The sequence below is a fragment of the Prunus mume genome, linkage group LG2 (genome assembly GCF_029339155.1).
Source record: "Prunus mume cultivar Tortuosa linkage group LG2, ASM2933915v1, whole genome shotgun sequence".
NCBI classification, from domain to species: Eukaryota; Viridiplantae; Streptophyta; class Magnoliopsida; order Rosales; family Rosaceae; genus Prunus; species Prunus mume.
Window position 1 is genome coordinate 28,438,728 of NC_142699.1, and position 111,344 is coordinate 28,550,071.

At 36.0% G+C, this 111,344-nt stretch overlaps 12 protein-coding genes and 1 pseudogene across 22 annotated transcripts; 11 read left to right on the forward strand and 2 right to left on the reverse strand.

Annotated features, from left to right (window-relative positions):
- The first annotated feature begins 2,607 nt into the window (after positions 1-2,607).
- LSH4 (LIGHT-DEPENDENT SHORT HYPOCOTYLS-like protein (DUF640)) lies at positions 2,608-8,594 on the forward strand. The gene is made up of 2 exons (XM_008226122.2): positions 2,608-3,387; positions 8,385-8,594. Exon 1 carries the CDS (start codon positions 2,748-2,750, stop codon positions 3,381-3,383), a length of 636 nt encoding a protein of 211 aa, XP_008224344.1. The 5' UTR covers positions 2,608-2,747; the 3' UTR covers positions 3,384-3,387; positions 8,385-8,594.
- A 5,715-nt stretch (positions 8,595-14,309) lies between these two features.
- On the forward strand, positions 14,310-19,949 carry LOC103324084 (S-adenosyl-L-methionine-dependent methyltransferases superfamily protein). Of its 2 annotated transcripts, none has more exons than XM_008226121.3 (8): positions 14,310-14,779; positions 15,611-16,034; positions 16,230-16,394; positions 16,510-16,692; positions 16,938-17,532; positions 18,437-18,549; positions 18,674-18,894; positions 19,335-19,949. In XM_008226121.3, exons 2-8 carry the CDS (start codon positions 15,756-15,758, stop codon positions 19,654-19,656), a joined length of 1,878 nt encoding a protein of 625 aa, XP_008224343.2. In that variant the 5' UTR covers positions 14,310-14,779; positions 15,611-15,755; the 3' UTR covers positions 19,657-19,949. The 2 variants fall into 2 exon arrangements, with proteins under 2 accessions (XP_008224343.2, XP_088901001.1); XM_089044875.1 differs by having other exon boundaries at positions 14,640-14,779; positions 15,671-16,034.
- A 330-nt stretch (positions 19,950-20,279) lies between these two features.
- LOC148919977 (U6 spliceosomal RNA) lies at positions 20,280-20,391 on the forward strand (annotated as a pseudogene).
- A 9,557-nt stretch (positions 20,392-29,948) lies between these two features.
- LOC103324083 (AGC (cAMP-dependent, cGMP-dependent and protein kinase C) kinase family protein) lies at positions 29,949-37,049 on the forward strand. 3 transcript variants are annotated; one of them, XM_008226120.2, is made up of 14 exons: positions 29,949-30,214; positions 31,165-31,546; positions 31,738-31,912; positions 33,331-33,414; positions 33,498-33,739; positions 33,849-34,068; positions 34,509-34,588; positions 34,673-34,757; positions 35,039-35,170; positions 35,267-35,380; positions 35,493-35,540; positions 36,155-36,239; positions 36,324-36,380; positions 36,619-37,049. In XM_008226120.2, the coding sequence occupies exons 2-14, from the start codon at positions 31,326-31,328 to the stop codon at positions 36,702-36,704; spliced, it is 1,629 nt and encodes a 542-aa protein (XP_008224342.1). In that variant the 5' UTR covers positions 29,949-30,214; positions 31,165-31,325; the 3' UTR covers positions 36,705-37,049. The 3 variants fall into 3 exon arrangements, with proteins under 3 accessions (XP_008224342.1, XP_016647466.1, XP_088901004.1); XM_016791980.2 differs by having other exon boundaries at positions 30,198-31,089; XM_089044878.1 differs by lacking the exon at positions 29,949-30,214 and adding an exon at positions 30,226-30,594.
- A 472-nt stretch (positions 37,050-37,521) lies between these two features.
- On the forward strand, positions 37,522-40,306 carry LOC103324082 (Tetratricopeptide repeat (TPR)-like superfamily protein). The gene is given in 2 exon segments (XM_089044877.1): positions 37,522-38,743; positions 38,746-40,306. Coding segments are annotated over 2 exon segments (2,436 nt in total). The 5' UTR covers positions 37,522-37,668; the 3' UTR covers positions 40,107-40,306.
- Positions 40,307-42,878: 2,572 nt separating this feature from the next.
- CKL10 (casein kinase I-like 10) lies at positions 42,879-50,776 on the forward strand. Of its 4 annotated transcripts, none has more exons than XM_008226116.2 (14): positions 42,879-43,732; positions 43,871-43,911; positions 44,676-44,745; positions 44,849-44,997; positions 45,067-45,162; positions 46,545-46,615; positions 47,969-48,030; positions 48,137-48,200; positions 48,305-48,389; positions 49,052-49,178; positions 49,317-49,390; positions 49,503-49,566; positions 49,897-50,030; positions 50,159-50,776. In XM_008226116.2, the coding sequence occupies exons 1-14, from the start codon at positions 43,657-43,659 to the stop codon at positions 50,435-50,437; spliced, it is 1,392 nt and encodes a 463-aa protein (XP_008224338.1). In that variant the 5' UTR covers positions 42,879-43,656; the 3' UTR covers positions 50,438-50,776. The 4 variants fall into 4 exon arrangements, with proteins under 4 accessions (XP_008224338.1, XP_016647464.1, XP_008224339.1 ...); XM_016791978.2 differs by having other exon boundaries at positions 42,884-43,732; positions 49,900-50,030; XM_008226117.3 differs by having other exon boundaries at positions 42,884-43,732; positions 49,506-49,566.
- Positions 50,777-56,657: 5,881 nt separating this feature from the next.
- On the forward strand, positions 56,658-57,260 carry LOC103324080 (uncharacterized). The gene has a single exon (XM_008226114.2). The coding sequence runs from the start codon at positions 56,658-56,660 to the stop codon at positions 57,258-57,260; it is 603 nt and encodes a 200-aa protein (XP_008224336.2).
- Positions 57,261-69,301: 12,041 nt separating this feature from the next.
- LOC103324078 (ENTH/VHS family protein) lies at positions 69,302-71,001 on the forward strand. Its single transcript, XM_008226112.3, has 4 exons — positions 69,302-69,656; positions 69,818-69,940; positions 70,042-70,203; positions 70,308-71,001. The coding sequence occupies exons 1-4, from the start codon at positions 69,550-69,552 to the stop codon at positions 70,948-70,950; spliced, it is 1,035 nt and encodes a 344-aa protein (XP_008224334.2). The 5' UTR covers positions 69,302-69,549; the 3' UTR covers positions 70,951-71,001.
- Positions 71,002-74,206: 3,205 nt separating this feature from the next.
- LOC103324076 (COP1-interacting protein-like protein) lies at positions 74,207-82,685 on the forward strand. The gene is made up of 13 exons (XM_008226111.2): positions 74,207-74,562; positions 75,145-75,324; positions 75,706-75,826; positions 75,906-75,945; positions 76,466-76,518; positions 76,609-76,664; positions 77,186-77,338; positions 77,440-77,633; positions 77,909-79,527; positions 80,206-81,138; positions 81,676-82,084; positions 82,200-82,262; positions 82,370-82,685. Exons 1-13 carry the CDS (start codon positions 74,504-74,506, stop codon positions 82,438-82,440), a joined length of 3,951 nt encoding a protein of 1,316 aa, XP_008224333.2. The 5' UTR covers positions 74,207-74,503; the 3' UTR covers positions 82,441-82,685.
- A 589-nt stretch (positions 82,686-83,274) lies between these two features.
- On the reverse strand, positions 83,275-85,483 carry LOC103324075 (Protein phosphatase 2C family protein). Of its 2 annotated transcripts, none has more exons than XM_008226110.3 (5): positions 85,271-85,483; positions 84,518-84,808; positions 84,031-84,283; positions 83,645-83,754; positions 83,275-83,515 (listed from the first exon to the last, which is right to left on the reverse strand). In XM_008226110.3, the coding sequence occupies exons 1-5, from the start codon at positions 85,301-85,303 to the stop codon at positions 83,378-83,380; spliced, it is 825 nt and encodes a 274-aa protein (XP_008224332.2). In that variant the 5' UTR covers positions 85,304-85,483; the 3' UTR covers positions 83,275-83,377. The 2 variants fall into 2 exon arrangements, with proteins under 2 accessions (XP_008224332.2, XP_088901005.1); XM_089044879.1 differs by having other exon boundaries at positions 84,518-84,822; positions 85,271-85,404.
- A 2,781-nt stretch (positions 85,484-88,264) lies between these two features.
- Positions 88,265-92,511, forward strand: LOC103324205 (putative disease resistance protein At1g50180). The gene is given in 4 exon segments (XM_089047454.1): positions 88,265-89,093; positions 89,096-89,374; positions 89,972-91,714; positions 92,208-92,511. Coding segments are annotated over 3 exon segments (2,790 nt in total). The 5' UTR covers positions 88,265-88,321; the 3' UTR covers positions 91,711-91,714; positions 92,208-92,511.
- Positions 92,512-94,661: 2,150 nt separating this feature from the next.
- On the forward strand, positions 94,662-99,261 carry LOC103324204 (RNA-binding (RRM/RBD/RNP motifs) family protein). 4 transcript variants are annotated; one of them, XM_008226244.3, is made up of 7 exons: positions 94,662-94,822; positions 94,958-95,081; positions 95,865-97,374; positions 97,456-97,515; positions 97,783-98,082; positions 98,556-98,815; positions 98,897-99,261. In XM_008226244.3, the coding sequence occupies exons 1-7, from the start codon at positions 94,768-94,770 to the stop codon at positions 99,099-99,101; spliced, it is 2,514 nt and encodes an 837-aa protein (XP_008224466.3). In that variant the 5' UTR covers positions 94,662-94,767; the 3' UTR covers positions 99,102-99,261. The 4 variants fall into 4 exon arrangements, with proteins under 4 accessions (XP_008224466.3, XP_016647919.2, XP_088901969.1 ...); XM_016792433.2 differs by having other exon boundaries at positions 95,865-97,515; XM_089045843.1 differs by lacking the exon at positions 97,456-97,515.
- Positions 99,262-99,792: 531 nt separating this feature from the next.
- LOC103324074 (large ribosomal subunit protein eL14y-like) lies at positions 99,793-101,920 on the reverse strand. Its single transcript, XM_008226109.2, has 5 exons — positions 101,781-101,920; positions 101,549-101,650; positions 100,436-100,565; positions 100,239-100,351; positions 99,793-100,018 (listed from the first exon to the last, which is right to left on the reverse strand). Exons 1-5 carry the CDS (start codon positions 101,781-101,783, stop codon positions 99,962-99,964), a joined length of 405 nt encoding a protein of 134 aa, XP_008224331.1. The 5' UTR covers positions 101,784-101,920; the 3' UTR covers positions 99,793-99,961.
- Between the last annotated feature and the right edge of the window lie 9,424 nt (positions 101,921-111,344).

Here is a 111,344-nt window from a genome sequence, read left to right on the forward strand (position 1 = left end):
GAAAATTTTTGCGTCTAGTGTAGAAGACAATGTCGCTTCTTGGTGGGATAAGATGCAAAAATCTATGAAGCAACAAGGTGAAAATCCTATCAGTTTTTGGCGTTGGATGAAGAGACTTCTTGTGAAAAAAATTCTTTCCTTTTGAATATGATATATAATTGTTAAGGAATGGTTACAAGATTGCTCAACTCAATATCATGGTGAGTCAAGAAAAGAAGGAGAAAGATGTCAAACAAGAAGAAACTATGATGGATGTTGAATTAATAGATGATATAGTAACCCACAAGAGGAGGAAGGGATTAAAGAAAAACAAGAGATTGTGCCGATTGAAACTCCTATTGTTGTTGAAGAAGATTTCCCAAAAAATGAAGAACAACAATTGGATTCCTCAGAAATTAAAGGTATGGATAAATCTGAAGTTGGAGAGGAAAATAATTCATACACGGAGTTTGATTCTCAACTGACATATTCTAATCTTGTTTATAAAATTAATTATATGATTATTCCATCCAAGTATGAGCAAGTTCAGATGCCATAAATTGAAGAGCTTGTATACACATCAAGCTCTACTCAGGTTCGTTTTAAAGAGAACTCAAGGTCTCTAGTTCTTAACAAGTGAAGGGGCCTGATGTAGGACAAATTATAAGCTTATTCCTATGAAGGAAATTTAGAAAAGGAACAAAATTCAAAATCAGAAAATTGGGGTTCAAATATAGAAAATCATGCTTGAGCATCAATTATGGCGCTAGGAAACGAAGGAAGGCGTATCGTTGGGATTTTCTAATTGATTGAGGAAGTTTGAAGCAATTATGAATTCTGTCGGTTAATTCAGTTTATTATCAATCAAATACCTTTGAGTTTTACTCAATTTTTTGGTGGATTTTGAAATTGTTACTTTAGGGTTATCATTTGATATCTCTATCTCATCTCGCTGCGTCATTTACTTAATTGCTTATGGAGGGAAATAACTGAACTAAATCAGTCACTAAATAGATCAATTTGGCTCAGTTATACTAGTTTGAGGACTAAACTGAACCAATTTGAACTATGAAAGTACATTGGTTTGGTATGCATTTTGAGACAAACCTAACCAAAAAATGGGCTCCATCCATCCCTGTACAAGAATACAAGATGCGCACAGATCCATACTATATGGATTAAATCTTGAGTTAATCAAATCAATAGATTCAATACATATGAATACCCTCAACCACCTCATTTAGTGGAGAGTTTCAAATCATCTCATTGAATATTAAACAGAAAACTGTTTCTTACAGCTTTTCCCAACTATGATTGAAAAGTAAACCTTCATGGTGGTCGCTCTACAATCTCAGCCAAGTAATGCAAGGATCAAATCTTAATAAGATGTTGACCCGTTTTTCTTTTCTTTGCTGATTCCTCTCAATGAAATTTGCCATGTTGCACTAAGTTACTCCATGGCCTCCGAAATGGTTGGATTTCATGCGGATCCTCCACCTAACAATAATACCGCCGCTGGGATTGGGTCGCATGGCTTTCTCGAATATCCATAACAACCCTCAAATATTTACACGGTAGTACAAATGCCACCCTCAATATATGGGATGGCTTTACAGACCTATGGATACTTACATGTCATACATTGTTTTAAGAATGCTACCTTCGTATCCTACTTTTGTTTTCTCATCCTCATCCCACAATGTGAACTTATGATCGAACCGACGCTTCGAGGCCACCCTTCAAGGATCGTTCATGCTAAAAATCAACAATGGTGAAAATTGTTTGGTCATTTGATTACTATCATAATCATTTCATTATCGAAATGCTGCTTATTCATTTAAAAACAGTTGATTAGATGACTAAACGATTTTCAATTTAGTTGATATCTCTTGCAAAAATGAATTTTAAAGGAAGATCTAGAAATAGGTGGTTCTAAACACCACATTGCAAAATTAGGCTATATGAAAATTAAAATAAAAAAACATATAAGAAAAGTACAAAAGAGAATGTAGATGTCATCCCTCTTTCTTTTTTCAAATAATCTTGTACATTATGTGAAATCATGCTTAAGGTCGATAGACCCATTCTTACGGTGTGAAAAACTATATGCAAGCTGTTCCCGAATGTAAATGAATGGAGGGCAGAGTAGTCATTGAAAAAAAGGTGTTGTCAATCAATACAAAAGGGTGAAGAAACAAAATCATGTTATTCCCTCATATTTTCACCTTTATCTCTCTCTCTCTCTCTCTCTCTCTCTCTCTCTCTCTCTATCACTGTCAACCTCTTTCCATTTCCACAGAAGTCACTTGAGACTCCTTTCCACTTGCTCATTTTCCATTAGCACTCTCTTTCTTCCTCTCTGAGTTTGTTGGACTGGAAGGAACTGAGTTGCTCCCCCTTTTTTCGGTAAAAATATATATCTGGCAATCTCTCGAAATGTTCCCATAAAACAAAGTAAGAACAAAATCCACCCCAAACACATCATAAGCCTTTCAAAGTGGTTTCTAGGATTGATCAAACAAAGATTCAAAGAAACCTCGGAACATAGACTAGCTAAAGAAAAAAGAAATATATTATATTATATTAATCAAGCTAGCTCAGCCCTACTCTTCTTTTCCACCTCTCTCTCTCTTTCTCTCTCTCTCTCTCTCTCTCTCTCTCTCTCTCTCTCTATATATATATATATATAATCTTCCATCTTCACCATAATTGAAAACCCAGCTCAATTGGGGCATTTCCACTACCACTGTACAGGTTCATAATTTCTTATGAAATCCATGGATTCGCTTCAAGAATTCAACCCTTCCAACGCATCAAACAGTTCAAGCATCAACATCAACACCACCACCACCACCACCACCAGCAGCTCCAATACAGTACCTGCGGCCTCACCCTCATCAGCCACATCCTCCACTCTCAGCCGCTACGAGAACCAAAAGCGGCGAGACTGGAACACCTTCGGGCAGTACCTCCGCAACCACAGGCCACCGCTGTCCCTTGCACGGTGCAGCGGGGCCCACGTGCTTGAGTTCCTCAGGTACCTAGACCAGTTTGGGAAGACCAAAGTGCACACTCAGCTGTGTCCCTTCTTTGGGCATCCAAACCCTCCTGCACCGTGCCCTTGCCCTCTGCGCCAAGCTTGGGGAAGCCTAGATGCCCTCATCGGCCGCCTCCGAGCAGCCTTTGAAGAGCACGGTGGGAAGCCTGAGGCCAACCCTTTTGGGGCTCGTGCTGTGAGGCTTTATCTGCGTGAGGTTCGCGATTCTCAGGCCAAAGCCAGAGGAATTAGCTACGAGAAGAAGAAGAGGAAGCGCCCACCACAGAGTAGTAGTTCTACTAGTGCTCTTCCAGTTCAAGCAATATTGCCTCCAACTCCTCCTCCAGCTCCTCCTGGTGCAAGCTAAATCAGTAAGAAGCTGTTTGGTCTTTTGGGATCATCAGAATCTTCATTATTTCATCTCTAGCATAAACATAATTGTCTTTATTACCTCCTCTTCTTTGCCTTAGCTATGTTATTGGGTATTTAGGGTAGCCTTATATTCACACTCCACAAAGCGATTCTTGCATTCCTCTCATCAAGAGTGCAAATATCACCGTCATAACAACGCTGTCATTTGCACTCCTATTGAGACAACATTACAATTCCTCTCAACAGGAGTGTAAATAACATTGTCGTGACAGTGTTATTATTTGCACTCCCCCACCAGAGAGGATTCGAGAGGAGTGCATGAAGCTTTCTGAGTAGAGTTGTTGAGCCTTCATTATCATCCTCCTTTGTATTTCCCTTTTTTTTAATCAGAAACATGCTTAATTAGATTGTCATATATTGAAGTATTGCGTGCACTATTCTGTGATTCCACTGGTAAATTAGCAAACAGTAGTGGGAGTAATGCATATGTACTAGTTGTAGTTGAGGATCTGTGTAGACTTATCATAAGATATATGTCATAGATTTATGTACTATAAAAGGTCAATTTGTGACTAGTAATAGATTTTGCAGATCATGTTCTATGTCTCTTTATGAAAATGATCATTTTTTTGTTATTTATTCTAGTTTTTTAATGGGTATTAGGTGGATATAGCTTTTCAGAGATCGATCCTGTGTCAGATTTGTCTAGCACTATGTATACAGTCTTAGACTTGTTTATTTTTGGTATAAATAGAGGTCAATAGAGGTCATTTTTCTCTTCCCCTTTCGTTTTCCCCATTATATTTCTAGCTTTTCCACACTGTCGAAGTGCAGTGACGAAGAGCAGCACAAAAACCTTTTTCAATCACTAATGGTAGAAAGTACATATGGAAATTCTGCAAATAAATTCATGAGTCAAACTTATTCAGTATATGCATGTGGGAGATGGGTCCTTGCCGATTATATGAGCTGCGCTTCATTTATTGTGCAAATCCACAACCCATTTCTCCAATCTTAATGTTTCCAAAAGAGGGAGAAATACATTAAATAGGTGAAGTATTACATGAACCCTAATGATAAAATAATGATATATATGTTCAAGTCATAAACAATAAGCTAGAAAACAATGGAATCACATAGAAGAAGCAAACAAATGAAACAAAGTACTTGCATTTGTGCACACTATAATGTTATCAAGGCTTGTGTTAAAACCATTTATATACTTGCATTTGTGCACTTGTTTGTAAAACAAACATTAAAAATGAAGGAAAACGAAATCTTTCCTTATCTTGGCATTGATTGATTTTTAATCTAAGTTATGCATTATGAATTTAGGGGTTCTCCACCGCTACGGTATAAGATTTAATGTTTAAATTCAAAGCTACATGATAACCATACTAGAGTTTAATTGTAAAACTCTAAGGACTTGTTTGATAGAGAGGACTAGACTAGCAAAAATACTGACATTTCATATGCATTCAGAACATGATATGGATATGTTGTTTACCAATAGGATATAAGTTTGCGACATTCGGGAGCCTTGGAGCTTCATATATACCAAAACTGAAGGATACATATTAAGCTTTCAATTTGTAAATTCTGTAAGACAAGGATCGGATTTAAGTCCAATTCACACATAAGTACTTAGAGTCTTTGCTATATTTTATTTCATATAGTACAAGAGGGCATTATTTATTTGACTTGATTATCATGATACGTCATAATATATATTTAAGGTTTGGTATGGGTCCCTTTTTTATACTGGACCTTTCTTTTTTGTGCTGTTTTTCATTTTTTGTATGTATAATGAGCATATGAATATGAATCAAATTAAATTAAATTAGCCTTTGCTTGGATGTAGAGAAGTGATTATTAATTAATTAATTGGTCTAGTAGGTACTCATGTCATATATTGGCGCCATACTCGTCAGATTGATGGAACTGTGGATGTGAACAAATATTATTGCCTATATTTGTATAGCATGTCATATTAATAATGTTTTCTTATCTGATAATTGAGCATTTTGTATTATATTGAGACAAGCATAGTATCGCATTGTTAATGATCCGGAGTGACAGTTAATAGTTTAATAACATAACATAGTATCGTAGATTGTCCGCATCATAAGAATATTTCGATGTACCTTCTGAGTAAATGTTATTTGCAATCCTAATAGTGCGCGGTAGAGTGTAAAGAAGCTTATGTTTTTAATCATAACATGTTGTTTGGTTCAGATTAATTTGAACTTGTTTTATGAGCTAAGGTTCTTTATTTAAACATGCGAAACAAATTTAAATGGTGATCTTTCTGGATCATCAAGACGTGAAAAATCAAGATCCCATGCTTTGTTTGCTTATTTGTATGACCAAAACAAGAAGCAACTTTGGTTGAAAGTTTGAGTCCTAATTGGTCTCCATGTTTGAATCACAGATCATCGATGATTAGGGATTAGATTACAAGCTAAGCTAACAAAACTTCTTTTCTTCTTTTACTTTCAGCTCAGATATCATTGTCTTATTTGGTAACACGGTTTCCCGCTTTATATCTTGTAAGTACTAAGCCAGAAATGGCCAATGTACATGCCTAAGTATCTGGTGATCAAAACCCCACCTTTTCTATCATTTTGTCAAACCAAACACAGCCATATATCATTGGCCTTCTTGCTGGGTTTAGAGCAAAACTAGCCAATGTACATACCAAGCTTTGGTAACTTATACATATATAGGAATGCATACATGGAAGATTTTGTTGTGTTCATGCGAAGTTTATGTAATGTCATGTAAGTTTTGGTAACTTATATATAGTCTGTTCCTATCATTTTTCCTAGTCTGCTAATTGACTAGCTAGATAGTTTGTAACTTGGTGTTAATTGCCCCCAAATCATGCCTCATTTTACTCTATCAGTGTGGTCTACTCCATCAACCTTCATTCATCAACCTCCATCATGCCATGATTTTCTCCTTTGATTTGGTGTTTGTTTCCTTTTTTTTTCTTTTTTTGAATACAAGCGATATTGGGGGAGTGAAGAATATCGAACTTAGGACCTTAGGTACAAGTGTACATGCTCTTAACCACTTGAACTACAAGCCCCCTGCATGTTTGTTTCCCTTTTTTAGTGAATGTTGTGTGTGTATTTGATGCTTTGCACCACAATGAAATATATGAAAATTATCATTTTCCATTACATACTTTAACACTTATCATCCCATCTGAAGGTTGATTAATTAAGAAGAAGAAAAAACTTTTGTAAGTGATTGCTCGCAAATTTGATTCAAATTCGACATGTTCTTTTGGTGTACAAGGTGTTTTCTCTGATCTCTTTGAAATTTTCTCTCTTATAGTTTGCCTGAATTTTTTTTTTCTTCTCTTGGGTGAATGAATAATTAATCACTGCACGTATTTGATATAGTCACATCTTTGATTGAAGGTTAATCTTAAGATTGTTTGAAAAGGATCGTGCATTTGGTTAATTTGGTACGTGTAGTGCCCAGCAATCACTGCGCATGTGCAAAATGTGTGTGCCTGAATGTGTTAGCTTAAGAGTTATCTACAAAAGTAATGCTATATAATAATGTATATAGGCTCTAGCTATCAATAATTTTGGAATCCCATATGTCAATCTTTTCGTTGTCGCCTGGTGGTTCAACTGGGAATAATTTCAGGTACCCAAACTCTTGTAGTTCCAGTTTCTTTCATGAAACCGGTTATGATACATATTCTGCTTTTAAAAAGTTCAATTTTATTCTCAGTACTTCGTACCAATTTGATCCAAACCGATACTCTCATAAAGTTTGATTGGATTGGATAATGCTTAACCATAGGTAAATTGAATTGAAGCGAACCAAGTGTAACAATTTAATACTAAATTAATTATTTTACTACATATGTACTTTTTTTTTAGCACCAGCGATACTCTAAACTACACGGGAGGGTTTTTCACCCACACTACTAAGATGCAAAGAGAATTCGAACCTAGATCTCTAATATGCAAATCAATACTCTTTTCTACTAAACTAGACCCATTGGCCATATTTTTCTCTTATTACTTACCAAGAAAGAAGTTAGTATTCGATAAAACTGAGGCTAGCCTTGTTCCTCAAAACGCCAGCCATTAGTAACCTAAAACTCTTCCCTCAGACCAAAAAAAAAAAAGAAACTTAAATTCTTCCCCTTGTAGGCACAAACAAACCACCACAGTCGCAGTCACATATTCATTGTAGAGCAACTTTTCACGTTCCGAGGACAAAAAAATATTTACCAAAAATAAACCAGGTACGAGAGAATTCCACATAATTCAGTTCACTGCTTCCATCTCAGTCACTCGTCTTTCATTTATTTTTTCCTGTTGTTTCCATCGCACGTGCTGTCCTGTCATTCATGTCGGTCAATAGCATGATCCCAGACTGATCTCTGTAATGCAACTCACGTGGCTTCATCAAGGCCTATCACTGTCCCCTCTTTATTTGGACCCTAAAGTGTGACGCCATCTTCACAGACTCCACAGTTACTTCTTTTTTTTTTCTTTTGGGCCAGTAGACTCACAGTTACTTTCCTCGCAGTAAAAGAATTTATTTCACAACTCGGGCCAGAATTCAATGTTTGTATATGATCCCACCGCACCGCATGAGTGATTCAGTTTGGCCAATCACATCACCTGGCTCATATTATGAACAGTCTGGTGGACGAGAAACATTTCTTAATTGTTAGTTGTATAGATGTATACATATATATGCAACTAATTTGAATATATTTATAATAAATAGAGAGGTTGAAGATCTTTTAAATACTCATGCAAAGTTTTCATTCTTTGAAGTGAGATATTCTGAACAAGCTTCCTTCGCATATGGTATTTTTTGAACCTAACACGTAGACAATTCTTATTGAATAATGTGGAAGCACATATGACTGAGGGAGAGGAACTCGGAAGTGCGAGTTGTTTGATCAAGCAGGTTTGTCATGGATATGCTGATAGCAACCCTTTTGTTGTCTTTCCAGATTCTAGTTCTTCTAAGGAGACGTGAGCGCTGAAGCCATGAAGAGCTTCATCATAAGCGTATACGAGAGATGCAGATGAGGTTCGAGTAGGAGATGATGAGGACTTGAGGGATTCGACTATGGAAGTATACCAGCTAAAAGTCTTGGGCATGGCGTATATGTATATGTTCCTATGAACAATATTAATATACTTGGACCTCTTTTCATAAATTGTTTTGGCTTGTATATGAATTGGCAAAAGAAATAGCGGGCATAGCCAACGAGGGTTGCTTGAGTTGGTAAGAATCTTTATCTTCACTATCAAGACTTAAATTCGAGTCCCGTTGTTGACAATCTCTCTTGTTGGGTAATCTGTAAAAACCCAAAAAGGGACTAAGACCTTCTCTCTAAGTCCTCAAATAGGTCTTAGTATGTCCTGATCTTGGGATGGGGTAGCCTCCCCTCCTCCTAAACTTTTTTTTACCAAAAAAAAAAAAAAAAAAAAAGCAAGCAAACAAGAGTTATCTGAATTAGAGACCCCATTTATTTTCGTAAATGGCATTCTCTTTATCTTATATATAAATGGGAAGGGGAGACAAAAAATTGTGTTCTTTTTTTGGCTTCTTCTCATGTAATCCCTAGAAGATAGAATCTGTTCTTTATTTTCATAAGCTTTTGGTATAAAACTCGACGAGTAATTGAAAGAATATTAATAATTTATAATGCATGTTGTTTTATTAAAGATGCTGTATAGTTAAGTACTTAAATTAGTAGGTTAATTGTCGAGCGGGTTACCACAGTGGTTGTGACCCTCGCCTGCTTGACATCTAGAATCAAAACCTTCTTTCCTCCCAATGTATAACCAAAAAAAATTAGTAGGTTAATTGTTTGACAATTTAGAAATGTGCAAGCTCACTTCTTTGTAAACACCAAATGGTATTTAACCGATTTGGGGTTCTCATGTAGCATGCTTGTAGTAAAACAAGCCGGTATATATGAGGTCGCTTTTGGGACTTCCTTCCCATATGCATCCTAAACTTTTGATATAAGTTCGTACCATGGTAAAGTTAGCTGGCCCATTAGGCCATCTCCAGCTATGGACTATATCCCAAATATAGTCTTAAAATAATGCAAAATTCATCTCCAGTCATGGGCTAAAAATTTTGCCCAAATTTGGAGGGCCACATTTGGCCCTTTAGCTTTCAACCGGACCAAATGTAGCAGTTTTGGCCTAGGCCAAATTCATAGTGGGCCCCACCATGTACTTTTTAACCACCAAACATTAAAGCACTCCCACTTCCTTTCTCAAAATAATAAAATATGAAAGACCAAAAATATAGACTGCATTTGGATATGGAAAAATTTAGCCCTGCACTATTTTTAAAAAATTAATATTTGGGAGGGCTAAATTTTTAGCCCTAGACTATATTTAGCCCTATGACTGGAGATGGTCTTACATAAGGAGAAAACGTAGAATTTGATTCAAATAAGAGGAAATTTATATAAAGAACTTTTCTTTTGCTCTTTTTTGTCTTTTACTGAAGTGCTAAATTACGTCGTTGCAATGCTACCCAAAAATGCTATACATGTACTCAAAATTATTTAACTTGTAGTTATTGCTCATTAAAATGAGTTATTTGATGTAATTCCCCCAAAAAATATATAACATGTCACACATTGTCCTTTAAATCATCATTTATATATATAAAGCAAAAGGCAAAGAATGGTGAAACATTCAAAATACCAGAAAATGTCATTGGTTAATTCAAATATTAAGAATTGAAATTAGTAATTAAATAAGGATGATATGGTAAATTTACATTTTTTTCATATTAAAAAAATTAAAATTAAAAACAAAATCAAATAATAGATCCTACTTTTATGAAACATAACTACCCATGTTATCTTTTCTTAATTCTAAAAATAAAATTTGTTTTTTGAAAAAAAGAAAACCAATTGGCACATGCGTGAACACATCCAAAGGGCTAGTGCTACATTATCTCTTTTTGTACCTGGTCGTTGGTACTTGACATCATCCTTCATTTCATGAAAGAATTAGGTTGGCATCATTATCAGCATGTTTACTAATCTATAATTATTTATTAAATTTCTCTAAAATTGGAATTGAAACTAATTTGATTACTAATATGTCTTTGTTCTAAATAAATTATTTTATATTCAAATTATTTCAAAATTAGGAGTTGAATTCATGATTTTGTATGGGGCCTATTTATATATATTTTTTTAAATACAAATGATAGTCTAAACTACAAAGGAGATGTGGGTTTCACACACACACACTATGAAAGTGCTATAAGAGTTCGAACCTAAAACTATTGGTCTATAAGAGCATCTCCAATCGAAATGCCAATTCTAACATGCAAGTTTTAACCCAAGAAAAAGACATTTTAAGTCTTCCAACCGTGATGCCAAATCCTAGTTGGATTGACATCCTTCACTTTTGCTGTCAAAATTGAAGCCAAGATGTTGAGATGTCTTTTTTTTATTTTTTTATTTTAATGCTGAGCCCACTTTCTTCTCTCCTCTTCCATGTATAGTTCTTAACTCTATTTAATATTTTACTCTTAAATATCGGGCCCACCTGCCTTTAAAAATAATAAAATAAAATGTATATTTGACATCTTGGTTGGATAAAGAGTTTTACAATATGTCAAATTGCCACATCAGCCATTAAATTTAAATTTGATGTTTGATATTTGACATCTCCCTTGGAGATGCTCTAAGTCAAGGACATTTTCCACTTGACAAAAACTCGTTTACATTTTCATTCATTTATATGAAGTAAACACATAAATCTGTAATCAAAATCAAAATAAAGAGTTGGACAATCTTCCCTTCCTATATTGGCCCTTTAAAAGAGTGATTTTTCACAAGATGGGCCCAATTTCAGTTACTAAAACAGGTTCAAGCCCAATCGCCAATCGTTGTGGTCATGGCAAATTGGTCTAACGTCCCAAATTGATCTCTTGACCCATTGGGTGGGTTCAGTTCAGAGTAAGATTTTTTATATATATCATAAGTTAAAACCCACACTATCCACCGAGTCCGCCCTCACATGGAATGGAATGGAACAAGTGGAGCAACCGCACCTCTAAAGGAGGACCCCCTTGAAAGTGCAGCACCATATCATGGAATCGTAGGTGGAGTGGAGTTCGTTAAGTTGCTCCATTTTTAACTCCCAATTGCTGGGTTTCGGATCCCACAAAAACTATTCTCGACTCTTTTTTAAAAATTAAAAAATTAAAAAAATTATTTATCGAAAAGAAGTAAATTTCATTAACTGGAGTAATACAATTCATTAGCTACACATGACCTTCTTCTAATCGGTTCTCAACCCTATTTCCATCTGACTTTTCCATCTACATATTTTCATGTTTCATTTACTAGACAAAAGTAAAAACACTAAAATCAAGAATTTGTAATCTGGTCATTATTTGCAGGGAGGACCTTTTTTTTTGTCGGTCAGGCCCCTAAAATGTCAAGATCAGCCTTGGGTATCCAAGTAAACATTATTTCAAACAAACTAATTGAACGGAGGATAATGTCTATGATTTAGTTGAGTGTGTGTACTAGTTTGTCGAACTTTAAAAGATTGTGTATCAATTTAAAATCGATCCTATAATTTGAAGAGTTTTATCTTATGCATTTAATCCTTATAAAGTTACGTGGGAGTTAAATTATATGACAATGTTTAACTTATTTAAAGAAAATAAACTTTAAAGTAAGACCTTAATTAAGAACACCCATGTAAAATCGATTGGAAAATATGTGAAAGGGAACAATAGTTGGTGAGTGTAGTGGTGAGCAACCAAATACAAAAGGCTAATGAAGAAAATGAAGGGAAGACTGCCAGGCTAGCTCAACCGAAAGCTTCAATTCAAAGCAAGGGATCGTCAAGGACAAGTGTGGCATGATTAAGACCTTTATGATTTTCAAAGTTGAACAATGACTTATATAAAAACATCGTGGGAGTAAATGATTTTGCGTAATACTATGAAGGAAGCTCAAAATGGAAAATAATGATAATAAAAAAACAAGATTTGTAATTCAAGTGATTAAGAGTATTTATGCATATACTCGAGATTCTAAGTTTGATTTTTCCCTCGCTTAATATCACTTGTATAAAAATAAAAAAATAACAACACCAACTCATTAAGAAACTCTTTACTAATCCAACTGTCCTAACCATAATTAAGCTGCAATATAGTCTAACAGTCCTGCCAAACAATTATCTATATGTAGTGATAAGTTAGTGGATGCTGTGTTTTCATTTCATGTTAAATTATGGAAGGCGGATCTTAAATCCACTCCAACCTTCCTTATCACAGTTTCCCTTGACCACAGTTCACCACATTGGACATGGTGCATGGCAACTGGCAAGTCACATGCTACCTCTTTCCAGAAGAGCGTTGGCCAATCTTTTTCATGATTAGACTTCATCCTGTATATTATCTTGAAGACTTTTTTATAATAAAAAAAATCTATAATTTAAACAACTCGCATTAATGAAGAGTGTTGAAGTACTAATCAATTGGTATGTTGACAAATGGAGTGCTTGCCACGATATAGGCTTCCCTTGTTGATAAGAATTAGATATATTTTGCAGGGATTTGTAGCTCAAGTGATTAAGAGTATTTATCTTAGTATATAAGGTTTTAGGTTCGATTATCTTCTTCTTTAATATCACTTGTATAAAAAAAAAGAATTATACTTTTTTTTTAATCTAACAAGCAAGGGAGATTCAATCTTGGCTGAGAATTAGTTTTCTCTCCACTGCAACAGGCTCTAGTATAATGGAGAGAGCCTTAACTTATAAATTAGAAGTCTTAAGTTTGAATCTTCATAACATCATAGTTGTGTGTGTATGAAAAATTCTCATCTTTTATAGTTTAGACTATCAATTGTACTAAAAAAAACACACATAAGCGATGAAGATTCAAATTTGAGATTTCTTTCAACTTTAGAGTAACATTAAACAGTTAATAGAACGCATAATTCTCCAATTTTATAACCATATATATCATTAAAAACCTGGCAAAGAGAATTTGGACCCTACTTGTTATCATAAATAAATGAAAAGTAAGTGTTAAAGTATTGAGAGGAGAAATAACGTAGAACAAAGGAGTTGAGAGAAGGAGATCGTCAAACTTTGTATGTGCAAGCTTTAGGGTATTTTTTTAATAACTTTTTCTTAAAGAGAAAATTCTAACTTAAGATCTCTTTTAATATTTTGAAAGAGAAGTAACACTAAATAAATAATTAATTGGTTGTAATCTTATTTGTACGTTATAATCCATACAGAAATCGACAATAAAAATATTAAGGGTTTGTTAATAATAATATATATTGAGGTTAAAGTCGCTTAATGGTTGAAAACTCGTGAAGTGATTGGACTTCTGGCGGCAAGTATAGTTATTTGTTAATTGTCGTCTTTGTCAGATGTGTCGGTGAGGCTTCTCTTTATGCACATTAACATCTCATTTAAATTAGTCCTGTCACATCATATGTATCTCAATCAAGTCCATAAATACATACAATCCTATTACGATACAATAAGAACATTACAAGCACGTTGTGGCGGAAAATACTTCCATTCTTATCATATAAGTAGAAGTTTTTATATTTTTGTAAATAGTAATGTGATATGTGTACAGAAATTTTTTTTAATATTTTAAATAAATTATTTTTACATATGTGTTAAATTGTAATTCACAGAAAAGATAAATTTTCCTGATAAGTAAGAAGGCAAACAGTATCCTACAGTAACACATAATTGCCATAATATATTTTTTTTAATCCCAAACTTTCTTCCTTTTGTCTTTATGTTCTTGTTCTGATCAAAGCGATGTCATGCTACCAAATTTTCTTTGTGGTGTCATGGTAAACGTTTATAATTTAAAATCTAATATATGCTGTCCAACTAGAGATATAGTTAAATAGAAATTTAGAAGACTGTAGTTTTGACCATAAACACAACACAACAGAAGTTTTGAAGATCAACTTGGGTTATTTTCCCCTTTTAATGGCAGCCATAAATGCAGTTCATAATTCGAGTATGAATTGTGAATTAGATTTACCCTTGTCTGTGATTAAATCTGAAAGTGAACTTTTGCATTTATGAATTTTTATTGAAAGTATGGACCATAACGATATCGACGTAACAGTTGAACACTATTTGCCCCTCGTTCTCTTGGGCTCAGACTCAAATATAGAATAACAAAACCCAAAAACTCTTGAGATCTAATCTCCCTCTTTCTTTCTTTTTTTGCCTCTTCCCTCCCCTTTCCTTATAAGGAAGTATCATAGCGTCTCACTTTGGATCCTTTCATACTAAAGCAGTGATCTTTATGGACCACTGTCTGACTTCCCCACTTCGTTATTCGATCGAAACTCTAGTAAGCTCTTGCTCCATTTTTCATTTTGCAAAAAGTATTGATCTTTTGCTGGATCTGGGTGAATTTGCATTCTGGATTTAGTTTATTTGGTGGGTTTGATGCTTACTGATATGAATTTGGTAGTTTTTTTTATTGCAAGAGTGAAGGGTTGTTGATGAGTTTCTGTTCTGCAAAATGTAATTGGATTTTTGTCCCGGATCTGTGAGTAAACTTCGTTGAATGCCGTCATTGTTTCCCTTTCAATGCAGTGGAGAAACATGGACCAACATCTATTTTCGTTTATATATATATATATATATATTGGCTTATGCTGGATCAATCACTTTCATTGCTTAGTTGCCAATTTACCAGATACAATTGTACCTGGTTAGCATCAAGTAGCTTTTCCCACTTTATCAATTAATGTTCCATAGGTGTTTCTTGGATGTTTCAACTCTTGTGAGGCAAATTAGCAACTTTACGTTTAATTTTGACATTACCGGGGTGATTAGGAATAGCTGTTAGTTGACAATTTTTTGTGTGTGATTCTAATAGATGGCGTTTGAGTGGTAGGATCCAATTTTTTATTCTCTGTGCCCTTAATTATTTAAATATGTTTTGTATGATTACTGGACTGCTTGAGTATTGTATCTTGATTTCCGTTCTGAAGATTTTCATTGCCGAGAATGAGCAAGAATATCTTTTCGTTTGTTCTTAACTGGTGCAACAATATTTTGCACCCTTGTTCTTTGAGCTTTTGAACTGAGTATGCATGCAACATCAGAATATCACCTCTTATTATGTCCTGATGCGCAGCAATTTTTGATGGTGTTGTTTGGTATTGTTTTACAGGTTTATTGTATCTAGTCTAATGGATCTTTAAGAAATTTGTGGCATTGTCTTTCATATAAGAGCTTTGGAAAGGCAACGCTTGGCATTTGCAACAGAGAATTACATAGCAGATATTTTTAGTTAGAAGAACTTCAAAACTACATACATGACGAGGGGGAGATCTGATCTGTCTCAAAAGAAGCGTATAATCACATCTCTGTGTGTTTTGGGAATCTTTCTTGGTTTCCTGTATGTATATCATGGGTCCATTTTTGGCTCTCAAAGTCATGGTGCATCAGCACTAGAATATGGTAGCAGATCGTGGAGAAAGCTTGGTTCATCTTATTTGGGAGGGGATGAAGATAATGATAGCAAGCAGGATGAATCTTCAACAAAATATGGGCAGGAAGATGGAGAGGAGGATGTCATTATGAAGAGCTTCCCTGTGAGTTCTATATTGCTAAACTTGGAACCCCGTATCTTCTTCCCCCATCGGCCCCCTCTCCCCCAACCCCCAAAAAATCCTCCAAATGCCTTCTTATCTTCTGATGAAAATATTTGATTTTAACCTGTAAGCTTTGGACTGTTTTGTTTGACATGTTGTGTCCTTGTTTCATTTGTCTACTCATGATTTTTAAAGGTTTGTGATGATCGGCATTCAGAACTTATTCCCTGCTTAGACAGAAATCTTATATACCAAATGAGACTGAAGCTGGACCTGTCTTTGATGGAGCACTATGAGAGACATTGCCCTGCTCCAGAAAGGCGGTACAATTGCTTGATTCCTCCTCCACCGGGGTACAAGGTATTGTAGTGTTAAAGCTTAGTAAAACTGGTGTTTATCTTCTTATTCTTGCAGTTATCTTCTATTCCCGGATTATGTTGATAGTAAACATTCCTGTTGTTAACTTGATCTACAGGTCCCAATCAAATGGCCCCAAAGCAGAGATGAAGTATGGAAAGTAAACATACCTCATACTCACCTTGCACAAGAGAAATCTGACCAGAACTGGATGGTTGTAAAAGGAGAAAAGATAGTGTTCCCTGTGGGAGGCACACATTTTCATTACGGAGCCGATAAGTATATTGCTTCAATTGCAAATGTAAGAATGCTTCCACTTTGTCTTTTTCAAGAAAAGTATTGGTGGCTGACATTATCCCTTTAAATATCTTTGTGAACTTCAACTTTAATTTGGCTGTATAGGATCTTGTGAACTTTTATCTACCCATTTCCTATTGATTGAGTGCTTGTATTTCTATATTTAGAATTTCAGCTCCTTTGGTACTTTTTAGACATCTTGTGTTGCATGGATGAAGCAATAATGATTATGTTGTTTTCAACTGGCAGATGCTCAACTTTTCAAACAACAATTTAAACAATGAAGGAAGGTTACGAACAGTTTTTGATGTTGGTTGTGGAGTTGCAAGTTTTGGAGCCTATTTGCTATCGTCTGATATCATAGCAATGTCCTTGGCACCCAATGATGTGCATCAAAACCAGATCCAATTTGCTTTAGAAAGAGGAATTCCAGCATATCTTGGTGTTCTAGGGACCAAAAGGCTTCCTTACCCAAGCAGATCCTTTGAACTTGCTCACTGTTCCCGTTGTAGAATTGATTGGCTTCAAAGAGATGGGATCCTTCTTCTTGAGCTGGATAGGTTGCTCAGACCAGGAGGCTACTTTGCATACTCATCTCCAGAAGCATATGCACAAGATGAGGAGGATCTTAAAATATGGAGAGAGATGAGTGCCCTTGTGGAACGCATGTGTTGGAGAATAGCTGCAAAGAAGAACCAAACTGTCATTTGGCAAAAACCACTTACAAATGACTGTTATATGGAGAGAGAACCTGGTACTCAACCTCCTCTCTGCCGATCTGATGATGATCCGGATGCAGTATGGGGTGTGCCAATGGAAGCTTGCATCTCAACATACTCTGATCGTGAGTGTTTCCTTCGTATGTTTTATTTTTTACATAAACGGAAACTGGTTTGAAATAAACTTATATTTGGTTAGCAATATTGTTGTGCGATTTAAGGTGATACTGGCATATTTCCAATTATTTGGTTGTTTATATGCCAAAAATAGACAAAATCAACATCAGGAATGACTCGAAGGGCACACAAGGAATGCAGGAATGATCTTCATAGCAATGTCCTTGTATAACTTCTTCAAATAACTATGGTTAGATATCTAGATTCTAGACAACACGAGAACAAAAGAATTGAAATTAAGAGTAAATGGGCTGTGTGCCACTTGGGATGGGAAACAATTTTTTTAAATACTAAATATGTCATCAGTGTTTGAGAAAAACCAAAAATGAAGAAATTGTTATCACTGCACAGTATATTTTTGAACTGTTCTACATTTTATTGTTTTGTCCTAGATTTGGTTCTTTTTAATATGATTGTTGTGTGTTCCAGAAATCATGATTGTGATTGTGATCTCAAAACCTCTGAAAATGTTTTTTTTTAACACTTAAACACACACCCGGTCTTCTACGGCTCTCAAATTTGAGGTGCCAAAAAAGATCTCGTCATAACAATTAGCGGTGATATTTTCATTGTCATCATTATTCATGACCTGCTTTGAAGATCTAGTGATTTCTTTTTTTCTTTTTCTTTTTTCGGTTTTCCATATTGTTTTGTAGATTTATGTGAATGTCTTTCTTCCCATCAATGTAGGTCATTATTTTCTTGTTGACGAATACCTAAACATAAGCAGCATTGGTTTTCAAACTATTTAAAGGAAAAACCATTCATAATTTTATGGGGATGCCTTATCAAGTAGATTTAACCTGGCTATGGATCCGTCTGCTAACCAATGTTTTTTCTTGGCATAACCAGATGACCATGGGGAAAAGGGGAGTGGTTTGGCTCCCTGGCCAGCTAGATTGACAGCTCCTCCTCCTCGACTTGCTGATTTTGGCTATTCAAATGAAATGTTTGAAAAGGATACGGTACAATTGCAAGCACTCTGTTTACACGTTTTAGATTGTAATTTTGCACTGTTTGATTTATGGATGTACTACTCAGAAACATGTTATATGAATTCATTGCTTTGGTATTGCTCTTATTGTGCAGGAACTTTGGCGACACAGAGTTGAGAATTATTGGAATCTCTTGAGTCCAAAGATCGAATCAAACACTCTGAGGAATGTGATGGATATGAAATCAAACATGGGGTCGTTTGCAGCTGCTCTGAAGGACAAGGATGTTTGGGTGATGAATGTTGTCCCTGAAGATGGACCAAATACACTTAAGCTGATATATGACAGAGGCCTTATAGGCTCCATTCACAGCTGGTATGCAAATCAAGTTACTGAAATATTTAAAGCATGTCATTTTGATGAAACAACTCATTTAATATTATATCCATTTAAGGTCTGTTCTGCCATCATGTTTTTTACACCTCGAGTCATAGAACTTTATAGAACCTTCAAGTTAAGGAGGGGGCTGGTTATATGTTGCCTTTCTTGACTTAGTGAGCAATATAGATCCATTTAGGGTGTTAGAAAATATCTAACTTGGCTTAGTGACTGCAAGCGGCAAACAGTCTTTGAAACTTTGTCTTCATATGTTCCTAACTCAGTGAACCTATCTCATGTTAATCAGTTAGATGATTGATTTACATCTTTTGCTCATTTTTCAAAATCATGCCTTAGAGACTGTTAGGATAAAAAGAAGATTCAGATTGCATTAGGATTTGTTGTATTGTGATTAACTGGAGTGTCTACTTTGACAGGTGTGAAGCCTATTCGACGTACCCCCGCACTTATGATTTACTCCATGCTTGGACTGTATTCTCTGACATAGAAAAGAAGGAATGTAGTGCTGAGGATCTGTTGCTTGAGATGGATCGCATACTCCGGCCTACTGGTTTTGTAATCATCCGTGACAAACAATCAGTGGTAGATTTCGTTAAGAAGTACCTAACGGCATTGCACTGGGAAGCAGTGGCAGTAGCCGACTCCAGTATAGATTCAGACCAGGATGGAGACGACGTTGTGTTTATTATCCAAAAGAAAATATGGCTGACAAGTGAGAGCCTCAGGGATTCGGAATAGGAAAATGCCTCGTCAGTCCCTGTTTCAGTTTCCCATTATTTATCTGCTGCTTCAAGGGATTAAAAGCATGTCCCAAGCAGTGATCTAGTAACAGTAAATTTTGTAGCATTAAGTGATGTTTACATCATTTCTTTTTTTTTTTCTTTTCTTTTGGGTATTGATTTTTTTTATATAGCAAAGGACTAACTGCATCTATAGGCTACTCCATTTTTTTTCCTCTCTCTTTTTGGATTTTCTGTAAGCTACTTTGCTATTCATTAATAATCAAATCATATGGCTTCCAAATTATAAAACTTTGATTTTTCTGCTTTGCCAATGCTGTTCTAGACTCAGTATTTCGGTTCATGCTGTTTTTTTTCCTTGTCCTTTTCTATTTTGTTGTTTGAGGGAGAAAGGATTGTAAATGCCATCATGGTCTCCGTATCGTGAAAAAGACGTGCTATACTATACTTTCAATTTCAAATATGGCAATAATGTAATCAGCTGACGATAGTGGCAAACTCCCATAGTTTCTAGGCAAGCAAGAAAATAACTACCAAAAAAAGCTCTTGTTTATGTTATTTGGATGGTCCTATAAGTGGTCAAAGAATTCTCAATAGTGTAAAGCAAAATCTGACGAACAAGTCCCTTTGGGAGTTTGGGACATCACATAAAATTAAAACGATACGGAGAAGATTAGCATGATCTATGTGCAAGGATGACATGCAATCGGGAAAATCTGAGCAACAAATGCTTTCTTTCTTCATCAATATTTTACTTAAGGATATTGTTTGCGTCCCTTATAAGTAGATAATTCTCCTTTCTACAAATCACAGTTTGACACATATACAAAAATAATTCATCAAAAATATAAAAAGAAAAACTTTTCTACACATGTCACACTGCTATTAGCAAGAATATAGAAATTCCTACTTACATAATATAATAAGGAGGTAAGTATTCTCCAAACCTGCCAAATTTATGTGCCACAAATTGAATCTGATGGAACTTGACAAAAGTTCCTTTCTTGTTTAATTTGATTCTCTCGAATCTATCCACTTGAGCACACATCCATGCCATGGTATGTAATGGGCCAACGCCAACTCACCAAACCATAATGCCCATCATAGAAGACACTGTTCCTGTTTGAAGGAGGAGGCTCTCAACAAAACAGCCAATGACATAAAAACAAATCCAATCATTCAACAAAAATATAAAAGAAAAACTGATAGAGAGAGTTGTACATCAACAAGCACAACTTTTGCACCCGTATTAAACTGTAATTTGTGTATAAGGAAGAATGACTCCTTTTAAGTAAATAGTCGGATATTTCTTCTGTTTCTTACTCAGCTTCGACACAGGGCTTTTCAATGTTTGCGTTTCTTTCCGTGTTGGTACCGTGTTTTATGTTGAAAGCGACCTCACTTAGACGTTTAAGGTTAAGTGTGTTGGATTTGAACTTCATAACGATTTTCTGCATTTTTCTTTCCAGTTTTTCAGAAAGCATACGGATATTTTGTATGTATTTTCTTCCACTGGCCAAAGGCCCCAAACAAACACAAAGCTCTGGCTCTTGCATGTGTAGTGTCTAAGGTACATGTTTTATTTTTGTACAAGTCACAACCACTTCATTTATGCGGACATCTACCATGTTTTTGACTTGAATCCCCCCATTCAACGGGACACAGACGACCCCATTTTGAGCTCATGGCCCTTTCTATGGAGGGCTACAGAAATTCTCATTTCTCTTTGTCCTTCCTTTTTGTTCTCTTATGTCGTTTGGATTGAATTTTCCCAAAGACAGCAGCATGTGATTGTTGTTGTCAGCCATGTAACGACATGTGGCAAGGAAACTAAACTACAACCTTTTGGATTTGTCTTGCCGTTCGGCCAGAAGAATATGATTTTGAATTGGGCCGGTTCTGGTTTAAATATTGTAGAAACAGTTCATTGTGTTTAGTTCTCATATCTACGTAGCACTGCATAGTGGCTTGGTTTAGTTTAGTTTCTCCATCGATTTTCTTTTGTTATACAATGCATATAGGGAGAGGGGGATTTTCTCACATATCCACACATTGCGAAATGAGTCCGAATCTGAGACCATTGATTTGCAAGTTAATGACTAGACCCCGTTGACGTTTCTCCATCGAAAGACATGCCAAGAGAAATTAGTTGTGTCATGTTCAATTATTCCTTTAAAAAAGTGACAAATTCCATAGCTTCCCAAAGTCTTCCTTCCCCTCTGCGTTCAAACTATAATGCATAGACATTGATTTACTGAAAATAGGCCATAACGATGCCCTGGTTATAAGGGAACCCTCCACTCAATTCAAGTTGCCAATGTTGTTGGACAAACCATGTTCTGGGGCTATCTCTGCCTCATTTCATGTCTCTAGTACATGATTGAGTAGTAGTTTGTCGTAAATAATATATAATATTATTGTTATTTTAATAATAATAATAATAATGATAATCTCACTCACAATTTTATAATGAATTAATATCCCCATCAAGAAAATAAAAAGGAATTAGAAGGAAAAGAAAATGTCCCGTCCATATAAAAGCAGGACTGTCATTAAAGTCAACCACATTTCTGCTTTACAGCTACTACATTGAATGAAACCCTACTTATTGTAAGCTTTGTTGAGTTAACCTACTACCTCATGAAGTAAAATACAATGTAATAGAAAGTTGTTGAATATTAATCTACTTCTAAATGCACTTTTTCAAATGGAATCTTGTTATATGGAACTGTAGAAAGGAAAATCCTTAGAGGAAGAATAATAATAACTATATATTCAAGAGTGGAATTAGGAATTTTTTAATGGGTGAGCTAGCTAAAATTATTAAGCTTAAAATCTAATGATATATTTTTTTTGTGGTACAAACAGTTTCTATAATTTTTCTAGAAATAAAAATATACATTAAATCATATAAATCACGCTAGTTGTAAACAAAAAAAAAAAAAAAAAAGAAGGAATTAGAACCATATTATTCACGAAAGGGTGAATTTTATTTAGAAAAATGCTTCTCTTTTGGAGATACATTAATGGAAAAGGATTAAAATTGATGTTTGGGACAAACTTTAACACCATATACAAATGTGGAAGACCTTTGACTATGACTATTGGTGTGGTAGCACTGGTGGACCCATGAATTTTATGTGCAATTTTGAAAGGTTAAAAACTCTTTGTGGATTGAACATCTAAGACTCTTTACCTAGATTGACCTTAGTTCTTTTTATGCATTCATATCATACATGAAAAATTATTGACTAAGTATGAAAAAAATGGTTTTTCAGAATAATCATTTTCTCAAAATAATTTTTGTGGCTTTTATTCTTTATACTTCAAATAAGAAAACTTGATTTTATGGGATTTTAGTATGAAGTATATATTGACTTAATGAGACATCATTTTTAGCCTAAATTGTATTTTGCACTAAAACATATTTTTTATATTTTGATTTGGTGGGAATTTGATTTTCTAGTATTTTTATTTGAATCCAAATGAGGGGTACTTCCTTATTTACATTGTAAACTTAAGTAAATTGAGTAAGACATTTACTTAAATGTTGAAAATGGAAATAAGGTAATCTGTACACCTAGAGTGCACCATCACCAGCTGAGCAAAGGGCAATTTGAAGCACCTACAATGGTTTTTCTGGTCAGGGGAGGTGCTCAATAGGTCGGCCACTGTGTGATAGAATATGCAATTGTATTTTTTTTTCAGTTAAAAATATTAGGCTATATATATTTAATTATTATTTTTTTCCCCAAAACCTTCCCTAGGCTACGGCCCAAGGCAGCCCCTAGGTTAGTTCTGCCCCTGTATATATTAAATTCATTTAGAAATGTTTTAGTTAACCTTATATACTTGCTTGATTAGATTATCAACAAAACACGAGTTCTTACTTACAGGGAAGAAGATAAGTATTTTCCTATTTTAAATACTTTGGTATAGACCATAAAAAATCGAACCATTTGTTTCCTGACACATTATTTTGGTTACATTAGAAGGAATTGATCCCTCAACCGTTGACATATATTGCATTCTTTTATATGGACGAGGGCAAGGACATGGTCACCATCCTACTTACTTGCCCACCATCCTACTTATGACAAGTCTCCATTAGGGCATTAAGTCATACAATAACCAAAAGGCATTTCAAGGGGTACATAATATGAAACCACAAACCTCATGAATTACGATGAAGGATTAAGATCCATATATATATATATATATATAATGACATGGAGCCTAGGGTTTTCAATAGTAAAGTGAGAGGTCCCCAAGTCACAAACGAAAAAAGCAAAGTATGGATATGGACATGTGACCTCATGTGATTTTGGATGGTGACATTGTTTTCGCCTGCCTCGTCATGCAAATCCCTTTTGTAATAACTAGCAAGAGAGCTTTTAGAAGGAGCTAAGCCAAAAAGGAAAGTGATTGTAGAGAAGCTTTTGGGGTGCCCCATGTCAAAAGGATTTGCAGCATTTCAGGCGGAAGTCAAGGGATTGAATATGTATCAGTGATAGTCATTGTTTAGGTGAAGAAACTTCCAAAAAAAAAAAAGTCATTGTTTTGGGCAATTATTCTGGACAGTTTCCTAATGGATATGTCATTATTCTTAGTGGTCCAGCTAAGCATATGCTATAATCTAATATGCACCTTATTGGATAAATTATTTTTAAATTGGTAATGTTTTTGTTGTACTTTGGTACTTTGCATTGAATCACACTCTGATGAGATTAACTGCACTAAACTGGATTGTATTTTACAATCTAAGACTAAAAGTTGAGTGCAAAGCATGGGTACATAATTAGAATGTGTTATTTGGCAAATGGGTATCTAGAATAGTGAAATGACAGAATCCAAACTCACTTGTATAGTTGTAATTTGTAAGTGGTTATCGAAAGAAATCGCATTGTTGGAGTCACTTCACAATCTGATTCAACGATTTGAACCGTCTAGAGTTGAGATAATATATGTATATTAAAGAAGCATTTCTACAAAAAACTGAAAATCATTTGTCCGTTTGATTATGATTATCATTAGGAACAGTTGGGATTCATTGTGTTTGTTCATTTACAAGAATTGAACCTACATGGGATCCCTTTGACAAAAATTTAAATGGATCCCTCAAACAATCAAACTAGTAATTTCAACTACTAAGATCACACACACAAAAAAATAAAAAAAAAAAAAAAAAAATCTCTTTTTTGGTCAATTAGCACATAAAAAGAATAGTTTTAAGAAATACGAAAGATTTTCCATCTCCAAGAAGATAATATACTCTTTTAAGATGGAAATTTCATTAGTGCGTTTACAATTTCAATGGTTTTTTTTTTTCTCAAGATGTGATACCCAATCATTATATTATTTTGTTGTTTACTTAGCCTCTTGTTTTAATTACTTGATCCTTATTTAATTGAGGGTGTAATCGTATAATGTCCCGTTTAGTTCACAGAACGGATTTGAGGGGAAATTACTTCTCATGTCATTTCTCAATGGATGAGAAATGAAGATTCCTTTCTCATGTTTGGTAGTCCTGGAAAAGTAGCCAAGAAATACCACTTTATTTCCTTTCACATGTTTGGTTTGTGTAAGAATGTAAAACAAAGTTTGTTTAATTTTCCAATTATACCCATATGAAATCAAATAAAAAAAGAAAGCATTTAATGCTATATTCTAATTCTATAGTCATGAAAAAAGTGTATTTAGTGTTGGCTCATTTTCCCAAACTTTCCCATAATGAGGAAAACAAAACCCAAATAGGGAGGAATGTTTCACTTTCCCCCTACTTTCCCTTGTGCATGGCAACGATTTCTCATATCTGGACTTACCAAATAAGGAAAAACAATTGATTTCTCATCCCCAAGACTCATTTTCCATAAACCAAACGGGGCCTAATAGTCATCTCCTACTCTTCCGCAAATTGATGAGGCACAGAGATGGTTCAGTGAGGAGGAAAGGAGGATAATATGATGTATGCCAGTTAGTCAAAGAGGATGTTCGGATAAATTAATATGACACTTTACAAAAAAGTAGAAAAATATACTATTAAATTGGGGTATGAAATGGCGGCAGATCTTCCCTGCAATGGAGAACTAGGGCGGAAAGGAGAAGGTAAGAGTAGTAATAGGAAGTAGTAGGAAGATTAATGGAAAAGAGTATGGTGTTTAAAGATGCCACCCAAATTATGATCCTTTATGTGGATGAGGTGTTCCAACTCTCTTGCAGTATGCAATAACCTACGACATCGGCACATTTCAGTCGATAATAAATGTGGGATTTGTGGTTAGGAAAGGAAGACCCAAATGCACCTATTTTTTCAATGTGTGTTTGCATGAGTTTATTGGTTTGCTTGCTCGTTGCAATTAGATGAATCGTTTGTGGAGGTAGTGATTTTGCCTCATACTAGGACTATCTTCAAATGAGATACGGACGTGAGGGACAATTGGGAGAGCTCATGCAAGTTTTAGTTTATGGGTTGTGGCATATTTGGAAGTGTTGTAATGAGGCAGTCTTCTATGGCAATGAGGCCAATCCTTACGAAGTTGTTTCAATTGTTTTGGCACAAATTGATGAGTATAGGCTTTGTGTAACACTTAAGGCTCCGTTAGTGAATGAGTTGCCTCGGCCTCTAGAATAACGGAATGTGGTGCAAGCTGTGTGGAAAGAACCCATATACAGCATGATGAAAGCAAATTATGATGGAGTTTGGGTAGCAAAAACTTTGAAGGGTGGATATGTTGGGTGATTTGTGATTTTACAAGGTGGATGATGGAAGCCTCAAGTCAAGGAGACATGCGGTATGGACCAGCTCTCGTTGCTGAGGTTGTCCTATCAATTCAGTTTTGTTAGCTTATCAACAGGGTGGTTTCTCTCGAGTGGTGGTTGAATCTGATTCCCAAGTGACCATACAGATGGTGAATGGGGACCGGGCAGTGGATGTGAAGGTGGAGAGTAAGGACAGAACTGCACTATGGCTAGAGTGGGCTCCAGCCTAGTGCAAAGTTTGGGAAAAAATAAATTTAATACTAATTTTTAGGCGTTACACCTCATTTTACAAAAATTAGCCCAATCCATCCAAGCAAAAATTAGCATGTCTTATCCAAACAGATCTCCAATTAGCTTCAAGTTTTCTCCTATGAAAAAATAAATGGAATTTTTTTTTTTATCTTTACCCATATAATTAAGAAATAATAGCCCACCTCTATAAAAATTTATGGTTCAAGCCTTAGTGGAGAGTATCTTTTTCAACATCCAGGCTGCAAAATGAGAATTCCAGGAAGTATTGTTTGTTTTTGCCCCTTGTAGTTGTAACAAAGTTTCTCACGAGGTGGCTTCTTTTGCATGTAGGGAAGGTGATAGTTTTTTTTAGGACTTTATCCCTCCAGTATAGTTGTTTAACACCTTGGCTGGCAATGCTAATGTAAGCAGTTGACTTCAATAAAAGTTTCCCTTTTCTTGGAAAAAAAAATCTCATACTCTTACGCACCATAATAAGGTCCAGACATCCGCATAAGAAAAGAACTATATATATACATATATAATTATGGTATGATAAATCATATTATGTCTATGACAAATGAATTTGGTTAAGTCTTTGAACAATCAATATGTCTTTTGGTTGAAATGGTACAAACCAACGAATGTCTTTTGGGCAATATGCTCTCTATATGTACTTCAAGTTGCTAACATATCAAATATGTCAGAAACTACATACTTTCTCTTCTCTCAACAATCACACAATTTTCATATAGAATTTTGCTATTTGTAGATTCCAAACTTTGTTGTATCATGGAAGTGATTTGCCAAGAATTCATTAGCAAACTCTATTGAGCAGGCATTAGGCGCTACAACTTCGACCACTACTGCCACTTCCAACCTTCTCTGAAATCAAGACAAAGGAAATGATTCAAATCATACCTCAGAGTTGTTTTCCATATGTCAATCTCTACAAATCAGAAAGACCATACAAGATGACAAATTTGAATTGGGAAGTTGGTCCATTGACTTAAACAACTCTATATGTTTTATGGATCTGGTTTCTCTCTTAATATATATATATAGGCTTATTTATGTACATGCCCCATGTGCTTTCAAACTTGTCTCAGATTACCACATGTGTTTGCAAACGTCTCAAAATACCCCCAACCTTTTAAAACGGTCTTACGTTACCCGTTCCGTCAGTTTTATAGACATTCCATTACGTGCGTTGGGCCTCATTTCGTTTTAATCTTTAACCTCTTCGAATAAGGATTTTTCAGTTATAAGAAAGGGGGAAATTGGGTGAGAAGGGGAAATGGAGAAGAGGGCTTAGGGTTTGTGAAAATCTGATAAACGTCACCAATAAGGGCAGGAGGAAACCTCAAGCACAATGGCTTCCCAAGAGGAGGTGGATGATCCTTGACCAACTTTGCTTTTTTGGACCTCCTAAACAAATTGTCTAACACTTCTTCTTCTTTACCATGCAATCCAGCTCTCATTTCAACCACTAGAAGCCCATTTCCAATAGTTATCTAAGTAGAATTAAAACATCTATTGCTAAGATATTGAAATTGAGAACATGATTGGGCACCAGGAAGCTGCTCCAAAAGTTCTTGCACAAAATCGACATCTAATCCAAATCTATCCTGGTCCAGCCATTTCGTTAATATGTCGTCAAATGAACCATGTTCGTCGTCCGCCTGAATTACAGATGGGATGCTAACAGAAACTGGTGAGCTACAAAACGTGTCCAATGAAGTATGGTTCACTTTGTCATCCTTGTTTCTTATAACCCCATTTTGGAAGCCCTGGGCATTTTCAACATGCTTACTGGCAAATTTAAAAATGCTTTTCTGTTTAGATATTTCATAACAAGCATTAACAATTTTTTGTGAAATCATTCCCCAAGCTACAGACGAAGAATGGTCTTCTAATGAAATCTCACTAATGTCATCCATTGTACCCAAATCAGCAGATAAAAGAGTTCCAGGTTTTCCACAACCAGAATTATCTTCAACTGCAATTCATTGATGTCTGGACATCACTGGCTTCCTCCGACCAACTCCTCAGGCAAGACAAAATATCATATCCCAAAATTGAAGCCAACTTCAGATTTTCACAAACCTAAGCCCTCTTTTCCAATTTCCCATTCTCACCCAATTTCCCCCTTTCTTAGAACTGAAAAACCCTTAGTCGAAGAGGTTAAGGATTAAAACAAAGTGGGGCCCAACACACGTAATGGAACGTCTATAAAACTGACGGAACGGGTAACATGAGGCCGTTTTGAAAGGTTGGGGGTATTTTGAGACGTTGCAAATACATGTGGTAATCTGAGACAAATTTGAAAGCACACAGGGCATGTACATAAATAAGCCATATATATATTATAGAATAAACAATAGTTATCATTGATGAACAAACAAAAGTACAAAGCAACTATGGTGCCAAATATGGATAAATATTCTCCAGTGACCAAACATAACAACATGTTGAATTGATCTAGAGATAATCACGTGCAACCCAAAAAACCACTAAAATCTCCGATTCAGCAACCATAAGCACATGTACTCAAATATGCAATACAAATCCATCGCGCAAAGGCAAAAAAGGTAAATTCTTATTGAAATCTGAAAGTTAAAAAAAAATCCTTAATAGAAAACAAACCACAACAAACTCTAAACAGTTCTTGAAAATTATTAGATTAAAACAAACTAAGAAGTAGAACCACCGCTCCACATCCGCCCAAGCAACCTGAAGAGAGTTATAGTGTCATATCAACTAAACCCATAATGTCGCATCAGCTAAACCCAAACCGGACTCAACCCGACATCTTCCCCTATTTGCAGCTCCAAACTATGTAGAAGGCGTTAACTGGAGATAAATCCTTGTGTGTGTGGGCCAAAAGACGGCTACTATATCATGACGACCACAACATTTCACGTCAGCTGCTTCCACATCATAAAACCTATATCTTTTTTCTTTTATTAAAGCTCATATTTGGTCTATAATTAAGTTGTGAATTTATTCAATTATTCCTTTTCGGACCGCCCCAAGCTGGGAGATATTTGATTGATTCAATTAAGCTTTGGTTCGACAAGAAGATCAGTCTTACCCATTTTTACAGGTAAAGGTAAAACTTGAACTTAACTATTTCCACATTAATCTCCACCAAAAATTGTAATAGTACCATAAATATTTTAGATAGAAAAATAAATATAGAAACACAAAAATGCACACAGACACAGAGTCAGACAATCACTGAAAAAAGAATTAATAAAAAACTGATATAAATTAATAGTTGGAGAGAGTGATAGAACTAACGAAAAGAGTCAAAGGAAGTTGCAACTTTTGAAAAAGGGAAGAAAAAAAAAAGAAAGAAAAAAGAAAGTAAAGGCAAAAGAGAGAGGGAATGAATGAATGGGGGAGGCATCAGAATCCTAACTCATGACATGAACACACCAAGTGCTCCTCTCTCCTCCACTTCCCCACTTTCTTCTTCAACACCCAACAGACTCTCTCTCTCTAGGGTTTTACTTTCACCACATCGCGTGTTGTACCATTGCCTCTACTGCACTTTTCCTATGGTTTGTACGCTACACACACACACACACTCTCTCTCTCTCTCTCTCTCTCTCTCTCTCTGTTTTTCTCTCTCCTGAATACAACTCTGTAGAACCCAAGTTTCTGATTTGCTTTTGCTTCTTTGCGTTATCTAAATTTGGGATTTTTGTATGACTCTATCACAGTCGCTCATTGTCTAATCTGGTCTGATTTACTTTGTTGTTCCTTTAATTTTATTTTGTTGGTTGATTGAATTTATGGGCTTGGTTGGTGAGAAATTTAGGAGTGGAAAGTGGTTTACTTGTAGCGTTTGTCATTGGGTACTTTGGTGTTGAATTTATTGGATCATAAAGTAGGATTTTTTTTTTTCCTGTTCTGGTTGGCCTTGGAGGTTTTGGAAATGGTGAGTTGAGTTTTGTGGTTTGCTTGTCTGTTGATTGCTGTGACAATGTGAAATTAGTAACTTTGGGATGGTGGATTTGCTGTTTTTGAAAAGTGTTCTTTGTTTGTGTGCGCTTTTTTTAGCTGATTTAAGGGATTGTTTTGTTGTGGTTTCAACTGGAAAATTTAAGTGGGTGAAATTTGTGCTTGGTAGGCAGATTCGATAGCTGTTTTTCCAGAACATTGTGCTGAAGCCACTTGTAGGAACTGTTAAGTAGTTGTTGAACACCACATCCGAGGCATACTAATTACCAAGGGATCTTGGGTATATAACCAGGCCCTATGAACCCAAATGTTAAACTTCTGCTTAGTTATTTTGGACGAGTATCTGTGTTGTTCCAGTATTTCTCATTTTCTTGATCAGACATGTTCGTGATTTTGTGTCATCTTCTGAATGAGAAGGTTACTTGGCATTGGAAACCAACTGGTGTGCATGTTTGATTTATAATTGGTTAAAGTAGGTATACTTATTGAGGATGCGATTTCAATTATACTTGGTAAGTGACTGATGTTTGGTTTGTTGTCAATGCAGGAAACCTGCATTCCGCAATGCGGTAAACAATGATACATGGATATAGAGATGTTTCTTTGAGACTCTTATTTGATGAATTTTGTTCTCTTTAGTAGCTGGGAGATAAAATGCATACTTAAAAAGACTGGGTTACGTGGGTTGACATTAGTTGAGTGAACGAAATGGAGTTTGCAAGGTCTTGGTTAAAAAAATTCAAGTCCAAGGAGAAGGTGAAGTCCTCAAAGAACAAGGATACCTCAGGCAATGGGAAAGAGGGGTCAAAAACACCAACGACGGAAGAAGTGCCTTCAAATGTAACCAAGCAGAAGGTTGCAGCTGCAAAGCAATATATAGAGGATCATTACAAGAAGCAGATGAAAAGTTTGCAAGAGAGGAAGGAGCGGTATGAATTTAATAATTCTCTTTATAGTGGTTGTGTTAGACAGAGAAAACTGTCTGACACAACTTGCTAAACTACTTATTGCTTCTCTTTATAGTGGTGGTGCATGAAAACCATGAAAGCAAGTTGCCTGAGTGTTGAGTTTTCTCCATTTTCGTGACTCGGAGTAACGGTAGATCATACTTTTAATACAGACGCAATGTACTAGAAAAGAAGTTGGCTGATGCTGATGTCTCTGAGGAAGAGCAAAGCAACTTGCTGAAGTACTTGGAAAAGAAGGAAACAGAATATATGCGAATTCAGAGGCATAAAATGGGTGCTGATGATTTTGAGCCACTAACGATGATAGGAAAGGGTGCATTTGGGGAGGTATATCTTTTCTTTTAATAATGTTGTACTGTATCATTTTGTCCTGTTGTATCCATGCACCACGGCATAATTCTTATGTGATCATATTGTATTTGATCATTTCAGTAGTGTTTGTAGTCCATAATGGTCATGGCTGCAAATTAAGTTCCATATATATACATGCATTTTTCCTATCTCCTCCCAGAAAAACTAGAAGAAGAAAAACCTTCTCCCCCTTCTATCCGGGATCGTTCACCTGCAAGTCCTTTCAGTCCTTTTTGCGAACAAGGGGAGGGTTGTGACCTTTCATCCCTTCTCTCTTGTGTGGAAGGCTAAGTCTCCCCTAAGGTCAAAGTCTTTGTTTGGTTGGTGGCGCTTGGGAAAGTTAACACTTCGGATCTAGTCCAAAGGAAGAGACCTTTTATGTATCCTTCTCCTCAATGGTGTGTATTGTGCAAGCGTAGTGAGGAGAATATGGACCACCTTTTCTTACATTGCCCTTTTTCCTTAAGTCTTTGGGGGCTCTTGTGGAGGGAGGTTGGGACTGTTTGGGTGATTCCGAAAAGGTGCTCTGATTTCCTTTGTTCTCACTTTGTGGTTTGGGGAAAGGGGAAGCGCGCTTCAACTTTATGGGGCTGTTTGGTCCACTCTGTATTCTGGAACATTTGGATGGAGCGTAATAGGAGAATTTTTGAAGACTATAAGGGAGTGGGAGTGGTTGAGCTTTGGGATAGAGTTAAGTACTGGGCAGCTTTGTGGGCTTCGGTTACAAATGATTTTAAAGACTACTCTTATTCCACTATTATGAGGGATATGGCAGCTACAGTTAACTGAGGGTTGGGGGGTGTGTTGTTCTGTGGTTTTTCGGTTTTGTTCCTCCCTGTTAGTTGGGGAGGGACTGGTGCTGTTTGTTTCTCTCTCTGTGTTGTTTTTGTTTCTTCGGTGATGGTTGCCTTATCCACCTCCGTGTTCTTTTGCTTAATAAAGTTCGTTTCTTCTATAAAAAAAATCCTTTTTCATTTAAAATATAATAGAGGGTATTCTGGGAGAGATGGGCAGGAGAAAAAAAATATTTTTAGCTCTGGTGGAATTATGGTTATGGTTTGGGAGTTTTGGCATCTGTGCGTGGGTTAGGTCACATGTCACATCAGCTCTGTTTAGCAAACCACATTACCAGGCCGGGAGTTAGTTTTCATGTTGTATATTAACTGCAGTTAGCATCCATCTATGAAAGAGTATGAAAATATGGCTTGTTGCATGTACAAGCTTAGATTGCATAGAGTTGCAACTTAGTGATTCTTCTGACTGATTTTGGCATATATAACTCATCTTGAGAAATAAAAGTGGCCTTTGTTAATACATTTTGTCTTACAACATTGTAATCAACATATTGGATTTTATTTTTTTCTTTTGTGACCTATTTTGTTTCTCTGGTGCAGGTTAGAGTCTGTAGGGAGAAAGCAACTGGCCATGTATATGCAATGAAGAAGCTTAAGAAATCAGAGATGCTTCGTAGAGGCCAGGTATACATTTTCCCAAACTTTTTCTTCAATCTAATATATTTTTTCTTTGGTGGGCTTAGTGCAATAGATATCTTTCTGTTTAGGTTGAACATGTGAAAGCTGAGAGGAATCTACTTGCAGAGGTTGACAGTAATTGTATCGTCAAGCTCTATTGTTCCTTCCAGGATGAAGAGTACTTGTATCTCATTATGGAATATCTTCCCGGTGGAGATATGATGACTTTATTGATGCGCAAGGATACATTGACAGAAGACGAGGCCAGGTTTTATGTTGGGGAAACGGTCCTAGCTATTGAGTCCATTCATAAACATAATTACATTCATAGGTAAATTGATCATAATATTATTATCTCATGGTACATATTTATATGCCTTCTTATCTTATTTTTATGTCCTATCATGAGGAATGTTCCTTTCCATGTTAATATGTTACAGGGATATTAAGCCTGACAACTTGCTGCTCGATAGAAATGGTCACATGAAATTATCGGATTTTGGATTATGTAAACCATTAGATTGCAGTAATCTCCAAGAAAAGGATTTCTCCATGGGAAAAAATCTTAGTGGGGCTCTTCAAAGTGATGGACGCCCTGCAGCACCAAAACGTACACAACAGGAGCAATTGCAGCATTGGCAGAGAAACAGGAGGATGCTTGTAAGTTCTAGTACCATGTTACTGATATGTCTATCATTACTATAGTACTGACAATGTTAATACAAATCCAGCATCCTCTTGTTTAAGTCCTTACTGTGGAGGTTTTGTATCCTACGCAATTACTGTAAATGTTTAAACTCAACAGACTCCATTGAGAATTTACATTTAAAAAAACGACAAGATTTGGGATCTACTACATGAGTTTATGAATAATTGGGATCCTTATCTCGAGTAACCATATGGTTCCAAATTCCATGCTGCTTCCTATGCATCTCCATGTACCCCAATTCACTCTGATCTATCTCAAATAGCATTTCCTCATTTTTTTTGTCAATATAAAAAGATATGTGTAGAAATGTCATATAACTAGAGATATCTCCAGTCCATCCTTTTGGACGTCAATGTGATTTGGAGTTTTCAAACTGTTATTCGTGTTGCAGGCTTATTCTACTGTTGGAACCCCAGATTATATTGCCCCAGAAGTTTTGCTGAAGAAAGGATATGGAATGGAATGTGATTGGTCAGTGTACAAGACTGGTTTTTTTTTTTTTTTTCTTTCAAATTTGCCTTTACATGCAGCTGAGATATTGTTAATACTTTCCAGGTGGTCGCTTGGGGCTATTATGTATGAAATGCTTGTGGGGTATCCACCCTTTTATTCAGATGAGCCCATGTCAACTTGTAGGAAGGTAATTTTCAAGGGCACTAGTGTTTACTTTTCATTTGATATGCCAACGTATACCAAGCTATGGCTTTAGGATATATGTGCGGTAAACATGACACTGGTGGGATGCAGTTTTGTACTTATGAATATATCATATATGGAGCTTGCTTTCTGGTGATTGGAGGAATCACACTTTGGGTTATGTCTTAATTGTTTCATTTTCTTACTCTTTATTCACCCATTCTCATTATTTTTGTCCATATTGTCGTTTATGGTTGAACAGTACCTCTTTTCTCATTTATCCAGATAGTTAATTGGAGAACTCATTTGAAATTTCCTGAAGAAGCCAAACTCTCTCCGGAAGCAAAGGATCTCATTAGTAAACTCTTATGTAATGTTGATCAGAGGCTTGGAACTAAAGGGGCAGATGAAATAAAGGTGTTGTGTGGTGTGTCCTATTCTAGATTCTCAAATTTACTGTTAGAATTGGACTGGTAACTGGTGAAATTAACTAGTTGGCCTTGTTATTTTCAGGCTCACTCCTGGTTTAAAGGCATTGAATGGGACAAATTGTATCAAATGAAGGCTGCATTTATCCCTGAGGTCAATGATGAATTGGATACCCAGAACTTTGAGAAGTTTGAAGAGGTAGATTTTAGTTTTGTATATGCATGTGTATGTACACACAGCATGATTAGCCATTCTTGGGCATGTTTTTGCTAACCCTTTCTGTCCCGTTATCCTTATTTGCTGGTGGTAGGGTGACAACCAGATTGAAAGTTCAACAAGATCTGGTCCATGGAGAAAGGTTGGTGCTATTAGTTTCAGTCATATGCATTTTGATTCTGGAACTCTGCTTTCATAATTTTATGTCATTGTATCACATAATGCTTCTGTTGCTTGAGCATTTCGTTAGCTAATCCTGCTTTGTTTCACCTCTCCTTGGACTCTTTCTGTTTATGAATTTCCTTTCAAACATTGATGCTGCTTGGTTAGAAGAAATTGCTTTACCAAAACTGCAACTTCTTCAAACTCTTTCAAGAAAGTTATTTATAAAATTTGTTTGAATGTTTTCTTTGGAATGAATAATAATTTCCTTTTTTGACTGAACAAAATATATTAGTTCCTTTTTACGCGTGGTGGGCACTTGATTGCAGGACCCTGAGGACATTTATCATAATATAGAAGCAAGGGGGTTCATGAGTTTTCCATCGAGTAATATGGTGTCTTTAGTATATGGGTTGGTCAGTGTGCCCATAATATATAGTGTTATATGTTTAGGAGAATGCGTACTTTTGCATGATAATGAGCTATAGGATTAACGTAGGATCTATGTAATTTTTTTGAGTTGTAAATCATGTGTATCATTTTTATAATAAACAATGGTCACTGCTAATATTTTGGTTGCTGTGTCAAATGTAGATGCTGTCTTCTAAAGATGTCAACTTTGTGGGTTACACATACAAGAACTTCGAAATCGTAAATGATAATCAATTGCCTGGGATTGGTATTACCTTCCATCCTTTTATATAGCGTATCTATGTACTCTTTTGAATCTACTTTTCTTAATTGTATGCATTAATTTTTGCAGCTGAATTGAAGAAGAAGAGCACAAAACCTAAGCGGCCTTCCATCAAGTCCCTTTTCGGTAAGATATTCTAATAAGTTGTTTTCCTCGCTCATATGAAATAGTATCCCTTCGTGTGCTGCAAAAAGTGAAGTGATATATTGTGAATTCTGAAACTGAATGGTTCATTTATTTAATATGTTTGCCTTTTGTAACTGAAGTGTTTGCTTTTTCTTATTGTTCTGGAACATGTGCTAGAATCCTTTAATTTTCTTTGGTAGTCTCCAAAACATAAGGACATTATTTGTTTTGTTGACAGATGATGAGTCCGCTATGGTTGCCAATCAACCTGCTCAAGGAAGCTTTATGAAGCTCCTCCCTCCCCAACTAGAAGCCCCTGAGTAACAGAGTGAATCCCAATGATGTGCACTAGTTTCCAGTCGCTGTAGAGTTCCAACCAAAGAGAATGTTTTTTCGGTGATTAATTTATCGTTAGATCGGGGCAAAGGCCTCAGAAACCAATGGTTTGGCATATTAGTTAGTTCTTGGGTCTGGGTCTGGTCTGCTATGTTGCTTTTTTGTCACATATTTTCTGCAAAGTATATATTCTTTGAAAATCGTTGTGTATTCTTTATTTTTACTCCCTTTGTCAAGATGCAATGTACAATTGCCACATATTTGTTCATGTATTTAACTTGTGTTGATGATTATCATACCAATGCTATATAATGAAAAGAGTAAATTGGATCATTAGTCTCTTACCTTTTACCCGACTAAATCAGTCCCTTGTAGAGGACACAAAACAAGAATGTCATCTAAGGGTTTGGAGTGTACAGAACTCAATATTTATTTCTTACTTTATTATTGTCATTGTTTTTTATTTTTGTCCTTTTTTCTGTTGGTCTCTGTTATGTTGTTCATTCATTTCATTCCCCAGCTTTTTACTAGGCTTGAAAAATGCTACTTTGAAGAAACAAAATTTGTTTTCTTTAAGGGAAAAAAAGGTTAATCTAACATGAAAAAGACAATTAAAAACGTGAATTTGGCCAGTTGGCCAAGGGCAGTGAGTCTGTTCCTTGTTTCAAGTTCATATCCCCCTTATCCTATAGATTATTTAAAAATAGTTTTTGACTCTCTCTCGTAAAAACATGAGAGAGACCATGAAAACTTAGTAGAGTCAAGAAAGAATCAGAGAAAACCCCAATAAGCAAAGGATGGTACGTCGTAGTAGCAAACACTTCTTCAAAATCGTTCATGGAAGGCACAGCAACCGAAGTATACATCTAATCTCGGGAAGCCATCAAAGAACCCAAAACAACAATGCTTGTAGCCAGACAAAAAACCAATCACCAAGAACCCTCCAAAACCCATGAGCTCCATCCAAACACTGCTCAAAACCCTCTTCAAGAACCCCAGCACCATTAAATCCCAGTCCCAGGCCAAACAGCTCCATGCCCAAATCCTCAAAACCAAAGGCCCTTCACCTCCTGACCTGTCCTTTGTGCTCTCTGTTTACTCAAACTTGAACCTCTTACATGACTCCCTCACTCTCTTCAACACCTTCCATTCTCCTCCCACCACTCTTGCATGGAAGTCCATTATTAGATGCTACACTTCCCATGGCCTCTGCCGCCATTCCTTGGCTTCCTTTGTAGAAATGAAGGCTTTTGGCATATACCCAGATCACAATGTGTTCCCTTCTGTGCTTAAATCATGCACATTGATTAAGGACTTGAGGTTTGGTGAGTCAGTTCATGGGTGCATTGTTCGGTTCGGTATGGATTGTGATTTATATACATGTAATGCTCTTATGAATATGTACGCCAAGTTAGAGGCTTTGGCTGAGACTGGTGGGTGGAGGTTTAGTGCGCCCAAGTTGTTTGATGGAATGCCTCAACGAAATCAAGTTAGTAAATTTGGGAGTGGTTTAGGTAGTTCTATGGAATTGAGTGGTAGAACTGTGTCTTTGGAGGTAGAAAGTGAGGGAAGGATGCTACTTTCGGATGGGAATGCAAAGAGAGAAGTGGGTGGTGGTGACACTTTGTATAGTAGTCAATCAAATAAACTGAGTAATAAGTTGCAGGTGCAGGTAATGGGCATTGACAGGAATGTTAATTTGATTTCATCTAGAGAGACGTCTCCTCAAATTGACGCATACCGGGAAGTTGATGATAAATTTAATGGGAACGTTAATAAGGTTTTTATGCATAAGGAAGGCAAAAGAGGTACCAAAGTGGACAGCGTGAGAAAGGTCTTTGACTTGATGCCAAAAAGAGATATTGTTTCCTGGAATACAGTGATTGCGGGGAATGCACAGAATGGGATGTATGAAGAAGCTTTAGCAATGGTCAAAGATATGGGGAGTGCCAACTTGAAGCCTGATTCTTTCACTTTGTCTAGCGTCCTTCCAGTTTTTGCAGAATATGTAGATGTTATCAAGGGAAAGGGATTCATGGGTATGCAATAAGACATGGGTTTGATGCAGATGTATTCGTAGGGAGTAGCTTAATTGACATGTATGCAAACTGCAATCGAATTAAAGATTCGCTTCGGGTGTTCAACCTGCTTCCTAAGCATGATGCCATTTCATGGAACTCAATCATTGCAGGTTGTGTGCAGAATAGTATGTTTGATGAAGGACTGATATTCTTTAGGCAGATGCTGATGGGTAAGATTAAGCCTGTGCCGGTATCCTTTTCAAGTACCATTCCAGCTTGTGCTCACTTGACAACACTTCATCTAGGGAAGCAGCTCCATGGATATATAATTAGGGGCGGATTTGAGGACAATGTGTTCGTAGCGAGCTCACTGGTGGACATGTATGCCAAATGTGGTAACATTAGGATAGCGAGGTGGATTTTTGATAAAATGGAGCAACATGACATGGTGTCATGGACAGCCATGATTATGGGATATGCTTTGCACGGTCATGCCCCTGATGCTTTTTCCTCATTTGAGCAGATGGAAGGAGAGGCAGTAAAACCTAACTATGTCTCCTTCATGGCTGTATTGACTGCATGTAGCCATGCTGGATTGGTAGACAAAGCTTGGAAGTATTTTAATAGTATGACTAAAAAATATGATATTGCTCCTGGTATAGAGCACTACGCTGCTGTTGCAGATGTTCTTGGTAGAGCTGGAAGGTTGGAGGAAGCTTATCAGTTTATCTCTAGCATGCATATAGAACCAACAGGAAGTGTATGGTTAACATTGTTGGCTGCTTGTAGAGTTCACAAGAATGTTGAATTGGCTGAGAAGGTTGCTGATAAAATATTTACAGTTGATCCTGAGAACATGGGAGCTTATGTGCTGTTGTCAAACGTATATTCTGCTGCTAAGAGATGGAAAGATGCAGTGAAAGTGAGAACCTGTATGAGGGATAAGGGCTTGAAAAAGAAGCCAGCCTGCAGCTGGGTTGAAGTTAAAAACAAGGTTCATGCTTTTGTGGCAGAAGATAAATCCCACCCATATTATGATCGAATAATTGAGGCTCTAGATGTCATTTCGGAGCAGATGGAACGAGAAGGGTATGTGCCCAACACAAATGAGGTGCTCCATGATGTTGAGGAGGAGCAAAAGAAGTACTTATTGTACCACCACAGTGAAAGGCTTGCCATAGCATTTGGCATCATCAGCTCTCCTGCTGGGGCAACAATTCGAGTAACAAAGAACATTCGGGTGTGCGTGGACTGCCATGCAGCAATAAAATTTATGTCGAAGATCGTCGGGAGAGAGATGATTGTCAGGGATAATAGCAGGTTTCACCATTTCAAGGATGGAGAGTGTTCCTGTGGAGATTACTGGTGAGATAAACAATGAGATCATGCCAACTTAATTAAAGGCATCTTTTGCCAGACTCGTAGTCATTGACACATTTAGGACAAGAGGAGGAATGTTTAGGGAGCAACTCAAATTAGGTAGATTATTTTTTTGCAGTCATAATCTGTACAAAAAATTGAGTTTGAAATTCATAAATTTCTATTTATTACATTTACAATTTTACTTGATGAGGATTGTATGATATGTTCATTATCAATGTCACGAGATTAACATATTTTCTCAATATTTGAAAGGCAATACCGGCCTGACCCATTGGTTGGCCTGGGTTGACCAAAAACCAAAAGGTTGAGGTAGTAAAGTTTTTTTCTTTGTATTTTTAGTACAAGCAATGGTCTAAACTATAAGAGAGACTTTTATGCACGAGAATAACAAAGTGTTATTTCCAGCCAATTGCGCAATGACACGGGGGATAAGTTTTCCACATGTCATTGCATTATTGGTCTAAACCAAAAGGTTGAGAGTAGTAAAGTTTTTTTCTTTGTATTTTTAGTACAAGCGATGGTCTAAACTATAAGAGAGACTTTATGCACGAGAATAACAAGTGTTATTTCCGACCAATTGCAATGACACGGGGGATAACTTTTCCACATGTCATTGCATTATTGGCTAGAATAACAAAATAGTGCAATCGCTATTTCAAGAAAGTTTTTCTGCTAAACTAGGAGAGAAGATGGAGTTTTTCATACACATTATCACATTGTCATAGAGGTTCGAACATGAGATATTCCAAATATTTGTTTATGTTTAAAAAAAATATATATATATTTTTTTATAATGTGTATTTTTTCAAATTTTTTTTCCATTTATTTTGTACGGGAGTGTTGCATTGTCTTTGAAATAAATGTTTTCATTATGCATATTGAGTAGTTATGGCTTTAGGTAAACCCTACCATCACCCATCGATGCACAGACCAGAATCCCACTGTCCACAGGCCCCAATCCAAGTAAGGTCGAATCAGATACCAACTATTTTATATCTGTTCGCACACACTAATGGAAGCCCTTCACCAGAAAAAAAAAAAAAAAAAAAAAACACTAATGGAAGCCGCACTTCAATTCCGTGAGTGAGATGCATACAGCATACTCACTGACAGAGGGCCCCTGAAAATTTCAATTTCATAAATATAAATATAAATATAAATATTATATTTATTTATTTTTCTATTTCAATTTCTATTTTATTCCTTGCAATGATTTAAGGGACAACCCTTTTAAGCAATAGCATGTTTGTTGCCAAGTTGTCTACTTTTAACATGCTTAGGCAAGCAAGCAAAGGCGAGGCAAGGGTAATACCTACAGCACCAGTTATTATTACTTCTACTATTTCCTACTTTATTTCTTTTGTTATAGTTTAAGACATCTGGGGAGATCTAGGTTGAAGTTGCAGATTTTTGGATTTAATTATGAATCTGAATTATTTTTACTTTACTTTTTATTGTAATCAACTTTTTATGATGATTTGTTTGACCTTAAGCGCTGCTTTGCGAGGCCATATAAAACTCATATGCATAATATACATTTTTTATTTTCACCGCATCTAATCATGGTTTGACGTTACCACTTCACATGATTTTTTGAATTATAAAGAAGACCGAGTCGAACTTAGGATCTCTTCGAATTCATGTTTATAATAACACATTCACTAAAATATAATACATAATACACTTTGAGCAATAACACCACGGTTAAAAACTGGTGCACAAAAAAACTTATGAGACATAATTCATAAGCTAAAAAGAACAAAAAAAAGAAAAAGGAAATATCTTTTTTGTCCTCTATTATGATATTATAATTTATAGCAAATAAGAGACCCAGAGAAGTTATACAAACCCAATTTCTTTGACGTGTTGTGTCAGTAGTATCCGAAAAGGATTGGTTCTCAAATAAAATCTACAGCAAATACATGATGGCAAATGAAGAAAGTTGATTATGAAAATTCAAACTACACGTAATTCTTGATGAGAATGTTTATCAACCCTCCACATTTTGTACATAATTAGAGATGACTGATCTGTATGTCTAATAATTGCAGGTTCAACATTTTCACGTAAAGCACTTTCTAACATTAGAAAAGAACTTATTATGATCAAAACAAACATTTAAAAATAAAAACAAACTTTGCCAGATACTTAGTCAAGAAGGATTGAAATTGCTTTTGTATATTATACAGCATTGACAAGAATCCTCACAAAAAACATCAACTTGACAATACGTATGATGATGACAATTCATTTACGAGAAAGACTTATACGTAACAAGTGTATGTTTTAACAACAGGTTGTTATGGTAGAGAAAGTGTACAAGTGTATTTTCATTAATTTTAACTAGTAAGAAAGGACTTAATCTCACATCAACATGATAATATGGATGATCATAACTCATTTACGAAAAATATTTATTTGTAAAGAGCATATACTTTAACATCATCAAATGTTAATCACGTCACCATTTGTTGCGAGAAAAATGACCTACACACATTACACATGGATGGTTTTCTCGATACAAGAAAATAGTGAACCCACCATACTTGTGGAAAGTAAACATTAGTGAGTTGTGTCTTCTTGTTCAAGTGGAATTGAAGCTACGAAGGAGTAGTTGGACAATGGACGCACAGCCTTCTCATCAGTCATCAATTTTTTTATGTTATTAAAAAAATAGAAATAAAAACAAAACAAAAAATAAAAAAAGTAAAAGAATTAAAGTTAATTATAAGTTATGTAGCAATTAAAAAACCTAATCATATCGTGTCATATACCCAGCTTTTCCTTAACATCAATCATCCACTCTCATCCATCTTTCCCTTGTTTTCTCTTCCCTTCTTCCTCTCTCCCCTCTCTATCAACCCAATATTCCTTTTCTCAGACCGTCCAAATTTTCACCAGAAAATCAAAACTTTCCTAGAAAACCCAAAACCCCTTATCCTCAACCCAGATCCAAAGATCCCCTCCAATCCTAACATCACTTTCTTTCTTACCAAAATTCATATTTGTTCCTTTTTGGGCCGTGAAAATCTCAAGCGGTAGATTCCTTTTCGACTTCAAAGTCCCATCCATTCTTTTCCCACGCTGAAATTTTTTCCATTTTACATGAAAATAATTACGCAGCGAAGAAACCCTTTCTCCACATTCTTGCCCTCATCTCCTTTCCCGAGAAAAATGCCTTTTTGATGACCCCAAAATTTTGTTCTGGCTCCACTGTTTAGTGGGTTTCCTTTAGATTTTCAAATCTTGTATCAGTTTTGTGTGTACTATACTATAGGTTTGAGCATTCTTTTTGCAAGCTTGATATGCTAGAGTAAGAATTTCTGGACATTCCATCCATGCTGAAATTTGGTGGATCTGAGATTGCATAGAAACAATTAACTCAGCAGTGGATTAGGAGTTTGACTCGGATTGCTGATGAGCTATTTGAGCAGTGGGAAACGATTGGGATCATAGTTTAGAGTGGATTGGGTTCTAATTTAAGGAGGTGAAGTGGGGTTTTGTGCTTATTGTGTTTTTGATTGGGAATTCAGATCATGGAGCATGTTATTGGTGGAAAGTTCAAGCTAGGACGTAAGATCGGTAGCGGATCCTTTGGAGAACTTTATTTGGGTATGCAATTTATGTGACCGTTTTCTTGTTTGGTGCAAAAGTTTTGTTATTTTAGTGGCATTGCTTGCTTTTTTCATTTTTTTAACTGCTGGCTTTGGTTTTGATGTTTGACGATAATGTTGGTTTGGTTTGTCTCAGGCATTAATGTACAAACTGGAGAGGAGGTGGCTGTCAAGCTGGTATGTCTGGAACCTTCATTAATCTTAGTTTTAAACGAAAAGTTGTGGGGAAATTTTGTTATTTAAATGGATGGTATTGAGCTCTTATATGTTGAAAACTACGATCGGTATTATTATGTTTCATAATGTAATTGGTTGAATTTGTCTTTGATTTGAGGTTGTGAATACCAAAAGCCATTGATTATACAAGCAAGTGGATATGACACTTGTAGCTCCATCTGGAATTGGTTGTTTCTATTAAGAATCTGAATACAGTTAGCATTCATATAGTTGCATTAGCATTTTGCGTACCCACCTTTACTTATGAGTAAATATGCATGTAAGTGCAGAACAGATTCAATACGTGCTGTTTTAAATTCAAGAAATTATAATCACATGTATTTGTAAATACCCTCTATAGTGGCTAGAGTATTTTTGTTGTGAGTGGTTTGTGATAACGTTGCACAATTTGTGATCGTAATTTAGTATGTGATTGAGTATTACAACACTGAAGGTTATCCATGCTGGTGGAAGTAGTTGACAGATATTCAAGACAGTGGAGAGATGGGAGGAGCTAGTGGAGATGCTTTTTATGAGTGTGCATAGAATTTTGTTTGGTTTAAGTTTACCAAAGGTTAAGAAACAAATTGGGCCCCACTATGTGATTGGCTTGAAATTGAAGGTTTAGATGCTCTATGGTTTAGATGGTTCTCTTTAGTAGTTAAAATCCACCTTGCACAAGACAGAGTACTTCAATCTAAACATTTTTGTTTTTGCTCCCTCAGGAATCCGTGAAGACAAAACACCCTCAGCTTCATTATGAGTCAAAGTTGTACATGCTTCTTCAAGGAGGAAGTGGGTTACTCTATAGTGTTTTTTTTCCTTTTCTTTTCTTTTGTAATGTGAATATTTATTTTCAAAGGCCAAACTAAACTTATGTATTTTGCAATGCATTTAGCGGGTGTACCCCATCTTAAATGGTTCGGAGTTGAAGGTGAATACAATGTCATGGTTATTGACCTTCTTGGGCCAAGCCTAGAAGACTTGTTCAACTATTGCAATCGGAAGTTCTCTTTGAAGACAGTTTTGATGCTTGCAGATCAATTAGTAAGTTATCAAATTACTTATGTCGTTAACTTGGGTGCCATGCTTATGCTCCCTTGTTATTTTCTGTAGATAAACAGAGTTGAGTACATGCATTCACGGGGATTTCTTCACCGTGATATAAAGCCTGACAACTTTTTAATGGGTCTGGGACGCAAAGCTAATCAGGTACATTTAGTCTCTAGGGTGATTCTTTTTCTAAGGGTCATCACTGTTTTTCATGCACGCATTGGAATTTTTTCGCATGAATACAGATGCATTGTGAATCCTTCATTTCTACTTAAGATTCTTTGTGGTCACTTCCATCTGAATTCTTGGATGTTTGGGACTGAATGTCATGAGAAATAATCTTAATACCTATGTTTGGGACTGAATGTCATGAGAAATAATCTTAATACCTATAAAGCCTAAAATAGGCCCATGCAAGAGTATGTGTCATGGGCATTGTTGCAGGCATGATGATTATTGTATAGATGTATCAATTTGCAAGTTCTTCTACTTTCACTCTCCCTTTTAACTTTTTGTACCACAAAATATTATTATTTAAACTCTCAAGCTCAACCCTTTAAATTATTTTCTTCACTTCCCACGGATATTTATGAATTGTTTAAGTTGTCTTTTGTTGAGTTCATTAAGACTTGATGCAACTCTAGTGAACTTTCAGTGTTTCTGAGTTGAGGGCTTGTAGAAGGTGCAATAATTTAAGAGACATGATTATATATTTTTAAGCTCAAGGTTATCATATTACAGTTAATTTGATGAAATGAAAGAGTCAATTAAGTGAAAATGTATCTGGCGATCAATAGTTGATTTTTATGACTTGATGTCTATGCACTGTGACAAATATGTTATTTGGGCATCACAAATTACACTATAAACTCCTGTTTCCACAAGGTCGCAGCTGATTTACAGGGATCTGTACCATTTTTATGACAAAAATGTCCTTGGTGCATTATGGTAAATTGATAGAAAGCTTGAAGCTCACTTGAGTAGTGGAGGAAAACATAATTCACACCAGTTCCTTCTAAAAACAACATAAATAGATATGCTTGGAAGGATAAACAGTGTATATTTAAAATGTTGAAAACAATCAAGTTAGAACAATTACCTCCCATTTATCGTACTGTGATGGAGAACTGCCTTTTGTTTGCTTTAATCTCTACTGCTTCTTTCTTAGAACACTGTCATGCATCTGACATGTCCTGTCAGTATCTTTGATGAGGCTTATCTTTTCCCTAACCACTCTGGATTGTTGTGGGGATACAATTACTGACCCATATCACAACTACAATGTATTTATACATTGTCTGCACTTTCTATAAAATCTGTTGTTTTTAGTATTGCTATATCACATTTATATGTTTCTTTTTCCCTTTTCATGATGGCTCAAACTTAGGAAGTGAAACTCCTCTAATCTTACTATTGCTTTCATGTAGCTTAATCATCTTGCCAAGATCAAATGAAACTGAGTGCAGTACTAAATTAACTATTCACTATGGCCTCCCAACAGGCATTGAACATTTCTTTGCTCTATTTTGTTTCTGATGCAGGTATATATCATTGATTATGGCCTTGCAAAAAAGTATAGAGATCTTCAAACGCACAAGCACATACCATACAGGTATCAAATATAATGAATTATTTTGTAGTATTTTAGTTTCTCGTGGCTTCCCTTGTTTCTACTGTATCTTGCTCCCTTGATGTTCAACACCATGTTGTAGTTTTGGTGGCTGAGGCATAGCCCAATTGGTAGCCACACATCTTATCTAAAAAGGAGGGCCTAAGTTCATATTCCCCCTCGTTTATTTTAACTGGTAAAAGGCTAGCTTTGAACTGTTGAAGCTTTCTTATATTAAAGGTTATTGGTTACACTTGCATCCAGTGTTTAAAATGATGAGCAACTCATCTTGGGTTTCAACTGAACCAACAAAGGGACCCTTTCCTGACATCTCAGAGATATGACCTGAGATGCTGGTAAGTTAGAGATCGGTGCAAATCTGAGGCAAAAATCCTCATTTCCTTGATAGACTCCCAAAAACCCACTGAATGTCGGTAATATCGATCAAAATTTATGGGTATTTTGTTCTTTAAAATAGGGTAACTGGGAGCCAAAACAAGAATTGGGCTGAAACTGAAGATTGGGATGGTGACAACTTGGAAACCGAGACAAACATAACAATAACTCTGAAACAAGCTTTAACTTCATTTTATTTATTTATTTTTATTTTTATGTTCTTTTTAAGCCAGAGTGAAAATGGGAGTAAATCAGGTGGCGAGATAGCAAGACTTGAGAAAATTGTAAACTGAGAGTGTTCTCTCTCTCTCTCTCTCTCTCTCTCTCTCTCTTGTTGGTTTGGACCACTTGGGTATATTAGAAATATCCATAAAAACTATGAGAGGTTCTGAATTTTGTAGTTGTCAGTTGAATCATCTGGTTTGGTTTAAGATGATTATCCTTTAATTTCAGACTTTATGAATTATTAACAATTCCCTTGTTATTGATAATTATGTTATTTGAACCAAAACAAATTGTCAATGACTGACAATTATTGAACTTTGGTTCAATTCTACATCTTCTTATGTCCTTATATTCAGGGATTACATCTATCATTTAACTGAGCATCATAACTAATTAAATGACTTGAGTAGGAGCTTGAACATTGGACCAAAAATACAGATTAAAAAGGTTGTTATGGTAGGTTATTAGCTCACGTGTATTACTGAACACAAAAATGGCATTACAATTATATTACAAGTTTTAATTTCTTACTTAAATTTTCAACAATAGGCATCTTAATGTTCATATGTTTTACAATGCTGCTATCCTTGCTGTGTTTTTATGCATCTGATGATCAAACTGTTGGGGAGAGAATTTTATGTAACCTCCTATGACTATCAAAACCTGTTCTTTTGCTTTTCTTTTTGTTTTGTTATTTTTAATGACCCAAAGTTCTTGTTGTGGCATTTCTGACAGGGAAAACAAGAATCTGACAGGAACAGCTCGCTATGCAAGTGTTAACACTCACCTTGGTGTTGGTTGGTCACCTTAAACTTATTGGAGTTGATGTTTTAGGATGAGTTTGTTTCCTGGAATTACCAATCATTTACATATTATTAATTGTGATACTAATTTTATTTGCAGAGCAAAGCAGAAGGGATGATCTTGAATCTCTTGGTTATGTGCTTATGTATTTTCTGAGGGGGAGGTTGTATTTTTGTCTGAAATGCCTAAATTACCAGTATATTTTGTTTATTCACGTCTTCGAGTTCATTCACATGTTTAACATGGTTGTATTATTATCTGTTTCAGCCTTCCCTGGCAGGGCTTGAAAGCAGGTACTAAAAAGCAGAAATATGACAAGATCAGTGAAAAGAAGATGCTTACTCCAATTGAGGTATCATGGCTTGCTCTCTCTGTGGTGTATACCAAGACACTATATTCTCTAATGACTTCTTATACCATGTTTGGTACGAATGAAGGAGTACAGTAATAATAGATAGGGAAGGATAGAAGGATAGTAAATGGAGAGGATAGCTCATCGTTTGCTCTCTGTGTAGTGTATACCAATACAATGAATTCTCTAGTGACATTTCATACAATGTTTGGTACGAAGGAAGGAGAATAAGATTAATAGATAGGGAAGGATAGAAGGATAGTAAATGGAGAGGATGGCGGGGAGTGCATTTTACCCTCAAGTTTGGTATACTGGCATTTTATGTAGAAGGGATGGAGCTTTTCTTTTTTACCCCAAAACCTGAAAGCAGACCAACCAAAAAAACCTTAATGAGGGTAAAACAGTACAACTGCAAGTTTACAGCTTGTAGCAGTCAATGCCTTTATTTATTCCAACTTGGGGGAAGCATTAAAATGGCTGGCTGCATTTTGCTTTCACCTTTCCTCTACCTTATGAGAGACCACTTATCTTTTCTTTCCCTTTTCATTCCACTCGTTTCTTTCTTTTGCACAATCCTATTTCATGCCTCATTCTGTGATCTTGTTCGATTTTTTATTGACGGTTTACTGAATGTATATGAATTACTGATATTTTACTTACAGGTTCTCTGCAAATCATATCCATCAGAATTCACGTCATACTTCCATTACTGCCGATCATTACGCTTTGAAGATAAACCAGATTATTCATACCTGAAGAGGCTTTTCCGGGACCTTTTTATTCGAGAAGGTTAGCTTGTAGGCTCTTTAAGCCCAAATTTTAATGTGTATGTCATGAATGCATTATTCTTTAACCTTCATGATGAATCTAATTGGCAGCTCTTAAAAAATGTTGAACTTATTGGTCTACTGATTGTACTTGGTGCAGGATATCAATTTGACTATGTATTTGATTGGACTATATTGAAGTATCCACAAATTGGCTCCAGTTCTAGATCACGAGTCAGTACTTAATTTGTTGGGGATTTTCTATGTAAAGAAGAAAAAATAAATCTTCAGTTTTCTGTGTGTTTGGGCAATGATTCTTACTTTATCTGAATGTGTTTTCTTCTAGCAGTCAAGTGCAAAACCAGCTTTAAACCCTGGACCATCTGCAGAAAGAACAGAAAGGCCTTCAGGTTTGTTATTTTCTCAAGCAAGGCTTGAATGCATCGGTTTTTAAACATTTATATGCTGATATAGATTTTTACAATTTCTTTAATATGGGTCATGGATCGGGATTCTTAAGTACGGCTTTTGCTTTTGCTTTTGATTTCTATTTTCATTTTTCAAGTGCTGGGTCTATCTGTTTATTTGTGTTCCCCTAAGTATTCACATAGCAGTGGGTCTATTGGACTTTGTTTAATTCAATGGATATTTTTAACATTTCATTTTAGTTCATGTTTGGTATGGAGAAGGCGAATAAGGCTTTACTACTGTTTTAGTAAGATATATTTTTATGTTTTTAGCAGTGGCACAAGATTTTCGAGATAGATTCTCAGGTGCAGTTGAGGCATTTTCTAGAAGGAATAGTTCTGGTCATGGTTATGGTGATCACTCGAGACATAGACTGACTGATGATGCGCCGTCGTCCAAAGATGTGGTGAGTGTTTCCAACATTCTCATGCCTATTGTTTGTAAGCTGGTTTATGTCTTGTATTATGTCTTCAAATGATTTAAATGCTTATTATTTCCTTAATGGAGCCTAATGCAGTTGCATGTTTCTTGCAGCAACCTGATTCGGAAAGGGCTCGTAGTTCATCTAGAAATGGCAGTACCTCAAAGAGGCCTGTCATATCAAGCAGCCGGCCAAGCTCCTCCGGTGAGCCTAGCGAAAGTAGGTCAAGCCGGCTAGTCTCAAGTAGTGGTCGCTTGTCCACCGCCCAAAGGATTCAACCTGGGTATGATTCCAAAACATCTTTCACCCGAACTGCAGCCGCAAGAGGCGGCCGTGATGATACGCTTCGGAGCTTTGAACTCCTTTCAATCGGCACGGGAAAGAGGAAATGAAGCCTGATCCATCTGATAAAATGCTTGTGTCAAGATTCCTTATGTAGTATCTATCAAAGATGTCAGCACTATAATGGTTTTACAAAGTTACTCTGTATATGTGTATCCATTGTTGGGTTCATTCACAGTTGAAAAGCTCAATGAAGTTTCACCTTAGAACTATCCCTGTTTCACCATCTTCATGGATTCTTGCCATTCTGATGCATCGGAGACTCACCCAAGAAAGAGATTTAACCATCTCACTTCAGGGAGTTGTCTATATATTTGAGATACTGGTAGCTGTAATAAATACGTCTTTCGTGATTTTTCTTCACCAGAAGATAATGACTTTGCTTAAAATACGTGCCTTGAGCTGCTTCATGTGCATTATTTTATGATCTATGTTTGTTTGTTTGTTCCCCCTTCCCCATTGTTTATTATCTAAATGGAAAACCGGGTGCAATTTTTGAAACATGGCTTTTTGTCCACTTCGCATGGAATTGGAAAAGTTTGCTTCTGTATCTTTCTTGCTATATTTGGTTTAGCTGTCATTCATGTTAAATTTCCCTTGTGCTTAGCAGTTAGTCGTAAGTAAATGAGAAAAAGTCACGCACCAGAATGTAGATAATTGAGTAATCGCACTCTGTTACTAATTAGCTATTGATTTGATGTTGATTTGATGATATTTTTCTTCCCAATGCTAAATCAGGTTTATAAGCTTGAATTCCCTTTCTCCCATTGATAAAAGGTACACCACACACGTCACAACATTAAAAAGGAGAGAATAAGAATCTATCCGTTATCATTCGGCCCCATAGTTCGTACGTAGAATTAGTATAAAAAGGTGTCTCTAGTTATCTCCTTTGAATGATGGATGCTATATGCTAGTTTAGTTCAATGGTTCCTAAATCTATCCACTAGTTATATTTTAGGCAAAATGACACTTTTGGTTCTTGTGATTTACCACTTTTATTACAAAGGTTCTTGTGATTTTAATTTGCTTTTATTTTTGCCCTTGTGATTTTCAATTTAAGCAATTTAAGGACAATCTCCTATTTATGTTAAATTAGAGTAACTGCCATTACTTGTTCAAGGGCATTTCGGGTCCCAAAACAGAGGCTGCAAAAAACAAGAAAGGAGAAAGAAAAGGACACTGATCCCCAGACCCTTGAGCAATGGCTCCTCAAACCATCACCATACCCGTAACGCCCGAATCGTCGTCGCCCTAGTCCCATGCGCTGCCTTCCTCTTCGACCTCGTCGGCTAGTCGGTGATCGCAACCCTAGGCTTCATGGTCTCCTACATCATCGACATCCTCATCTTCAAGTATGTTGCCTTCTTCGGCGTCTGGCTCTCCCTCGTCTTCTTCAGCTACTTCCTACTTGCCACTTTCACCTCCTTACCCCTCACAACCCTTGCCGCCCTCCTCTATGCTGAGACAAATTTCCTCATTGGCGTCTAGGTCTCACTCTAGTTTAAGTGGATTCAAATCAAGAACTTCAGATCATTCTCGTTCTCCTCTTCGCCGCCTCCTCCCTCTGCACCTGAGCCCACCATCTTTACCATCCTACCTTAGCCACCAACTTCCCCTTGCTTGGGCCCACGATTCCCAACCTTTATTTTTGGACTAAAATGTCCTTCAATAAGAAACAACAATTACTCTAATTTGACAGAAATTGGATATTTTCATTGATTTGCTTAATTGAAAACCAAAGGGATAAGAATGATCAGGGACTTTAGTGGTAAAAATGTTAAACCACAAGGATCATAAGTGACTTTTTGCCTATATACTTAGGCCCCATTTGGAATTGTCTTTTTTTTATTGTTGCCAAAAACCTGCTTCACTTTAAAGTTAAGCAGTCTAAGGTATTTAGTAAAAATAAAATATCCTCAGTATTTTTAAAAAATGGCATTTTGATAGCAGCTTTTAAAAGCAGCATCTAGGTTGCTTTTCAAGGTGCTTTCAAAAGAAACAGAGATGAGCCTTTAATGAATTTTTTTTTTCAATTCCCATAATAGCGTCATTAATTTTTATAAATGACATCGTTTACCACCTCCAACCCTACCACCGCCTTTATCATCTGTTTGGGCCTAAAAAGAATTCACACGTCAGCCCACTTCTCACAGAGAAGCCAGGAATAAGGAAACAGAAGACTGGGCTTTGATTCCAAAAAGAGAAGGCCTAATCCACATCAGAAGCCCACGTCTTTTATGAAATGGCAGATTTGTAAAAATGTCAAAATTAGATGGCAATCGACACTAAAGCATATCGATAAAAACTAAAAGAAGAATTGGATTGGGCCCAGCTTCTAAATGCTCACCATGGATCACAAAGCCCAGAGTACAAAGTCAGCAGACTTTTGAAAGTCTATTCTCAGAAAAACTCACGTGATTACTTGACTTGAAAAAGTCAACAATTTCAACTATCACAGAGAAACTAGCAGATAATTAATGAAGGCAGGTATAAAAAGAAGACGTCTCTGAATATCTGCAGACAAAAGATCGAAATCCCTTTCTATATAATTCTACATTAGGACATGCATTATTTCCAAGGGATAAGCAGACTATATTTTCTAAAAAGATAAGTAGGGTGCAGGTAGTTGTTAATCTGGAAAATCAAACCAACCATCACGGCATATTGAACTCTTACAAAGATAAATCATAGGGCAAAAGAGATTAGGTTTTTCTTTCAAAAAGCAGAGAAGTGATCAATATAAAGAACTGACTGTTGATGGTTTTTCTCTGCCAAAATAGATAACTTCCATTTTTCTTTGCATTTCAAATAAAAGATCTTTCTTTTGGAAAATCTGCCACCCATTATTAAAAGATTAGAAGCTTTACTCTAGCATTTTCTATAAATATGAGAGGAGGTGAACAAATCAGACAACCAAAAAATCAATCAAAAAACCAAAAACTCAAAATGATCACTTGATCTCAAAAACCTTCAAAACACTGAAGCAACCAATAGCTCATTGAGCCACAAGAAACAAGTTAGCTACAATCCAGAATCTCTAACTTCAGTTCAGTTTTAGAGAAATAGTCATTCAAAGCGAGATTTTTCTTGTTACAAATTTGGTTCAGTATAAGCCAAATCAAGCAGAGTTTGGGCTTTACAAATATGAAAACTTCAACAAATTTATGGAGAGCCTTGATCAAGCAGAACAGGTACTATAGTGTAGTTCCAGCTCAGTAATCATCAAATCCAACCACTTCGCCCCTTCCGATGAAGATGTCCCAATTCTGCCCGTTCAAAAAGCCTTCCAGGGCTTGAAATAAATTAAAGCTCTGCCAAACTCGAATGTTGGTATCGATTTACAGCTAAAACTTGACAGTTGAAGGTGTTGATAGTCCAGTCCAACACAGACATATCCAATCCAGCCTGGATAAGAAGCATTTATCCAGGCAGAAATTGAAGTCTAGCCCTCTTTTTGTCTTTTTAGAGTTGGTCTTCCATTTTGAGCTTTGTAAAAGGCAATTCTGCCTAAAACAGTCCACTTTCTTATTATTTATTCTAGCCAAAACTACCAGTTTTTGTACTGTGAAAAATTGTGAAGTCCTCACCAGTCTAAGGCAAGAAAATAACTTACTTAAGAGATATTCCTCACCCAAATTCACAATCACTTGTTTAGAAATCGGTAACTTGGGGTGCAAGTTATCTATTTTTAAGAAGTCTGCTAGAATTTTCATTGCTAGCAGTGGTACGCTTGCACACTAAAGAAAGTTGACTTGTTGACCAGTCAATGGTTTTTGAGACAACGAAGAACTTTACCCTACCATCACATAAACAAATATAAAACGGCTGAACATCATCACTACCACCACCACCACCTCCACCTATTTCACCACCACCTTCATCTCCACCTTCACCTCCACAACCACCACCACCTTCACCTCCACCTCCACCTCCACAACCATCACCACCACCTCCTCCTCCATGTTCACCTCCACCTTTTCGTCACCACCACCACCACCACACATGATTAGCACATAACACATTATGTTTATTTTAATAATTATTTACAGTTTCAATAGTTTTATATAAAAATTTACCAAATAGTTTGGACACTCTTTTTTATACTAACCTCACTTTAAAAATATTGTTTATCAAACATGAAAATGCTTTTCTTTACATCTTATTATTTTCAAAGGACAACATAAGTTGTTTTTTTAAAAAAGTGACAGCAATCCCAAATTGACTTTTAATTCCTGAATTCGTTTTTCATTAGGTCATATATTCCAAATAACTTAATATGTTTCATATTAAAGAGGATTGCTAATTAGGGTGGCAACGGTTCGTTTTGGTTCAATTTAAGGCTTAAATCATAAATCAAATCAACCATATATGTTGGTAATGATTTGGCAAAACCGTAACTAATATAATTGGTTTAGGTCGGTCGAATTTATCGAGATTCTCGATTTGGTTTGGTGGGTATTCGATTTTTAATCCACACTCATTTTCAAATTATTTTTATTGTTTTAAAGCCCAAAATTAATAGGCCGAAACACCTATATTTTGGTCCTTAGGTTTTAAAATGCTAATTTGCAATGCAACTTTTATACATATTTTTTTTCAACTTCCAAATCAACCTAATGACAATGTACTAGCATTGTCAATTCCAATAAAACAATAAATTAAAAAAAAGACTAATTTTCAATTAAACTATAGTACTCAGTAATATAAATAAACAATTGTCCCTCTCAAAAAACAAAATAAAAAACAATTTCCATATTGGTAGTTTGGCTTTTTTTAGTACAAATGCTAACAAGTCGTGTTTTTTGTCTTCATATAAATTGACACGACACGACTTGTTAAGTTAACAGATAAAAAATACTAGATACAACATGACTGTTAAAATAACGAATGACACGACATGGCACTACCTGTTTCACTATTTAATTTTTTTTAATTTTTTAAAAATCAACCATAGAAGAAGAGTTGGGGGAGGGAAGAAGGAAGAGAAGAAAGAAGGAGAAAAGACATAAAATAAGCTATATAAAATTACAAAACTACCCATACTCTTAACGGATATTCGTGAATTCACAAAACGTGACTCGTTTAACGGGTGGCTAATAGGTCAATCTGTTTTCAACATGACCCATTAAGCCCTGACTTGAATACTAATTTTTTCCCATAAGAAATCGTGTCGTGCTAACGGGCGTGTACAATATTGCAAAGTCTATGGTATGACCAATCAGTACATTTGTCACCGTCAGAGTTTAGTTGTAATTCCTGTACCTTCCTTACATAGGTGCTCAAATAATGAAGTGGCTACATTTTTAATTAAAGAGGTAACCTTTCTTGGCCGAAGCAATTAATTATCTACTAAATTAGCCATATGCATTTTGCATAATTACAGTGCCATAGTGTGTTATGACAACTCCCTTGCCCGCACGAGATAAACGCAACTCGCAAAATTAATTCAAGTTTAATTACATTGCTTTAGATGTGTGCTAATAATTATCCAGGTGTGTGCTAATAACTATCCATGGATATGGTTACATATATATTATGACAAATCAAGTCTTTCTTTTCATATATGGAAGGATATCCTATATGAGAATACAGGCAATGCACACATTGTTTTCCTTCCTGAAAAGGATATAGTTGAAAATTTAGCAGCAGAGGAAAAGGAAGGTCATTGAAAATTTTGAATAAATTACCAGAAGTGAAAGAAAATAAATATTATAATGAGATGGCAGGAAAAATAAAAGATGACAGAAAAATTATAATCAAATTAAGAATTAATTTATTTTCTATTGTCTTTGTAATTTCTTTAATGCAATATCTAGAAATTAATGCATTCTTCTGGCCTAGCCCATAGATTTCTTAATAAAAACACTAGCATCTTTTCTATATCTTCGTTGCCTCTCATTCATTAACCTTCCTTTTTGAGCACAACACTAGGGTTTTGTTTTGGTAACAAATTCATGAGCACCATATGAGTCAAAGTTTTTTCCTGAAAAATGCATTAACTTTCTGAATAGACAACAAAATCCAATTTGGCAATCATGAATGAGTTGCATGCAACTACAAAGTAACACACTTTTTAGAAATGGGAATGAAAACCACCTATAAATTCCTTTATGCTCCAAGGCTATTTGTGCACCCCATCATTCCTAGTTTGCCTTGAGGCTCCAAACAAAAAACAAAAAAACCCCTAGAACCCTCTCCAGCATTTTCTTCTCCTTCTTCAACCTGGGTTTCCCAAACTCAATAACCATGTCTGGCTGCAACTGGAACATGAGGCATGGTGGAAATGTGCATGGTTCGAACTGTGGCCCGGCATCGATGCCGAGTGGTTCAACAGAAATTGCATGTAGAATATGTGACCGTGTGTTTATGAGCACCCAAGCCCTCATAAACCACATAGAGTCTCACATAGTGGATGATGGCCTCACAGCCTCAAGATTAAGGCAGCTCACTCAGCAAACCAACACTAACCCTCCGATCCGAAGCAATCCTGTATTTCCATTGTCAAACCCTTTTAATCAACGAAACCCTTTCCATGATGTTCATAATAACCAAATTGGTTTTGCACCGCCGCCGCCTCATCATCAATATCCATATCCACAACAACAACAACTTTCTCCTTATGCACTGCCAAGAAACGTTAACGTTAACGTTAACCAGGGAGTTGTTGGGTCGCATTACATGGTGATGCAATCTGCTAATGAAACCGCGGCGCGCATGGCGAGTGAGGAGGACAATCTTTCCAGTGATTGCACCATGCCGCTTCTCAGTCAGCTGGAGCGCCCTCTTCCGCCGGTGAATTATGAATTGGACCGTCTTGGAAACATTGGTGAAGCAAGTTCAGATAATCTGGATTTGACCCTGAAGCTCTAGAAGCATGAATAATTATTAATTGTAGCCGTTTTTCTGAATTTCCAGCCTAGGCGTAGGACTAATTCTTGGCTGCAACCGGTTGTATGCGTCCTGCTTTGATTTAAAATAATAATAATAGAAGATGGAAGTTTTTTCTTTCATGAAGTTCTCTTGCTGTGTACTTCCAATTATTTTGCCATTAGATTTTTACAACTGTCCTTCCGTGTCACATCAAATGCACCGGTGTATTGCACTTTTTAGCCATTGAATTAAAAAAAGTTAAAATCCGGCCGTTGATAAAACAATGTACCGATACATTGGATCCCAGCATACATACACATTAATTCATAAGTGAATGTGCCAATATTTCACTATTTCCTTTCTTTTTTTGGAAATAAGATATTGTATTTATATTTGCGTTGTTAATACTATCCTTGCGTCCGAATAGAGATTGTTTTCGGATTTAGATTTTAGGATTTAAGGGTTAAGACTTATATCACAGAGAGAATTAAATAGAAACCATAGACATGGGCAGTTAATTTTAACAAGAAACACTAAATTTTTTAAAGAGATAATCCAAATTCATTTCTTTTATGGGTGAAAATTAAACCACCTTAAATAAAATAGTTTGGCCTTACCAACCAAAATAAAATAGTCTTGTATGAGTGCTTATATATTTCCACCCCTGTTTCCTATTCATCCCATTTCTTTTTCCCTAAACACCATTATTGAGTTTTTCTTTCAAAAGATGATTACTTGAAACAACTCTTGTATTCCAAAAACTTCCTAACATCCTAACCCTAATTTTTATTTTGATAACTATAACCATATAAATCAGGCACCATGCATTGTAAAGCAAAGCCACCACCCAATTAATTCTTTTTATTTTTCTCCCGTTTAGATTGTTTTACATAAGGAAATATTTGTTATTAATTTTACTAGTTCATATAAACAACAATTATACCGCTTTGTGCAATCCAAGAAAAGAAACAACTAGCTTACACTAGTAGTTTCACATAATTTTACATTGCTTCCCATTTTCTAACTTGTCCATCGTCAAAATTCGGACCAATGAGTCACTCATTGACTTGCCTAATTTAAACCGTAAACGACATTGTAACTAATGTTTAACTCCACTATTATATGGTTAACATGTATACAAAATACTAACAGCTGCTTTGGTTTGAATAGTCAGACTTTGGGGTGTAAGTTGGATTGGAAAATTAGATTTCGGTCCTAAAATTTCTAATTTTGGCAAGTCCAAATCAATTCAAACATCCAAAAGTTCCGAAAAAGTTAGATATTGGAATTGGAGTGTATCTCAAAATTCTGAAAAAATCTGAAATCCAAAATATATTGGGGTTTCAAGCTTAGACTACATATACAAGTACTAATTTCATGTTGAAGTAAATATAATTTAATGACCAAATAGATATAGACAAGTTATTACATAAAGGATACCAACTTCCATGTACTAGAATATAATAGTTTTTCAAGTGTTTGTACGAGTTTAAAATTTTGAGCCAATTCTAATAATTCAAATGGTTGAGCATGTTTAAAATTTTGAACTAGTTTTCAAAATTATCTAAAAAAATCCGAAATATATATAAGTTCAGAAAATTCTGAGTTTTCCTAATCGGACTGGATATTGAAATTCCAAAATATTTTGGAATGGAATTGGAATAGAATTTTCATTTAAAAATTTTATGGATTGGAATTGGAATCGGAATCCCTTGATATGTCTGAAAATCAGTCCTAACTGCTGGCCACGTCAGTAAAATGACGTAGTATGTCAAGTCAAAGCTTATTCCTCATAACGCCTAAGGTCACGTGACCCATGCAAGATAAATTTCAGACTTGAATAAATTGCCATAAATTTTTTCATTGCACCCCAGATTTGCAACATAAATATAAGTTACCTACTACCATATTATAAACAGAGCCTACTTTACTATCTTGCGGAATTTTACCTCATACAATCTCTCTCAATTTTCACCTCACAATCTCTCAATACCAACCCTCCCCACCCACCCTCAGTTAGATAGCCTCACCAACTCCCTAAGTTGAAAAATGAAGTATTGCTGCTACAAATTACTTGCATCCCTGCTCTTGTTTTTCCTTTCACTTTTGCAGCCTTCTTCAAGCCTGTTTCTCCCATTACCCATGTACGGCTACATCACGACCTCCTGGTACCACGATGTTTTTCTGTCGAAGGAGGGTCATGATCCAGTGGAAAAGCCAGAAAGCTCATGTTCCATGTGTAACAGTGTAGTCCAAGGGGGCATTGAAGTCCTATATCTTCACTATTTAGCTTCACACTTAGAAGACGAGGGCATGACTTCTCAGATGGCCAGACAAAACCTTCATCCAAACACCTCATCTTCTCCATCCCAGCCCCTTGTTCCTCCTCCTCCTTCTCCAGTAAACCTCACCCAAATACCCTCCACATCTGCCAGCACATCAAACCCTAGCAACCCTTTGCTGGGTTTGAACAGAAAACCCCTCTTGCCTGTCCAAAACCAAGCACCGCAGAGAGATCAGTTGGCTTTGAATAACCCAAACCAGGCTGGTCCTTCTAGTTCTTCTGTTATCCGACCCCAAAGGCCTCATCAAGAACAAGGGGTCAGGATCAATAATGATGGGCAGGTACCACAACAAAATTCACCTCCTGTGATCCAGTACATGTACTTGCGGCGGCGTCGGAGAGGAAATGAGCATCAAGGGGCCCTTAGTTACCAGCCTGCCCAAGACGTCATTGATGTGGGCAGTGATTTTGAAGAGGGAAGCTCAGATAGTGAAGACATCGATTTGGATTTTGGCATCTGAGAATTGTGAGATGAGATGAAGGATGTATACATGTTTATGGTGTAATATACTAGTTGGATTGGGGTAGCCTTCTTGTTATTTTTGATATATGTATTTTTCTTTTGAGTAAGGTAGTGAATTTTCCTTGTCGCAAAATTAAGGTTAGTTCTAGTTATCAACCTGGACAACTAAAAAAATTTGGAGAAAACTATGAGCCCAGATATTTTTAAAAAAACTATAAATATAAAACTTGACCGTATAGTATAAAATTATTTTCAACATCATCGTGTATTTTGAGGAAGTAGCTAACAAAAATATATATAAAAACATTGTTATCCTTATAACTCATTGCATGAAAACAAAGTTAATATATAGGTATTCTGGGATCTTGAACTTCTGCATTTAGGCTCCGTGCATTTATCCGCATTTCGGTAAATCTAAGCAACTCAAATAATCTCACCACTTAACATACGATATGTCATCAAACTTTTAAATTCTATTTTTATTTCCAAACTCATGTAAACTCTAACCTTAATGGCGTTAAGGTTTAGCGTAGATCTTGGACGAAGCAGTAGTTTATACAGAAGATAATTGTAAATTCTACAAATTAATTAAATAATAATAAACTACTGCTTCAAGATGTTACATTTTATTGAAAAATACTCGCAATTCATATGTATTTCATAATGTAATAAAAACACGCATAATTGACAATTATTTTATTTTTCTTTTCATAATGGGGTTAAGGTTTAGTGTGGATCTTGGACGAAGCAATTCATCTTATTTTTTCCATTTATTGACAATTATGCATGTTTTTATAACATTATGAAATACAGATGAATTGCGAGTATTTTTCAATAAAATGTAACATATTGACCCAAATTAATTATTATTTAATTAATTTGTAGAATTTACAATTTTGCCCTTGGAGGGTAGGATCATTTTGGTCACTTTTTAATTTGGTAGGATTTGGAGGAATTGAATGGCACCGTTGCGTAGAGCCCGTCGATATGAGTTAGTAGACACATAGTGGGCTCGAATCGGAATTTTAATGAAGAAGTTGTGATCTATGGAAGTGCAGTGGCACAAACATAATTTAGGAGAATTCAAAATTTAAAATACCACAAGTCAGACCTTCCCACACCTGTACTTGGTGAGTCGCAAGTTTGGTCAGTTCAAGTCCCACAAATATTCTCTTCATTCCCCCACATAAAGTCCCACAAACTCATCATAATTCCCAAAACCTATCAGAACCTCATCAAAACCATACAGACCTGTTCATAGGTCCAAAGCATCAAAGTACTGAGCTCAAAACGAAATAGTTCCTTCTGGTCATCTGCCTCTCTAGCAGAACATATCCGAAAATTAGCCCAATCAGAGAAATATAAACACCTCAAATGCCAGTTTGAGGACGAATAGCTCATCTTTGTCTGGTACTATGTGTTATGCACGGATTTGCCTTTGCATGTGAGTTTCTGTTGCGATTTTCACCTCTATTCCTTCACGAAAGTTGTTGCTGAGGTCGAGAGCTACAAACCTCAAGACAATTGGAGATGTGTATCTACCTTAAATCGTGTTCAAGTTGAGACTAGTGTTCTCTTACTTCTTGTTTGCTAGTTCCACACTAGTGTGAACATATCCAATCTTGCATGCAATGACGGAGCCACAGTGGGGTCGCACAACCTCTTGGAACCCATGAAAAAAGGCTTAGAGGTCCCTTGGAGCTGGAAGAGAGACCCTTGGAGCTGCACACCAAGTGTTCGACGCTTTTCCCGAGAAAGAAAGAAAGCATGCGAGGAAGAAGAAGCGTTGCTTTTTTTTAAAACATCCTCGGCAAAATGACGTCGTTTTGACCTGTGAATTTTTTAAAAATGGCCTGACCCAGCAACTCCCCCCAAAGTCCAAACCCACCCAATACCTCCATCCATTGCTTTTAATCATATACAACCCTTCATATTGGCCAACCCAATACCAAATCTGGAAAATATTGGCCAGCGTTTAGTATCCACCTCTGCCCAACAACCCTTCGCATTTCCCATTTCATTGGGTCGTCTTGTCCACTCTCTAGAGTGGAGAGTGGGCTTCATGAGACAAAGATTTATGAAAAACCAAAAATACTTAAATAAATGTAATAAAATATCATATCACCCTTCAACTCTCCTAAAATCCCCACATTCTATTATTCTCTACCCTAAGTTCCCAACTAAATCTCCCCCCCAAACCCTCAACATGGCTGAAAATTTTATTCTCCTTCCTCTCTATCTCTGATTTTTAAAATTTATTGTTCTTGGTATACTTAAACCTTTGTGTTACATTCTTTTGTTTGATAATAATGTCTTATATTTTTATTGGATAATGATTTATTGGAATGAATGAATATTGATGATTTTGTGTGTATCGATTTATTGGATTGGATTGATTATTTGATTTGTTGGAATTTAGAGGTTATGATTAATTTTGTGATGGACTTCTTGTCCTCTCTCTGTTTGTTCATTTGTCTTAATAAAATTTTATTTCTTTTATAAAAAAATGGTTAATTGTTTGGTTTGATTAATTCATGTGTAGAATTATAGAATGCTTAGAAGAAAGTACTAGAAAATTATCTTTTAGTAGTGTTACTTTCATCTTGAAAAAAAATATCGGAACTTTTATACTAAGACCCCTTGAGATAACAATCCTAGATCCGCCACTGCTTGCATGTAGCCTTTCTCTGCTCTAATGGAATATTACCCTTCATCAACGTTGTTCATCTATGTCTTGGTTATAATCTGTCAAAATTGGAGCTTCATCCAAGAAGTATAGCCATCTCGAGACGCGTCTAAGTGTAACATTTTCATCCTTGTCTGATCTGTTGATGTAGGCTCAGATTCTATCTTACATGTCAATTTTCCTTGCTCAGATGAGAAAGGTTCCTTAACGAAAGTTGTTGAGAATTCTGTCATCTACAATATATCCAAAATTCGTAGTCATCCAGAAAGCTTAGACCTATCAGAAGTGGTACAAACTGGAACAAGCTTCTTTGTTTTCAAGTGTTGTTTTGGGGGTTGTTCTTCTTGGGAGGTGAATTGAGGATTTCAGACCAATTCAAAGGAGTAAGGCGCAAAGAATCACTCCGGACGAAACCGCGGATGGTTAATTGTGCTTTGGACCGTGAGTGAGTGGACATTTGTTTTCTAAATAGTTTTAAGAAATTCTTGAACTGTGGTTATTAATTGTTTTTTTATTTTATGGATTTGATAATTAATGATTTTCAGTTTTCTAAATAGTATTTTATGCATATTCGAATTTAGTTTGAGAACGGTTCTGAAGGATTTGTCATGGTTGAGTTTAGTTAGTGAATTGTTTATAGTGTTTACTTTCTAAGCGTTCGATTTTAGTTGAAATAATTTTTATTTAGTTTATTCGTGGTTTAGTACTTGAGGTTGATATTAATATGATTTAATTTTACAATATGTTTCTGGAGGATTTATAAGTGGTACTTATGCGAGTTTGTCGATTAATTATTTAGTAAGGATTTTATTTGTGGGTTTTTATTCGGTTTTACTTCGAGAATGTTTTGATAAGTTTTTATTGGTTGGAAATCAAGATAGCGAAATCTGGGTTTATTTAACGGTTTAAAAAGGGGGTTTCGTTTATTTAATTATTTATTGATGCATACTTGAAATTTTGAATGGTTTAGAAAGGATTTGGGTAAGAGTTTGGAAAAAGGATTTGTGAAAAATGGAGTTTTTATATTTAAGTGCCGAGAAGTGGATTTCAAACCCACCCTAGGTACCCATCCCCAGTTGCCTTCGAAATATATCGGTTGCCTTCAGTAAAGTCTGTGCACATGACTAGAATTGCCTGTACCTACATAGAGACTACTCTGCAGTGTCCGGCCAGAGTATATCGCCTGTACCTATGTTGACTATGCAGGTGTCCGGCCAGTGGTTTACTTGTACATGTAGTAAGGTTATTCTGTAGGTGTCTAGCCAGTGAATTGTCTGTACATGTTTATGTGGGTGTCCGGCTAGGATTTTCCCCTGCCACCAGTGGCGGATCTGTGTGAAGGGCAGGGTGGGTGCCCGCCCATCCAAAGATTTTTTTATTATTTGAAAACCTATACATGTTATATAGGCAGCCCAAGTTTAAAAGCTTAAAAGCTTACCCAATATACACACACGCCCATCCAACTTCAAAGCGGTCCCAACTTTTGTCTCTTTTCCTTTGGTACACCAACTTTTCTCCTTTTTCTCTCTTCTATTCTACAGACCCGCAGAGGACAACAACAGCATCCTTTTATCCTTATTTATTTTCTGCATCTTTCTATTATACTGACTGGGCAGTGGGCAACTTACTGGCTTGTCCTCTCCTTTATATAACAAGTAGTAATTTCTAATTCTCTCATTTTCTATATATCTTTAATTATAGTTTTAATTTAAAACTTAATATTTTGGGGTTTTATTTATGTATAGATGTATTTGAGGGTAAGACTTATTACGTCCCCCTAACTAAGTGTATCTTTTTCTGATTATTAATGAAATTCACTTGTACCGTAGAGTTTAGTATGTAAATTCCGCCCAATTGGTTTTTCATTTCGAATCCACACGCTCGCCACCTGTCGATATACTACACAAGGTTGGCCAGTTTTCCTCATAGGTATACTTGAGTGGAGAGTTTTTGTATGAATTGGATTGAGACTGGTTTAAGATGATTTGTATTTGAGCTTGCTTGATTTATTGAATTCAAAGAATGGTTTGAAACTTAATTTTTGTTGAATTATATTTTGAGGTTACTCGATGTATTGGATTTAAATATTGTTTGAAGTATAACATTTGGGTCAATTGTATTTTACTTACCAGTTAATTCCGAGTTTATTTTACCTACATATGTATTGATTATATTTTGTTCATGTACGTATACTTGCATGTGTATTAGTGAGTTTTCTAAAGGTTTGAGAAAACAGGGGGGTTAGTATGTTCTATATAATTACTTTCAAGAAAAACTTTCTTTTTGTCCACTCATGCTTTTACTGTTTTGTGCCCCTAGGAAGTAGATAGCTTAGAGTTCGGACGATCACGTAAGCTTCCGACGTCGGCAAAGTCCTTATAGTTCTACCTAGTAGGAAACTTTATTTTTTGTTTTCGTTGTTAATTTGGAAACTAACTTTGTAAATTTAACTCCAGTAGTTGCTATGATATTTCCCACTTAGGACTGAATTTGAGGCAGGAAGGCCATGTGAAATTTGTGGTGCCTTATCTTGTGTGTGCTGCTAGTTGAGATTATTAGATTGTCGTTGTTGCAGGTGTTAATTTGGGAAAAGTCAATTTTTCAAGGGAGACTAATGAAATTTCGATAGAATTCGACCCATTTTCTTAAAAGTACGGGTGAGCGGTGTAAAGTTAGTAGTGGGTCCGGTATCGGAATATGTCACAAGATTCGACACAAGTTTAGAGGAGGAATTCAGGTAGGGTCCTGTCATAAAAGATACATAATTTTGTCATTATGTATATTGTACACGTATTTTGTTAACGCATCTGCCTTATAGGGATAAGATATATGGAAAACGGTTTGTACTCATGCCTTCGAGAAGGTACTATATTTGTAATTTTGTTATGTACAATGCATATTGTATATGGTTCTTTTGGCAAGTGTAGAGAGATATAGATTCTCCGTTGTCATGGTATTATTTGATTTTAAAAAAGTTAATATAAATAGGTAATTTGTATCTAGTCAAAAGTTTAATTTGATTTTAAAAAATTGAACAACAAAAAGTGATATAACTAATTCCTTTTATTTACGGAAAAAGTTTTTATTTTTATTTTTTATACAAACGATATTTTATTTTAATATAATCTAAACTATGGGAATGAGAATTCAAACTTGAGTGATAGTGGAGGGCACATCTGCTTTATTCAACTTGGCAAAGCACATGTCTGCAAAAAGTAGGGGATGCAAGACGAGGACTTAAAAGGTTTACGGAAAAAGTTTTTGAATGTGTATTAACATTACAAAAAATTCTAGAAGGTTTACGGAAAAAGTTTTTGAATGTGTATTAACGTTACCAAAAAAAAAAAAAAATTGTTTCATAGCAAAACATCTCCCAACAAACATATTAGGGTAAATTACTCAAATGGTCCTCAAACTTGTACTCGATTTACATTTTGGTCCATCAATTAAATTATTAGCCCAAATGGAACATAAACTCTATTTTAATCGCCCATTTGATCCAACCATCTAATTTTCTGTTATATTTAACCAAATTTTAAGATAAATATGACTTTTCATAATTAACAAATGAAATAGGGTTAAAACAAATAACAAATTATCAAATAATTGAAGAAAAAGAGAAAAGAAAAAAAAAGAAAAAAAAAAAAGAGACCCAACCCCCTCTGTCCCCCTTCGATTTCTTCTCCCCCATTCCCACAGAACTCTCCATATGGGCATAAATCCCCAAAATCCTCGCAGCAATTTTGGCGTCTTGGAGGGTGAGAAATTGACAGTGGCTGTGATTTTGGGAGGTGGGGTTGGCGGGTGATGAGGTGGGGAGGAGGGTGGTGGGTGGTTGTCTCTCAACAACAAAGGGAAATCAAGGGGAGGGGAAGAGGGTCTAGTTCGTTGTTGAATTGGGGTTTTGGGTCTGTTGGGGGTCTGTGTAAGTTTTTTTTTTTTTTTTCTCTGTAGTTGCTGGCTCGGTTGGAAGGTGGGAGGAGTTGGGGTTCTGGGTTCATGGGGCCTGGGGTGGAGCGTGGTTGTTGGATGGGTTAGGTGGAGAGTGGTTGTGTGATGGGTTTGGGGGTTGGAGCTTGAGGGTGGTGGCCATGGGGGAATGGAGAGAGTGAGAGAGAGAGAGAGACAGAGAGAAGGAACACAATCTTCAAAACCTTCCCTTGTGGAACACAATCGGCTTTATTTCAACACTGGTACTGCACGTGGGAGTTTCAGAGCCTTTATATTACTGGATGCATAGACGTTTCCATGGCAACTACTTTTTTGAAAACTACCATTCACTTCACCATTCCTTTCCTCTCCAATACCGCAGCCCTTTACAAGTAAGATCAAATATATGAGCACAGACTTACAAATTCTTTTTTTTTTCCCCCTCTCTTTAGTTATTTTGACTGATTAATTTATTAATTAAATTTGTTAATATTTTTGTTCAGCTGGAAGTGCAACACTTCTGGAGCATCTGGTTTTAAGTGCAATTTGTTGGAATTCCAGTTCTTGGTACCACTTTGATGAGAGAGAGAGAGAGAGAGACATTTTATTTCATTTTTTAATATTTATTTATTTTTAACATACGAAATGACCAATTTGCCCTCATATTTAACAGACATTGACATAATGTAACGGTAGGACCAATAGAGCGATTAATATATAGTTAATGTACCATTTGGACTAATAATTTAATTGAGGGACCAAAATGTAAATTGAGTACAACTTCGAGGACCATTTGAGTAATTTACCATACATATTATTTGTCGGGAGAGACCACTTTTCCCGGCAAAAAGTATACTTTGTCGTCCAAGACATGGCCAAAAACCACCAAGTTGGTTTATGCTGGTGAATATTTTGTCAGCAAAAAATCTTTCTCGTATCCCGACGAATTTTGTTATTTCTCAATAAATTTTCGTCCGGAAGGGTCTTTACAAATTTCGTCGGGATAAATTTTTCCTGGCAAATCTTGTTCTCCGTCGAAAATTTGTCGTCTTCCTCAACAAATTTTTGACACGATCAACCTTTCCCGACATATTTTTGTCGGGACAATTAAATTTTCAACATGATAGACTTTTGCTGATAAATTTTCGTCGAGGTAGATCTATCTTGGCGAATTTTGTTCTTTCCTAGGGAATTTGCCGAAAAAGACAAATTGTTTTGTTGAGCAATTTTTGAAAAATATAATTACTTAAGAAAATCAAATATTATTTTCAATTAAACTTACGTACTTTTACTATATGGGGATCGAAAATATGGAAACTCGGTTGTACATATATGCAGTTCTTCTGGCAAGTTCGGAGAGATTTGGATTAAATATCATCTCAGCCTCCAAAGCTTATCATGTTTGGTTAAAGTGCACGATATAATTAACTTCTTAGATTTACGATATAAAATTGTTCAACTTAAAAGTTAATCCGGATTAACTGACAAGAACTCAAGTGGTTTTGTAGTATAACTTTTTCTTAATTATCCGAAAATTTGCATGTATGAGTAAAGGTTGTTGAGAAACGGGAAGCAATAGATCACGTGGCAAGCCATGCGTGAGGACTTACAAAAAGTTTCTGCGGATGTCTTCCATTCCAGGACATTGCACACACTTTTGTACGACAATAAATTACGTATTAATTAATAGAGAGGCGCCCTATTCTTGTGCAGAGAGAAAAATATCATCCTCATCAAAAATCTCAACCCTAGCCTCACATCTCTCTCTCTCTCTCTTAATTTTTTTAAAAAATACATGGTAATTCAGGGAAAATTTCATAAATGACACCTGTAGTTTTTCAATTTTATGCAACTACCACCTTAAATAGTTTTTTTTGTAACATCTAACCACCCAAAATTTACAGAGGGTTGCAGTTTGGCACCCAACCTTCATGAGTGCCCTTTTTCATGGGCATAAGGACAGACCTAAGTGATGACTAACCCTAGGCTACAGCCCAGGTGAATTTATTATCATTATTTTTTTTTATATTTAGTATATAAGTTTAAGGGTTTATTCCAATCCACCCATAAGGTAAATCTAACTCATCTCATTTTGAAATCCTAAGTACGTCTCGTCATAAAACCATTTAATCCATCAACATATATACATACCTATCGAGAAAGGTATTTATGAGATGCTTTTCCCACCTTCCTCCTAAAAAAGAAGAGTAAGCCATTTTCAGTTCTTGTCCCATGTTATTATTTGGCGGAAAGGAGATAGATGTGCTCAATTACAAAACGGGGTGAAGTTTGGATAGTTGATTGTAAAGGGTTTTTAGTTCATGTGGTAATTGCACAAAACTGAAAAAGTTCAGGTGCCAGTACTGATTTCCCTAAAAATTAAGTCAAGATTACAGAATTCATTTATGTCCATGGTAAAAATGCATATATATGGATAACATTGTAAAACTCAAAAGAATTTATTAAAAAAATCATGGACAACATTTGGTCAACTTTCTAATATTAGTCAATGGTACTTTTCCCCCATATTTAATGGGCACCTCTCCTCCACTATTTGAGCTATAACCATGGCTTCCCATAAAATAGTTGGTCCTGCACTAATCTCCATCTCAAAAAAGTTCATGGGTGTTCTTCTAAATCAAGAAGCTTTAATTTTGGGTTTAGAGAAGTGAGGTTGAGGCCTTATCCCCAGTGTAGGGCATTTTAGATTAGTGATTTCTGAATAATCACTTAAAATCTGCTTTTGAGGAAACCTCTGCTTCAAGTCTGGTTGATTGGATTGTTGTTACCAGCTTTTTTGTGCATACCATTAGAATTTACAAATTAGTTTAGAGTTCCAAACTAGCGCTCGTGATTACAATCAGTTATGGGAACCTTGTTCCTGGACCATATCAAAAACAAGGCATCAAATTTTCTACTAGAGAAATACAAAACTGCTAGGCTGACTTTTACTGATGTTACTCAAGTTGAACTGTAAGCCTTTTCTCTTCATACCTTCTTATGCATGCATGCATGCATGTATGTATGTATATATGTAGAGAGAGAGAGAGAGAGAGAGAGAGAGAGAGAGAGAGAGAGAGAGAGATTTGATGATATTCAACTCTGATATCGATGTCTCTACTTTTGTCATGAAGGTTGGCTGAGGAAGCAACAAATGGTGATCCATGTAGCCCTGATGCTAAAACAATGACTCAAATAGCTGCTGCCTCCTTTGAGATGGATGACTATTGGAGAGTTGTTGATATCCTTCACCGAAGGTAATATTTTTTTCTCTTTTTTTTTCAACTTTTTATACCGTCCGAAAGATAAATTGCAGATTGCTCTATGAAAGGTTAATACATTCACAAAATTAATATAGGTTATATAACATAGATTGGAAAGAATGGAGGCAATCCTACAAAGCATTGGTACTTCTAGAGTTCTTACTAACACATGGTCCTGAAGAGTTTGCTGACGAATTTCAATGCGATATCGATGTCATCCAAGAGCTGGGAACATTTAAATACATAGATAAGACAGGGTAATTTCTAGAATTATAGTCCATTTATTTCTCTATCCATTCCATGTACTAAAGATTTTATTTTTTATTACGCTTTGATTTTATTTTTATTTTTATTATGAAAGATTCAATTGGGGTGTTTGCATGCAAAAGAAATCAGACCAAATCCAAAACCTTCTAGGAGGAGGACAACCACTCAGAGAAGCACGTTTGAAAGCTCTCAGAATAACAAATGAAATCCAAGGGTTTGGAAGCACAACGCCTTCTCCTTCATCCTTAACTCCTTCCTCTTCATCATCTTCCGAAGCATCAAGAGCATCGTTTGCCTCATTTTCTACCACAAGTTCTGTATGGAATGACATGAATGAGCTCAGCAAGGGTTACCAAGAACCATCACCCACAAAGTTAGAAGCCATGGAGAGCTATTCACCGGGTGGAATACATAACGATTACAATAACAAGACTTGCAATTTCCTAGCAAGTACAAGTGGAAATAGTGAAGGACAGCTTTGGGGTTGCCCTCCAATCCAAGAAAAAGGCTCGTTGCTCGAATCCGAGGACGAAGAGGATGCAGACGCAGATGATTATGATGATTTAGAGTATTTTGAGAAGGCACCAGATGGTAATTTTATGAGTGGGATGTTCTCAAAGCTGGTTAACATTAGTCCTCCAAGAGCTCATGGTAGGAAAGTTGGGTTTAGGAGTGTTTCTGATGTGGGAAGGGAGGGCAAGAAAAGGTTTGATCGCCAATATTCACTTTGGTATTGAAGAAACATGGAAGGGAAGGGAAGTTATAATTTGTGTAAAGTGTAATTAAATTTTTGGTTTTTCTAATTTTATTTATTAAAATACACTTCATTCATAATTGATGGCAAGTGATATTACATCATGTGCATACTCTTTCCCTATATCAGTTTGTAATTTATATTTTATCATCACTCAGTCAATTATTATTTTTATTTAAAAATACATTCTCTCCTATATTCTTCGATATTTCACACCTAAATTAATGTTATCTTCATTAGTCAATAAAATGTGCACAATATTATAGTGACGCAAAGGATTAAAAATTGTAGTTATTTTATTCTCTTGGAATTATTTGATATGACCTGAAACTAGTCACACTTTGTGTATTTTTTTCTTCTTCTTGTTTTCTTGTCAATAACAAGCGGCTCTGCGCCACATCCACCTTCATTCTTTCGGATAGGCGGTATGGGCCTGTAGATTCTGTCTTAATTTTGTTGGAGGAGATGAGATAAGCCAAGACTTCTTTGTCTTTGCTGAGAGGACTGCAGTCAAAATAAAAATATATGACCCAACAAGTTACATGAATTCTGTAGATAAACTATCACTAACTTGTTTGAACAAATATAGAAAAAGACATCCACACCTTAAACATGAAAGATAAGCCATTACTAATGAAGTTTAGCCAAGTAAAAAAGAGCATTGACTCAGAGGAGGCCTTGGACACAAGCAGACAAGACGGCCGTTTAGGGTCCCCAATTAATACCCTATATATACATACCTATATTATTTAGAAAAATTATATTATATAAATATTATGTTAGGCCCAAATCAATTATTGTATATATATATATAATTAAAAAAAAAACCTTACCTAATCATTCAATTCAAAATTGGAAAAAAGGAAACTCAATAAAGGCCAATTCATTAAAAAGGGAAAAAAAAAAAAAAAAACTTGCCCAATGATTCAATTCAAAACTAAAAAAAGGATACTCAATAAAGACCTAATTATTTTTTAAACTTAGCTTAAATCAATTAACCTAGTTGAATCAATTAGGAAATTAAAAAATACATGGTAGAAAAACTTGATTATGTAAAGTTAATTGATACTTTTGAACCGAAAGATGCAAGAGGAGTGATATTTAAGTGATGTTTTGATGCATTTTATAAATTTGTTGTGTAAATTACGTATTAATTGTTCAATTTATGTTACAATTGTGAATTTGAGTTCATATAATATTTTTAAGCTTATTGAAAAAAAATTCAAATAAATATACATATAGAGTAGAATGGCTCATTTAAGATGTTCACCTAAGGTCTCTAAAACATAGGACTACCACTGATTGACTTGCGGACAAATGATTTTTAGTTCGAATCTCCATGACACATGAATAGTGTATGTGAGAAATCTTCATTCTTTTGTGGTTTAAACTAGCGCTTCTATTAAAAACAAACAAACAAAAGATAGGCCATTAAGTAATGAGATTAAGAGGCTGAAATGCAATTTTTTTTTTTTTGTTAGTTGGTGAGCGATAATAATATCTGATGTTGGCATGAAGCAAAACAGAACAATAATCCAGTCCCCAAGAACACGTGTTGGCTTGGACGCATTCAAAAACATTGTCTTCATCATGTGATGTTACGTACGAATTTGAGGTTGGATTTCTTACCAGCCTTTTCTTTTTGTGTGTACATCAATTGGGTGAAGGGTAAGACAGAGAATCTAGAAAGAAGTGGATTTTAATATATTGGAATTAATATAAAGGTCAGACCTACTACATGCTTAATTTCTTGTGTTTTGGGTTGGAGAGCACACACATCACCTACATAATACATTGCATAATCTTTACAATTAATTTAATTTATATACTCACCGCTAATTATACTATTGTTGTTGATTAGATTGGCATATTGCTTTTGGTCCTATTACAAAAGGGAGATGAATGAAAAAAGAAAAAAAATAAGTTAGACGGGTGTTACAACCATACAAATCAAATTTTACAAACTATTTAACGTCAGAGGAAGGAATTTAAACCAAATACATGGATGAGAATTATTCTGACCTCTTAGCTAGAAGGTGAACAACTTGATTAGCTTCTTTGTAAATATGTTGAAGTTCTATATGATCAAAATGTAGGAATAAATTCCAGATATCTTGAACAGTTGTTCGCATGGAACAAGAAACCGAAATCTTCTTTGTAATGATTTGAATTAAAATTTTGGATCCACCTTCAATTTCCAAATTTCTAAGATGAGATTATGAAGCTCAAGTTAATGCATGTTGCAAGACTACTAAAGCTTCCGATTGTAGAATAGAAGAAGAAAGACCATTACAGAGAGCATAACCATCAAAGTTAATTTTAATCTAGGATTCCATGCATACAAACTCAACATTTAAATAAAATATAGGGGCACAAAATAAAATAATTGTTCTAGTTGAAACATTCATCTAATACTAATAGTGGCTTCTTGTCTATCCTTCATCCAATCATTGATCTGGTAGACTTTTTCCCCATCCATGCCGAAGATATCTTCCTCATGAGTCATGATTAACTAGTTCCATGATAAGCAGTAGACATGGGGTTTTAATAAGATTACTAACGTGTCAATGCTGTATTGGCTTGTTCTACAATTCAGCTTCTCAAATCTCATCATCTCTCACTTTAAGAAAGAGACAGAATGTTGATGTGGTGGGGTTACCTCCTTTTTCACATAGATTAATTTTTTATAATATTAAGAAATAATTAGCAGATTTAAGTAAAGCGTATTGGTCAGGATAGTGTGTCTGCATTACGGCTTTTGAATTAATTCTGAGTTTGAACTCTATTAGCATCTGTTAGTACACAACTAAAGTATATTATGGCTAATTTTTGCGACACCTTTGAAGTATTTTTGAAGTGTAATGTGGTCAAAGAATATTCTAAGATAGATTTCTCATTCATTTGCTTACCAAAAATTTTAATTTAAGCATTTAACACCCCTTTTGGTGGAAATTAAACGCCAACCACTTGCCAAAAGACAGCTTAGTTGGGGGGGGAGAGGGGGAATCGGGAGGCCTCAACGGTCCCATTGAAAGGGACACGGGCACTTCGGTAATTTCAAACCAGAAATCTGGGTCCCAGTTACCTACTGTATCCTTGTATATAATATGATATTTTGTTGCTTTCGTCTCAGCACCTCTTAACAACTTTTTATGTTTTTCCAAATTTACCCCTACCTTCTCTAATATTTGCACCATGCTTAACTTACTCAACTTTACTATTTTTATTTTTCTAAGCGCAGAAATTTTCAGTCTCTGCTTTGAGTTGGTATCCAAAGACAGCATACTCCTTGGATCCCTTCTCTCTTTCTCTCTCTTGTTTCAGTCTCTGTCTAAAGGCTCACTTTTTTGAGCTCAGACAAGCCTTTTCTCTTCTGGGTTTATGCTGAAATTTTCTTATCTTTTGCTCTGAGCCCATATTTTCATAAATTTGCTTCACATTTCCACACTCTTTCCCAATGAGTTTCTGATCCCACTTTTCCTATATCGATTCTAAAAGCCTGCTCTTGAGCCTCCCCAAACGATTTCCCTGCAAAAATGAAGTCTTCAACTCGGCTTGACTCAGCTCTGTTCCAACTCACTCCCACTCGGACCAGGTAATCCTCTTCATTTAATCAAATGCTTTTCAGTGCTTATTGTTTGACAATAAAGATTGGATTTGACTTTTTACAGTCTTAAAGAATTGGGTTATGAGTATGAACTAAGTGGAAATGTATTATTGTTTCTTTCGTGATCTGAGAGAGTTGGTGTTTTGGGATTGAGTCTTTTGGTGTTTTATTGGATATTTATGTGTCTGTGAGTATCTTGGTAGAAGTTTTGTCTCACTGTGTCAGTGCATGTGTAAGAGCGTTTGATTATTTGTTACTCCATCTTATATGGGATGCTTTCTTTTTGTTTAGTTAAGCACCTATTGTTTTTAAGGTTGTCAAGCATAGTCTTCAACAGTTCGAATTCAGCTTGAAGTACATTTGGTGGAAGGTTACAGATTTATTGATTGACAAGCCATATTTTTATTCGAAACAATAAAAAGAAAGATTTTGATGAAAATGGACTATTTGTTCTTTTCTTGGTTGTTATGTTTTGAGTTTATCGTGTGAAAATATAATTGCAGAAGTTGCAATCACAGCACAGTGTTATTCAGTTTGATCTTTTCCCCCACTTTCACTCCATCTTGATAGGTATGATCTGGTTATATCTGCAAATGGAAAGACGGAGAAAATAGCTTCTGGTTTGTTGAATCCGTTTCTTTCCCACTTGAAGACTGCGCAAGAACAGATGGCCAAGGGTGGCTATTCAATCATTCTTGAGCCGGAGTCTGGCAGTGATGCAACATGGTTCACAAAGAGTACAGTGGAAAGGTCTGTAATGGAATTCAATACCCCTCTTATTTGGAGTATTTGCAACATGTTTGAAAAGTGCATATGTCTGATCCTCTTACACCTACTAGAAATCGTAGAGTAAACATGACCATTGCATACAAGGCTTGCGTGATTGCTCATTTGGAATCACTTCTCATTTTAAAGTTTAAACACAGCAGATCTTTTATTTATTTTTATATTTAAATTTTTTAAATTTATCTTCAAGCATAAGAAAAGTGCTTACTAGGCCTTATAGGCTCACCATTTCATCATTCTAAGCTGTGACTGTTGCGAGTGCTTTGACATGACAATCTTGTGCTACAGTGATAACTTTCTCCCGGAAAATCATCATACTGGACTAATATGTTAGGTGACTGTTAGGTTTGTTCGCTTTGTGAGCACCCCAGAGGTCTTGGAACGGGTTTACACTTTAGAGTCTGAGATTTTACAGATTGAAGAGGCAATTGCGATTCAAGGAAATCATGATATGGGACTTAATCCTGTAAGTAAAATCTCTTGGTGTTCAATGATCTGCGTGTCATATTGTCATAGAAAAGTCAGTCTCAGTTTCTTTGTGACAGGTAGAGGAAAATCATGGAAAACCTGTAGACAGCATTGAAGGTAATGTTGAAAAGACGACTATACAATATGTCGCATAATGATTTTCGTATTAGTAAAGTAAGAGATGTTTTGCCTCCTGTTTTCTTTCAATTTTGCACTGTACCGCTGATATTTGAGTTGTTTCCCCTCCTCTCTCAACACACTTGATGCAGCTACTCTGGTGGCCCCGGCTTATGCCTCTATCAGGTGGCAACATCCCCTACCTTCTCCTACCTTTTATATGGGGGAAAAAGGGAGGCTGTTGGGGGTGTGAGGGGGATTAATAGGGAAATTTTCCTATGCTTGTTCATTTCAGAACATGAAGTCTGGTGAAAGTCTCACTAGGGTTCTATCTTTTTCCTCCCTTTCAACTTCATTTTTGTTTCATGCAATGGGATGCATGAACTCGGTCAATTAAGCTATGTAGTCTGGTGCAATGTTTGTTTTAGTTTCTGATTCAAAAGACTCTAATTCTTTTTATTTTTATATCTCAGTAAATGGTTCTTCTATTGGATTTTAAACCCCAAGTTATTTTGGACAGGAAACAGGCCTATGCTAGATAGTAATGAAGAGAAAGCAATTGTCCTTTACCAGGTTTGAAATCTATACCCTCATCATGGTTTTTATTTTATTTGTTATTGTTGCTTAATGTCTCTGATTTGGTTTCTTTTCATAAACTGGCAGCCCGATGCCAGTCAACCTGAAGCAAATGGATCCACTGCACAAGGGGAGAATTCAAAGTATGTACCATTTCTTCGACTCCTAAGTCCCCTTCCTTTCATGGATATTAAAGTTATCATGACAAATAAACTGTTGATCAAGGGATCAGCAGGTGTGATCATGAATAATGTGCAGTGGTCACTTCAAGCCTTTATTTTCATTTCAAGTAAATGAGGGATGCTTGGGGGGGTTATAGCACTATTTCATTGACCCTTATACCCAAGGCCAGAGTTTGAACCTCCTTTTCTGCCTTTGGTCTCCTTTGTATAAAATTGAAGAGTCGTTATCATTTGCTATAAAAAAAATTGTAAACCATGAACGCCAGAAAAAAAGAAACATGGGTATCATATTCATATTTCAATAACAATAAGATTAAAAAAAAAAACATAAGAGTTACGATCAACAACATATACATTCACACGTGTGTGTCCATCTCCATGCATGTACAGTGTACTCACCAACACATATTTGCTGATAAGATTCCATCTCACCAACACATATTTTTTGTGAGTGGTAACCCGTTTATCTCATATTATGTTAGAGTTCAGCTTTTAAAAGTCCTGGAGACACGCAAAACTATGCTGCAAAAAGAGCAGGGTATGGCTTTTGCACGTGCTGTAGCAGCAGGTTTTGACATTGATCACTTGCCACCATTGATATCATTTGCTGAATGCTTTGGGGCATCACGCTTAATGTAAGTAGAAATTGCTTCTACTGGCAACTTTAACATTAACATATGGCAGGATATTTTGATTGGAATCTTTCCTGATAATGTTTACTTTATCAATCTAACAGGGATGCTTGTAGAAGATATAAGGAACTATGGAAAAGAAAGCATGAAACTGGCCAATGGCTTGAAATTGAAGCAGCCGAAGCAATGGCTACCAGATCAGAATTCTCTGCCATGAATGCATCAGGCATAATGCTTTCAAGTGTGACGAACAAACAAAATGAGTTCACTTGGGAAAATAATGGAAAATCAACTTCAGGTAGGAATTAACCTTTTTTTAATTACTCTTCTCAAGAAATTTCGTCATGGAAACCTTGCTTCATTGTTCTCTGAGTCTTAAATGGTTTGCAGTTGTAAAGAAGAAGGATGAAAAGTGCTATTTCTCATTTTGTGGAGGGCCCCATTCATCATATTGCATAGCTTTATTTTAATCGCATTCCACAATTATATTGTAGTTTTGTTTTCATATTGTCTTCTGTCTCTGTTCACTACTTTTATGTTTAACTGGAAAGATTTTGTCTGCTTATCTTTCAGAAGAAAAGCTTCCCGCGGATCATCAACAACCATTAAGCCACCAAGAATATTTTCCCGGCCAGTTTCCCCATCAAATGTTCCCTCCTTGGCCTGTTCATTCTTCTCCAGGTGCATTACCAGTCTATCCACCATATCCCATGCAAGGAATGCCTTACTATCAGAATTACCCCGGAAGTAGCCCATTTTTTCAGCCACCTTATCCAACAGTAGAGGATCCTAGACTCAATCAAGGTCAAAGAATGAAACAGAAAAGGCACTCCATGGATAGTGCTAATGGCAATCTTGAATCAGAAACATTGGAGACGGATGGTTTGAGAACAAGATCCTCAGATGATGCGGAATTGGAGAATGAATCTTTGAAAAGTCGAGAATCACAAAAGAAGGGTAGCCGCTCAGGTAAAAAGCAATCAGGCACGGTTGTCATTCGGAATATTAATTACATCACCTCAAAGGGGAAGAACTCTTCAGATAGTGAATCTCAATCAACTAGTGACTCTCAAACTGATGAGGAGGGCGGAAGTTTTCAGGATGGCATTCCAGATATGAAGGTTGTTTCCTCTCATAAATCCTCAAAAAGAAAAGGAAATCATAAACAATCTATAGATAGATTTAATTCATCTGAGAAGGAAGAAATGGTTTCTATGAAGGAGGGGGATGAAGGGAACTGGCAGGCATTTCAAAATTTCTTACTTCGAGATCCTGATGAAGACAGACGTGATCTTGACCAAGGCATGTTTTCTATGGAAAAGAAGGGTCAACTGAAAAGGCGACAAAATACCCTAGGGGATGATCCTTTGGTTTCCGGTGGTCTACAGAGGGGTGAAATTCAAGAAGGAAGTACAACAGATATCAATAAATATAGTGGAAATGTTACCCGTTTGCAAAAGTCATCAAATGATGCATTGTTGATCTCTGCAAGAGAGGACCAGTTGGGTCACAGTAGGAGCATAGATGGTCAAATGGATTTACGGTCTACAGAAATAGATGGCAGAAGGGGTGGCTATAGGAGGAACGCCAATGATGATTTTATGATTCATAGACGTGATAGCCAGTCAGGTTTTACAACTTCTCCGTCTGATCCGCTTGCTGTAAATGGATTTGATCGTGCAACTTACAGTATGGATAGGAGGTCATCGAACAACATGGATGATGATTCCTACATTGTTCCATTCAGGTCAATTTCACTAGATCATGTTGAAAACAATGACAGAAATGCTATTGACATGGGGTCTGAGTTCCCATCAGCAGTTCAGAAGGCGGAAAACATGGCCCAAGTTAATTATGAGCCAGATGAATTGACTTTAATGCCTGAGCGTGGTGCTGAAAAGGGTTCAATAGGCTATGACCCTGCTTTGGATTATGAAATGCAGGTTCATGCAAAAGAGGGTGCTTCTCTGGATAAGAAACAGAAGGAAGTGGTGAGTGACAACAAGCAAGGGTCTAAGAAGGCTGACAAGGACAGGAAATCAAAACTTGTTTCAGATACTTCCGATAAGAAGATAGGGGGGCCAATAAGGAAAGGAAAGACCTCAAAGTTGAGTCCTTTGGATGAAGCGCGGGCACGTGCTGAGAAACTAAGAAGCTTTAAAGCCGATCTTCAGAAAATGAAGAAAGAGAAGGTTATTTATCATTTTCCTATGCGTTTTTTTATAGAGTAAACTTACAAATACCTCTCCTAGTGTTTACTAAATTGCAATATCCTCCCTCCTACTTGTGGAATCTAAACTGTTCTCCGTTGGTCAAAATTAGCTTTTTTGATAGAAAGACTTTGTTAGTATCATCTCTTGACCCTTTCTGTGTGCCTTGGACTTGCTCTTCAAATCAACATATCTATCAACCTTGTTTTGCTCTTCAAATCAAGAAAAATGTGTCATAGAACTCTGAAGCACTTGAACTTTTACGAGGTCGATCCACCTTATTAATTTATACACCCAAACATATTCGTAGACCTGGTGTTTTTTCTTCATGGGAATAATTTTATTCCTAAATAGCCTATTAGTTATGACCTTTTAAATTCCAGAGAGAGACTCAAGTTCACAAAATTGCAACTATTTGATTTTAAATCATTAGTAAAAAACAAATATTCCACATATTCCAATAAAATAAAAAATGTAATTACTTATTGCTTTCAGTTTTTCGTGTGATCATATTTGTTCTGTGTTGTAACTTATTTCTTGTGTCTGGTGTCTGTGCTACAATAGGTTATATGTCCAAAAGTTGGCTTCACGTGCTATATGCTAGCTAGTTCATCTGGTTTGTTCATTCAATTTTCATATTCTTGAGCTTTTGGTTTTCAGGAAGAAGAAGAGATGAAACGACTGGAAGCTTTAAAGATACAGAGGCAAAAGAGGATTGCTGCTAGAGGTGGTGGCATCCCTGCTCAGTCACCATTGCCCTCACAGCAAAATAGGAAACAAGGGCTGACAAAGCTATCTCCAAGCACTCACAAAGGATCAAAGTTTAGTGATTCAGATCCAGGGTCATCATCTCCTTTACAAAGGGTCCCCATCAAAACGCCGTCTATGGGCTCCGCTGATTCTCACAAAACCTCAAAATCCAGCAAACTGAATTCCGGAATCCACTCGGCTGGAAACAGGTTAAGCCGGTCAGCATCTTCATTGCCTGAAAAGAAAGACAATGTTGGTGTTACAAGTGATGCTAAGCCATCCATGGCACGGATTAGAAGATTATCAGAGCCTAAGGTGACTAACAGCCATCATGTTTCTTCAGTGAAGCCACGGAGCACTGTAACTGTATCAAAGCCGAAAGTATCTGATGGGCCTGAGAGCAAGAAAATATCTGCTATCGTGAACTATGACAAAAGCAAGGCTGCTACTCTCCCAGAATTGAAAATCAGGACATCCAAGGGACCTGATGTTGCCCAGAGCACATCAACAACAAGGGGAACGACACAGAAGGATAATTCTTTGAAGTCTACCCCTGAAGGTGCCCAACTGAAGAGGAATGATGATAAAATTTCACATCATAATGATGGGGATGACAACACAGTAATTGAGAAAACTGTTGTGATGCTTGAGAAACCTTCCATTCCTATTGTACATGCATCTGAAGAAAATTTGCGGGACGAAAAGGGACATAATATTAGGGAGAAAACAGAGTTGGTGTCAGAATACGCTGCTATTCGGGCACCAGTTTATCCACCGACAATTGCTACAATCGATAGAGAACCCACTAATGACTTATTAAAGCAGCAAGTTCAATCTCATGAGGTATGATAACCAAAAGACTTCACTTGTGGTTTTACATTTTTGATCTATACTGACTGCAATGGACCATGTTGAGTGTGATTTGCATATGAGAATCTTTCAAGCAAGGAAAATTCACTGTTTACAGTCTTGGACTCTTCAATACTGCGTTTTCAATAACTGTGACCCAATAGGAAGATTCATAGGTTTTAGTCGTATGTGTTATATCAATTTTTGGTTCAGTGCTCCCAACTAACAAACATGCAGCTTATATGAGCCCTTACTATTACTACATGTGAAGTTCAAAACATTTAGTGAATTGTTTATGTTCCCTTGTCAAAGCATCATAAATTTTAATTGCAGTTCAATTGTTTTTGGTTATTATTGTTGTGTTATTCTAGGTGGTTAGGCACCCTTTTTCTGCCTCTGCAAAAATAATATACCTATGAACAATAAGATATATTTTTCGTCACATCATTGATTTTGGATCAATTTCCGACTGGTGTTTGTGCAAATTTTTCTTGATGATCTAAGATTTTCGTTTAACCACTTTGATGATAGGCCGCTAGGAGTAATATGGAGAAGGAACCAGAAATTTTTTCAATCAATAGTACTGTTGAGAAACCGTATCAAGCCCCTTATGTGCGGGTTTCTTCTCTGGAAGATCCATGTTCTCATAATTCTGAGTATGGAAAAGCACCCCCGACAAGTTTAGAGACTGGGGCTACAGGCACATTGACCATGAAAGCTCTCGTTTCTGAGTCTAGTAACTTGAAACTGGAAAAGATTCCAGAAGCAATTGAAAGGCCTCAGGTAAAGGAATCATCAAAAGGGTTTAGACGGCTGTTAAAGTTTGGGAGAAAGAACCATGGCTCTTCATCGGGCGAACGCAATGTTGAATCAGATAATGTCAGCACGAATGGTTCTGAGGTAGATGATAATGGGACAAACACTGTTTCTTCTAGTGAAGGTAACTTGCATTATGCCCTGAACGATCACATTCATTATGCATGTAGACACACTTTAATCAATTATGTCCTTAATATTACATAAGTTGACAGTCAATTTTTGGTGCCCATTATCAGTCTTTACATTAAAGAATCTGATCTCACAAGATGAAACTCCTAATTCCAGTGCTACACTGAAGTGTAAGTGTTTACTGTCAACATGATTTGCTTCATTCTTTCTTTTTTCATCTTTTCAATGATTACATAATTCTAATTGAGACCTAAGGATTTCTTTCATATGGTTGTAGCTTCTCGCCATTTCTCCTTGTTGTCACCGTTCCGAAGCAAGACTAGTGAAAAGAAGCTGGCAACATCATGATGTGAACGCTTACAAAATCAAAGATGAGGAAGCAACAAGCTTGCCTTCTTTTTCCACCAATCGGTCGCATATATCTACTTTCAAAGCTATACAGATTCTCCTGTTTTGTATGTTCAAAAGGATAATCTTAGTTTTGTTGTTGCATAACTTGTCTTTGTACATTCATATTAATTTGTTAGTGTTGCATGCGTAATGCGTTTGTAGCTCTGCCCTGCGTAATTAAATGGTTGTAGACTTGATAGAAATTGTTGTTGTGGACTCGGGAACAGGATTGATGTCTTGGGTTCTTATCTCACATGGAAGGATAAATGAACGAAATAGATTTCCTTCAGATTGACGAGTGACTTGTAATTTGATTTCAAAATAAAACAAATTTGGAAAGAAAAAAAAAACAAAATAGTATTTGCTCCTTCACACATGATTTGTTCCATGGTAAAAATCTGATATATGTTGGTGATTGAATCATCAATGATGTGAATTTTTGTTCGAGTGTAGTTCAAATTAACAGTCTAGCAACATAATATGGCAAATTGTTTGATAAAAGTACGTTAACTTTAAAATAATTCGACTCGATGGGTTCACAATATTTCGCCTTTCAACTCTTTCCAAATGCATCCAAGAGAGCGAAATTTGTTCTAAGATTGTAGATGTTTGTCTTTGGTCAAAAGGTTGTTCTGTTGCTATTTTACACCCGTTGAATATCAACAGTGTATGAACTAAGGTCCCTCTGCTGTGTTGAGGTCTCATAGTTGACTTTTTTGAGCCTTTCATTTTAAGAGGCTTTTGGGTTCTGTTTCTTTGTTTGCTCTATTTGGTGGTTCTGTGGCCCGCAGGTTTTTGCCCTCTTAGGCTGGTTGTTTGAATGATATTCAGATCAAAACAAAAGGTGTCTCGTACAAGATGAACAAACGACTGTGGAAGCAAATTGAATGGCATACTAATCAAATCTAATGACCAAGCAAGAAATGCTGCCTCTGCTCATTCTATTTGAAGCTTCCTTTGCCAAACACTCGGAAGCTGCTTGTGGATTTTCAATGTGCTTGATGAGATTCACAGCCTCTTGATTCTTCATTACCTGGAACACATGCCAAAGTTGAAGAATCACATTATGCAAATGCAAGCTAGAAGATTTGTAGAAGTGAGATGCTCTCATATGGAAGAACTTTTGGTAAACATATGTGGGATGGATGATAACAAGTTTTACCTCCCATATTCCACTGCTTGCTAAAATGACAAATTCAGTATCAGGATCAACCCTTTCGGCCCCAACAACAAGGTCTGAGGTTTTAGACTGCCTGGTGCTTGCTGCATTGCCTGTACCACACACTTAAATGTGAACTTTTTGCACACAAGTATCAAACACAAGCATGTCAAAAATGAGATACGGTGATGGCTATTGGATATCATATGATGAGTTATTTCCATTTAAGGTCACCAAATTTGTTCCCCAAAATGGTATGGTAGTGTTTCCCTTCAAGAAGGGTCCATTCTAACTCTCTTTGTTTTTCCCAAAAGTAAATACCGTCATATCATCTGTCACATCATTTCGTGAATAAATTTGGTGATTCTAGTGTTAACGGTGCACTGTACCTTTAAAGAATCTCTGAGACCAATGTCTTTTGCCTGATTGATTGTTCCTGCTGCCTATCTGATGAGCTAAACCATCTCTACACACAACTGCTCTATAGTCACCCATGTTAGCTAATACAAGCTTCTCCCCATCGATCACAATCGCAGAAACTGAACCAACTGCATGTGTGTCCTCTGTGCTCTCTCTAGTCTTTGCTCTAGCACCAAGATATGCCTTTCTCATTGTCTCCTTGCTCTTTGCCCTTACATGAGACTGCACAGAATGTGACATGAAAAAGCAAAGCTCAGAGGATGAAAAAAACACAAGAGAAACAAAACAATTGTAGGGGGTATGGAACTAGACTTGTCTAAGTGTGTATTAAAATTGATCAAAGCTGTAACATTGTGCAAATCTTAATCAAGCAGTTTCTTAATGCATATTGGGTTGTGATTACTTTAATCTGTGCTTAATTAAAAGCAAGTGTTTCATGTAAATAGGGTTGTTTACCTCTTTAGGATTCTTGTCAAACAAATGAGACTGCATGTACTTGGCAACCCTGTCACCGATCCGAGCATCGAAAACTCCCAAAAACCACAACTCAAGCTCTTCAATTTGCTCTCTCTGAACCACAACAAAGTCAGAGTTGGACTCTTCATAACCAGCTGGTGATTTAAAGGCCTCAAGCGTATAATATCCATGTGAGACTGCTGGCATCATCCACGACGGTTTCTTTGCATTAGTGACCTCTCTTTTCTTCCTCCCAGCACTTCCCATGAGAAAACGTTTCAGCTGCAACGCCTGAAAGACCATTTCTAATTTAATTAAGAAAAACGTTTCAGCTTATGTTATGGTGCTTGAGCATACAAACACACACACGCATATATATATATATATATATATACTGTATACATACACACAAACTTTTGTGTAGATTAGTGTTCATGATATACATTATACAAATGAAGAATGAAAACTTGGAAAGATGGAAAAAGACAAAATCAAACTTTGTAAATGGTAATTCCATGGTTATAATAATATTCAATCTCTTTCCTTTTCCTTCTTTTGTCATTTCCCATTTTGTAAACACAATTGACATCTTAAACAATCTGGCACAACCCATAAAAGTTATCAAACCAAAATCTGAAACCCAGAAACTAGATTGTTCAGATTGTCCAAGAACTCAAATATAAATGCTATAAAAAAATACATTTTTTCATGAAAAATAAAATAAAAATAAGAAATGGGAAAAGATAGCCATACCTTTTGCTTAAGATGAAAATCTTTCAGGGCCATGAACACCCCCGAAATTTGATCAGAGGCCTTTGGTGATTATCTGGTAATTGAAGAAGATAATCACCTTTAGGCTAAAAGAATTTTAAAAAAAGAAAGGTAAACTTTTTTCAAATTGAAAAATGAGATAGAGGGAGGAAGAAAGAGCTATACTTGGCAAAGATAACAGTTTGCTAGTCTCTGTGGGCAATATAATTACAATTTATAGCTATTTAAAGTCAATGAGGAGTCTAAGCTGGTTGTATATTCATCTAGACCTCCTGTTTTTGCGTTAATTACTGCATTAAAAGATAGCTTTAATCATCCATCAATCTGTGAGCAGAAAATTTAAAATTTTCTAACTGCCCTTTTGTGGATATCATGTCTGGTCAAAATTACGTTGTCAAGCATTAATTTAATTTTCTTTCTAATATTAACGGCAGGCTTCTATATTCTCACCTTTTTCTTGTTTTCAGTTTGTTGTCATGCACTTCAAAATCTGTATTTTATTATTTTAAAAATAGTTATATAAAAAAAAAAAATTCGTGATGCAAGACTTGTAGCTCAAATGATTAAAAGTATTTACTCATGCCTGACCAATCCAAAAGGATTTTATTCAACGTCCTAAATTCAATCCCCCAATATTTATATATGATAACAAATTAAACACGAGATTTCAAACCTAAAACAGAGTTGCTTTGACTATAAACATAAAAAGAAAAATTGGTTTTGAGGAATGAAACAAACCTTATAGTTTTGGAAATTTTCATCCAACTCGGATTTATGGTATTAGGCCAACTAACTATCATAATTTCGGTTTGGTGACCTGCTTTAATTAAAGAATAAGAGGTTTTTTTTTCTTTCTTTTGAGACTAAAATTATAGAGATTTTATTTATTTTTTTTGTTATCAAATAAACAATAATACATTATTGATGAACAAACCTCCGGGCACGCATGACTTTTTATGGGTCTTAAGTTTAGGTCATTAGATGCCAAAGAGGTCGCCATTTTGCTCTCTACCCATACGACACTTTTAATTACCCAATAACTACGACAGAGAAGGTTTATGATTTGTAGGAACCTTCCTCAGTATTTATGCTTTTCAATGTTTAGGTTTATTTTCACTTGAAGTCGAAAAAAAATTTTGGTTGGGCAAGAAAATTGAAACCAATTTACCATCTCACTGCCAAGGGATATTTCCAGGAAATTTCAGTTTTGACTCTTCCTTGACTCCATCTCTCGGGCCATAGACTTGCAGTTTCGAAACAAACAAATTGTTGACTCCGTGAAGGACGGCAAAAGGATTCTTCTTCTGGATATTTGAGACGTGGGAAATGATAGTCCTGTTGAGTTGTCCTTGTCCGATTAAGACCTTCCCTAACTTCTCTTGCACGTTGTAAAATGCTCTATTTTTTTATATAACAAAAATAGTCATTCAAGTTTATTTTTATTTTTATTTTTCTGAGACAAGCGATATTGAGATGGAGAAATCGAACCTCAGATCTCGGATGCGGTAAATACTATTAACTATTTAAACTACAAGTCTCTTGCAAAATCCATTCGGTTTTTATATATGTATCAACGTTAGTATGTGCATTTGGGCTAAAAACATCCCATGAAAAAAGGATAAAGAGCCATTCAATTGTTGACTTCTTTTGGCGAAGGAGCTCATACTGGGCATTGAGTCAACACAGAACTGACAGGGAGGGTTGAGATTAGAAGGGACCGAAGAGGGGTTGATGTTTGGCTCTTTTTAATTAGAGTCATTTCTCCTTTACTGTTGTGAACAATATAACACACCTATATATATATATATATATAATGAATTTATTAAAAAGTATAAATGTACCAAACCCTGATTTGGTTATATTATAAACAGCCACATATTTTACATTTAGAATTAGGTGTTGCATGAAGGTTAACATGCCCTTTGGTTAATCAGGGCAGGTCCAAATGTAGCCTTCCTAATAAGTCCATTTTATTTTTTTTTAATAATTTTAAAAATACAAGTGATAATCTAAATTAATCTAATATATGAAGAGAGAATTTCGAACTTAGGTGCATTTAACTGGCCTAACTCACATTTGTTTTTTGTTGTTGTTGTTGTTGTTGAATCTATTGGTTGAAATGAACTTGAAAGTTTAGCCATTCTATATTGAGGGCCTTATATATAGTCCTTAAGTGAGGTCATATCTATTAACCCTGGAGCATACTAACTAATTTGATTCAACGGCTAACTAATTTGATCTAACGATTTAGAGATAGGGCCCTACCTAAGTGGCCTCACTATAGAATTCTTGCTTGAAAGTGATTTCACTATAACAGGCCACAACCAACCCAAAAGGAAAACAACGAAACATAGGTCCACAAAAAAACCAGCCCAAAAACTATAGATACGTGCAACTTGCGTGTGGTAGGTCTAATTTCTTTTTCAAAGTGCAATTGCCTTCAATTATTTGGAAAGATGGTTGTAAGAGTATCTACAATCATGCTCATATTTTTTGGTTAAAATTTAGCTAAAAACACACAAATGTTATTTTATGAGCTCTATATAAAATTTGAACTCCAATCATACTCTCTATTTTAGAGAGTCATAAATAGTATAGTTACTTTTTAATTCAATATGTTTGGTCCATCTCTATTTTTTTTTTTTTAAAAGAAAAGAAGAAGAAGTTAGCATTAATTAAAAGTTTAAACTATGCATAAAACAAAGCAACATTAAATTATAGAAGACCACTATGAGTCATTTCTCTCTTCTCAAATTTAAGAGCTCTTAGAGGTCTCCCTATTTTAGGAGTTGGATAGGGAGCATGGTTGGAGGTGGGTTTTCTCACTTCCTCCCTAAAATTTATCTAAGGAGGTGATTTAGTGGGCCCATTGTGGATACTCTAAGTGCAGTGTGTTGAGGAAGGTGGTCCTAAAACAATAATAATTTTTGTGGGATGAATTCATTAGTTGACTGACTTCATATGTAGACAGAAAGAAATTGCTCTACTGAGATTTAGTTGTTCTTTTTGGCAAAGAGATAGTAAGTGTAGAGCATGGCTGAGGCAGTTGTTTCCTTTGTGCTCCAAAGTGTTAGAGACTTCACAACTCAGGAAGCCAAGTTCTTGTGTGGAGTCAGCCAACAAGTTGAGGTTGCACAAACTGAGCTACAATTGATGCAGAGCTTCCTCAAAGATGCAGATCGAAGACAAGTAGACGATGCAAGTGTACGCATTTGGGTTGCCAAAATTAGAGATGCTGCTTATGATTTGGAAGATGTTATTCAAACTTATGGCTTGAAAGTTGCTACCAAGAATAAAGGAGGCATGAAGAATGTTCTGAAAAGATTTGGTTCCATCTTTAAGCAGTGGGTTGATCTTCACAAGATTGGGGCAGAAATTGAGAACATCACTTTCAAAATTTCTAATTTGAGGTCGAGTTTGCAAAGCTATAACATTATAAGGGAAACAAAAGAGATTGGAGGTGCATCTTCCTTGCAATCATTTGAGAGACAACAACAACTGAGGCGAACTTATTCTCATGTTATTGAACGTGTTGTTGTTGGGATAAAAGACAATGTAAAGGAAATAGTCACATATTTGGTGAAGGAAGAAAATTGCCTCCGAGTTGTTTCTATTTGGGGTATGGGAGGTTCGGGGAAAACCACTCTTGCAAAACAGATTTATCATCACGAAGAAGTTAGGTGTCATTTCAAAAGTTTTGCTTGGGTCTGTATATCTCAACAGTATCAAGTAAGAGACGTTTGGGAAGGCATTTTATTTAAACTCATCTCTGCCACCAAGGAACAGAGAGAAGAAATTGCAAAAATGGGGATTATGAAATAGCCAAGAAGCTTTTTCTTGTCCAGCGAGAAAGGAGATGTTTGGTGATACTTGATGACATTTGGAGCATCGAGACATTTAATTCTTTGAAAGCTGCATTTCCATTATATGAGGAAACACAAAGCAGAGTTTTACTTACAACACGAAATGAAGCAGTGGCTTTGCATGTAGATAGAAATGGTTTTCTCCACCAACCCCAAGCACTGAAGGAAAATGACAGTTGGGAGCTATTTGAGAAGATAGCAATATCTGGAAGGATTGGTGAAGGTACATATTTATCTTCACTTTTCTTATTTATCAATGGAGCCTCATACATAGAATTTGCTGTCATTATTGTAGTTTTCTTCGTCATTTATGGAGGTTTACTGTTTTTTCAAATATTATGTAATGTGTACATAATATCATATGCTATGCTTTTAAATAAATAAAAATTCTGGGAATATGAATATAATTTTTTATATGAATATGCATATTCTTGACTGCAAAGACTTTTTCTCTTCTTGTTGTTGAAAGGAATCGAAATCCCAGTAATGGTTGGAAATATTGTCATGGATAAGAGTAAGGAACCAAATACCTCCTCTACCCAAATTGTGTATAAATGCTATTAAGCTTAACTGTGGGACAACATTGAAACAAATGCCATAAAATTAGTACAGACTGCCCTGTGAACACTTCGGTAGCTACCAAGATAGTAATTTATCATTTGCAATAGAAATAATAGTTACAATACATAGGGTTTTGTGTCTATCTTTTATACAACTATTAGAAGTGTTAATTTGGTTTTTTTTTTTAATTACTTTTCAGATTCTGGAGTTTACAAAAAGATGAAAGAACTAGGAATTGAGATGCTTCGACACTGTGTAGGTTTGCCATTAGCTATTATTGTGCTTGCTGGAGTTCTAGCTAGAAAAAACAATGTTAAAGAGTGGGAGACAGTGCATGAGAATGTTCATGAATACATTAGGAGAGGCAAATTTTATGAACAAGAATATGAAGGTGCATCATGGGTGTTGGCATTGAGTTATGATGACTTGCCATATCACTTGAAACCATGTTTTTTATATTTAGGCGATTATCCTGAAGACCATGAAATTTCGGTGAGCGCATTGACTAAGTTATGGGTGGCAGAAGGTCTTATCTCATTGAGACCACAAATACATGGTTTCGGAGAAACAATGGAGGATATAGCGCGCAAGTGCTTAAGTGAATTGGTGGAAAGGTGTGTGGTTCAAGTGGGAAGAAATGGTTCAACAGGGACAATTAAAACTTGTCGGATCCATGACCTTATACGTGACTTGTGTTTGATAAAGGCAGAAGAGGAAAGCTTTCTCCAGATTGGCCATTCTTTGCATGAAAATGAGTCAACTAGTATGTTTACTTCTTCTATGGTAGCCAAGGCAACGCCATTGGGGAAAGTTCGAAGACTTGCAATTTACTTGGATGAGAATGCTGATAGGTTGGTTTCATCAAGAGGTGAAACAAGTGGCCACTTGAGGTCTCTACTATACTATGACTTAAGAGAATGGAGGCCAACAAGTAAAAAATTATTACTATCTCCATTGACGGGTTTCAAAGTGCTTAGAGTTTTGAAGCTTGAAGGTGTAAATGAAAAAGTAGAAGTAGTAGAGTTGCCAAGTGAAATTGGAAATATGGTACACTTGAGGTTTCTAAGTGTGAGGTCTAGCAATATAAATACGTTTCCATCATCCTTGGGTAATTTGATATGCTTGCAAACTCTTGATTTCCGTGTTAAAAATGACCTCAATATCCCAAATGTAATATGGAAGATGAAAGAATTAAGACATTTATATTTACCCATGTTTTACAGAGCAAGTGTTGAATTGAAGCTGTCTACTCTCGGCCATTTACAAACCTTAGATTTTCTTTCATCCAAGTATTGTGATTTGAAAGATGTTATTGGATTAACCAATATTAGAAAACTGAACATACGACTATCAAGCTCCTTCGAAAATCTGGACGAAATATTGAAATCTACAGGCAGCACGCTTAACCGTATCCGGTCTCTATTTGTGGACATTGATTATGCAAGGAAGAGTAGCTATGAGGAGCAGATTAGGCAAATAGTATCAATCTGTCCGCGTATATACAAACTGAAGCTGTTTGGGCCAACCCCAGAATTACCGAAAGAGCTCTGCAACTATGCAAACCTCACCAAGTTAGAGTTGAGGAGCTGTGGTCTCAAGGACGACCAAATGGGAATACTAGAGAAGTTGCCACACTTAACAACTCTGCGCCTTCAAGGAAGAAACACTTTTGAGGAAAATACAAAGATACTGGTTTTCTCCAAAGGAGGCTTTCTTTGTCTTGAATTTCTTTCCGTTTTTGACATTCCAGAAATAACAGAGTGGAGGGTAGAGGAAGGAGCCATGCCTAGTCTCTGCCGATTGCGCATTGGATTTCCCTGTGGATTGACAGCACTTCCAGATGGGCTAAGATATCTTACGAATCTCAGGAAATTAAGCATTTTCGGGATGCTTAGAGAATTCCACAGTAGGATTCAGGAAGATGGAGAGGATTTCAGTAAAATTCAGCATGTACCTTCCCTTGTAATTGGAGAACCGTATGACCCACCGATACAATGAAAAGGTAATTTCTTAATTTCAAGTTGTAGGTTAATTGTCGTTGTGTTCTTTCTTGTGCAACAAGAATTAACCTGCTGTTCTTTTTTTTTTTTCGCCACTTCCTCTTTCTTACTTTTTTCTCTTTTGATTCCGCATTTCAAATGTTTAAATGTTTGTCATTTTATTACTTATAAAATATTTGTGTATTAGGCAAGATTTGTAGGTGTGTGAAAAAAGAGCACAATAACGCCTCCCCTGTTTTGCTCTGTTTTCTTTCTCCATTTTTTTTGTTATTTGCTTATGTGCTGTTTGGTGCTATTGACCGTTGGATGTTTTTGGAAGTCAAGTAAGAGTTGAATATTTATGGCATTTGAGAATCTTTGAAATGACAAATCCTTCCCTTTTCCAGCAATTAGAAAGCTCCAGTGCATAAGGAATATGATTTTCTTTGTAGTTGATCATGTTAACAAGTTATCTCTATATGACAAAAGTGCTGAATTTGTGTTTTGGTGCTACAGCAGGGATTTGACTTTGAGAAAGTATGTCGAAGCTCTGCAGCAGGGGGAGCATGTGGTAAGCTGAACTTATGAGGAGAAAATCAAGAGGAGCAAAGATGTGGTCAAGTAGTTCAAGGTTGAAGCAATCTTTTCGTCAGATTGTATAATACTTTGCAAGGGATTTTGCTTGGTTTTGCTGTGATAGTTTTTATTTATATACTATGTTGTGATAGAGGCTTGTTTCTTTGTTTGTGTTTATGCAACCATCAGTTTTGAAAGCAGAGTTAAACTGCAGCTAATTAAAAAGGTTTCCCTAATTATATTTTGGAGGGATTATTGCATTCTAAGAGCAGCTGCGTGTAAATGCTGAGCTGCTGAGTTAAAAGTGCTTCATAACAATTGAATAAGATTCCTATTTTATTTGTATTTTTCCCATTCTGTATTTTATTAACTATGAAAGATTATTTCTAATATGTTGTAACAAAAATGCAAGATGGTGATTTTGCAATCTTATTGCCAACCGGAACAACAATTTCAAACTAAGATTTATGGGTATAGTAGTAAGAGGTGGTAGTATTCTACATGTAAAGTGTTGTTTGAAAAGTGAAGCAATTACCAAGACCACTTCAACTCAGTATGCAATTCTCTACGATAAATAATGTGTGCAATAACATAATTTAGTAGTACTCGAGAGAACGAGGTAGATCGAAGGCAAACATTCCCACGAAAAAAGAAGAGAAAAAATTGAACTCTTACATTGGTTAACTGTGAAATTTCTCTCCCTTCAATATGTGCTTTGGATATGTTGAAACTAGCAAATTAATAATTATAAAGTACAAACTAATGGAAGTAGGCCACAAAATTTCAAAATTTCTGGGGAAAAGAGAAGCTTCGAGCTCCAACTGTCACTTTGGCCTACTCGAAAATCGCTAATCACTAGGCGGGTACTTTTTTTTTCCCTTCTAATGTTTTTTTTAATAGCGCGGCTGTACTCCTTAAATATATTATTTTAAGGGGTATAGCCGTCCGGCTATACTCCTTAAATATATTATTTTAAATGGTATAGCCATGGCTATACCCTTTAAATATATTATTTATATTTAAACCGTATCGGCTGTACTCTGTATACATGTTATTATATTTAAAGCGTATAGCCGCACGGCCGTACACTTGCAATATATTATTATATTTAACGAGTTTCGCCGCACGGCTGTACTACTTGAATATATTATTTTAAAGAATATGGCCGCTCGGCTGTACACCTTTAATATATTATTATTTTTAAAGAGTATGCTATACTATTTAATATATTATTGTTAATGAGTATCGCTCGGCTATACTCTTTAAATATTTTATTATAAATAGTATAGCCGCGCGGCGGTACGCTTTCAATATATTATTTTAAATAGTATAGCCGTTCGGCTGGACACCTGAGATATATTATTATATTTAAAGTGTATAGCCGCCCGGCTATACACCTGAAATATATTATTAACTTCAGGTGATGCTTTGTGAAAATCAGGAGCAAAGACGCGGTCAAGTTGTTGAAGCGTCGATTGTACAAGACATTTGAGCTGGTATCAGCTGAGGTTTTCAGATTTGTTGCTACCTACTAGGATTCAGCAATTTGAAACTTACTTTTGTTGTGGTTTGCGGTAATTGAAATACTTTGTAATGGATTGTGCTTGGTTTTGCTGTGATTGTTTGGTAGATATTGTTGTTTTTATTGTGATTTAGACTTGTTTCGTTGTGTTAATGCAGCTATCAGGCAAATTTAAAGGGTTTCCCTAATTATATTTTGGATTGCATTCTAAGAGTAATACTAGAGACACCACCTTATTACATCAGTTTTTGAACACTGAAGTGATATGTTAGTGTTTTATTCATTTTTTCGTTACGGACCAACTTTAAATTTTAATTTATTCATAATAAATAAGAAATTACCTCATCAGTTAGTATATTAAAATTGGTATTTATATTATCATTGCAAAACTTTTAGGCCTTGTCTAAATTTGCACCCATCATCCCTGTAATTTTCCCATTATACCATCTCCTCCTTCCTCCACTCCTCCAATTATCAACCTACCCACCCACCTCTCTACGCTCTCACCAGAAGTAAATTGTTTCTATAATCTTAGAAGCTCATACTCCTATTTTCCATCCATTATAAAGATATGATTATTCTATATTTTTGAGTTTAAACCAATAATCCCGATTTTATATATGTATATATACACATACACATAGGGTGCCTTAATGACTTTTAATTCTTACATTTTCATAGGAGGGGTGTTTTCTTAATTCCTAATCCAAACCACTATTTTATTTCGAGGTCATTTCTTTAAAAAGTAATAATAAAGTTTTTATAAGGGCTATTGGTTATAGAAAATAATAATAATAATAATAATAATAATAGCCAAGAGTTCACCTTCCAACCCAACAGAATAACCATGAACCTCCACAGAAAAAGAAAAAACTAAAAAGAAGTAGAAAATATAAATGGTTATTTCCAAAAACCTCTGCAAAACCTTCTCTTTATTCTCACCAAAGAGAAAAGAGAGAGGCGAAGAGCAAGGGCGAAATGTCCCCCTCTCGTATCCTTCTTCCAAAGCCAGGGCATCATCTCCACAAAAGAGGTAAAACCCACTTCACGAACATCGTTCTTACTTCATTTGCATCACATTTGTGTGTTTTTCCCAAATCACATTTGTGTTTTAGAAAGTGAAAACGGTTTCTGGGTTTTGCTTATAAATCGATTAAACCAATTTCAGCGCTTCCCAAAGCAACAAGATGGTGTTCATCTTCGTTGAGCGGTGGGCCGGAGAAACCATCGAGTTCAGAGAACTCGGAGGCGGGAAAGGAGCAAAGAGCTGCAGCTGAGGAGTCAAATAAAAAGTGAGTTCTTCTTGAAACCCAGCAAAGTTATTTTCTCATTATATGTGTGAACCAATGAACAAGTCTAGAAAGTAGCCAACGCTAAGTCCTGGCAATTACAATACCCTTCTTTCGAAATTTCATCAAAAAATCCAAATTGTAGAAAACACTGCAAACAATGCTCAAAATGTAAAAGGATATTATCGTGTTACATCAAGCACGTGGTGTTTGAACTAGGCAAAACTAGCTATCCCGTATTTAGCCTCCCTAAATCTATGCTCATCTCAAATTCTCAATACAGATGATGATATGCATGAAGAATCTTGTAGAAACCAGCTTAGGAAACACAAACCTTTACTCCCCATTTTTTCAAGAAATTGCTAAGTGTTATAGAAAATAACTGAGGGGCAATCACGTTTAATGCTCAAGGGAAACATCCCCAGCAACCAGATAACGATCAGAAAGCCGCATGCAAAGTATAAGCACAAGTTCCCATACTTAAGCAAAAATATGCGCACCAGTGTATGCAAGCTGGTGGCATGCCATAATCTCACATCCCAAAACATTTTGAAAAGTAATACACACATGACTTATGGAACTTTCTAGAGTTTTCTTTTTTATTGTACTCAACTGTTAATATTTTTATTTATTTTGGGGGTTGGGGTTGGGAAGGGTGGGGAGATGCGTGTGTTTATGTTTATAGTTGTATATAATGTGCCTCATCATCAATTATATGGCGTTAGCCTGTAGCTTATAATCTATCATAGTTGCTAAGCATTCTGTTTGTACTCCTCGGATTTACAGATATATGGAACCAGCAAAGGGTCAAAACAAAGTGGGGGAATCATGGAATTCTCTGAAAGGCATTTGTTCTAATCTGAAGGAAAGAATGCTGGGAATTTCCCGATTTCAGAAGCAAATCACTGTTGAATCAATTGATTCTGTAGCTGATAGGACAATATCTGACGTTATTAAGACAAAGAATAGTCCTCATGACACTGAAATTGATCAACCCAATTATAGCATTCAGATGCCAAAAGTCATAAGAGATTCTCACAGTTGCAAGGAAAATATCTCAACAAGATTAAAATCTGATATAATTAGGGAACGCTCTTCATCTGAAGTGGTTGGTGCTACAGTTTTTAACCAAGTTGATGTGCATATGGCTGGTTTGGTTGTATCCAATGCTAGAAAGGAGCGTGCTGGTCCAGAAAATGTTGAAAATAACTTAACAAATGCGTCATTGCATAGAAGGGGGAAAAATTCTTTGAGCAATTTGGGTGATATTTTTGCATCTAAACACAAAGAGAAACATGTTGGTCCTAAAAATGTTGAACATGGTGTAAGTGGAAATTTAGTTCTATCATCAGAGACCTTCATGGATTCTCAAAACAGTGAGAAATGTGTTAGAGCAACTGCAGCTTCCAATGTAACATGGAAAAGATCTTCCAAGGATGTGGATCAATCAGAAGTACAGCCTGAATTAGACAGGCAACTTGGGGAAGTGATGCTGGACAACACTGGGGTTCTTGAATCAGAAACTGAGTACCAGTCTTGCGTAACACATCAGTTACCAGGTGAAGAGTCTAGGATATTCCAAAAGGATGTCACAAATGGATCCACTGTAGTTGGAAATGGAAAGCATCAACTTAACAAAAGAACTTGGATATCAGATCAAACACCTAGTGCAGATACTGATGTGGATAAAATGCCTGCGTCATCTAATCGATCTCAAGAAGTGGGGTTGGCAAACATGTTTCTGAGGACAATGAATGATCAAAAAGCTGGCAAAATCCCCAGTAAAAAAAATGATACTTTGGCTTCAAATGGACTTTTGGGAATTTTAACTGAAAGAAATGAAACTACAGGTGAAGAAGATATGGGAAAAGGATTCAACATTAATGGCTTAATTGGCTGCATTAAGGAGCTGCCTAGAGAACTATTAATTACTAAACCTCAGGACGGTGCTATTCCTGACAAGACTGATCATATCATTAAAAGGGGAGGCTCAGTTAAAAAGGTTACAATCCCTGCTGATTCACATAAGCGTGATGCTAAAAGAAGAGAAAGTTCGTTTAGAGGCCGTGCCATGGAAAGGGAGACAAACACCATCGATGAGAGTGAAGAACAACCATGTAGAGGAATTGCTTCCCTTAATACAGATTCCGTATCTAAAAGTGACAGTGGTGACTTGAAAGTTGCATCTCGAAAAAAGTCAAAACTAAGCCCACAGATCCATCTTCCAACTAGCAAGGAAGACTTAAATAAGATCCCAATTGCATGCAGCCAAAAAGAAGGATCAACAGAAAGCAAGGTATTGGTTAGATTTTTGCACAAAAATGTGAAGGATTATGTTGTTGGTAATGCTTTAAATGATTGTGGGGAGATTGTGAAGATACAGCTACTTTCCGTTAGTGAAGGAAGCAATTTCAGAGATGCTTGGGTGCATTTTAAGGTATTGGAAAACATGCTTATTTAATGGTTCAAATGTCCTTTTTTTTCTTCCAAATATGGCTCGTCGTGCTCACTAGTTTGTGATCCTACTGCTACAAATAAGCTCAGAAAAGTCAGTCTTCTGTTTCCAGCTGAAATGACAAACTATAAGTATGGTTGTCATGAGCACAAGCCTTATAACTGTGACTGGGTGGAAATCGTAGTATATCTGTAGGAAGCATTTTAAGCCATTTCACCTTTGCTTAACTGGCCTTTGGTTTTATTGCAGACAAGTGATGGATCACAGAAAGCTCTCAGGAAAACTGACCTTGTTATAGGGAATTCCGATGTCGTTGTTGAGGCAACTTCTTTAGAAGATGTGCTTAATAAAGTTTCCATTCCCAACGTGATTGGTGATTCTGAGCTTCCTGTTGCATTAATAAAGAATCCCACACGAACAGTTATGATTAAACATTTGACCCATGATATAAGCTTACATCACCTTAAAGGCGCTCTTGCCTTCTGCGGAAGTGGCATATCCAGCTTTTTCTTGGGTTCCTCAAGCTCCGTTGCTTTTGTAGAATTTGAGGTGAGGCTTTTTACCATTTGCTTCTGATTTTTGACTCTAATAAATCATCATGTTAACCAACCAAAGAAATAAATTATAAAGTCAAATTTTGGTGAAGATTGAATGCTAGTATTGGAGATCTCATAGGTAACTAAGATAATGTTCACGTCATACTTTGTATTGTTAATCTTTTTGTTACCGGTGTTGGAACTAGGTACGAAACTTCAGAACTAGCCCATTAGGTTGGTTTTGCCTGCCGTTTTTACCCAACTGTTAAGGTGAAAGAGAATTGACATGTGAGCTTAGCAGTATACCAGTATGTGTTAAAGTTACTACTTTGAATATGCATTCACTTTTTCCTTAAGCAATGAAAAGAATAGTGCTCTCTTGGATTCACTTTGTCACACACAGATAGATATAAGCTTTCTGTTCATAGACATGTACTCTTTTTACCATCATTTTCTGAAATTTATGCTCCAAGTGCTTGATTACAGACGGAAGATGCCAAAGAGACAGCAATTGCAGCATGTTCTATAAATGTTGAAGGAAAACAGCTATCAATCCTCAGAATTGATGTGCCAAGAACAACCGTTATAAGGATTTCAAATTTTGGTGGAACAGTATCAAAGAAAAAATTCCAGTCTACATGTAACTCTCACGGGCAAGTGAAGCAGATGAAGGGCCGAGGCATGGACATTGTGGATGTACATTTCAAGCTTGCTGAATGGCCTAATATGTTGACTATTCTCAACAGGTATTGATGTATTTAAAGTAGAAGATCTTTATGCACATCATCCCTGCAATGTTTCTAATATTGTGTGTTCTTAATTTCTAGTTTAAATGGAATGGAAGTAGATGGCAATCGGTGGCTTGCCCAGCCTGCACCTGTTTTTCCTCACGAAGTCCTTCAAGTCCTTTGGAGTCGGCCAGATGAAAGAATTCATGTCATATCTGTTTTGCGCAGACTATTGCAGAACACTGAACTAATAAGTCCTGAAATCACTTTTCTAGCCAACAAATATTATAAAGATATACTTTGAGTTATCATTGCATTCTTTGTTCCAATTTAGCTGTGCAAATTGGATACTGATCATATTGTACTGGGAATCCAGCAATGAACTTGGAGCCTTCTTGACATCCCATGGAATATTCCTCTTCAAAATATATAGAGCACAAAGGATTTTTCTTTTCTTTTTTTAATTTTCACTTGCCAACTGCCAAAATTGTCAATCGTGAAAAGTAAAGACAATACAGTTCACGGGATCAGGCAAATTCCATAAAAATACCATGTACCAAATGTTGTTTTCATCATATCAGCATCAGCATTGTTCACTTCACCAGCGGCATCAGGAGTAATGCACTAGTAACCTTGCTTGGATGCCTGAGCAAATTGTGAAAACCATCGATGCTAGCCAACCTTGAGCTAAAGATCCTATCCTGGTGAATACATTTTTGGCCAGAAGGTCAACTCTATTGGAGGGCAATGGTGATCAGGGACCATTGGAATCAGAGTATCGATGCTAGCCAACCTTAAGCTTAAGATAGTATCCAGGTGAAAACACTTTTGGCCAGAAGGTTAACTCTATTGGAGGACAACGGTGATCAGGGACCATAGGAATCAGAGTTCCAATCATAAAAACAAGTATTTCACCGACGCTCAAGCATGCACCAGAACAGAGCTCAAACATGCATATAAGAAATTCGACATCACAATGGGAATGGAAGGAAACATAGGACAACAGAAAATTGATCGTTAAAAGAGCTCCTTTGTCAATAATACTTTAAAACAAAAACAGCTCCAAAAAATACTAAACTCGAATAAAAACAAGGGGATTACAATCCAGGGTACAGTTTAGAAAATAATCCATAACAAAATTGTAAACTTAATATCCGATGTTGCTTAAGATGATGTCTCCTTTTTCAGTTTTGCAAGCTCACTCTTGACCAAGCCAGCCCTCTGCAAATGAGTAAAAGTCTATTAGTTTGGGATGGTTCAACATGAAAAGGATGAAGAAATAAATCATCTAGTGGACTCTTAAAAAAACATATCATGAAATAAGGTGGGCAATAAAGGAAATTTACTACTCTCTTTATTTTTTCTGGTGGAGAAATGTACAACACTTTCAAACAGAGGTAGTCATACTTCACACAAAATATTCAAATGAGCCATAACCAACCTTAATCTTAGCCAACATGAGCTTGAATCGATCAAAGTCGTTAAGAGATGCTCTCCTCTTCTGAACAATAAGTTTCCTACCCCAAGAGCTGTTCTCCCACTTCTTCTTCACATCTACCCACACACATATAATTATAAAAATGGACGACATAACATGAAAACAAGAACTATCATCATATATGGGTAATTGAGCCCTACCAGCAGCTTCCATTGCAGCAAGCAATTCCTTCTTCTTAGGAACCCTCTTGATATCAATTTTGATGTCAGTGAGTGAAAGTCTCTTGAAATTCATTTGGGATCTGACCATCTCAGGAGAATCGACAAGAGCCTATGGAGACAAGTGAAGCAGAATTGCCAATGGATCAAAATCATGAAATATACAATGATATCAATGTAGAAACTTTATAGCTATATTTCTGATATGTGAAGTTCTCCAGAACGCCACCACGCGTGGAAACAAGTTCAGGTTTGAGCCCAACCCAAAACCAACAAAAAATTACCAGGTTGCAGCTTATCTCAACATGAAACTGACTGAAATTACTATTAAACTGAAACAACTCAATCAACAAACCAAGAATATAACCTGAAACAGACAAAATAAAAAAAATGGCAAAGACCATCATAAAAATTAAGAAGTAATAACTATATTAGCATTTGAATAGTGGCTGCACTCGTAGGCATCGTTTGTGATGCTCAACAAAAACCACCCATTTCTGTCTGAAAAGGGACTCGCTGAAGTAAACTTAAGTACATAAGTATAAAGCAACAATCAGAGCAATACATATTCTGATAAACATAACTACTTTCCAATACATAGTCAAAATTCACACGCCTATTGGTTCTAACGAAAGTTTTGATTTAAAATTAACATTGCACCTAGTCCACTTGGCAAATATAGTTATAAGAAGTTTCTAAAAACCGAAAGATATCATAACATGTCATGTATATTAGGAATGTGCAACAGAAAGGGAGACCCCAAAAAAAAAAAGCAATTTCCCAATGCTCACTTCAATTTAAAACCTATAGCATTGAATCTATCAATGATTCTCAGAAGATATACTAAAATATATTATATGAAACCACAACAAAAAGAACTCTGCTTGGCAGCTCAGAAAATACTTCAGGTAAGCGAGCTTAATGCTCCATAAAATTGAATCACGTGCTAATTTAACATAAAGCATGAATCCCAAAATTCATTTTTCTCTCATTTTACTTAGTTTTTCCAGGCAACCAAACAGAACCCAAACACAATTCTAAAGTAACGAATAAAAGAGTAGGACTTTGATAAAGGAAAGAGGAAGGAGAAGCTACCCTGTTCTGGTCAAGGACGTCGACGATGACAACAAGCTTCCCATAGTCCTCGCCGTAGTTGACGAGAGCAACCCTTCCGATCTCAACGTACCTCTTGAAAGGCTACCCAAAACAAAAACAAAAAACAGAATGAGATCAAAGAAGAACAAAACTAAGTCGTATTGAGAGTACACAATGAGAAGGTAAACGCCGGCGTATGGATGAGGAAGGGACGATGAGAGAGAGAGCTCACCATTTCCGGTTCTGGTGAGGTGTGTGAGTGTGAGAGCTCTGAAGAAGGAGGCGGAGCTTAGAAGAGGAGAAAATGGAAGCGGGGGATTAGGGTTTTTCTTATGGGTGTTTTGTAGGGTGCTGTGGACCGTCCGATCCACTTTGCCTCTAATGGGCTTTTCATTTTGCTTGCAATTATGAAGATCAAGTAGGCCCATGGTGATCCATAGGCTTAGGTCTTTTTCTTTTTGTCAATACCATGGACTTAGGTCAATTATGCAGATAATGGATAGTTATTCTCTCGAAATCCAACTACTCCCGAGTCCAACTTTTTGGTTTGAGCTTGGACTAAAATTAGCTAATTATAAGATTTGAAATTGAAACATCTTTTAAATTGCTCTGTTATTGTAATGACCATTTGTGGCTAGTTTGTATTGACTGTTTGTGATTAGTGACTTTTTTGACTGAATTATGAATACAATTTTAGAATTTCTCAACAAAAAAAAAAACATTAGAAAGAATAATACTATTTTATTAAAATCTAATAATCGATCACTGATAATAAATATGGGGATTTTGATTTTTTTTTGTTTAGATTTGATATATAAATTACTTTAGTTTAGTATACTGATGATGTGTTTACTAATCAGAAATTGGAATTCTCATCAGGAATTGAATTCCACCTATAGAGGATTCATATGTTTACTTCACATGAATGTGGTGTGTTTACTAATCAGAAATTGAAATTCTCATCAGGAATTGAATTCCACCTATAGAGGATTCATGTGTTTACTTCACATGAATGAATTAAAAAGTAAGTGGGGCCCACACAAAATTAGAAATTGAATTCCTGATTTTGGATGAATCAATTCTTGGGTGGGATGTGGTATTTTAATTCCTAAAGAAATAACCCATTAAGAATTCATCTTTTTTACCCATTATATCCTCACACAATTAAAATTTTAAAATTCACTATTTACTTTAACCCAACAACAATGACATTTTAGTAATTAGTACAACTCGTACTCCAATTCTATATGGTTTAGTAAACAACTTCAATAGGAATCCGGAATCTAACTTCATTCAATCCATATAGTTTAGTAAACAACTTCAATAGAAATCTTGAATCTAATTCTCCCTAATACAACTCCTCCTCAATTCAATTCATCTTACTCCAATTACGGATTAGTAAACATGCAATGAGGTGCATCTCAATTGTTCTTGTATTGGTGGGGCCTTTATTTCGGAACCTTATGATATAATAACTTTATATTATGATTAGATAATGGTTTGTTTTTTTTATATATATAGAAATTATAAGATTGCATTCATAATTCAACCAAAAGAGTCACTAGCCACAAAGGGCTTTTATAATAACAAAGCGGTTTAATATCAAAATTTAGACAATCTAGTGTGTGACTAATGATCACGCACGATCAAAGAAACTCTGGCGTATACATCCCAACTAAGATTGCAAACTCAAAATAATCAAAAAGATATAAAGCTTGAAAAAACCAAGTCATAACAATACAAATAAACTTTCACAAAGGAGATGTGAAAAGCTCTCACGAAGGAGAAGTAAAAAACTCTCACAAAGGAGAGGTGAAAAACTCTCACAAAAGGAAATGTGAAAACTACATAGAGAACCCAAAGAATCTCTGTGACTTATTACAAACATAAAGAAACTGCAAAAAGGATGGTAGTGGAGATCCGACGCTAAAACGCAGGTGGAGATCTGATGCCGAAATGTATTCGCCTACGATGGTTGGAGGAAAATCATAACAAAAAGAAAACATATAGGGAAAACCTTTTGTCTCTAAAAATTAGGGGAGAAGAGAGGGAGGAAGAGAAGAGGGGAGCGTGGAGGAAGCCACCCTCAAAATGAAAACGGCTCTAAGAGGGTTTTTTAGGAGAGAGGGGGCTAAATAATGTTAAAGTGAAAACGACTCTATGATTAAATAATGTTTGAGTGTGCATATCCTATACTAATTATGACAGGACCCGCCCCGAATCTCCTCGGAAACTGGGACGGACCCCGCTTAAATTTCGACATCACCCGATGTCGGGCCCACTTACTAAAGATCGAGACTTTCTACCAAAAATTTGGCAGAGTCTCCCCTGTAAAATGAACATTCCCAAACTTCAACCTGTTCAAAATTACAGCTTATAAACAACCAACTGGCAGCATGCTTTACAAGCAATAAAACAGCTTACAACAAAGGCATCGGCCTCACGATTTATACCCTCAAGCGATACAGAGTATATCTAAAAATTCAAATACAATGAATACAGTTCAACTGAAAGGAAAAGGTGAAGAAGTCCCTACGAAGACTCAAGTTTCGAGAGCACCCGGTCCGGCTGACCATTGTGAAGCTGGGCCTACTGGGGGAGTGCAAAACAGAAAATTGTAAGTGGACGAAAATTAAGTTCAATTCAATTAAATCAAAGTAATATAACCCCACCTTTATAAAAACGTGCAACAAATCCAGATGCATAATAAAACCGTCATAAGCAGTATATAAACATATACGAAAAATAATACCGGATACCAAATCTGAAATCCGTGAATCACACTTCACAAAACCCACCACTCAAAACTTAAGAGTCCCGAGAGATTAAACTCTCGAAAATGTACCCAATGGTACGACCGGTGAGGAAGTATCCTTACCGAGAAATAAGAACGACAGGATATTCATATATATATATATAAATATAATAGTAATATAAAATATAATAATAAGAATATATAAATATAACCAAATTTAGTTGTACTGGGGAAACAATCCAACTGGGGGATTGTTTGACTAGTCCACATGGCAGAGCCATTCCTCAATTCACCATGTGTCTAGGGAACGAGCCGTCCAACTGGGGAACTAACTCTCACCAAAGACGTACAGCCGACATAGCTTAAAGCTTGTACGCTGAAATACTAGTCCTACGCGCGCAGACTACCCCAAATCTAGGGTCCACAGAACATCCTTCAAGGATGTCCTGAAATAATTCCAAGTGTATCCAGTATCAATAATCAAGTTTCAGATCCGGGGAGGTACATAGGATAGTGTTTTAAGCACTCCAAACAGACATATCAATGATCACACCTTTACATAAACTCATATTAACCTCCCAAGTACCCCACACATAACCATATGCAAGGATTGAAATATCGGCCAATACACCGATATATCGGCCTATATATCGATATTTTGAACTGTCGACACCGATATTGGGGGGTAAGGTCATATCTTCCCCGATATCGACGATATATCCCCGATAAGTGCGATATCCCCGATATTTTGCCGATATTCCCGATATTTTCCGATACCCATAACAAAACCAAAAAAATTCAAAAGTTTTGAAGCAAATTGAAACTGAAAAGATTTTTTGGAGGTATATGTGCAATGATTAGATATATGTGTGAAGGCTTTTGGCAATATTCAATTCAAAAGATGTGGAGTTTGTTTTAGAGTATGCATCAAAAGAATATAGACCTAGTACTAACTCAAATGAATCTTATGACGATTATGGTTATGTCATGTCTGATTATAGTGGAACTAGATATGGAGCTCAAGATGGTGAAACAGATTATGGACCTACTAGTTAGGTTAATCCTAACTATCCCATATATGGGATGATTGTAGGGAGCTCAAGAGAGACATATGTGCACCATGTTCAAACATGGCTTACAAACTACTCGGGTTATATGACTTGGTATGATTATTGTACGAATCTAGATGGTTGTTCCACATTGTTTGAACCTCATAGGAGCTCTTCATTTATGTAGTTGGACACTCATCTAAATTGTAATCCAATGTTCAAATAAACTATGGATTTATGCATGGTTTATTCATTCTAATCAACTTTTTATTTTCAAACTTTTCATTAACGCGTATTACATACTACTTATATTTCATCATATATATATATATATATATATATATCTTATTATTAGTAAATTTTGAGTTTTATTTGTTCAATACATTCATTGACAATGTACATAACATCTATGAAAGTTTTACACCAAAATTATGTGTTTCAATGCCTATATCTGTCATTTTTGTTGATTTTTTCCCGATACTCAAAATAATAACGATATATCCCTCTAAATATCTATAAATTGGAAGCCCGATATTATCTGCACGGCCGATATTTTAATCCTTGACCATATGTGTATATATTCTCAAAACCCAAACATATTATCAAAACTTCATGAAAACCACGAATTTCACATTCAAATATATACCATATTCAATAAACAAAATAAAGCAATATGCCATGTTTTCCATGAATACAGTCATGCTGAAGTTTTGAAAGAAAAGTCTACTCACAAGTAGTCCCACACAAGTTTGACCCTGAGAGGGTCCCGCCGCTACTTATACGGTCTGAGTACTGATCTGAATACGAAAATGAGATTAACATCAAGCACTTCGAAATAGAACTTTAAAATAGGGTCCAACAACCCAATTTGCACGATGAAACAGCCTCGGAAGACACTCGGTCAACCGACGGTCAAACTTTCCAATTCGGGTCAACCGGGCCCACGGGACCCATGACCTCCGTTTTTCAATTCGGGAGTTCCTATAGGTTTTACAAGGTCTAGGATACACGTCCTGCAAGTTTGGTCCGAAACGGATAGTTAGATCGCTCACAATCACACGATTAGACGGTTACATGAAACTCTAATCCTATGGTAGCATTTTCGGAGAATACGGGACTCCGTTTTACGGTCTATTAAATCCTACATGATCCTAAGAGTGTCTAGAGTAACATACTTCAATTTGAAAACGATCCAACGGTCGGAACATATCGAACCCGGATAACGCACAATATGCGCTAATCCGTTCGATAGTCAAACGACCTCGGAATCGAGATTCTGCGAAATCCTACGCGCTCGTGACAACCTAAGGATCACACTGGAACAATTTGCAACTCTACCACACTTGCTCACGCCCGCCACACGCGCTGGCAGCAAGCAGTGTGTGCAGAGAAATTTCGACAACGGAAAATCTCCAAATCACAAGTCACCTTCCCGCTACATGTGTCCTACTCAACTAGGGAGCACTTCATTCAACTACGGCCAAGCCCAAAACCGCCGGAACTGGCCGGAATTTCGAATTGAAAATCGGCTAAAACCCTAACTTCTCAAATCGGGTTTTACGCAGCAAAAAGATCCAATCCTAACCAAAGGCGCTAGAACAGAAAGAGAGAGGAAAAACCTCACCTCAAACACCGGAGAAAGGCGGCGGAGACGACGGCGCAACGATTGGAAAATCCCGAAACGAATAATCGCGGCTATTCTCGAAGTTTTCCGCGATTTAAAACTATTGGGTCTTGACGGGACGCCGAGACGAAGCTTTGGGACCGGTCTCGAGGGCCGAGGTGGCGGAAGTGGTGGCGGCGTGGATTTTTCTGTTCGGGTGAACATAACTCGGGAGAGAGGGAGAAGAGCTCAGAGAGAGAGAGAGAGAGAGAGAGAGAGAGAGAGGTAAAACTGAAAACAAAACTGATTTTTACTAATATCTTTTTCAAATTATTTACAGTTTTGCCACCGAAGGTAATTTGATCGCCAAAATTTCGTCATAACTCCGATTCAAGCCTACCATCTGTCTACGAATTCATCTCAGAACCACCTACGCAAGCAAACCACCCGTGGTCTCAAAATCCTTTCGGATAAGAAAATGACCAAATTACCCTGCCCCAAGGGTAATTTCGTAAATTCATATGTAATTAGATTAAATACTTTAAATTAGAAATTTAATTGGAGTCGGGGTGTTACAAATTAATTCTTAATCTAATGATAATTCTTTTTCTAAAACATAATTAATTGTTAGAATTATGGACTCTTGCAATATATATATATATATAATTATCGAAAACTAGTCACCGAATAACGTGGGAATTGACATGTCAATATCTTTTTTTTTTTTTGTGGATAAATTTTGGAGCTCCTCCACTAACGATCACACATTATCGAAGAAATTTTGGCATATGCATCCCAACTAAAAGTGTAAACTCAGAACAACCAAACATAGATAAAACTTGAAAAAATCAAGTCATGACAATACAAATAAAACTCTCACAAATGAGCGGTGGAAAGCTCTCACAAAGGAGAGATGAAAATTATACAAAAACTCAAAGAGTCTCTATGACTTATTCCAAGCATGAAGAAACTACAAAAAGAATGTTGGTAGAGATTCGACATCGAAACACAGGTGGAGATGCAATATCTTAATTATTTAAAATAGATCAAGTTCATAATAGACTCATATATATATATATATATATATATATATGCCAAAATTAAGAATGGGGATGGGCAAACTCACATACGTAGGTACCATGGGGGCTTAAATCCAAGACTACTTGAGAGCTCACCAAAAATCTAAGCCAATCCAACTAACACTCTATTGGTCAGACTTTCTAGACTTGCGTATGTCAACTAACTCTCTCAGTCTAGTAATATTTCCCATCTCTTAAGCGCCGTATATATGAACTAACCAAAACATTATCAATCGTTTGGAATTTGTTGCAATATCTTGTTATTTACTCCCTAACCATTTCGTTCAAGTTCTTAAAACTTCAATATCACCAACTTCATCTCCATTTCCTCTCTATTTTCGAGAAGAGTTTTTTCTTCATTTTTTTCCCTAAATATCTTCAAGGTTGAATTCCTCTTCTCTTCAACTGGGCCGCTTCATTCAACAGCTTACATGGTGACCACTTTCCCTAAATCTTATACGTATCAGTGTGCCTGGAGGAAACTGTTGATACGTGTACGTAATTCGAATCTTAAAAAAGTGGCACCCTCTCGAATAAACATTTTTAAGTCTCCACGAAAGTAAAGCTTAAATTCATGTCTTTTGTAAGGAAAATAAATAAATAACAAGCATACCAAAGTTTGATGCTTAGATAACATTTTAAATTTCCAAAAAAATAAATAAAAAGAGATAACATTTTAAATTTATATTCTTTCAGTCCAAATGTTTTATTAACTTTTTGGGTATCATCCTCACTCATGGAACTATAACTAGTGCCGTGAATGACCCTTTAATAGAATGGAAAAAGGGCGACTTGATGATATCTAAAACATTGCTCTCTATCTTTCTCTTTATTCTCCCATTCTATTCTCACTAATTTTTCTTTAATTCTATAGTTTTACTTTTATGTCAAACTACAATTTTATATATATATAGAGATATTTAGTTATATATCAATTCTTAGCACTAATAATATAGATAAATCCTACATCATATAATTTCTATAAACAAACGCAAAAAATAACAGCTAGCCCTTTTGAATTTACTTTTGATTATTAAATTACTTTGATGCCCTATTGTGTGTTTTGGATTTTTTTATGAGGTTTTAGGGTTGGGCTTGTTTTAAGAAATTGATGACAGTTTTGTAATTTATAGGAAGTTCGAAGCGTCTTTGTTATGTTGTAAATGAGTTTTGCATGTGTTTCTAAAGTCCTTTTCGTGTAGAGTTTTTATATATATATATATATATGTGTGTGTGTGTGTGTGTGTGTGTGATTTAGGCTCCTATATTGAGTATAATAGTGAGTCTCCTTTCTTTTTTTTTTCTTCTAAAGAAAATGTACAATGGAAAAGGTAGAAGAGAAAGATCAATAGGTGGGGAGGGGGGGCAGGGAGGACTTGTTTTATTTATTTTTTAAATCTTAAAATTAGAAGAAATGAATGTTGTATCTAAGGTGTAAAGAGCAATAGGACTTGAAATGTACCTAAACCGACCCTAGACCACAAAACTTGGACTTTCTATTATAGACCTTTAACTCAATTTCCAAAACCTAGGATCTAGATCCTAGACCTTGGACTCTAGACTCGACCTTGGGTCTCAGTGCTTGACCCGACTCCATATATCTGGACACAAAATCTCAACTTTATACATGATCCTCGACGTTATACTCATAAAGCGCTCTGAAGCTCGAAAGAGGGGTGACAACACCATAATTTGTGTTCAATAATTAAAATTGTAGTATAAACTTTTATCATGAGGAGAGAGTGTTAGCTTCACATATATTGTTAATCTACTAAAAATAATCTAACATGATATCATAACATCAGTTGTTAGTGGTCTTAGGTTCGAAACTTAAGCTCTAGCGATGTTTTAAAAAGAAGAAGAAGAAAAAAGATAACAAATGGTCAATATAATATACCACCAGTCCATATTATTGGCATCTTGCCTAACAATTGGATCCTTTTGGGAAGGATCGGAGAATTTATGAATTTTTTTTTCCCAGCAGTTAAACATCACCCAAGATGAATGTCAATAATGTCAAACCGACCGACTGATCCTTAGCTAGAACAACAAGATTCTTAACATTTTCTACATGGGAATTGTCAATTAAAGAATTCAAGCATTGTGCCGACCCTTTCTGAATTTTATCTTATCGGATCTTCTACATGGCACTGAATCGTTATTAAGTTTATCTTTGTCATATCCACAGCCCTAGCCAGTTGATTTCAACCTTGAACTTAGCTTTTTTTTCTTCTTCTTCTTTCTCTAATGCCATATCGTATATTCTTGTTTTTTTTTTCCTTTCTATTTTAGTTAGATTTCATTTCACATTTCGTAATGGTTATTCTCAAGGTTGTATGTGCAGCCAAAACTATTGCGTTAACAATTTTTTTAATAAGTAATTGCCATGGTGATCGTTTGTATTGATTTAACTCGAATGACATATGATATTCTTTTCTTTAATGCTGTAGAACACAATGATTAAACATTGTGTGGAATAGCCTAAGAATTTCTCACACTTCTTTTGGAATCGTTGAAATCGCAATATATGCTTACACATGCCCTAAGAAAAGAATTATTGGATTTTAATATTGGTGTTTTAGGTTTCTCAAAGTCTTGTTTAATCGTAACCACACGTCCGGACAAGAAATTATATAATCGGTGGTCCAAATTGATAGTTCTACGACATAAAATACCAAATTATCTAGCAAAAGAATATTGTCAATGTGTGACACGTGAGCAGGTATACTTTCTAATTAACTTTGGATATCTTTCTCACATTCACAAACTGAAAGTATAGTGATGCGTGATGCTGCAGCTAATAAAAGGAAAAGAATCCAAAACAAAAGGAGAAGGAAGTTTTGTTTGCGGTTAGAAGATTTTTTAGTTATTTTTCTAGTTTGTATCCATTGCATATTGGACAGTATAAGGAGGTTGACAAATTCAAAGACACCTACCACACACCACAGCTTGTCCACACAAATTTTTGAATATCTTTTCAATGATGTGAGTTGCACATGGTCACAACAATTTATCACATCCATGGTACCATATAATTATGTTCCTTAATTGCAGATTAACTAGCATTGTCACATATAATTATGGGTTAAGAATTTCTGCATTGGATCTCATCATAGGGAAATTGGAAAGTTGAGTCATATATGTTCATCTTTCACCTTAAAATAGTCAATTATATCAAGGTTCATGAATTTTCCATGGAGTAAAAGGAAAGTAAAATTTGCACCTAAAGGGGGTAATTGTACAACTTTACTCTTAGTTGTATTGTTGCATATCTTATACAAGTAATATTGGAGCAGAGGAGAATCGAAAC

Excerpts from the sequence above, each read along its gene's own strand:
- LSH4 (XM_008226122.2), top strand. The coding sequence starts at position 2,748 with ATGAAATCCATGGATTCGCTTCAAGAATTCAACCCTTCCAACGCATCA.
- LOC103324084 (XM_008226121.3), top strand. The coding sequence starts at position 15,756 with ATGACGAGGGGGAGATCTGATCTGTCTCAAAAGAAGCGTATAATCACA. Across the intron at positions 16,395-16,509 it reads CTCCTCCACCGGGGTACAAG|GTCCCAATCAAATGGCCCCA; the intron begins GTATTGTAGTGT and ends CTTGATCTACAG. Across the intron at positions 18,895-19,334 it reads ATAGGCTCCATTCACAGCTG|GTGTGAAGCCTATTCGACGT; the intron begins GTATGCAAATCA and ends CTACTTTGACAG.
- LOC103324083 (XM_008226120.2), top strand. The coding sequence starts at position 31,326 with ATGGAGTTTGCAAGGTCTTGGTTAAAAAAATTCAAGTCCAAGGAGAAG. Across the intron at positions 35,171-35,266 it reads AAGGGGCAGATGAAATAAAG|GCTCACTCCTGGTTTAAAGG; the intron begins GTGTTGTGTGGT and ends TGTTATTTTCAG. Across the intron at positions 35,541-36,154 it reads GATCTGGTCCATGGAGAAAG|ATGCTGTCTTCTAAAGATGT; the intron begins GTTGGTGCTATT and ends TGTCAAATGTAG.
- CKL10 (XM_008226116.2), top strand. The coding sequence starts at position 43,657 with ATGGAGCATGTTATTGGTGGAAAGTTCAAGCTAGGACGTAAGATCGGT. Across the intron at positions 43,912-44,675 it reads AGGAGGTGGCTGTCAAGCTG|GAATCCGTGAAGACAAAACA; the intron begins GTATGTCTGGAA and ends TTGCTCCCTCAG. Across the intron at positions 49,567-49,896 it reads AAGAACAGAAAGGCCTTCAG|CAGTGGCACAAGATTTTCGA; the intron begins GTTTGTTATTTT and ends TTATGTTTTTAG.
- LOC103324080 (XM_008226114.2), top strand. The coding sequence starts at position 56,658 with ATGAGGCATGGTGGAAATGTGCATGGTTCGAACTGTGGCCCGGCATCG.
- LOC103324078 (XM_008226112.3), top strand. The coding sequence starts at position 69,550 with ATGGGAACCTTGTTCCTGGACCATATCAAAAACAAGGCATCAAATTTT. Across the intron at positions 69,941-70,041 it reads GTTGATATCCTTCACCGAAG|GTTATATAACATAGATTGGA; the intron begins GTAATATTTTTT and ends AAATTAATATAG. Across the intron at positions 70,204-70,307 it reads AAATACATAGATAAGACAGG|ATTCAATTGGGGTGTTTGCA; the intron begins GTAATTTCTAGA and ends TTATTATGAAAG.
- LOC103324076 (XM_008226111.2), top strand. The coding sequence starts at position 74,504 with ATGAAGTCTTCAACTCGGCTTGACTCAGCTCTGTTCCAACTCACTCCC. Across the intron at positions 75,946-76,465 it reads ACCTGTAGACAGCATTGAAG|GAAACAGGCCTATGCTAGAT; the intron begins GTAATGTTGAAA and ends TATTTTGGACAG. Across the intron at positions 76,519-76,608 it reads AAGCAATTGTCCTTTACCAG|CCCGATGCCAGTCAACCTGA; the intron begins GTTTGAAATCTA and ends ATAAACTGGCAG.
- LOC103324075 (XM_008226110.3), bottom strand. The coding sequence starts at position 85,303 with ATGGCCCTGAAAGATTTTCATCTTAAGCAAAAG. Across the intron at positions 84,809-85,270 it reads ATTTTCATCTTAAGCAAAAG|GCGTTGCAGCTGAAACGTTT; the intron begins GTATGGCTATCT and ends ATGGTCTTTCAG. Across the intron at positions 84,284-84,517 it reads TTGACAAGAATCCTAAAGAG|TCTCATGTAAGGGCAAAGAG; the intron begins GTAAACAACCCT and ends CATTCTGTGCAG.
- LOC103324204 (XM_089045844.1), top strand. The coding sequence starts at position 94,686 with ATGGTTATTTCCAAAAACCTCTGCAAAACCTTCTCTTTATTCTCACCA. Across the intron at positions 94,823-94,967 it reads GCATCATCTCCACAAAAGAG|AGCAACAAGATGGTGTTCAT; the intron begins GTAAAACCCACT and ends AGCGCTTCCCAA. Across the intron at positions 95,082-95,864 it reads GCTGAGGAGTCAAATAAAAA|ATATATGGAACCAGCAAAGG; the intron begins GTGAGTTCTTCT and ends TCGGATTTACAG.
- LOC103324074 (XM_008226109.2), bottom strand. Across the intron at positions 100,352-100,435 it reads TGCTGCAATGGAAGCTGCTG|ATGTGAAGAAGAAGTGGGAG; the intron begins GTAGGGCTCAAT and ends GTGTGTGGGTAG. Across the intron at positions 100,019-100,238 it reads TCATGTTGGCTAAGATTAAG|AGGGCTGGCTTGGTCAAGAG; the intron begins GTTGGTTATGGC and ends ACTCATTTGCAG.